This window comes from Sturnira hondurensis, unplaced genomic scaffold (genome assembly GCF_014824575.4).
Source record: "Sturnira hondurensis isolate 20B ecotype Veracruz unplaced genomic scaffold, ASM1482457v3 Scaffold0000880, whole genome shotgun sequence".
NCBI lineage: Eukaryota > Metazoa > Chordata > Mammalia > Chiroptera > Phyllostomidae > Sturnira > Sturnira hondurensis.
Genome location: NW_028073511.1, coordinates 2,804,015 through 2,925,910, shown reverse-complemented (window position 1 = coordinate 2,925,910; position 121,896 = coordinate 2,804,015). Strand labels below are relative to the sequence as shown.

Genomic DNA, 121,896 nt, shown 5'->3' with positions numbered 1-121,896 from the left:
GACAAGCACGTTTACACACTGATTACATCTATGTTAAAACCAAAGTATGCACATCAAGAACTAGAAGATAATTTAGAATGGTACAAATAGTTCTAGTCTCAAGTTGCCTTGATTTTTTTTAAAAAGTAGTGTATGTATACAATTTTAAATACAATTTAGAATCCAGAATTGTTTTTTAGAAAACCCTCCATTGAAGGGCTTGGGGAATGTCATTTCAAGACTGACTGAGAATGTCTGCGTGGAGCACTAGAGTGAAAAGGATCCTAAGGCCATGTCTCAGCACTACGGGAAAGAGTGATAGGTTTGACTAGTGATGTCTGCTATGGGTGAAGGGTTGACAGTGGCGGTGTGCATGCTATGTGATTGCCATCTCTTCCTGAGACATTCTCAGCAATGACTGTCACTTTTGTAGACACTCTGAAAGATGAACGAGCTGTTTACGGAGCCATGTGCAGGAAGAGACCTGTCCTTTTGGTTACAAGTGGTAGGATTTGGGGCAAGTCACTGGATACAAGGTGGTATGAAATAAATCCCATAAGGAAGGGAAAGGAAAGAAATGTCCTCCACAGTTGGGGCCATTTGAGAGTAGGCAGGCATAGTGCAGAGACTCTGTGACATTCGTAGCAGGTCCCAAAGGATGAGAAGCTCTTGCAGGAGGAGAGGCTTGGGAAAGCTGTTCCCGGTGGCGAGCACGGCAGGGTACAGGGCTGGAGGCTGAGAAATAACGGGCCTCCTCAAGAGGAAACAAAGAGGCCACAGCGAGTATTTGTAGGTTAGACGTAGAAGATGAGCATGGAAACCCAGGAAGGGACCAGACTGAGCATGTCACGCAGCCTGGGACAATGACTAGATTTTATTTGGTTAGCCACTGGGAGGGCTTTGATGAATTTTGAGGCAGGTGGTGCTTAGAGGGAGATACAATAAAGCCAGAGGGTGATGAGAAAATGCCTCTTTCCTGGGAGACTATCACTCTATAGATGATCCTGACGCCTAGATTTTAACAAGAGCCTTTGGAGCGTGGGGTGGAAATCTGAGCGCTGGGATGATGGGGTGTAGGAGAGATAACCAAGATCCACTGGGAACAGCCCCATGGGCTCCACCTACTGTTCAGGATTTCCTGAACTCAGCGCCAGGCACGGGGAGGGGGAAGCCGCAGGCTCTACCCTCTGGGAGCTTTCAGCCTATGGAGAGAGGAAACATACCCAGGAAACAACTGGAGACTGATCCTAGACAGCGTGAGATCCGGTCCCAAGGGCATAGGACAGTTGGGTGTGCAGTGTTTAAGGGTAGAAAATAAACTTGGCTCCTGACTGGCATGGCTCAGTTAGCTGGGTGTCATCCCACAAAGCAAAAGGTCACCGGTTCGATTCTGGGTCAGGTTCGATGCCTGGGTTGCAGGTTCAGTTGCCAGTAAGGATGCATAGGAGACGCAACCAGTCAATGCTTCTCTCCCTGTCTTTCTGCCCTCCCTTCTTCTAAAAATAAATAAATAAAATCTTTTAAAAATAAAATGAACTTAGGCGGAAACCAAAGCATCATGCGTCTTGGGGCTCCTGTCTTCAATAGGGGGTGGCCCTGGATGACTTCCAAGGTGTCCCCGGACTCTGCATGTCCCTGGCTGTAGGAGGTGAGTGAGGCCCTGAAGGATGGGCAGAATCTGGACACGAGGAAGAAAAAGAAGTGAGCTTTCCAGGAAGGGGGCTGGGCTGTGGAGGGGCAGACCAGGATTAGGAATGTCTGGGTGCTGAGAGGGCTGACTGAGCTGTCAGGTCAGGTTGAGTAGGCAGGGGCTGCAGACCCCCAAGGCCCGGTAGATAAGCAGGATGTGGGGCCTGACGCAGTAAGCCAGGGATGCGCCGTAAGCCACGTGGTGCCACGGGGGTTTGGGGAAGTTCGGCCAGCAGCCGTCAGACACCTGGGGTCCTACCTGATAAGGAAAGGTCCTCGGAGGCCCGTGCTGGGGTACCCGGTAGGCCTTGCAAGACGTGGGGGATCCCATGGACTCCAATATAGTCAGAGGACGTGGCGAGATTCCAAGAAACCTATGACTTTCTTCTGCCTTCGCTTCCAAATCTGTAGATCCCTGCCCCGGGGAAGGCATTCAGTCCCAGAGTCCATTGTGTCCTCGGGAACTACAAGGAGGAATGGGAGCTGATCTGGTCTTGAGACACAATCAGGCAGGTGCCTCCCTGTCCAGGCCAGGCCTGGGCAGACCTCTGATGTCTTTCCTCCTTCCCCTCCCCAATCATAGGGCTAGTAGGGGAGGCTCCAGGGCTCTGGCTGGGCAGTGCTGGTGGTGGCCAGAGTGGAAAATCCCCCACTGGCTGGGTGACACTGGTGTCTGGCAGGCCTGGTCTTGGCCTTCTGCCTGGGGTTTGAGGGCCTAACAAATCTGTTTGGAGCCCTGAGTGTGGGGTACCAGGTGGCAGAGAGGGTACTTGTGTGGGAGCTTTTTTCCACTCACCCCCAAATGGGAAGCTCTCCTGTGCCAGGTTAATGTGCTGGGCGAGCTCCAGGTCACCTTAAGCGATGAGAAGTGTGTAGCTGGGAAGCAGGTAGGGCCTGGAGATGAAGGAAAGATGCACAGGACAGACCAGACCTGGGGGCAGGAAAAAGGGCTGACAAGGGCCTGGGAGGAGAAGAACGGGGCACAAGCACTTCAGGAAAACTAAAATCAGGGTGCAGCTGCAGTGGGGCTGGAGAAGAGAGACAATGACGAAAAGAAGCAAGAGCCAGCCCTGTCCCCTCTGTCCGAGTCCCTGCCCCGAGCCTCCTGTTGTCGCAGACTAGCATGAGAGGCGCACCAGAAGCCAGTTTGGCTTACCCAACAAGTGTGTCATGAGAACTTGCTGAATTGTTAATAAGAATTTCTCCAAATGCCCCATTGGACCTTGAAGGCCTCCAAAGCTGCCCCCGAAAGCTCTGGTTTCAGCCACTAGCATCCCAGCCCACCACCTGTACCAGTGTCGCTGGTGCCACCATCGTCACCACAAGGACCACTCTCACCAGCACTGTGAGCGTCACCGGCATCCTGGTCACTGACCCCATCATCCTCCAACACCCCTAACTGCAGCCCCTTACCCCAACAGATTGGGGGTGCTGGGAGCCAGGACTTGAGTCAGACCTCCAAGGCTGTCACCCATAAACCAACAATTCTCAATAATTTCGGCATAACGAGACAATTAGCAATGCCTGGAGACAACTGGGGGGACCGCTGCTGGCATCTCGTGGGCAGAGGCCATGGGCGCTGCTAAACAACCTGCAATGCGCAGGGCACTGCCCTCAATGGAGAATTACTTATTCTGCAATGTCGGAAGCACTGAGGATGGGCAATGCGCCCCTAGAGCCTATGGCCCCCACTCCGGCTCTGTCTTTCTCTGGCCCTCATGCCCAAATCCCCCATTGCACTTCTGATTCTTGGGCAAGAAGTAATCTTTGCCACTTCAACTTTGTTCTTTCTTATCGCTCGCGCCTCCTGGTCTCCATATGTGCATTGAAAAGTCAATAAGATGAAAAGTCCTTTGCGGCCACCCTTGTGAGGGAAAACACGCGGGACCAACTGATACACAGAGCACGGGCTACACCATGGGCTGAGGTCATGTTTGCCCAAGGCAGGGAGGCAGGGACTGTTCCGGACACCAGGGGTATAGAGGACAGAGGGCTCAGGCTTTCACTCACGTGCAAGTGTCCAGCTTGGAGTAGCTGTCGCTCTGTGGACAGTCGGGAATCGGCATTATGAAGGGGATGTGGTGGCCCTGCTCTGCCTCCAGCTCCTGGAGGCGAAGGTGGTCAAGTGAGTTTGGGGCCTGGCGGCAGGTGCGGGACCCTGGGCAGGAGACTGCAGCCCTGCGAGGGGTGGCCTGGCCAGGGGGCACCCACCTGCCTGTGCTCCAGAATTTCTGCCAGGGGCAGGACAGGCTCCCTGAGCCCGTAGGACAGGAATCACAGGTGGGAGGAAACGTCCAGTCAAAGGGAGAAAAGATGGACCCGAAAAAAAGAATAGGGGTGTCTACTGCTCAGACAGACCCTGCATGGAGCTGTGGTTCCTCTCACAGAAAAAAACAGTTGTCTCTGGGTAGGGAGACATTCACTAAACATTTCCTTACGACCCAGACTTTTTTGGCAGATGATACAATCACCTAAGCAGGAACATCAGTAATGTAGTCTCTACATGCTGAGATGTCAGGAGAAAGGGGGCGAGGGGCAGGGCTCACAGGACACCCCGAGGGCTGGACCAGCCACACCTCGCTCTTAGAGTGACTCCTTATGTGGAGCGATGAATCATCTTAGAAACTTTGCATAACAGGAAATTCGGTAGAAGTGATTAGAAAGCTCGACGTGAATAGCTCGGTGTGAATGTCCCCTAATTCTTAAGCCCCAATTCCAGAGCTGACCTGGGCTCCAACTATGCAAGCCGATTTCCGCATCGTTCCTGCGTTGAGAAGAGCAGCAATCGGCCCCAGGCCAGGCAGTTGGCCCCGGAGGCAGAACCAGGACCCTGCCATCCGAGCCCCAGTCCAGCCCTTCTCCCCTGCACCCACGGTCTGTCACAGTCAGCTGGCGCCAGGTGCCTGTCGGCCACCACAAGAGAGGACTTTCCTTGGGATGAACTTTGTCATCTGTAAAACCTTGTAAAAATGCACATGTACTGCAAAAAGCAATGCCCGGCATCCTTCACCTCTTCCTGGGAAGGAACATATGGGACATTCGAGAGCAGAGGGCCAGGTGGGATGAGGACCCTTGAGGTGGGGAGGGAGCATCACCGGGGAAGGAAATTGTTTCTTAAAAGTTGGGGCGAGTCCTGAAAAGAGTTTTGAAAGAAAGGGACAGAGAGGGAAAGAGGAAGGCAGAGGAATTAAGAGACAGAGAGACAGACATGGAGAAAGAGACAGAGAGAGAAACAAATGGAGAAGGGGAAAAACACAGACAAACGCAAGCAACGGACACAAGGGTGCAGAGTGGCAGGGAGACTGAGGCATACATAAAGTGAGAGGTGGGGAGACAGGCTGGGGCTACTGATTGGAGGGGCTGCAGGGGAGGGAGGACCCTGCCCCGACACAGAGACCGCCTGCAGAGTCCCCCTGGGAGAGTTGAGTCTATCTGTGAAACCATGGAGGAGAAGGGCTGACTGGAGGAGTTCCTGAAGACCCACAAGCACGACCCTGTTCAGAAGTGCCGTTTTAGTGACTTCAGTGTGGCCTGCGAGTCCATGGCCTATGTGGATGTGAGTCCTGACTCTGCCAGGGGTACCCCTCTCCCTGCTGCCAAAGGCTAAGGCAAGGTCCGGGCAGTGAGGGGCACGCCTCCACCCCACCCACCCCCAACCCCTGTGCCCTTCTTTCAGACCTGCCAGCCTGGACCTCATTCCCTGGGCAGAACATGGGCGCGGGCTTGGCTGACCTGGCACAGACTGAGGGGCTGTGGTCTCTGGGCAAGTGTGGAGGGAAGGCTCAGGCCCCTGCTTCTAGGCGGGGGGCTGTAGAGCAGGAGCTGGTCTGTCCTCTGCTCTGCCCATGGGGGATGCTGGGCTGCAGGCCCTGGATCCCTCCGGAGCTAACAGCCTGCTCCACCACCCCACCCCAGGCTGCCTACTTCGGTGAGATCAGCATCGGGACTCCACCACAGAACTTCCTGGTTCTTTCCAATACCGGCTCTTCCAACCCATGGGTGCCCTCTGTGTACGGCCAGAGCCAGGCTTGCAGTGAGTACTGGGCTGGGCAGAGAGGGCGGTGGGCAGGGGAGGGCCCTGACACCCTTGGGGGAAGGGCAGTCTTCACAGGGATTGCTGAGGGGAGCTCTGGTCCTGGAGAGGACCAGGGACTGGTCCAGGGGCACATGGCATGCCCAAGCCAGAGGGAGGAAGCTGGTCCTGGGACTGGCCCCTCTGCCTTCCCTGCTCACCAATCCCTATTCCTTCACCAGCTCCAGACCACTCCACTCTGCTCCATTCATTACTAAGTTCTCACTGAGTGTGTCTGCAAGGCACACAGGACGACAACACAGAATGTGGGCCCCATCCTGCAGTTGTATTTGGAGACAGATGACGTTCACTGTCTTAAGGCTGCCCTGGTCTCTGTCAAGGCCTTGAGGTTTGGGTCCTCACACCTGTAATCCAGAGGGTCCCCCCCTCCGCCCCACCCTCGATGATCTCAGGATCTTGGGATGGCTAGCTTCTTGACCTGGCGAGGGTTGGGGAAAGCAGGGGGTCCTGGAGAGTCATTTATTGGCACTCACCATGTGCCTGGTGACCTGCTGGAGCCAGGGAGACAGAGATGGATCTGTGCGACCAGCCCATAGGGAGGTTGCAGCCCTAGGGCTCCCCAGAGTCTGTAAGCCGGAGGCCAAGGCTGGCGGATCCTGTGGGCCTTTGAATGCTGGGAACCTAGGCCGGCCACCCCATGACCGATGGCCGGCTATGTTGAGGCCACAGGATGTGAACACAGACCTGAGAGCCAGGGCAGGCCCCCATGCTCCAGCCTGACTTCCCAAATCCTCCCTCCCCCTGCAGCTGGCCACAACCGCTTCAGCCCCAGCCAGTCCTCCACCTCCTCCGCCAACGGGCAGACCTTCTCCCTGCAGCACGGCAGCGGCAGCCTCACCGGCTTCTTTGGCTGCGACGCTATGACGCTGAGGGATGCCGCTGCCGCTCCTGCCCAGGACGTGGGCTCTAACCCCACAAGCTTCTGAGACTGATCAAGAGATTTAGACAGAGACCCTGAAAAATATGGAACACACCTTGAGCTCCACTGCACAGGACAAGAAGTCAGCACAGTCAGGGCCCACTCACTCACTCACTCACTGAACCCCCAGTGCCGGACGCTGAGGCTCCCATGACGAATGGGATGACCCGGCCCCTGGGAGGGGGGTGCTGGTGGTCAGGGAAGGCCATTCAGACAAGAAGGAGGATGAAGAATGAGACTTGAGGGGCCTCTAGGGATGTCTGGGAGGGAGTAGATGGAGTTACACTTGTCACCTTGCATGCTCTGTGTCCCGTCCAGGTCCAGAGTATCCAGGTCCCCAACCAGGAGTTCAGCCTGAGCAAGAATAAGCCAGGTACCAATTGCGTCTATTCGCAGTTTGTTGGCCTCATGGGCATGGTCTACCCAGCCCTGGCCATGGGCGGGGCCACCACGGCCCTGCAGGGGGCTCCCCCAGCAGCCTTGTCTTCAGCTTCTACCTCAGCAAGTGAGGAATGGCCTGGGGGTCTCCAGGTCCCACCCCCTCCCCACATCCATGCAGGATGAACCTGGACAACTGAGGCTCCAGCAAACACTTGGCCCCAGCCACTCTGTCCCAGGGCCCTCCCTCCTGGGCTGCTGACTGCTCCCCCACCCCTGCCTCTGTCCCCAGACCACTCCCCCCCAGCATCGCACCCTCTTCTGGCCGAGCTTGCTTGGACTATTGTTGCTGATTCTTAATACCTCTGGGTTTACCCGCTGCCCAGATCCCCAGTTAGCTCACTTCCTTCTGACCCAGTGCTTACTACCTGGACACTTCTTTTGTGTAGCGATCGATTGCTTCATCTCCTTTGATCTGTAGTTCTTGCTGGGTCCTGGAACAACAGCCAGGTCCAGATTCTGGTCAAGGTGCACCACTAACTCCTAACAAGCGGTTATTCTCACCACAAACAACAGCAAACACGATTCTTCCTGTGGATGGGCTTGGGAGCCAGGCAGTGGGAGGGAGTGTGAGGCTTGGAATGGACTTTCCTTCTTTCCTCTGAGGAGTAGTCAACCACCTCGTAGAGGGAACATCGACCATCTAGAGCTTAAAAACTGGAATCTGACTTTCAGCCATATTACCTACCCTGTTCTAATATTGCTGATTTACTTCCTCTGTTTATGACGACCCTGAGTTTGGCCTTCAGGAGCGTCCCCCAGGTCCACACTCAAGTTCAGCTACCAGGGAAGTCCCTTCTCACAGCCGCTCCCTGACTCACCTTTCCCTATGCCTCCTGTAGCCAGCAGGGTTCTCAGAAGGAGCAGTCATCTTGGGGGTGTGGACAACAGTCTGCACCAGGCACAGATCTACCGGGCTCCCTTCTGTCCCCCAGGAGCTCTACTGGCAAGTTGGCATTGAGGAGTATGTCTTGGCAGGACACTGGGGTTGTGGGCACTTCTTCAGAGCCAGGTCATAACGTACCTGGCTTCATGTCACACACACAGCCAGGCACTGCCGAGGGGCTGGAACAAGCCCCGCCCACCCTCTTCAGGCCTGCCCTCGTAAAGCCACAGCCACTCTGCTAGAGTTTCAAGGCCCAGCTCAGCCTGCAGAAAAGAGATGGGATGGGGCAACAGAGGGGCCAGAATCTGGAATCCCAAACATTTCAGACCCTGTTGTCTAACCCCGAGGGTTTACAGATTAGCAACTGGGGTGTGTGGTGGTTGGGGAGGGGCTAGTTTGCTTAAAGTATGTACAACAAATCAATGTTTCTACAACCTTCCTTGGAACTTTTAAGAAGAGATTCCATGGCCATTTAAGTAGCCTTAGGTAGACTCTGGTGTGATGTGAGGCAGAGGAATGACTGGCTTGACCTCTGCAGAGTCCTTGTCTTCCTCACCTTACTTCTGTGACTGCGGCTGTCCGTCCCTCAGAGGCGGGGAAAGCCTACCCCCAGCTGCCCTGAGCAGGGGGTGCCAAAGCTGCTCATCTGACCATCCAGGTTCCTCATTGGCGGCCAGGCCTCTGGCTGGTGCTCCCAGGGCTGCCAGGCCATCGTGGACGCAGGCACGTCTCTGCGCACCGTGCCCCAGCAGTACCTGAGCGCCCTTCTTCATGCCACAGGGGCCTAAGAGGACCAGTATGGACAGGTGTGTCTGCTGGAGGCAATGCTGGCCTCTCCTGGGAGCTCAGAAGTGGCCCGATTCTTGGCCTCCATACTTCCAGCTTCCCAAGGCGCTGGATGTGCGGGCCCCTGGGATGCCTGGGGTGGGGCCCTGGAGCCTGGTTCAGGGGTGCAGACAATTGTGCTGAGGGACTGTGAGGAGGGTCCTTCTAGGCAGAACTTTTTCTGAGACACAGCTCTTCAGAGGAAACAGGTTGAACAACTGCTGGACTTTGAAGTAAGAGAGAAATAACTGGAAAGGGGGGCCAAGCTGGTGAGCTACAGGGAGTAACTTTTTAATCCACCTGTCCCCCACCCACATGGGTCAGGCCCTCTGCTCCTCCTCTCCCCTGAGCCCAGTCAGGACTCTGCCTAAATAACACACTCTCCTGCTTCTGCGGGACCGATGGGCTACTCCTTCCACAGGCCAAGTGTTTTCAAGAGACAGTGGCAGAGACAGAGGACAGGTTCGACCTGCCAATGGGGGGTGGTTCGGGCAAAAGTAAGGTTTCTGAGGTGGCAGTGATGCCCAGGTCTCCCTAAACCCTGTCCCCTGTACGTGAGTAAACATGTAAGGCCAGCCGTGCTTACACAGGACTTTCCTTGAGTGTCACCACCTCAGTCCAAAAGTAGGCTCGGGACTCAGGCTGGGGACCAGAGGGGCTGAGGTGACAGAGTTGGTAGCTCCTCTTGGGTGGGAGATGAGACGACCCGGGCCCTGTTCCTCTCTCTGCAGTTTCTTGTGAACTGTAACAACATCCAGAGCCTGCCCACCTTCACCTTCATCATCCACGGGGTACAGTTCCCTCTGCCATCCTCCTCCTACATCCTCGACGAAAGTCCTGGTTCCCACAGACTGAGCGAGCAGGGACATGATCAGGGTGGGAGGAAGGCAGAAACGCTCCTTCTACTTACCGTGTGCCATTTCCCGACTTCCTGTAGCACTGATTAGGTTCCCCACTCATTGATTCTAAACCCCCTCCTCTGGAACCAGGCTGTAAAGAGTGTCATCTATTATTCATCACTATTATTAATTATTGGGGAGAGGCACTCAGCTCTTTGTTGTGCACTTACCAAGGTCAGCCACTGTGCAAAGCCCTTTGCCTACACTATCCTACCTAATTGTCCCAACACTCAGTGAGGGAGATACTAATTTCTATTTTACGTGGAACACCAAGTGGTTAGGTAACTCACTCAAGGCTACGTGGCCAGTCAGGGTGAAACTAAGGTTTGGATCCAAGCTGGTCTGCCTCAAAGGCTTGACCACCAGGCTGACTCACTCTCAATAGGGAGCAGGAGGGAGATGAGTTCCGGGAGGACGCACAGAGGAGTCCCTGCAGAGGGTCACTGTAGACTGTATTCCTCCATTCCAGAAACTCCTCCCACCAGCCTCAGCGCTGGCAGTTCCGTGGGCCTGAGCCCTCAAGGGCACGCACCCTGGCTCACTAATTTCTGCGCATGCGCCCCACACCTTGTCCATGCGTGAGCAAAATGAATGAGTGCTGTGCTTTTGTCTTGTGCAGAACAATGGCTACTGTGCCATGGGGCGTGAGCCCACCCACCTGCCCTCCCAGAGCAGCCAGCCCCTCTGGATCCTTGGGGACGTCTTCCTCAGGCCCTACTACTCCGTCTACGACATGGGCAACAACAGGGTGGGCTTCGCCACTGCTGCCTAGACTCAGTGCCTGGACACCTGGGCGCCCTTCTTCCTCTCAGGCTGCCACCTTGCAGGGGCTTCTCTCTGTGCTTCTCCTCTGGATTCAGCTTTCTTTTCTGAACTCTGGACTTTTTCTAATAATAAATAGTTCTTCTCCATGTTGGTAAGCATGTTGTTTTTTAGAGGGCAGCTGCAGCCTGTAAGGCTGGCTGCTCCTGGTCTCAGGGAGTGGGGAGTGAGGTTTGCTTCTGCTGGTCTCGGGGGTGAATTTGCATCTGCTGACCAGGTTGTCCCTTAGTCGCTTTGAGGTTTCTGGGTAGGTCACTGGGATTCTAAAAGAAATGGAGCATAGGGTAGGGCTTGGGGATGGACCTGATACCATTCACAGCTTCTTTCTAGAGAGGAAAGACAGTGGTAGTAGCATTGGAGGGAAAAGGGGCCCTACTTTGACAACCCGAAATGCTCTGCTGATGTAATGATCACTTACCAAACTATCACCAGATTTACTTCATGCATGTCCATCCACACGCATGTCCACTAGCAGTGTGGCTACGGGGTCAAAGGAATCCCAAATGCACCTCCTTATCTGGGATCAACTTTGCACTAGCAGCTGCCTGAGGCATGCCAGGTGCCAAGGATGCCTATGTGAGTGTGCTTGTAAGCCATCTAGGGAGGGTCCTCTAGGGAGGAGGCTGATGCCACCAGAACCCATTATCAGGAGAGTTTCTGAAGGTCTGAGCTGAGTTAAGCTGATCATATTTTCACTCAGACACCTCTATCCCAGGGCCTGTATTTGAGCAAGGGCTGGCCCTCAACAGTGGACAAGAAGATGATGGCCCAGCACCCTGTAAAGGGGAAGGTGACATGAAAGATTAGAACATTTCTGATTTTTGATAGTGGTGGGGGTTACCAGTAAGCTCCGACTGAGGACTGCTGATGAGACCTAGGTAGGGAGGAGCTGTAAGTTCAAAATTCCTAATGTGAGGGGACGGGAGCTCCACGCTGAAGTCACATTTCTTTCTTAAAGATTTTATTTACTTATTTATCTTTAGAGGGGAAGGAGAGAGGGAGAGAAACATCAATGTATGGTTGCCTTTGGCGCGTCCCCTGCTGGGAGTTGGGCTGCAAGGAACCAGCTTGCAACCCAGGTATGTGCCCTGACTGGGAATCGAACCGCGATCCTCTGGCTCGCAGGACCGAGCTCAATCCACTGAGCTACACCGCCCAGGGCTCCTGAAGTCACATTTCTTTTACCTTATCCTTCACCAGGCTGACCCCAACCCTGTCCCTTATGCTCAGGGACAGAGGTAGAAGTGCAGGCCCATTACCCCATTACATATCAGGTGGGAGACCGAGGTTGCCACCCAGGAGTTACTACGACAACGGCACACCGTCTGAGGCCCTACAGCTCTTCCAGACTCTGGGAAAGACAGCATGCTTGCATGCTTCTCCTTGGGGTCAGACAGGCCCGCCACAGGGTGTATTAGTGATGAGCTCTGGTTCGGGACATCGCTGACTGAGAAAAGTAAGAAAACATGCAGAAGGGGAAGAAACGAAGTGGCACAGAAGTTCCAAGTTAAACGTCAAGTCCCTGTATACAGCCTTGGGCCCACAGAGCGGGACTACAAATTCCCACGTGCCAGGGAGAGCTGTAGCGAAGACTACGTCTCCCAGCGGGCGGCGCGGCAGGCCGACGGGGGGCGGGGCGGGGCGGGGCCGCAGGGTGGGTGCTGCCCTCTGCCGGGCGCCGCGGGAACTGAGTGCGGAGTGACAGCGGGAGCCCGGGCGCCGGGCGCGGGGCTCGGTGACAGCGGAGGCGGCGGCCGCTGGCTAGACGTAGGGAGAGGCGGCGGCGCCGACAGCAGCAGGAAGGGCGGACGGGGCGGGCCTCCGTGGGGGTGCCGAGCCGGAGGAACTCGGGAGGGGGCGGCAAGCGCGGCTTGCGAGCCGGACGACTGAACTTGGGACAAGTTGCCGGAGCCCCCGGGAGCGGGCGGCGGACGGATTGACCTTCAGAGCTAGGTGAGCGGGGCCGGGGGGCAAGGGGTGCGCGGAGAGCCCGAAACTCCTGGTCCAGACTCCCCCACCCCCATCCCGTGGGTCGGAGAGACAGGTGGGTGGGTGCGGGTGCGGGCTGGAGAGGGGAGCAAGACGGTGTGCGCCACGCCGCCACTGGCCTCGCTGTCCGTCTAGCCCGGGACGCCCGGCGCTGGGCCAGAGCGGCGTTGTCCGCCGTTCCCGGGAACCGGTGCGGCCCCTCCCTTCGGGCCCGGGCCGGGGGCGGCTTCTCTGCGACCTTATGTAACCAGGCGGGAGGGGCCGGGGCGGGCATGGGCCTTCCCGGCCCGGGAGTAGAGGGCCGAAGGGGCGGGAGGCGTGGGAGTGAACTTGCAAGAAGTTTGAGGGACGTGTGGGCCCCGCGCCCACTTCTTCTCCCCCGGACGCGGCGGGGGCGGGTGGTACAGGGGGAGGGCGGCGGAGGTAAGGGAGGTGTGCGGGGGCCGAGCCGGGCCCTGCCAGGCCCTGCCGGGATGGTCCGGGGGAGTGGGAGGGCCAGAGCGGCGCCACGCCCCGGGGGCTGGGCTGTTGAGGGCGGGGGCTGGGGACCGGTGGAAGTACCAACCTTGCCTCCCAGCCCGCCCCTTCCACCCCCTCCCTCTCTTGAAGTAGCCGCCCTTGCTCACGTCCCCCAGAATCCCTGAGCGCTGTCTTTTTCTCCCCCTTGCATTATTCCACGACCTTATAAACCCCGGCCCTAGAGCTTACCTTCCGTGCTCCTCTCTTTCTGTTTTACCCGGAGTTCCCAGTCATCTGCCCATTCCCCGAGAACCATACCCCTCCACCCCCAACACACACACCTTGTGGGTCCCGAATCCCGGAAAACACGCCCCTCCCCCCTATTCCTTGGGGTCGCACAGCCCTACTCCAGGCTGTCCCGCCCTCCAAGTCAGCGCTCACACTTCACCCTCCCCGTGCGCCAGACGGCTACTCGCCGCGCGTGCACTCACCTCCTGGAAGGGAGAGGGCTGATGCCAGCTCGGTCTCCGCCCCCCGGCCCCCTCCCAGTCCGGGTTCTGGCTTCACGCACGGCTGCTCCGAGCTGCTTGGGGTTGCGAGAGCAGGTTTGCGCCGCAGCCGCCTGGAGCACCCCAGCCTCCCGCCCAGGGGGAGAGAAGGCGGTGCCCGCGCTGCCCAGGGCTCCCCCTTTCTGGTTCCCTGCCAGCCCCTCACCGCGGAGTCCTTGGCCCATACCCCGTCCACTCCAGCCGTCTGTTCTGGGGACGGTTTGGGGTGGGCAGTTTCTAGACTAAACTTGAGTGCAGTGCTTTGGCTTCCCGTTCGTTCCCTGGGGAAGTGTCGGTTAATTACCTCTCAGCCTCCATTCCTACCCCGCTGAGTGAGGGGTTGCTTAGTGGAGCAGGGAGGGGAGCAAGGCTAATGCAGCGCTTCCCCCCCTCCCCCCGTGACACCTCTGGGATGTGGACTCAGGCCCTTGCACTTGCTTTGGCCGAAATTCCATCGGCTCAAGACCTTCCTCTAGGGTGGCTAGATGCCCGTGTGCTCAGATCAGAATGCAGCTCTTGGCTCCTTGGCCTGTTCCCTCAGAGGCCTTCTCTGTGCCCAGTCTGGCCCGCAGCTCCTAGACCCCGTCCTCAGTGCAATCACAGTCTGGGAAAGAGACAGCAGCAAAGTTAAAGGCATCTGTAGAGGCACTGGAAAGGGAAAGGCCAGAGTTTTAAGAGTCCTTCCAACCTGGTAGTGTGTTGGTATGCTGGTACTGTGCCTCAGTTTCCCTAGCCTTGGGAAAAATAGCGACTGACTTGGGCCCTTTCTGGCTGCCAGGACAGGAGAGTGGGAACCAGAGTGCAAGTGGAAGCCTGTTTCAGGTGGCTCTATGTTCTTTTCCTGGAGGGGCCAGTGTTGCTCACAGTGGACACGGCTGTTACTGCTGCAGTGCGGTTTTGCCTTCACTCAGTTCACTGAGGTGCAGCTAAATGGAAACCCAGGTCTCCTGGTTCCGTGTCCATGGGAGGGGTGCAGGGTTTGGGGCAGGGGACATCTCCTCAGGTGAGCACTGAACCCAGGGAGAGCCAGGGGGGCTTCTGAGGGCTGATGGCCTGGTGACTAACAGTCAGGGGTGAGCAGGGACTGGGCCAGGGCAGGCAGGTAGGGTCCTGGGAGAGTAGAGATACAAGGTGTCCATCCCCTTTGCCCATCAGGACCCCCTTTCAGTCTCTCTGATGGAAAGTAGGTGGGAGGAGCCTCCCACCCCTCAGGTCTGGCTACCCTTTGGGGGTCTGGCTTCTGGCCCTGATCCCTCCTGGGGCTCTGTTTATGGCTGTCATTGCATCACTAGCCAGAGTTTATAGAGTTACTTAGCACCTGCCCCCACAGGGAGTGGCCCAGCCACCGCTGGTGTCTGTTTCTTCCTTTTCAAAGTCAACTTGGTTTCTGCTGGCAGCAGGGGTTTCCCCAGCTGCAGCTGGTATGGAAGCCAGGTTAGGCCTTTGTCCTGCGGATGGAGGGCAGTGAGTACTTGGGGCCCAGCTTGGGGCTGCCCTGGAGATGACAGTGGACATTGAGTTGGCTTCTTGCAATACAGAAGGAGGGAGCTTAAGCTTTCCAGAGCTCTCAGAAGTGTCCATGTCCCAGGATGCAGCATAAATACATGTAATGTGTGTGTCCCCATCTGAAAAGAGGGACATAAAAGTATACACACTTCATGGGCTGTAGTGAGGATTCAGACAGGAGCTGTGCCTGGTACATGGTGAGTCCATTGTGTTGCTCTGGGCGTCCGTGTGGGGTGTGTGTGATTGATGAGGGTTTGTGTGTGTGATTATGAGATTACAGGCATCAGTGTGTACATAGGTGAATTGTGTATATGGGTGTCTGTGCATGTGTGACAGTAACACAATACTACATTAATGGAATATTCTCTTTATACTATGAGAGAACAATATTATAAACAACAGTTCTAAAACAACAGTTGCCAACATTTATTGTATATTCTTTAGAATGAGGTAGGAATTATTATTTTCATTATACTGACTCAGAAAAGTCAGTCACCTAAAGTCACACAGCCTAGAAGCGGTGGGGATTCTCACCAAGGCCCAGAGGACTCCGAAGCCTGTGTTCCCAATCCCTAAGGAGCACTTCACAGTTTCCAGGAGTTTTAAGAGGTGGGTGTGTGGTGGTCTGGGAGCTTTCTTCCCCCCACTCAGGTCTACTGCCCTGGTGGGGCAGGGGTGAGGGGCCAGTGAGAACTTGATGAGGCCCCTGCCCCAGGCCCACACCTGGGTCTTGGCTCCTTCTCCAAGGTGCTGTCACAGGTGATCAGAGGACCCCCCCCCCCCGCCCCGCTGAGACCTCTCTGGACTGGCCTGGCTTCAGACAAGGCTTCCTGGGTCTCCCTGGAAACCACACGTTACCTTCCAGTAAGGCCTGAGCTCAGAGGGCACTTGTTTAATCGGATGTAGAGAAAAGGCTGTGGGGGCTATTGGGGGACGATGAGATAGCCACGATAGTCATGGGCGCCCAGGAGACCCCACCCTGCCTCTGACAGGCTATGTGTCTGGGGCAGGTTCCTGCTCCTCCCAGCCTTCGTTTCCCTCTCTGTGAACCTAACTCACCTGTGCAAACCTCCTGGTGACCCCCAACAGAGGCACCAGAATAGGAGAGGCTTCAGAAAAGGAAGGGTGTGCAGGGGGGTGTGAGGGACTCCTGGCCACTCAGTAGAGCTTTGGCCAAAGGCTGGCCCTGGCGGAGTGACCAGCCAGTGTCTCTTGGGACATAGCCATGGCTACCATGTAATGATAGCTACCATGTAACCTAGGCAGGGGGGCCATTGACAGCATGGACTCTGGGGCCAGGCTTCCCGGCTTGGAATCCCAGCTCTGCCCCTTACTAGCTGTGTGACCCTGGGCAACCTGCTTACCCCCACTGGGCCTCCATGTCTACACCTAGAGAGTGAGGATTGCTGTAGCACCCAGCTAACGGTGCTGTAGCGAGGGCTAAGCACGTGCATGCGCTCTGCACGTGCAGGTCTCGGCGCCGTGTGTGAAAATGTTAGTTGTTATCATCATCAACTCTTACAACTCACGTGTATCTTTTGTGACTTTTTAAAAGACTTATTTCTTTATTTTTAGAGAGAGGGAGAGAAACATCAATGTGTGGTTGTCTCTCACATGCCCCCCACTGGGGACCTGGCCCACAACTCAGGCATGTGCCCTGACTGAGAATCGAACCAGCAACCCTTTGGTTCATAGGCCAGCACTCAATCCACTGAGCCACACCAGCCAGGGCTAACTGATTTATTCCTTTATTTCTCATTTTCGAGTGAGGCAATAGAGGCATAGAGAGCTCTAGGGAAGAAATAAAGACTTATTGGCTGCAAATAGCACTCTGTGCATCTAATGTCTGCAAATGAAATGCCTTACACTGCTTTGCAGACTCTATGGCCACAGTCCCCACCACTCCCTATTGTCCCACATTTGTACCAAGCCTCACCTCCATATTCAGCAGGACAGCAGGACTTGGCAATATCTGCGGCATCTCCACCACCCCTGTTCTGCCTGTCCATTGGGACTCCTTGGGAGGCATCTGGCCTGGTCACTTAACCCACTTTCGAGCCGTGGCTCTCCCACTCCTGAGCCGTGGCTCTCCCCTGTGCTCCTGCTGCCTGCCCCTCCTCTGCTCTGGCCAGAAACACAGATTCCCTTGGCTGCAATGTCACTGACGACAGAGCTACACTCCCAGTGATAGAACAGGATCTGGAACTTAGCATGCCCATAGGAAGTGCTTTGCTGTGGGGTGGTGGGGCAGTGGGTGAGAGCAGAGGGCAGCTCAGAGGGGCAGAAGGAGGGAGAAGAGTCACTACTAGGTTTATTCCCTGGCCCTTAAGTGTGGGCATGAGGAGGAGGAGAAATGAAGTCTGGCCATTCCACCCTGGTCCAGCTTCCTTGGACAACCTCCTTGTGTTTCCACACGGAGGAAGTCCCAGTGTAAAATGTGATGCCATAGGGATTAATCCAGGAACCCGGACAGACTCTCTGGAAACCCATGGCCCATATGCCCTCCCTCCAGCCCTTGTTCATGCTGGTTTCCTTAGCTGACGCCCCGTCCCCTGCTGCCTACCTATCCAAACCCTCTGTGCCTCAAGGCACACCTTCCCAGGAGACCCAGGGGACTATTCCATCTGGCTGCAGCCCGGGCCAGATATCATAGTCTCCTGGGAGCTCTCACAAAAATACCATTGCGTCTGTGTCTTGGGGGAAGGGCCTAAGCATTAATATATATTTTAAATCCTCCAAATGAGTCTGATGCTCTTTCTCTAAGACAGTGGTTCTCACATTTGAGTGGGCATCAGAATCACCTGGAGGAACTGTTCAAACACAGCTCACTGCATCCCTTCTCACTCGGGTCTCTGGCTGAGCAGGGTCTGGAATTCCTAGGTCTAGAGTTTATGTTTCGGACAAGCTCGCAGGCGATGCTGGTGCTGCTGGTCCCCAGACCACCGCGGCCTGCAGGTCCTGCAGCTACCCGGGCAACAGCCTTCTCTCCCTGGGTCTCCGGCTGCTTTGGGCCTGTTAGGCCTGTCTTCTTTTTGAAGCCAGGTCTCCAGGGGGGGCCCTCTGAGTCCCCCACCTGGCTCTCTGCCCCCACCTCCTGTTCCACTGACCACGGCCCCGCCTTGTGCTTGGTGCCCTCCTGTGGGGCAGGTGCTCGGAAAGCACTTGCTGTCCGGTCGATCGAGGCAGGATGAGGTGGACGGTGGAGGATGACTGGCCCTGAGAGCCATCTGACGCGGGGCAGGTCTGAAGCTCCTGCAGAAGTGCCTGGAGCCAGAGCAGCATGATTGGAACAGGGGAAGGTGTCGGAGCAGACCCCCACTTGGTTGCAATGAGGCCCATTGCACTATTTTATTTTTCCACCCCGGTGGAGGGCTTCTATTGGATCACTGAGTTGTATTCCTTGTTAATAATAAAAATGCTGAAATGCACAAAAAGCAGCCAGCCCCTTCTCCTTTCGTTACCCAGACTGGAGATGTTGGGTGAGTTGGGGTGGAGGGGTCAGTGTGTGAGGTAGGGTGTCTCCATCACCTTCTAGAAGGTCCTGGGCCTTGAAGACAGCAGATAGTCCAGTGACTCTGGGGCTTACGCTGGGCTGGTGGGAGTAGAGTCTTCCTTAGAAGCTGGGGGAGCTGGAGCAAAGCCTGGTGGGTGGGAAGAGGGTGTGGCCTGCCCTACAGGAGGAGTCAGGGTGAGCTGGGCTGAGAGCCAGTGAGTCAACAGATGAATGAACCACACAACTGTCAGCAGCCCGAGCACAGGTTTTGGTCTGTTCCGTTCAGTGCAGTCCCCTCATGACTAGAATGGAGCCAGGATACAGTGGATGCGCACTAACCTTTGCGGAGTGAGGGACCGGATCTGGGCTGCGTCATGTGCCCGGAGACCAGGCCCAGCTTTACCAGCCCCACAAGGAGGAGCTCCTTGCCCCAGACCCCAGTGATCCAGGTCTAGCCTTGCTCCAGTGTGGGGCTCACAGCCCGTCCCTCCCCCCGGAGGGCTTCACCCACACCGGTTCTATCAGTGGGGCTGTGGGTGGGGCTCTGCTTGTTTTCTCCTGTTTGCCAAGGAAAGTCACAGCCTGTCCTCAGCCTTGTTTATAATTGGTTTGGAAAAACACCTGCCTCAGCCCCCCACAGTCCCCACAGGGTGCCAAGTGACACACTATACTGTCCACTGCCTGCTGCCTCTTGTCCCCTCCCGGCTATAGCCAGGTGTGCGCTCTCAGCTGCCCCTGCCGGTGTGGCACTGGCTGACTTTGCTGCGGGTGGCTCTGGGGCGGGGTGTGGGACCAGGGGCCTTAGATGCCAGCTGATGCTGCCCTCACGTTGTCAAGAGGAGGGGACTGAGGCCCAGGCAGCGTGAGGGTGGCACTGCATGGCCTTAATCACCATTGGGGTCAGCAGGCGTGAACCAAGCACTTCCTGGGTGCCCAGGGCAGGACGGGCCCAGCAGGGCGATGGGAGTAAGGATGTGGCCCCTCCTCAAAGCTGACAGCCCAGTGGGGAATTTCAGTAATCACGGAGGGCGGAGAAAGGCAGAGATGTAAGACAGGACAGAATAACATCCTAAATCAATGTGTCCACACCTGACCCTTCACTCTAAATGGCGTCCTTCCTTGGTCTGGAGAGAGTTTTTACAAAAGGGCTCCTGCCAGCACTGTGCCTGGCCCAGCCCTTCGTACCCTCTGGGCTCCAGAAAGGGCAGCTCTGCCTCCCCCAGGGCCTTTCCCCTGGGGGTCACCTCTGCAGGCCTGGGAGGCCTTCCTCTGGGACAGATTCTTTCTTCCAGGAGAACTAGAGGCTGTAGACTATGAGGCAAGGCCACAGGGAGGCCCCTGAGCCACCCACCTGCCACTTGGAAGCCCTGGGCCATGGGGGATGGGGCGCTAAATTGGGCCCAACAGCTCAGGCCTCTTTGGAGCTGCAGACCTGGGCCTGGGCCCTGGGGCTCTCTGCCTGTGTTCCCTGCCTCCGACACCCTCACCTGCTCCCTCCCTGCTGTCACTCCCTCCGACTCTCCAACTGGTTCCACTGCGTCTGCACATCAGCCTTCAATTCACGAGTGTCTTTGCTCTGTCCCCCGCGCTCCATACTCTTCAACTCTTTTTTCTGCTTCCATCCTTTTGGTGTGTTCAGAGGGTGTCTGTGGCTAACCCCACTCCTTCAGTGCCTGCCCCTGGGAGCCTCTGAGGGCCCAGAGGAGTGGCCCTGGGCAGGGCCAGGTGGGTGGGAAGGTGGGAGGTGAGAGGCACTGTGGGCCAAGGGCAGCCAGTGGCCTGGGCCAGCTGGGGGAGCCCTCCACCGACAGCCCTGCATGTCACCACACACTCCGGACCTGTGGCCGCGGCTTCTCGTCCAGTGTGGCCTAGCTAGCGTGGTTTTCAAAGCTTGGTGTGAGAAGGAAATAGTAGAACTTTTATTTCTAGTTCTATCTTATCCCTTTCTCCCCCTTTTCATTGTGGAATATAAAACACTGGTGAAAAGAGCGTGTGTGTGTGTGTGTGTGTGTGTGTGTGTGTGTATATATACACACACACATATATATATATAATACATAATTATACAAGTGAGCAAGTGAGCATCCGGGTAATCACCGCCCCAAGAAGAGACAAGATGTAGCCCCACTCCTAGATCCGCTGGTGTGCCCCACCTTGGTCATACCAGCTACCCAGAGGTAACCATGACCCTGACCTTCCTTGCTTTTCTTTATCGTATAGCCACTTATGTCTGCGTCCTTTTGCAATAGAGTTTAATTTTGCCTGATTTTGAATTTGAGACCGTTGGAACAACACCGAACACATTCTTTTATGTCATATCTTTCAGCTTAGTAGTCCCTTTGTGAGGTTCACCCATGACGTTGTATGTAGTTGCGGTGTGTTTTCGTTGCTGTATAGTATTCCACTGTGCAGACTTGATGCCACATTTGTGTCCACCTGCTCCTTGTGGACATTCGGGTGGCTCTCCTTTTTTGGCTGCTATGAACAACAGTATTGTCAGAACAGTTTTGTATGAGCTGCCTAGTATGTTGGTGCCCACATTTTCCCAGAGGAGACACAGTCCAGAGGGAAACTGTTGGAGCACAGGGCGTGCGGTGCCCGTTTCCACCTCAGTGAGCCTGTGTTAAGGGGTCATGTGCGGGGCCCAAGAGTCTCTGTTGCTCCGTGTCCTCAGCGGCGGGTGGTGTTGGCAGACGGTTAAGTTTCTGTCACACTGGTGAGTGACAGCGCCTTATCGTGGGTGTAATTCATATTTCATCTTCTTTTTTATAGAACTATTTTTGTGTATGTTTGCTGACATGTGTGATATATTCATGCTCTGATATTTATAAGTCATTTATGAGAGAAGAAGCATAGCTTGGTGGTGCTCAGAAACTTTTGCCCAGGGTAGATGATCAAAATAGCTGGAAGACAGTTATGGTACTGAGTTCCGGGTGGGTGCCTGGTTTGGGCCTCTGCCCAGAGTCTGGGCCTCTGCCCAGGGGCGCTGAGTGCACTGAGTGCTCAGCACCTCCCACCAGGCCCACCTGAGGTAGAGCGGGTGGGCGCCGCCCCTGGCCACTGCCCTTCAGTTTTGAATTGGCTTTTCTTTCGGGGACTTCTAAGGCAGTAGTTCTCAACCAGGGATGATTTTGCCTCATCCCTTAGCACTTAAGAGGACACTTAGCAATGTCTGGTGACATTTTTTGGTTGTCATGACTCAGAGGATGCTACTGGCGTCTAGTGGTGGGGGCCAGGGACGCTGCTAGGGGCCCTAAAAATGCTCAGGACAGCCCCCACAACAAAGAATGGCCGGGTCCCGAGTGTCATTTGTGTGGAGGTTAAGAAACTCTGATCTAGGAAAAGAGCCAGGAAACAGATTTGCCATGAACTTGCTGCATGGCCTCGGTGAAGGCACTAAATGCTCTGAGCCTCAGTCTCCTCATCTGGAGATGAGAGCGGCCAGCCTTGCTGCCCTCTCCCCTTTGCGGGCTGTAGTCAGGACTGGGGAGAGGGTGGCTGTGTTGGCAGTTTAAGAAGCATCCTCTCGAAGTGGTCCGCAGCCCCGTTTCCAGGGGAAGGAGGGCCTCCCAGCCCGGCCATGGGCCCCGTCCACTGCCCGGGAGCCTCCACCCTGCTTCCTGCTTCTCTGGGCCTCAGAGAGCTGTGGAGAAACTGCCCCAAGGCCCCAGCCTTTTGATGAGGGCTGCAGAAATCAGGAGCTCTCTCTGGAGCCCTGGGGCCCCGGCAAAACCATTGCTGACTTTGCCCGTACCCAGATGGGAGTCCAAGGTCGTGTGGGGTGACAAGGATAAGAGATGTTTATCATACCTCTTATCTGAGGCCCCCTTGCAAGTCAGTGAGGGGTGGGAGCCAGAGGTCATCTTTGGGGGTTCTGCACACCCAGCCAGGCTCCTGCTCACCCTCCGTGCCCTTCCTGAGTTTGCTCTTCCAGAGAAGGGACCACGGTTGGGCTGGGGTCAGGGTCAGAGCTCCCCGGGTCTCTCTGACCTCCCCGTCCTGGGGCTCTGGGGCTCGTCTCACCTCAGCGGCCTCTCCTGCCTTCTCCAGGAGCCATGGCCTGCCCAGTCTTTTGGCTCCTATGCTATCTATCCCTTCCTGAAACGTACTCTCATGAAAGGGCCTAGAAACCGGTCCACCCTGAGGTGCAGATGACTGGAAACAACTCGGTGATTGGCAGCCTTTCTTGAGAAGGGGTGTTACCTACCAAAAGTGGGAACCCCTTAGCTACCAGAAATAGTGCTCGTGAAATGTCAGTTGTCTTTGACAGGCTGTCAGAGAACTCTGGGGGCTGAGGGCCCCCTGGAATCGCATGTGTAGCAAGAGTATTTCCCACAAGTGAGAATTGTGTGGCGGCTCAGATCCCCTCAGCACTTAGGAGGAGAACGCTCGGCCTCAGCGTCCACTTCAGGGTGGGCTATGGGAAGACTTTGAACCGGTTGTCTGGAGGCTCCGGGCAGGCCCAAGGCCAAGGTGACAGGTGTGTGGTCAGTCAGGACGATGGTGAACTGTGGGGCTTCTGCCTAAGAGGGCACATGTCTCTTGGAGCGGCTGGGAGGATGGGCGAGTCAGGGTTAGGCCTGAAGCGGGTCTAGTAGATTTCTGCAAACCGTCGCCGCCCCGTGCCTCCCCACCTAGGCGCGGGGGCAGCGTGGCCCGGGGCTCTGCAAGTCCAGGCTGTGCGGGTGGGCCATGGGAGGCAGAGGCACGGTCTGGGAGGAGGCAGGGGCCCTGCCGGCGGCCTGGAGAACTAAGCTGGTGAGATTGGAGCTGGGAGTCCCTTGCGTTGGGTAGACTCGTGGGTGAGAAAGGCCTTCCGGGTGCTGTGAGTAATCCGTGGCCACATTCGCAGCTCCCAGGGGATTGTGCAACTTCCTCTCGGGCCGAGGTGCAGGGGGCTGGGTGAGAAACAGCGCTGGGGAAAATGAGGAAACTGGGTCTGCTGCTGGTGCTGGGCCGCGGCCCCGGGCTCGGGCCCCCCCAGGAGCTGAGTGTTCCAGGGGGCCTCCTCCCAGGGGTTGGCTATCTCCCAGGTATGAGGCTGCGTGCGTGTGTTGAGTCTTTGGGAAGGTGGGTGAGTGGCCCTGCTGGCGTGGGGATACCTTTTCAGCAGGGTAGGACTGAGGAAGCAGATGGCCCATGGGGGTAGGGGAGTCCCTGCCTGGGTTCAGGGCAGAGAAGGCAGGGCTCCCCTGAGCTTGGGATGGTGGAAACCACGTGAAACCAGGAGTCAGAGTCGCAGGCTGCCAGCCCCACCTCTGAGGAGCCAGGCAACCCTGATTGGGTTGCTATTGTCGTCCCTCAGGCTAGGAGGGCTGGGGAAGGTCATGAGGACATCAGCTGTCTGGCTGGAGAGCAGTTTGAGCTCCTCCTGCCGCCTCTTCTCAACACCCAGGCTTGTTTTGGGGCCCTGGTAAGAAAGTAGAGGGCACGTGACACTGGCCAGGTACCTCAGGGACAGGGAGCCCCTGGCCTGGATGTGCGATGCCAGCCAGTCTGAGTTCAAATCCTGGCCCCGCTGCTGAGCAGCTATGTGGTCCTGGTAAGCTACTTAGCTTCCTGATGCCTCACTGCCCTCTCCTGTGAAACCGACGTGACAGTTAGAGTGCCACCGTGCGGGTTCGTGGTGAGGACTAGAAGAATGAACTCACTCTCTGCATGGTGCCCCGCACCAGGGAGAGCGCTCGGCCCGGCCGACGTTCTGTCCGTACACAAGTGGGTTTGTGCACATAGCAGGAACCTGCTCGGGGCTCACGCGGCTATTTTTTTTAACTTTATGTCTCAGTTACAGTTTACATTGAACGCTACTTTGTATTAGTTTCCTGTGGACAACATGGTAATTATAAAATCATATACTTTCTAAACTGTTCCCCCTGATATTTCCGGTACCCACCTGGCCCCATACACAGTTACTGCAGTATTATTCACTGTATTCCCTGTGCTGTACTCCACGTCCCTGTGACTGCTCTGTAACCACCAATCTGTACTTCTTAATCCCTTCACCTCTTCCTCCCAGTGCCCCAACCCCCCTCCCCTCTGGCAACCCTCAGAAAAGGGTTGTTCTCTGTGTCTGTGAGTCTATTTCAGTTTTGTTGATTTTATTCCTTAGATTCCACATGTAAGTGAGGTCATATGGTATTTGTCTTTCCCTGTCTGACGTATTTCACTCGGCACAATGCCCTCTAGGTCCATCCACACTGTTGCAAATGGTAAGAGTTCGTTCTTTTTCATGACTGAGTAATAATCCATTGTGTGTACGTACCACAGCTTTTTTAATTTGCCAGTCTATTGACAGGCACTTGAGTCGCTTCCCCATCCTGGCTGTTGTAAATAGTGCTCCTGAAGACTGTCTCCATGGGGGATATTCGACTCAGGACTGGGGACGATGAGGAGGGCGCACATTCCTGGACCAGGCTCCACATCGGGCACTGTGCCAGGGGCTCCACTGGCTTCAGTCGTTCCTTCGCAGTCACCCGGTGAGGCAGGTGCTGTTGTCATCCCCATTTAAACCCCTTTGGGGTCACAAAGGGGTTGAGCGACGCCCCAGTGCAGTGTATCCATGAGGAGGGACAGCAGAATTGTCGCCTCAGCCCTGAGGTGGACCTTCACCCTCGTCCTGGTGGTGGTGTGGAAGAGGGAGCAGGGTCTGCTATTCGGGCTGACCTCACAGCCCGTGGGCTCTGGCCCCTCTCCAACTAATGACTAGTTAATTAATCATTAACTAATACAGAGAACTAAGTTACTATAGGGAATGATGTTTTAACAGCTGGAGCTGGAGTGGGCTTCGCTGGGGCAAGCTTCCTGTCAGCGTGTGGACTGGAGAAAGGGGCCGGCCACCAGCTGGTGGGCAGTATGGTGCTGAGGTGATGAATGTGGCTCCAGGTGTGGCCAGACATGGCTTTGAATTCTGCCTGAGCCATTTCCTGTGTGACCTTGGGCCTCAGTTTGCTCACACGTGCAGTGGGGGTTATAGTGGCCCCCTACCTCCTCGGGTGCTGGTGAAGACAACATGCGATCCCACAGTAAGATGCTTAGCACTGGCCTGGCCTGGCATGAGTGTCCCACAGTGGATGCCATTGTTGCGCACCTTTGGTAGGGAGGGTCCTGTGCTGGGTGGAGAGTTTGAGCCACACAGATATCCTTGGAGAGTCAATATTTAAACTGTGGACTAGGACCACTAACTGGACCCTAATCTGGCCATGAAATCAGCTTCATGGGTCCCAGTGAACATTTCTTAAGTGAAAAAGAATATAAAACCTCCCAGTGTATTGCACAGTGTTGGTAAGGTTTGTTTTGTGCAACTCTTTCTGTTCCACATTCATGTTCGTGTGCGTGTGTATGCATGCTCTCTGAGTGTGTGTGTGTGTGTGTGTGTGTATCAAATACACATTTTTCCGTGAGTCATGATTGAAGTATTTGGGGCCAGTGTCTTAGAAGAGATTATCTCCCTCCTGTGCAATATTCATAGAGCATCTCCTGAGTGTGGGACTGCACGGGGGGGAGGGCAGGCTGGGTTGTTGGGTCCAATTCTTAGCAAGGCGTGTGTGGGTGAGCAGGTCTAGCGGGCAGCAGAGGCAGAGGGTGAGGTGGGAAGGGAACGCTTTCTGGGTGATGATGTGCGATAGATGGGGATCCTGACTGGAGACAGTAATGCCTGGGGGGAGTGGTTGGCTTGGAGTCGAGCCAGAGAGCCACCCTGGGAGGCGGGGCTCCCTGTCAGTGGAAAGCCACAGGGTCAGGCCTGGCCGGAGGCACCCACACTGGCTAGAGCAGAGGGGGCGTGGGGGTCATCCCCAGGTACTGGGTAAGGCCTATGCCCACCTCCTCTGGCTGGGGTGGGTTGGGGAACAGGAGGACTCAGGGTTGCTGATGTTCCCCTCACTCCCAACACTTGCAGGATCCCCAGTGACTGGGTGAGACCCCGGCCCCTCCCCTGGGCCCCCAGAGCCTTTAGAACCTTCTCCTCCCCTCTGCTGCCCCAGCTGGCTCTGGTGGGTCTGGCCTAGGACCTGGTTCAGCCCTGAGCCCTGGTCTAGGAGACAGAGCCTTTTTACAGCTTAGATCCCCACCCAGGGAAAATCACAGCCTCAGTTTTTTCATCTGTAAAGTGGGCTGACTAACCCTTGAACAGCTGGCCACATGGGTGGTGGTGCCCATCTTGTGACCTAATGTGGATGAGCTGGTTATAGGAAGTGTGAAGGGCTCTGGGTGGTTGCTATTGTCATCTCTAAGGCTACGAGGGCTGGGGAAGGTCATGAGCACATCAGCTGTCTGGCTGGAGAGCCCCCTGCCTCCCTCGTGACCTGGGGCCGTGGGGCAAGGGTGAGGACAGGCCTGTGACCCACACTGAGCTGGGGATATCCCCAGCTCCTGCAGGGGAAGTGACCTGTTGGGGGCCTCAGAAGGCCCTAGGTTTGGCCTCCATCTGGGAACCCCAACTTTCAGAGTCCCACATTAGGAGCCCCAGCTTGGAGGTCCATGTTGCCAGGTAGAGGGGCGGTGCCCTGGGACTGATTGGCAGGGGCCAATTTCTAGGAAGCTGTGGGTGGCTTCCAGCCCCATGAGTCCAGACCCCGAAGGCTTGGGTGTAAATGTGGCAGTTAGAGAAAGGCCACATAATTGAGCACGTCCCCTGTGCCAGGCACTGTGCTAAGCACTTTTGTTTATTTGCAGATTTAATCTTCACAATAGCCTAATACACAGGTGTTTTTATTATCCCATTTTATGGGTGAGGAAACTGAGGCCAGGGATGGGTAGGTTTCACGCTCAGGCTTACCTCGCTAGTGAGTGGCAGGGCTGGGCAGAGGGCACGAGCTCTGGATTCGGGCTGCCAGCGTTGAAATCTGGGCTGTACCACTTACTAGCTACATAACCCTGGAAAAGTGACCGAATCTCTCTTGTTGTTAGTTTCGTGCTCTGTGAAATGGGGTAACAACAGTGCCTTCCTCCTAGGGCTGTTGGGAGAATTGCACAGGATAATTGAGGTAAAGTGCTTAGTGGACAATGAGGGCGCCATGAGTGGGACCCACTTTGTCATCTCTCCCAGCTGCAGCAGACCCCTGCTGTGTGTGACCCCGGGCCCGAGTCTCTTCAGGTGTGTGACACAGGGTACTCGTTCCTTTCTTGCCCCTCTCAGTAGGGTTGTTGAGGATCAGGTGGGGTTCGAACCAGGGGTCAGTCCTGAGGGAGACCTTCATAGAACAGAAGTGCCAGACTCCCCGAGCCCCAGGAGCTGCCAGGAATTGTTAGGGCTTTTAGCTTACTGAAGGGTCCTGATGCAGCCTGTTTGGGCTGCCTGAAGCTTTCGTGTCTCCTGCTGGCCTTCGTGGGCAATTGAATTGGCGACCCCGTAGTCACTCTGGGGGCTCCCAAGATGCGTTCTGTGGAAGGGCTTGGTGGTCAAGCGGGTGTGGCAGAATGTGAGTCAAAAAAAGCTGAATGGGCTCATTTGCTGCAGGACTCGCCAGAGCCTTTGACATGCTAACAGTCAGTGTCCACCCCCAGTCTGTGACCGTGACGTGCCCCAGGATGATGCCTCAAAGGCCTGGTGCCGGAGGCCCTCTTTTCCAGTTGGAGAAACAGACCTGGAGCGAAGCCTAGGAAGCGATTCCCTCAGATTCTGAAGTTGTCTTTATTGAAGCTGGGACCAGACCCCGGCTCCGTGAATGCCCGGCCAGGGCTCTGCTGAGGACACGCCCTCCTTTCCCTCCTTCCTCTGTCAGTCTCAGAGGAACGCAGGTGGTGCTGTTTCTTTCCCGAAGGCTCCTCGCCCTTTTCTGGCCCTCCCTCTGGCTCCCAGCAGCATCAGAGTGTCGTGTCCCCTTGGCGTGGCTGGGAGATGGTCTGTGCCCAGCAAGTGGGCCCCTGGAGACGCTTGCCTGGCTGGTGGATGGCAGAGGCTTCATCCCAGCTGCAGGGTCCCAAGCAAGTTAATTCTGTTTTCTGAACCCAGGCTCTTCCCCTGTGTAATGAAACTCATCCTCTTGTCTATCGTCTGTTGGCATCCTGTCTATGCTCTATTAATGTTCAATTCATGTATAGACATTCACAAGTCTAACAATTCTTATCATTTCTGGGCACAAAGAGAGAAGAACACGGAGGAAGTGAGGGAGACCCTGGGCTGTGGGGTCTGGCATGGTTGGGGCTGAGTCCTGATGTGCACCCACGTCTGGTGTCTGCCCTTTAGTAGATTGCTACCCCGCTCTGGGCTCAGCACCCCCTCCACCCCTCACCCCACCAATCGCCTCTGAAGCGAGCCAATGTGGGGGACTCCAGGGACCCATTTCACGGTGAGCCGTGAGGAGAGGGGAGCTGAGGCAGGACTGCCTGGTTCCCCGCACGGAGTCAGTGTTAGAGTTGGGAAGGGAAGCCAAGTGTCCCCGCACTGCCATCTACTCTGTCTTGAGCAGGGCGGTCTTCTCCAGCTTCTACACCTTTGATCTCCCACCCTCCTCGGAGGGGGCTGCCCTCGGCTCTGCCCTCAGGGCAGTTGTGGTGTCAATACCCCATGCCCTTTGCTGACTGTGGGGGCTTAAGTGAAAGGCCAGGGGTGGGCCAGGCTGGGTCCGGAGGTGGGAGGAGGAGGTGGGGCCTCCCTGGTAAAGTGTCCTCTCCAGGGCTGTTTGCCTGGTTTATTCTTAGCACTGACTCATTATAGAATCTATTTTTAGCCCATTTCCAAGTGTTGCCAACATCTGGTGCAGCCAGTACCGAAGGGGATGGGGGTGGTGGGCGACCCCTTTGGGCTTTGCTGGGGGCTGGAGCCATGGGTGGGAGAGCGGGGACAGAGACTTCTGCTTCTTGCATTGGCCATGACCTGAACCCGGCTGTGCAGCAGGTGTCCTGTTTACCCCTGTGCACCGATTGCTCTCCTCATCTCCTCACCGGAGCTCCAGCTCCTGGTGGGCGGGGCAGTGGCCCAGGGCTGCTATGCAGCCACAGAGCATGAGCTGGTGGTACTCCTCAGGAAGGCTTTCCCTAGTCCAGCCCCGTGGGTGCCGGGCGGCCTCTGACTCCTGCAGAGGGGGCCTCAGAGGAGGGAGGCAAGCCTCAAGCTAGGGCACTTGTTACAGTCACCATCGAAGGAGGAACAACAGGCATTATAGGCCAGACTGCCCGGGGTTGAGTCCTGCGTTTGCTGCTCACAAGCTGTGTGACCTTGGGCAAGTCATCGACCTCCCTGTACTTCAGTTTTCTCATCCATGAGATGAGGATGGGAGTATAGTGTTGTGAGGATTAAGCAAATGATAATGTAAGAAGTACCTAAATCAAAAGTGCTATAAAACAGGGAGGTGGTAGAATTTTTATTGTTTTTGTTGTTATTGTTACTAATGAGAAGCTCTGTGTGTGCTATGATGTTGGGGGGAGTTGGGTAGGAGGCTTCTCGGCTTTTCTTGGGGTGACGCCTAGGGTGGGGATGGGCACAGCCAGGCAGCATGGTGGTGGCGGGTCCAGGAGGCCGCAGTGAGGGCCAGGAGCACACAGGTGTGGAACGTGGGCTCTGCCCTTCACAGCCTGGTGAGTTGCTTAACTTTTCTGAATATCCATTTCTTTACTTACAAGATGATAATATGCAGGCCACGGAATTATTATGGGAAATAAAGCACCCAATGTCTGTGGAGCATTGCTGGGCACCAGGTAGGAACTGAATCCAGGAGACTTTTTTTTTGCTATGTCCCTGTCCTGTGAGGGGGAGGGGGCGCCATTGCCCTGGGACGGGGAAGAGAGCTTGGCCTGGAGGCTTGGAGGGAGCTGTGGTCCTAGGTCTCTGAATGATGGGGTCCACATGCATTACTTCTTTCTCTGGCACTTCTGTGACAAGAAGAGGCCGGAGAAAGCTGTGGTTTTTAGACTCTTCCTCAGAACCCCCAGGGGTTCTTTGGGGGCGCCCAGTTGGGCACCAGGTGGTCTGGTGCGCTCCCTCCCCACAGAGCTGCTTCATTCTCATGTTTTACATAATCAACGTTCCTAATGAATTCTGTCTGAAAACGGGGTTCTGCTGCTAGGGGGCCTCCATGCCCCTTGTCACCTGACATCTGTGTCCCCTGACTTGACATCGACTCTGGGAGGTGACCTGTGCAGGGGACTCAGGGGCGCCATGGGAACTGGTGCCCAGAGGGTGCCGGGGTGTCCCTCGGCGCAGCCCACAGCGGGGCCTGCAGGCTGCCCCTCAGAGGAGTAGCCTGAGTGTCACTCCAGCCTATGTGCCTGTGGGAGGTGGGGGCCTCAGAGAGAGGACTCAGTCCCAGAAGCCAAATGCCCGAGGGGGAGGTGAGGGCTGAGCTCAGTCAGAAGCCCTCCTGCCACAGTGCTGGCCCATAGTGCGTGCTCAAAAATATTTGAAGTGACTGCATCTCAGAACAGTGGACCTCTGGTGTAGTGGTGGCAAGTCTTCCCCTCCACCCTCCACCCTCTTCCCTCTTGGCCCTCGCCCGCCTTCCCCATCTCCTGCTTTGCTTGACCAGCCTTAAGCTACCCCAGCCCTGGGGTCCAGACTCAGCCTTGCTCAGGCACCCGCACAAGACACTCCTCACCTGACTCTGTTTGTTCATCAGTAAAATAAGGGCAACAGGCTCAGCATCAGAAGGCTCCTCCTGGCTCCTACAGCCTCTATTCTCAGGACAGGTCACACACATGTGTGTGCACCCCGCCCCCACACACACACGAGTGGTCCGTGGGCCTGGTGGGGAAGGTCTTCTCCTTCCCCTGGCCAGGGGCCCTCAGCTGCTCCTAAAGTGGAGGTTGGGGTGCCAGGTGTTCCTTGGGGCCTCCAGGATGCCATGCGCTGAGCTGTGGCTCAGTGGGGGAGGCGGGTCCTGTGGGTGTGAGGGGAAGGGTGGGCATCCAACTGTGTCCACTGGGCTGGGGCCGCCACCATGACTTTCATGTGTGACCTTATGAGAGTGTGGGCGGCAGCCATAGGGCACATATTTGTGTCACTATGACTGGGTGTGAGGGGGTGTGTGCGTCAGGCCAGTGAGGGTGCAGGGGCAGTGATCTCCTGTTGCCTGACTGTCCCAGGCTCCGAGGAGAATGGACAGTGATTCATGCAAAGGACCACATCTCCGCATTTTGGCCACAATCTGAGGTATAAGGTGGCTAGGCCCCCTCCTCCCACCCACCAGAGGCCTCCGTTCCCCTCCTCTCTGGCCTCGGACCCAGTTTCTCAGGGGTAAGTGGGTGCCTTGACCTGCAGCCTGCCACGCCTCTCAGTGGCCCATGCCTGCAGCTACAGAGCAGTGCGGGACCAGGAGGCCTCCAGGACCCTGTGTCCAGGCACTAGGTAATCCCCTGCACCAGAGGAAGTAGCCGGATTGCTGGGCTGGACGGCTGTGGTCAGCACTGCCTGGCAGCTGAGTGGTGTTCTAGCTGGAGAAGACCTGCCAAGGAGGGAAGGGAGTGGCTCCACCTGCCCACCGTCTCCCTGCCATCCTGGCTGCAGCCGACTGGTGACTCATTCCCCTGGGGAGTGAGCCAGCTCCTCTCTCAGGCCACCCCAGGGCCCTGGTGCTGAGCCCAGGGCCCCAACAAGCTGGGGAGTGAGGAGTGAGCCCCTCTGTCTGGGGATGGGTTCCCAGCAGACATTTTATGCACCCACCCCTAGCTCCACAGACTTCTTCTTCCCTTTGCCCCCAGGCAAAGCCACAGCCCCAGATTACTTAATGGGACCAACGTGCCTCACTATCGAGCAGTCCAGTTCCCAGCTGGACTCGGGAGGTCCTGTTTCCCAGTGGCTGCCACCAGGCATGTTCCCATTCCACTGCCTGGGATCGCTGGTGGATAGGGTGGTGTCTGCCTCCCCCACAAGGCTGCGCAGCCTGGGAGGGGGTGGGGAGGCCCTCTCCAGGGAAATGAATTCCTGGCCTGACCCCAGATGCTGGCCTGCCCAGCCCTGCTCCAGGGTAACGCTGGGTGCACACACAGCCCCATTGTACACCCCGGCCCCGTGCCTGCAACGGGCCTGGCACCAGCTCTATCAACAGCAGCAGCTCCGTCAGCTCCTTCGCAGCCCCTTGCCAGGGCTTGAGCCACTGGGCCCCTGGTGAGGAGGAAGCAGGCGGACTGTCATTAGGGTGTGAGTGTATCCTGAGTGGAGGGACCATTCAGATACTTGAGAAGCCAAAGGAATATATTTGTTTCTCTTGTCAACTGTGAGGTACAAGAGCAAGGAGCATTATCCCCCTTCACGTGAGGAAACTGAGGCACCAAGAGGTTTCTCTGATTTGCCCAAGGTCACACAGCCAGCACATGGCAGGGGCGGGGCCGAGCCCAGACCACCTGCGTCCAGAGCCTGTGCTGCACACCCAGCCCCCGCGTCAAAGTTCCGGAAAAGGCAGCCCAACTTTGGGGACCGAGACAGGCCACTTCCTAGAAAGTGTATGTCCCCAGCGTGGAAGGGCACCAGCCCTGGAGCTGTAGGGTCCCCATCTGCTTGTGTGGAGCTCAGTGGTTAATTTTCAAGGATGATGCTGAGGGTTAGGCCAGCAGAGCAGGTCTCCAGAGCTGGAGTGTGGCGCTGTGCCTCAGTTTCCCACCCATACTGTACATCCTCTCCATTCCATGGGAGGTCACAGGAAAGTATAGGCGAGGTGTGACCAGGGTTTGGACCTGGACCCTCACCCTCTTTCCCTGTGTTCCACAACCTAGACCGCCCTGCAGACAGGGATGCTAAGGCCTCTGGTTGTCTCTATTTTGAGATTCCTTCCTGCACTGGTCTATCTCCTCAGGTTTCCCAACTTGAGGGGACTCTGAGGCCAGGGAGCCTGCCAAGGGGGCAGCCAGCTCTAGGCTGTGAGGGGGTCCCATGGCCCCCAGACTGTGGTGGAGGGTTCCCTGAAGCACCTTTACGGGGTCTGCCCACTTCTCACGTTCTGTGCTCAGCTTATCTGCTCCGTGAGCCCCGGCCCCCAGGCCGGCAGCGCTGAAGCACCTCTCTTTTCCTCAGCCCACCCTGCCTGTCCCCTCTCTGTCCTGGACGTGAGGCCTGGCTCCCTCCTTCTGTGCCACCTCAGCCTTCTTAGCAAGTCAACAGGGCATTCTGCGTGACCACAGATTGTGCAGTGCCTTGGCTGGGCTGTGGGAACGGGTGGGGAAGAGAGAAGCTGGAAGGGGATGCAGAGGCTGTGCCCCTCTCACCCCGGCCTGGACCCTCACCTCCTTCCCCACCCCGGTCAGGCTCGTCTTTTCTGTTTCTGCCACTCCTGCCACCGGTCAACACTCTTCTCCCAAGGCCATGGCGCTGGGCCTGTTGGGGGGCCACCAGAGATGAGCGGGGAAGGAGAGTAGGATGGGAGGAGCATCTGGAGGCCCAGACTGTTGGGAGCGGGAGTGAGGAGGCCTCTGGGATGAGCCCAAGGCAGGTTTAGGGAGGGGAGGGACCCTGGATGCCTTGAAAGCCAGACTAGGGAGTTTGGACTTTTTCTGGGGGAACAGTGGGCAGCCACTGGGGTGATGGAGCAGGGAATGACAATTGTTTGTTGCTCAGTTCATTTTCCTTCTGCTCCTTTGTTCTCTTGGGGCAATTTTCTTTCTCCGTTTCAGCAAAGACAATGAACCCTTCTCTCTGCTCTTCGATTCCCTCTCCCGGACCCCTGCTCACCCCATCCCACATGTCCCTGCTCTGTCCTTGGCTTCCTCTGCTCAGCTGGCTGGTCTAGGTTCCCTTGCCCTGCTTTGGTTTGGCTTCCCCTTCCCCTCCCTGGCCCCAACCCACCTCCCCTGGGGCAGGGGTTGGGTGAAGTTGAACTTGAGGGGAAAGGGATACAGCCATGGTGGGGCCACACGGTGGGAACGGTGTGGTGGTGACTGAGCCAGGCGGGTGCCCGCTGTTCTGACATAGCTCTACACCCCTCAGGGAACAAGCCTCCCCCGATAATGCATCTGAAGCTCAGTAGGAGGGTCCCACTTTGCATTTGTCAACCTGATGGGTGGGAGTATAGATTTCTCTAACAGATGAATTAGCGTGCTGGGCCCTCGTGTTCTCATTATTGAATTTAGCAGAAAGGGGTATTTAACCAGTTGGGGATCAGCATGCAGATGACTGCTGCTCCCTTTTATCTCCTTTCAGATAGCCGTCCGTCCGTCCGTCCGTCCGTGCCTTCATCCACTCACACAGGCACCCGCCCATCCATCCACCCATTCAGTAATCTGTGCATCCGTCCGTCCATGCCTTCTCTTCACCCATACAGCTGTTATATCTATGGGTTCACCCAGGTGTCTACCAAATATTTATTGAGCACCTGTATTAGATGTTTTATATCTAACTCTCACAGAAGCTCTCCAAGACAAACATCATTGGGAGGAGACTGGGACCCCGTGAAGTTAGGTTGCTGAAGGTCCTGCAGACAGTGAGCAACAGATCCCGGGTTCAGCGGTGCCTGCTTCCAAACCCACGCTCTCAGCGTGGGGTCACAGAGCCTTCCCTGGTGTCCCCAGGGCCTCGTTCCAGGCATGGAGCATAACAGCCATGCTGCCGACCGAATGGGCACACCGAGGTTCTGGGGTGCTGGCGCCCCATAGTTCCAGCTGCAGCGTGGGGGCGGAGGCAATGCTGGGCTTCTAGTCTTACTGGCATTTGCCACCTATAACCTAATGCTGCCGTCACCACCCCTGGAATGGAGGCGTCTTCGTCACGTAACCTGTAGCCTTGGCACACCCTTGGTTCATCTCCATCTTACCAACTCTGCTTCCGAGGAAGGCCTTACCTCCCACGGGCGGGGGACTTCTAGGCACACACTTGGCCACTGTGTCCAGCTTCAGCAGTCTCCTCCGGGGACTGGGCTGTTACACGCCTGCTTCTCCACAGGCTGCTAGCCCCTGCTTTACTCTGGCCCCTTTATTGGCCTTTCTTTCCAAGTGTTAGAGAGAGTTAGCTTTTCATTTCAGGTCGAAGCTGCCTCCTCGGGCCTCACGGACTGACAGGATGTGAGTACAAGGATGTGGTACAGGTCGTTTTACCTGGGAGGTGACCAGGAAGCACCAGTAGTGGGCAGACTAGTGAGACGGGAGGGAGGGAAGCCAATAAAATGTGTGTTAGGGATCAGTGACTGCTGTGGGTACCTGAGGCCCAGTCTCCTTGGGGACCTCTGTGGACAGAGCTTTAGAGTTACCCAGAGTGGGATGGGGTGAGGGATGGGCTATTTATTCACTCACTCCCCTTGTTGTTTGGCTAAGGGGTGCTGGGGGCGGGCAAGGTGCTGCCCCGGCTGGCTCGGGCACAGATGCCAGAGGGGGGCCAGCTGCCTGGGTGTGCCCTGGCCGCGAGGCTGGGGCCTCTGCGGAGCTCACTGAACCCAGGCCTGGTGGTCTGGCTGGTCCCTTGGGGTGTGGCTCTGGTCACGGCCCCTCCCCACAGCTCCCTTCTCTCGTGGCCCTGCCGCTGCCACCCCTCCGCAGCTTCCCTGGGCAGACCCTCCCCACTGGGGCCCGTCACCACACTCAGTGACCCTCAATGACCCTTCGGGAGCACTTACTATGTGCCAGGTGCCACAGAGAAAAGAAGGGAGCTGTCAGGATCCCTCCGGGCATTCACAGGAGAGGAAGGGTCCCGGCGTGCATGTCCTCGCCCTAGCCGGACACTGGCCGCCCTTTTCAAGGCCCATCGCAGGCAGTGGACTTCACCACGCACACAGGCTGGAGCCGCCTTCGAGTCCCCTCCCAGCTCTGGGATCCCGAGACTGGAGACTGTGATTGTCGCGGTTTCTCTGACTTCCTTTTTCTTCCCCTCACTGCCTCTTCCCTTCCTGGGGCCAGTAGGTCGGTGGCTGCCTTTCAGTCAGTCAGAACTGAGCCTTCTGGTGCCCTCCTTCTGTGTCTCTCTGGGGAACAGGATGCACTTCACCAGCAAGGGGGGGTCAGTGTATTCAAGGGCACACTTTTTTGTCCCCAGTGAGGGCTCTGCCTGGTACCTGCTCCCCACCTCCCCCCACCAAGACTCATGCTTCCCAGTCTCATGCCTTCTGGGGCAGAGGACATGGGAAGAGTTAAGAGCAGGAAGTGGAGTGGACGTAAAGGATTCTGGGGTGGGGGGTGGGGAGGGGCAGACGGCAGGGATGGGGCAGGTGCTGTGCCAGGCTGGTGCCCTCACTCTGAGAACTCCTCATCGGGCTACGCAGACACACAGGCCAAATCCTGGTCCCTTCGACTCATCTCTCTATCCACCACCCGCAGCCTTTGCCCTTGACGTTCTCACTTCCAAACCAGGTCTGGTCAGGGTGTTCGTGCCAGGGTGGCGGAGGGCAGGAGCGTGTCTGCCTGTGCTGGCCAACTTTGTTACCTTTGACGTCCCCCCCCTACCGACTAGTGGCATCTATTCCCCAGCCCGTGGGCAGGGCTGGCGCTGGCAGAGCTCACAGCTCCCCGGTACCTGCCCCACTTGGATAGAAAGGTGGCTGTACTTATCTGGGGCAGGAGTGTTGGTGTGAGGGCCGGGAGGAGGACAGGGAAGATCTGCCCAGGGACCGGGAGGTGGAGCTGATGATGAGGTTCTCTGTCAGAGTCTCGGCTGGGGCTTCAGCATCTTTGTTCTGGGAAGTGTGAGTGTAAGGCAGCTGCCTCCTAAGGGAGAAGCTGGGGAGGAGGGGATTTGAGACCGTGAAGGGGGAGAGCGAAATTACCATGCTCCTCCCCGCCCAACGTGCAAGAAACCCAGGGCCCCCGGTTCCTCTCTCTGTCCGGCCAAGGGCACAGTGTTGCTTGTGTGGTTTAAGGACAGAAAAAAGGTGCGTGAGCTGCCATGTGCATTTCGAGAGTAAGACTGCTTCTCTCATGTCTGGGAGCAGCTCCCTCACTCCTTTGGCTGGTGGGACTGGAGCCGCCAGGGGTCATTTCTCCTGGGGGTGGGGGAGTGGTTGGTCTTCAGAGCCTTTGACTTTGCATGGAAATGGGAGGAGTGGGGCAGCGAAGTGTACCTGGGCAGGGCAGAAGTAAACCCAAGTTCTGGGGCTGGGGCACCTGCCGTGGCTGGGGAAGCGCGGGTGGGTGAGGGCCGGATAGGACCCAGGGGGCAGCTCCGGGGTTTTGTGCCTCTAGTGACTATTCCCAGGAGCCCAGCTCACGGGCAGGCCGGGGAGGAGGCCGGCCATAGGTGCGTGTAGTGAGGGAAGAAGCCTGTGATCATCCAGAGGCCTCTGCCTACCATGGCCACCCTGTCCTGCCCCCACCAGGCGTGAGTCAGACCGAAAGCAGAAGCTGCCAGACGCTGCGAAGGGTGAAGCGAGGCAGAACCGACTGTGCTATTTTGGAACCTGGTTAATTCCCCTCCCACCCTCCACCTCCCTTCTGTCAGGGCTCCCACCCCCTCCTGGAGGCCAGCATTCGCCTTCCTTAAGGGGACAGTTAGGACAGGACTTGATTTCCCCTGGAATGTACGTGTGAGGGGTGGGGTGCTTAAGGCCCCTCCCCCGTGAGCCTCCCCTCACTGGCCAAGAGAACTGGCTTCTGGGGAACCAGCCTTTGGGAAGCTGGGAGGGCAGTGCCCCCTCCCGGTGGGAGCTCAGAGCTCACGAGCCGGGCAGCACTGGCCAGGCCAGGCCGTGGTCACCAGCCTTGAGGACTGCCCATCTGGCTCACCCCTCCCGCCGCTGCCTTCTCCCCCCGCACCCCCCCGCAGGCCAGCTGTCAGCTGCCTCTCCCAGGGGTGTTAGCTGACAAGAGCTTCAGGTGGGAGCGTCTCCCGGCAGGGTTGGGAGGGATTTCCGGACCCGGGGAGGGGGGGAGATATTTTGGGGCCAAGGGCCTTTCCAGGACCCATGACATCACATACTCTGCAGCAACCCCAACTGACCCTCCTTGTCCATGGTTCTTTTGGGGGCATTCTAGGCCTGCTTGGGGTTCTAGCCCCACTTTAGGGTTTCTTTGGAAGCCACATGAGCCTCAGGGCCCCTGGAAGTCCAACCTGCGGGGGTGAAAGAAGCCAGTGGGGTGTGTGTTTCTGAAGATCTGTCACCCAACTGTAGGTAGGGTAGACAGAGGTCTCCGCCCCTCCTACAGCTCTGTGGTTGGGAGACGATGGGCTTTGCTCTCGTTCCGTGTGGTAGTGGGGGGTGGTGGGGATGGGTACAGTGTCCACTGGGCGTTGCTGCCTCTCAGGGACACGCTGAGGTCAGAGCTCCACCCTGCTTTTTACCCCCCAGCAACCTGGGGTGGTAGGTTTCATGCTTGGGGGGTCGGTCAGTAGGCACGCTGCAGGTGACCAGTTAAAATGTGGGTCCTTGTCAACCTCAAGTGAGCAGGACTTGGGTTTCTCATTGCTCAGGTGGATCTGGGGCTTAGGGAGGTGAGAGGGAGGGACGAAGCAGCGTGGAGGAAAGAGTGTTCTCCCAGGCCAGCTGCAGGGGCACACTCTGCTCCCAAGGTGGCCTGCTCTCTGCTGGAGCAGGGGTAGGAAGGTCCCCAGGCGGTGTGTATGGGATGGTAAGTGGACATGTGTGTGCAACGGTGTGCGTAGGGGCTGCCATGTGTGTGCGTGGGGCTGTCTCACGTGGCCTGTCTCGGTTGCCTTTCCACTGGTAGCCACATCAGCCTCCAGGCTGTTTCCCCACAACCTGGACCATCCCTCCTCTGCACCCAATGAGCGCCCAGCGCGGAGCTGGCCTGGAGCCCCGTGTTCCCCTCTGCTCCTTGGTGCCTAGTCCCGAGTCAGGGTTGTTTGCTCAGGTTCACGGTGGGGCTCAGAAGGGCCCTGCCTGACCCTAAAGTATGACACTCCACCAGGAGCCTATACCTCTCTGCTCTTTCCTCCCACCTGTCACCAATGTTCATGCTTGGAACCAGGTGGCCAGACCTCCAGAAGGCTGCAAGTGAAGTGCCTTTGATGGCCCACGCATCTGCTGGGACGCGGCTGCGAAGTGCAGGTCCTGCTGCAGCGGGTCTGGGCTGAGGCCTGAGAATCTGCATTTCTAACCAGCCCCCAGGGGCTGTGACTCGGGGCATCATGCTGTGAGTGGTGAGGACTTACAAGGCCCTCTCCTGTCTAAACTCCATCCAGGTCAGTGCTGTTTCCCCAGCCAGGGAACTAACTCACCCTCTCAGACCACCTCCTAGGTGCCAGGCATATCACCCACTTCAGCCCCCTGGGTCCCCTCACCTACTCGGAGGGAGGAGCCATCTTATTTTACAGATGGGGAAACTGAGGCTCTGAGAGGTTAAGGACCTGTCCTGAGTCACACAGCTGGTAAGCGTCAAAGCCAGACCTGAACTCTGGTCTGTCGGTGTCTGGAGCACTTCCCACTAAACCCAACTGTCTGCCTGAGAGTGCGCTCTGAAGGACCAGATGCAGCTGAAGGGATGGATTGGGGTGGGGGGGGTGGGTCCCAGCAGTCTGGGAACAGCAGGGGGCAGCTCTGGGTGGCTCCTGAGGGGAGGGAGGGACTGAGTGGAGAAGAGTGCTGGAGGAGGTCGGGGCTGAGTGGGGCTCGAGTCCTGCCCCACCTTCCTAGCCCAGGGCCTTCTACTAAAGGGCTTAAGACCTCCCTGCCTTCTCAGGCCCCCTGCTGACAGACTCCGAACCGGGGCGGCACACTGCTGCTGTGCTCTGTGCACCCCTGAACCTGTACGGGCAGAGGGTGGGTGTTCAGACCCCTGACCAGGCGCCCCGGTTCCGCCGCCTACCAGCTCTGTGTCCCTGGGCAAGCTGTCTGCCTCTCTCTGGTTCAGCGGCCGCCTCTACCTGGTGCATAGTGAACGCTCTGCGAGGTCATAATGAAGGCCTGTGGGTTTGTACCGGAGATAAGAGTTCGTGGACCACCTTCTGTGAAGTTGACGCACTTGTCCCTGCTCAGAGGCATTTCCCCTCCCCTCTTCCAATGTCTTCTTTTATTTAGCAAAGCCCGGATCCTTCAGTTATAAAGAGGTTGTTTTCCGAGTTCTCAGAAGCAGATTAAACTCTCAAAAAGGGAGCGAAACATCTGCAGTGTCCAAGCCTCAGGGAGACTGGAGAGGCTGTGGCAGGTGGGATGGGGTGACAGAGGGGAGGAGGCCCAGGAGAGCGGGGCAGGGGCAGGGAGGGCTGGACGGGGTGGCTCCGGCACTGGGGCTGGGTTTGGAGTGAGCCCCCAGGTGGGAGCCGGCAGCCAGTCCGTGGGAGGCTGTGTGCTTCTCCGCGCCCTGTGCCTGTGTCCTCTCACACCAGGAGCCACCGGCTTCCCCCATCCAAGCAGCCAGTGGATGGAAAGGCAGGGGCTGGGCCCCTGAGGCTGCCACAGTAATGCATGGTTGTGGGTCCTGCCCGTGGGTTCTGGTTTCCTCGCCTGTACTGGAGCTGGGTGCTGGTCACTCACCTGAGAGCTGGGCTTGCATTCTCACCTCACTGGGTTCTTGCAGTGTGCCCTTGGACAGGTCATGTTTTGAGTCTTGGCTTTCTCATCTGCCAGGAGTGCTCTTTGCCCCATGAGGTGTTCGAGGAGGACAGATGTGATCTGGCAGTAGGTCCAACGAACTGCAGCGCCTGGTCCGCGGCGGGGACTCAGCGGGTGTTCGCCATGGGAGAGAGTGGGTGATGATTGAGCGGTGTCAAGTGATTGGACAAGCAACCTCTGAGGGCCCGGAGCCTCATTCTGGGAAGCCTGAGGGGTAGGGTAGGGGTAGAGGTTCTGAAGAGGAAAGCTGACTTCTCTGCAAGCTTCCTTGTAGTGGGGGAGACTGGTAGGTGGCCAGGAAACAACCAGAGAACAAAGCAGTGTGGACGCAAGCAGGACACTCAAGTGGACTGAGTGTCTAGGAGGGGGTGCAGGGGAGCAAGGGAAAGAGAGGGCTTTCAGCCCCTTGCCCCACTCCAACGCAGAAGAAAGGCAGCTGCCCAAGGAGGGGAAGGCTGAGGGATCTCATGTGCGTGTGCACACACACAGGAGAGAGAGAGCGAGCGAGCGTGTGTGGCTGGGCTGTGTCTGGGTACATCACAAGGGCGGATACCCCCAAGGGCCTTTCTGGCTTTTCTTCTGCATGCTTCCCTCAGCTACATGTCCCCAGCCCCCACTTTCCTTCAAGGCCCAGTGGCAGTCCCCTTGGGGCTGGCCTCGTGCCAGGGTCCAGTGGGACTCTGGGGGACAGGACGGGCTCCTCTCTGATCTGTGACTGCCCTAGAAGCTGCCTCCTCTGCTGCACAGTTGCCAGTCCCACCCTTTCCTGTGGCCGATGGGCCTTGCGCGGTGGCCTCCCTGTACCTTCCCCCTCCTCCCCTTTTCTCTCCCATACCTCCTACTTGTGTTCAACAGAGATTCAAAATCAGGCCCCCGACTGCACTTCCCTCCCCCCAGAGCCACGGCCGAGGGCAGCGCCCTGCACTGGGTCCTGGAGAGGCAGGCGCCCTGCTCTGCATGGTGGAGGGCAGTGCATCCTGGGTTCTGGGCTTGCTCGGCGCCACCCTTATGGAGCCGTAGCTTCCTCCTGTGATTCAGTTTGTTCCCAGACTTGATCATCACAAACTGGGCTTCATCAGCCTGCGCCAACAGTGTTCCCACTTGGCAAAGTGATGATGTTGCAGAAAGATACAGAGGACCACACTCCGCAAGGTAGCCTTTATGCCTGTCCAAGGCCAGGTGATCTTTAGCCATGGGGGTGGAGTTCAGACTGGAGGGTCCCTCTGAGGGAGAGTCCGAGATGGAATTTTCTGGGGTCATGGAAATGTTGGGCATCTCGATGAGGGTGGTGGTCATAGGTGGGTGCACACCTATAAAAGTTCATTGAGCTGCATACTTTAAACTTGTGCATTTTGCTGGAATAAATTATACCTTAATAAAAGGGAAAAGGTCAAAATATGAAGATGCAAATGTTTAAAGCATGTACCATTGACTTCATTCCTGTTCCTGGTACGAAATACCTTCCAATCAAACAATGCACATTTACCAGGGGCAAGTGCGGCTTCCGTTTGCTCTCATGCAACGAACGTTGGAAGGAGCCACACTATTGCCTTTCATGACCTTTAGGGAACCGCTGGGCCAGACAATACAATAACCTGCCTCTGAGAGCACCTCCAGCATGTGGGGTTGTGCAGTGCTCTGCCTACTCATGATCTCTTTAGAACCCAAAGGTGGGCATCCTTACCCACCTGCCTCTCCCACAGCCCTGCAGTCAATTCTGTGATTTATGAGGGTGGGGGTGGGGAAACTCTTTTAACACTCAAGACTTTTGAATAGGAAGCAAAGAGCATGCCCAGTAATGGGAAAAGCTGGTCCAGGCCATCCTGCCCTGTCCTGTAAGGAGAGTCAGAGCTGAGGTTACTAGTAAGCTGCCCTGCTGCAGCCTGGGGCCTTGATTGGGTGTGTGCACATGTGTGTGTGTGAGGGAGAGAGAGAGGACATGAGAGAGCAAGAGAGTGACAATGGATGGGACCTTTTCTCAAAAAACTCAAGAGAACAGAAAGAGGAGACCCATCAGGGATGCCCCAAGTGGGCATGGGCAGAGCGACAGTAAACGGTGACAGAATGGTGGTGTCTCTGCTTTTCCCATGCAGAGACATCCCAGCTGGTAAGCCCCACCGACTGGCTGCTGGGAAGACTGAGGCTGGGCTTGGACACTGAGTCAGGCTCCAGGTTTCTGACGGCAAGTTCCCACAGTGAGCAGGGCTGCTGGCTCCCGGGAGTCTTATGACGCCTCCCCGCCCCTTGCTCTCTTTGGATCCGACCCAACTGTTACCCCCTTCGGGGCCCTGCTGGGACTCAAGACTGCCTCGGTGGTATGAAATGACTTTGTCTTAAGGTGTAGGGATTGTGTGGACATGGTGGTTCCTTTTCCTTGTTCACCAGGTCTTCCTTTGTGGCCTCTGCCACAGGGGCCTCAGAGTAAACAAGACAAACCCCAATGCTGGAATCTTTCTCTCTCTTCCCTTCCCAAGGCTGAGAGGTTCCACAGGAGGTCTCGGGGTGCCTTGTCCTGCCTCCAGGAGCCTGGGCACCTGTTCAGAGGCTCCCCTTTAGCAGCCGGCTCGATTTCCCCTCCACCACACGGTGCAGTTCCCGCACCACTGTAACAGACGGGCTGGGGCCGGGAGACAAGGTCTCCCCACCCCAGAGGCTCAGAACCCGCTAAATGGCTTAACCAGGCGTCCTGGCCTCTGGGCTTGCACGCTTTGTTGTTTCAGCTGCCAGGCATGTGTTTTTCTGGGAATACAGGAAATTATCTCTGCCCTTTGAGGAAGGGTAGAGATTTTTCTGCTTGTGTTTGGGAATTCCAGACAATTTCATCATTCCAGGTATCCTCTGGCCCCTGGGGCTGGATGGAGGAGATCAGAGGTCAGCTGCAACTCTCTGACGTAGGCAGGCTCCTCCAGTGGGAACCCCTAACATAAAACGTGGCACCCCCAGCCCCGAGTGCAGGACTGAAGCCAAACTCTAAGCTTGAGGGCTCAGGCGATGGAGCCAGACTGCCAGGGTCCAGCTGTGCTACGCGTTGGCTCTGTGACCTTTGGCAAGTGACAGCCTGTCTGTGCCCATTTCCTCATCTGTAAAGTGGGGGCAGTGCTGGTACTCACGTCATGAAATAATCGTGCTAATTAAATACGGTGCTTTGAACAATGTCTGGTGCATGTTAAGTACTCCAGAAGCATTAGCTATTAGTCTGAAACATTTTTCCCAGTTAGACGCACGTGTTCATTATAGAAAAATTCCAAAAGGTAAAAAGAAAAAAAAAGATTGTGTCATCCAAAGAAGTCTGTAGCGTTTTTATATATTCCTTCTTGAGAGGCTTTTCTGCATGTATTTGTGCATGGTGATGACCCAATTTTACATACAGGTTACACCCCCGTCTTGTCACTTGAGGTGCCCCGACGCTGCTATTGTAAGCGTAGTGCCCCGTCGGGAGGGACACATCCCATTCATCCAGGCACCCTATCACTGCGCATTGAGATTGTTTTTGAATTTTCTCTATCTAATGTGATGGGCGTCTTTATGCAGAAAAGCCTTTTCTGCATTTAGGATTACTTCCTTGGGCTCCTGGCTATTTTTTAAGGCTTTGATACACATTGCCAAACTGCTTTTCCAAAGAGGACAGCTGTACCCGGTCAGCGGGTTGTGTTGAAGCCACCTGGAGCCAAAGGGATTTTAAAGTTGTAGCCACACTTGGGTGGGAGGGTAATTCATTCAGCCCTTTTTTTAAATTATTTGTCTGGATTCTTATGTAACGTTTTAAATGGGAGCATAACATGGAGAAAATAAATTGTGAGTTAGTAGTATGATGCCTCCTCATAAACGTGACACTCCCGTGTCCCCAACACCCACATCAAGTTACAGAGCATTCCTAGCCACCCCTCCCAGGGGTGACCAGGACCCTGACTTCTAACAGAAGGTTTTTGTGAACTTTATAAACATCGATCATGCCACGTGCATTTTTGTATCTTGCTTCTTTTGATTAACATGATGGCAAGAGTCCCCCGCTGCTGTGGGCAGCAGTGAATTTGCGTCCCTAGTGCCCAGCATTTCAGTGTTCGAGTGGCCTGCACTTCCCCACCCGCTTTCCTGCGGGTGGACGTGGGGGTGACCTCCAGGGCGGAGGTCACCACAGTGCCGCGGTCACCTTCTGAAGCATGTCCTCTGCAGAGCACATGGGTGTGCTTTTCTGCTGGGCGTACGGTTAGAAACGGAGTTGCTGGCTCCTGGCAGGTGTGTATTTTCTGCTTGCTCCTCCAGTTTCAAAAGGATCACCTGGAAGGCAGAAGAACCCCCAGGGCAGTTTAGGCCCCACAAGGAATTAAAGGGACCTGACCCGGCTAAGAGTCGTTTAGGGGCGTGAAGATTGTGCTGCCCCTGGAGGCTCCTTTCCGGGGCTGGGGTGGACCCTGGGTCCTGGCCCTGGAACTCCAGCCGACCTTGCGTGGCCCTGAGCCTCTGGTGGCCAGTCAGTGTCCTCACCCAGGGTCCTAGGCTGGCCTAATGACCATTGCACTGAGCAGGGCAGGGCTTGGGCCAGACTCCAGGTAGACCCATCTTTGGATGTGATTTGAAGTAGGTTGCCCCCCTCACAAACTTCCTTTCCCCTTGTTTTAAAAGAATCACACAGTTAGCACATATGTACGTCCTAAGATTTGGAGGTGGAATGAAAAGCNCTGGAACTCCAGCCGACCTTGCGTGGCCCTGAGCCTCTGGTGGCCAGTCAGTGTCCTCACCCAGGGTCCTAGGCTGGCCTAATGACCATTGCACTGAGCAGGGCAGGGCTTGGGCCAGACTCCAGGTAGACATGGGGGGGGACCCCATCTTTGGATGTGATTTGAAGTAGGTTGCCCCCCTCAGAAACTTCCTTTCCCCTTGTTTTAAAAGAATCACACAGTTAGCACATATGTACGTCCTAAGATTTGGAGGTGGAATGAAAAGCTGTAAGAACACCTCTTCACCAGCCCCATTCCACCACCTCTCCCTCTCCCCTTCCGAGAGGAGACCACTGTGAACAGTTTGGGGTGTTGGGGGAGCCCGGATAGTGGATGAAGAGTGGGCTGTGAATCAGGCTGCCTGGATCAAATCCCTGTTCCGAGGCTCATCAGCTGCGACACCTCGGGTGAGCTACTTTACCTCTCCCTGTGCCTCAGTTTCCCCCTGAACACTGGGGGCACTAACAGCAGTCACCTCACGAGGTCGTTGTGAAGAACAGATGACTTAACATTTGAAAAGCACATAGGCCAGTGCTGACCCCTGGCAAGCGCTCAGGAAGCACCCTGACCCCCCTGATCTGTTTTACGCATTTACCCGAGTGGCCCAAGGCTGCGATGCACGCTTTGCTCTGCAGTTTGCTTTTTCCACCCAGTACCGCGTGTTTGAGATCCGTTCTTCCTCCGTCAGACTCCCCTGTTCTGGGGCCCTCCTTCTCCCCTGTCTGCCCCTCAGGGAGTGCAGGGATCTCTCCCTGTCTTTCATCTTCCTCCGTCCGCCTCTTCCTTCTGGAAGGGCTCTGCTCAGCCTGTTCGTACTGACGTGTGAATGACGGTGAGAGGCCCACACTCAGGCCCTGAGCTCAGGAGGCAGTTTTGGAAGGGGGCCCAGAAGCCACCTGTCACTGAGCACCCAAGGGCCTGTCCCGGAGCACTCCTGTCCCCCCACAGCCCATGGAAAACGGTGCAGGGGCTGAAGTCTCAGCTGAGGAAAATTCTGTACACTCACCGTGTCCCAAATCCTCACAACACCCCTGTGAAGAGGTGATGTGACCGGCTCCATTTCACCGACTCCATTCACCAAGGAGAAAACCAAGGCACAGAGAGGTTAGGTGGCTTTCCCAAAGTCACCCAGCCAGTCCAGGCAGGACACGGGCTTCAGCCGATTCTGCTGGACTGTGAAGCTCATTTTGGTCACAATAAAACTAGAACCCAGACTCAGCTTGGGGCAGGGGTGGAGTCCGGTGGGAGTTTCTGGGTAAACAGTGTAAGGAAGTGGCTGTGGGCCACTTGGGGTCTCCTGAGGGCACAGATGTGGTGTGGCTCTCATCCTCTCGGCTGAAACTTCAGCCCCCACTACCTTTTCCATGCGTCTGGGCAGGAGCAGGAATTTCCTGGGGCATCAGGCCCCTGGCCCCCTCAGGAGGAGGGTGTTCACTGGGGGTGGAGGCAGGGGAGAGGGCTCTTTGGGGAAACGCCGCGGCCCCAGTGTATGTACGGGGTGGGCATTCAAGGCTTCCATCTTACTGAGGACATTCACGGTGGTCCCTTTCCAGGCCTGGTGGGTCTGGATGGTGAGATGGTGGGGAGGGTCTAGGAGCACTTCTTTAAAAAACTTTTATTGCATTTGTTGAAGTAACATTGGTTAATAAACGTCACAATGTTCAGATGTACAATTCTCTAATACATCATCTGTACATTGTATTGTGCGTTCACCGTGTCTGGGGGCATTTCGGCTCCTCTGTGTCCCTCCTCTCAGTTGTTCTTGCGCAGACCAAGCACTGAGGAGGCTGCGCCTGGCCCCTCAGACTTCGAGAGCAAGCAAGCATGCTGGGGGCTTACGGGGAGGGGTTAGCACACCCAGGGTCTCTCTTGGACCACCCATCTGCCCCCAGACCCCTTCAAGTGCCTCCCTCAACCCCAGACCCATCCTACCCAGGTGGGGTCCAGGGGAGGGGCCTGGGACCCTGTGGGAAGAGCAGTGCTCTGAGAGCTGGCGGCTTTGACAGCGGGGGTAGCGGTGGGAAAGCTCCGTCTGCTGCCGCCAAGCCCCCGTCAGAGGACAGGAACAGGCGAAAACCGCCCACAGCCCTCGATGCACAGACCCTGCGAGGCCCACAGTCTCTGACACCTTGTCCCAGGAGGCTGGCACGGACCCCAAGGGCAGTGGGGCCGGGAGTCCCGGGTCCACCTGACATGTGAGTGAACTGGGGCTGCAGCAGCCACTCGGGCTGAGCAGGGCCCGGCCCCAGTCCTCCTTGGGCAGAACCAGCTCTAGCCCAGCACTGTGTCAGACAAACAAGGGGCCCTTCTCCCCCAGTCTCCCGTGCTGGCTGGCACTGCCAGGCCCAGCCCCTCCCCCCCCAGAGGCTAACTGAGGTGAAATTGTTCCCGAGGTGGAGGGGCTCCCCAGCGCTGCTGTGTGAGTGTGTGGGTACAGCTGCGAGGGTGGGGGTGGCTGGGCTGGGGTCAGAGCCCCTGGGGCTGGCGTGTAAGGTGGGCAGTGGGGTGAAAGGCAGCTGCCCCTCTGTGAAGGCCACAGGAAAAGGGTGAAGGCTGCATCCGTGTCCCTGCTACAGGACAGAGAACGAGGCAGAAGGGGAGTGTCTGCACCTTTCTCCTTGGGGACTGTCCTTTTGGAAACTGGGCAGATTCCCTTGAGGCTAAGGCAGCCCCTTTACGAATTCCAGCCTAGGAGGGCAGAGAAGGGAGGCTGGTGGTGAGGGAGGCCCTCTGAGTGCTCAGACCTGGAGGCAGGCGGTGCTGCCCCCGCTTTGTAGGGAAACAGCCGTGGTGGTGGTCAGAGCCCCGGTTTGGGGGTCAGCGGTCTTCCGCTCCATTCCCGGCCTTGGACCAACTAGACATGCAACCTGGGATGGGCTCCTTCCCACCTCAGCATGGGGTCTCCAGACACTTCCTACCCCTCCCCGGGGCCAGGAAGCCAGATGCCCTGGCATTGGGTCCCAGCCTCTGTCCTTACTGCAAGATGCTTAAAGTCCCTGTGCCTCTGTTTCTCCTTATCGATAAAAGGAGAATAATAACCAAAACTACTTCCTAAGCCTGTTTGAGGTTAAAGTGCTCAGAACAGTGCCCAGAACACAGTAAATGCTCAAGTAGGTGCAGATTATTATTACTTCCATGATGCGGTGATTTTCACTTTATCAGTTCTTCCCCTTTATGCTTGCGTCTGGTGTCCGGCATTTGACAGAACATGTCAGCCTGTGCTGCCTTCCTTTGCCCCCTGCAGAGACCTGAGGTTCATTTTTAGGCCTCAGGGTGCAGCTCTGGTCTCTGGTCTGCACCTCAGACCCTGCTTGTCTGTGTCTATCTGTTACTCACTCACCGAGCCTCCCAAGTGCTATGTGCTGCTCAAGACACATTTTATTTAACATTCTTGCCAATCTTCTAAGGTAGAAATTGCTTACAGATAAGGCACCTGAGACTCAGAGAGGTTAAGTGACTTGCCCAAGGTCACACAGCAAAGAGTTGGGATTCAGGCTCACACCTGCCCTGTTTGATAGCAGTTGCTCAATCACAAAGTCATGCTGCCTCTTGCAATATCCCTGAGATGGGACCCTCCAGCCCCTGCCTGGACCTGTATGGAGTCTGGGCATCTACAGGGGCCCAGCCTCTTGTAGAGAGTCTCAGTCCATCCCAGCTAAGGTCCCTGGGAGGGACCTTAGAAATCACCTGCTCCGATCCTATTATATTGTGTGTGGGGGGGATGGAGGATCAGAGAGGAGGGATGTGACCAGGGTCACTTAGTGAGCTAGGGACAGAGTGGACCGAGCTGCAGGACTCATTCTGTCCTGTCCTCCTTCCTTCCAGACTAGACCTGGAGGCCTTAGTCCTTCTGTCCCACTGAGACCCATCCATCCCATTGAAGATCAGGCTGACGTGCTAGGCAGTGAGAAGCCCCCTCTGAGCCCTGGCAGGACCGGGTGCCCTGAAGTGACCCTCGCTGCACAGGGCTGTAAAGGCCTGTGGACGCCACAAGCTCGGAGACTACCGTCGGCTTGCTGCTGCATGGCCAGTGCCTGGTTCAGAAATAGTAACCGGCCCTGCATGCGTTGACAGAGCATCTACGGGCACAGGCCCCGGGCTGGTGGCCAGAGGGACGGCAGGGAACAAGACAGACAGATGCCTGCCCTTAGGGGAGCGTGCATTCCTGGTGGCAAAGAGATAGACATCCCTGGCTGGTGTGGCTCAGTGGACTGCAAATCAAAGGGTCACCAATTTGATTCCCAGTGGGGACACATGTCTGCATTGTGGGCCAGGTCCCCAGTAGGGGGCACATGAGAGACAACCACACATTGATGTTTCTTTTCCTCTCTTTCACCCTCCCTTCTCCTCTGTAAAATAAATAAATAAAATCTTTAACGAAAAAGAGATAGACAGTGAATAAAGGAACTAAGCAAAATGTATAACATGTAAGATGGTGATAGATTATACCGAGAAACATAAAGGGCAAGGGGCATGGTGGGGGCAGGTAGGGATTTTGTAATCTTAAGTGGGGTGGCCATGGGAAGTCTCTGTAAGGTGATATTTATGAGCTGGAGGAGATGAAGGAATGATCCATCCCAGGTAGAGGGGAGACCCTGGGCAGAGGCCCTGAGGTGAGAGTACACCTGGTGTCTTTGAGGGGTTGGGGGCGGCGGCCCAAGCAGGTGGACAGGGGAAGAGGCCTTGTTCTGATAAGGACTTTGGCTTTCACTCTGAATGAAGTGGGAGCCACAGCACATTCTAAGTAGAGAGAGGGACAGGCCCTGATTTAAGTTTTAAAGGGATCCCTGTAGTTACTGGGCTGCTAGTGGAATATTGTGAGGCGATATTCCAAGGGGGGGAGGCTCCTTCAGGAAGCCCACACTGGTGGCGGCAAGGTGGTGGTGAACAAGGATGTATCTGAGGTCAGATCTGACAGGATCACCACGTGGTATGACAGAGGGGAGGAGCGAGCTTGACACTAGGCTTTAGGGGCTGAGCTTCAGTGAAGCAGATGGAATTCGTGCTTCGCTCTAGGAACCAGGAAACATGCATTCGCATCTCAACTTTGTCACTCACTTACCCAGTGGCCTTGGGCAAATCCCTTCCCTTCTCTAGGTCTCAGTGTTTGCTCCTGTACAATGGGTGTGATCCCTCTTTTCCTGGCCCCTTCCCCAAACCCCAGTGCCTCACAGACCTGTTCCCCTGCCCACAGGAAGCCAGCGCCAGCAGCCGCCATGGCGTCACGCATCGGGCTGCGCATGCAGCTCATGCGGGAGCAGGCGCAGCAGGAGGAGCAGCGGGAGCGCATGCAGCAGCAGGCCGTCATGCACTACATGCAGCAGCAGCAGCAGCAGCAGCTGGCGGGGCCACCCACCCCGGCCATCAGCACCCCTGCCCATTTCCAGTCTCCACCACCGGTGCCTGGGGAGGTGCTGAAGGTAGGGTCTGCCTGGCCCGTCCCCCTCCTGCCCTGGTCCTAGGACACACTAGAGCCCTTGCCTTCTCCCCCTCCTAGGTGCAGTCCTACCTGGAGAATCCCACCTCCTACCACCTGCAGCAGTCCCGGGACCAGAAGGTGCGGGAGTACCTGTCTGAGACCTACGGGAATAAGTTTGCTGCTCACATCAGCCCTGCCCAGGGCTCCCCGAAGCCCCTGCCAGCCGCCTCCCCTGGGGTGCGGGCTGGACATGTGGTGTCCTCCTCAGCTGGCAACAGTGCGCCCAACAGCCCCATGGCCATGCTGCACATCGGCTCCAATCCTGAGAGAGAGGTGAGTGAGGAACTGGGGAGTGGCGGCCACCAACAGAGCTGGTGCCGGGCGCTGTGCTTCTGGGACAACTGGTGCAATTGTGGGGGAAACGTGCTGCCCTCGGGGAGCCCCAGTCTGAGGGGAGCCCCAGCCCTGCCCTTGGGGAGCCCCAGTCTCACAGGGGAAACATCATCTCTATTTTTGAAAGCTCTGCTAGGAGACCAACACAGCAAAGCCCAACATACCTACAAAGCCATGTCCAGACAGAAGGTATTTAAAGCAACCCCCCCCCTGGGCAACTCAGCTCCTTGGGAAGAGCCCTGGCCTGGTCCTTGGGGCCTGTGGGAGCTGAACAGCTCATCCTCTCTCTGGGCCTGTTTCCTTCTCCCTGACCAGGAGTAGGTTGAGAAAAGGGGGCTCCAGGGTACCTTCAGGTCAGTGGCTGTCCCAGGGTCCATTCCCTGCCCCTCTTCCAGTGGGCCCTTCCCAAGAGGACTTTTCTTTCTTTCAGTTTGATGTCATTGACAACATTATGTGTCTGGACGATGTCCTGGGCTTCATCAATCCTGAATCTCAGATGCCCAATACGGTACTGCTGCCAGGGTGGGGTGGCTGTGTCAGAGGGAGGGGGCAAAGGTCCTGCCTGGGTCTGAGTCTGGAGAGAACCGGAAATGGGGTCCTCAGCTGCAGAGATGAGAGTGGCCTCCATCAAATCACAAGGGCTCAGGGCCCAGGAGAATCAGGAATGCTGATGGACATGCCTCAGCCTGCACACGCAATGGGGCTTTGGCCGGGAGAGGTGCCTGGGCAGCTGGGGAAGGCGTCCGGGGTGGCTCTGGGCCTCAGCACAGGGCGGGTGGGAGAGCATTCCTGGAGGGTAGCAGTGTGGCCACAGGGTGGCCCAGAGCTGGTCAGTGCCTTTGAGATCTGGGGCACCCCTCGTCTACCAAACCTATGGCCCAGCGGGCCCCTCATTCCTTGGGGCGAGTGACAGGAGCTGGCTTTGTCCCCTTTTCCTGGAAGCCTCTGGCGGAGTGTGAGTGTGAATGCTCTCTGGCCATCTTGGACAGAGGGGAGGGGCAGGTGGGCAGGAGCCGGGCTTGGAATCAGGAGTGAGACCCGGCTTCTGGCTTTGGCTGTGACTTGGGAAGTCTCTTAACTGCTCTGAGCCCTTGTTCTCAGCGGCAAAGCAGCAAAGATACCATGGTGACAGGTATTTACACTGAGCAGGTAGAGCTGCAGGTGTCTCCACCCCATTTTTGGAAGTCTGGAACCTCAGCTGTTCGCTCCTGCCCTTTGTGCCTGGGCCTGTTACCCTGATCCTGGCCCCAGCCCCAGTTACAGTGGGGAAAACCCAAATTCTTGCAGTGAGGAACCAAGGAGTCAGTCCTTAATCTCTAGGGCCCTGGTGACCTGCAGTGGCTCAGCAGGACCTGGCCAGGCCGGTTGGGTCCGACACCCACTGCCAGCAAGGGCCTCAAGGTCAAGGAAAGGAGAGAGGGAGGACACAAGTGTTCCACCCCTTTAGCGGTTTCCATGTACCCTGAGGGTTCTGGGCCTGTGGTTTGCTCTGTATGTTTCTGCAGCAGGAGCTGGGGAAATCTTTCCAGAGCTCAAACATGTTCCTGTCAGGCCTTTGCTTAAACCCCCACTGGTTCCTCATCACAAAATCCCAGAATCTTTGCGAGTTGAACCCATCACTCCCGCCCAGCCTGCATCTCACTGTGCTCCCTCAGCTTCAGCTGCCGTGACCACCATACTCTGTCCAGCCCCCACTCTGTGTTCAGCCCCGCCCCCACCTGCCTGTAGAGACCATCCTCACCGCTCTGCTCTGGACTCAAGTTCCACACCCTCCAAGAAACCTTTCAGAAACTCAGGAACAGATTAAGTGCCCCACCCCCGGGCTTCCTAATGCCTAGGGTGTAAATCCTCTCCTGCACGGTACCTGGCTGATCACTCTCTCTTCAGAGGTTCCTGGGACTGTTAAGAACTGCATCTTATTCAGCTCTAGACTGTTGATTTTCACGTGGGATTGCTAGCTGGAGAGGCCCAGAGTGAATTCTGACATCCCCGGTGCTGGCAGCAGGCCCCTTAAAGCTGAAACTGAGGCCCGGGAGACAGGAGCACAGCTTCCCTTTGGTGTCCCTGGGAATGGCTCTTCCAGCAACGATGGGCCCTGGGGAGGAGCCTCTATGGAGCGGGGGTTGCTCACTGGGTCCCTCTCCCCACCTCACCCCACAGCTGCCGCTGTCCAGCAGCCACCTGAACGTGTACAGTGGTGACCCCCAGGTCACAGCCTCACTGGTGGGGGTCACCAGCAGCTCCTGCCCAGCGGACCTGACCCAGAAACGTGAGCTTACAGGTACCTGCCTGCCTCTGTGCCTCCCAGCCCCCTCCATCTCCCCACTCTTCCTCCCTCTCAGCTCCTCTCTGTTTCTCTCTTGGCCTCCAGATGCTGAGAGCCGGGCCCTGGCCAAGGAGCGGCAGAAGAAGGACAATCACAACCTCAGTGAGTCCTCCTCACCCTGCCCTTGCTCCCAGCCTCCCTGTCTGCCAAGGTTCTGGGAATCCTTCCCTACCTGCCCAAGGCCTTTGGCAGGACTGAGCCGATACAGCCTGCCCTGTTCTGGAAGGGGTGGGAGACAGGCTCCAGGGAAGAGGTATTTGTGAAATTCCAAGCACTTCAGAGTGAGTGAGTTTATCAGATTATTTTCTTTTGGGTGTGGAACCTGGGAGCCTCTGGGAAGGAATTTGGAGCAGTCTGGGGGCGTCCTAACCCAGGCAGCATGGCCTGCTAGCAGGCCGACCAGGGCTGGTCCTGCCTCCCTCGCAGAGCCCCTTCAGCGTGCCTGGGCTGCGCCTGACCCCTCATCCCGAATTAGCCCCGTGGGCAGGCTTTACTTCCCAGAAGGGCAAAGGCGCTCTCCCTTGGACTGCGCCCTTCTCCCCAGGTGGGGTGCTCACGCCTCTAATGGCCCCCCCTCTGGAATCTGTTACCTCTAGTTGAAAGGAGACGGAGGTTCAACATCAACGACCGCATCAAGGAGCTGGGAATGCTGATCCCCAAGGCCAACGACCTGTGAGCTGAGTGGGGTTCTGTGGGAAGGGTCGGGGCTGAGTAGAAACTGGAACAACCAGCCCCTTGCTGGTTGCCAGGGGCAAGGGAGGGAAGTGAATATCTTGATTGCTGCCTTCCAAGAGCTTATCAGCTGTTTGAGAAAAGGAGATCCATCCCCCCTCACCCAAATCAGGAAACTCGAAACAGATGAGCAGACAATCGGACGTGAGGCAGGGGCCTGGGAGGCTTCCTGGAAGAGGAGCCATGCTGGGAGAGTTTGGCAAGGACATTGGACTGGTGCAGAGGTGGTCCAGGGTTAGGAGCAGTGAGGGTCAAGGACAGGAATGGGTTTTGGTGGCAGCAGTGGGAGGCCTGGGGAAGGAGGCTGTTCTTAACCGCTTGGTTCCCTGAGATTAGTGAGGTGAGTGGTATAGCAACAAAGTCACCTGGGAGGGTCTGTCCTGTGTGCAAGGAGATCAGCCTCATCACAGATAGGAATTGGCTGGGTCCGGGGTTTGTGAACAAAGTTGGGACAGGCAACATCGGCTTCTGAAAACAAAGCAGGGTTTTATTTCTACCTCCTGAGTGCGTGCAAATACTCGGCTCCTCTGAGCACACACCTCTGATTCTGCCGGCCTGCAGGGACGTGCGCTGGAACAAGGGCACCATCCTCAAGGCCTCCGTGGAGTACATTCGGAGGATGCAGAAGGACCTGCAGAAGTCCCGGGAGCTTGAGAACCACTCTCGGCGCCTGGAGATGACCAATAAGCAGCTCTGGCTCCGCATCCAGGTCTGGCCCCTGCACTTGGACTTGGGTAGCTCTGACTCCTGACCCTGGCCTGGCTCTTGATCTCAGGAGTAGTAGTGCCTACACCAAAGTCATGAGAATAATGCCATGAGAAGGGGAAATATATCAGCCAGGATGTTATGTTTTGGTAACAAACATTCCCAGCAACTTTAAGCAGCATATATCGGCTGGAGGTTCTGTTCTGTGAGACCTTCATTCAGGGGCCTAGCGCCACAGACAGGTACATCTTGAGCCAGCTCCTAAAGCTGTATGTCACTCTTAAGGTGACACTTGTCACTTCTGCATATATTTATTTTCTTGGCCAAAGCAAGTACGTATCTCCATCTAACCTGAGGGGGGCAGGCAAGTGCAAACTTACCATGTGTGAGAGGCAGAGAGCTGGAAGTGCTTGGTGGGTAGCGCTAAGAACCAGCACAGGAGGCAAACCAAAGAATAGAGACTTGGGAGAGTCCCCTGGAGCCGCAGGTTCTAGTCTTGCTCTGGCTCTGTGTTGAGGGTCTCTGTCCTCTTTGGCCTTGAGGCTGGTTGTCTCTGGGTGATTGGACTCAAGCTTTTAAACTTTGCCATTTCTGTTTCTCCATTTTCTATTTCTCATAGTAGATACCATAATTTACATTACAATCAGGCACACATAGCCACACTTAAAGTGAAAGATCAAAGTTTCATCAAAGAACCCTCATCCTTAATAGAGACAATGCATTCTGGTAATTTCCAGTCTAGTCTAGTCTAGGCAAGTCTATTTCAATTAAGGAAAATAGAGAGCTGGTCAGGACTCCCTAAGTGGTTTCACAACCCACTAATGAGTTGCGACTTACAGTTTGATGAAACACTGGTCTAGACTCCAGGGCCACCTAGGCTGAGACATCTTGTTGTCTTGGAGCTGCAGGGGGAGGAGCAAGGTCCGGGGCAGGGGTCAGCCGGTACCCGTGGGTGTGCCCTTAGCCCTCTGTCTGCCCCATCCACAGGAGCTGGAGATGCAGGCCCGAGTGCACGGCCTCCCCACCACCTCCCCATCTGGCATGAACATGGCTGAGCTGGCCCAGCAGGTGGTGAAGCAGGAGCTGCCCAGCGAGGAGGGCCCCAGGGAGGCCCTGCTGCTGGGGGCTGAGGTCCCTGACCCTGAGTCACTGCAGACTCTGCCCCCCCAGGCCTCACTGCCCCCGCCAGCTCAGCCAGCCCAGCCACCATCCCCATTCCACCAACTGGACTTAAGCCACAGCCTGAGCTTTGGGGGCGGGGGCGATGAAGGGCCCCCAGGCTACCCCGAACCTCTGGGGCCAGAGCATAGCTCCCTGTTCCCCAACCTGTCCAAGAAGGACCTGGACCTCATGCTCCTGGACAACTCACTGCTGCCACTGGCCTCCGACCCCCTCTTCTCCTCCATGTCCCCTGAGGCATCCAAGGCCAGCAGCCGCAGGAGCAGCTTCAGCATGGAGGAGGGTGATGTGCTGTGACCCCGGCTGCCCCCCCACCCCGTGCTGGGGAACAGGGCAGGCCCGGGGGCAGGGAGGACCAGGGCCACCCTCCTCCCCCCCTTCCGGCTGAACTTGTGTGTGAAGTAGCCACCTGCCCTGCCTCATTCCCTGTCGGCCCCTTGTTTGGACTTAGTGCCTGCCCGCTTGGCAGCCTGGGGGTCAGGGGAAGCCCCCCACCTGGCTCAGTACTCCCCAGGGGCAGCCCTCTTGATGGGGCCCAGCGAACAGGAATAAGTCCTCATCCCGGCTCCAGGGGGTGTGCTGGGGGTAAGAAGAGGTCCTGGAGGGTCCTGTCTTGTGAACCTAATCTCCCCACTTCCACTGATGAGGGAGGGCCCATTGGGGCAGGGGGTTCAGGAAATTCCTTCTCTGAAGCAGTGACTGACCCAGGGGGTGCCCAAGACTGTTTTTCTGGGACTCAGATGGTGACAAGCCCACCCTCCAACCTGGCCAACCCCCTCACACAGGTGGGCCCCCCCCCTTTGGTGCTAACAGCTCTCCACCAGGTGGTGTGAGGGTGGGGGCGGCCGGCCAAGGGGGCTCTGGGTTCAGGTTAGTGTGGGGTCACTGCTGAAAGAGCAGCTCCCCTTCAGGCTCCCCACTTTGTGCCTTTAGTAAACACTGTGCTTTGTACCCGCTTGTCCTGTCTCTTTGGAGTGGGTCTGGGGTTGATTCAATCCAGCGGGCTGCTTTCTGGATGGATACAGAGTTCGAATGCCCCCAGTGGGCGTGAACGAAGTGGGATTCGGAGAGGAGGGAACAAGCCGGGCGCCGGTTCCTCCCATCTCCCCAGAACCGCCCCAGGGAAACCTGGTGGTTCAGCGAGCTTTACTCCGGGGGCCCGGTGCTGATGGGAGTGTTGTCCTTTGCGGCCACAAGGTGGCGCTGTAGCCACGCTAGTCTCACACCTCAGAGCCAGCTGAGCTGGATGATTTCGGGGACTGGGTTGCTCATAAACCAAGTCTACTGTTCTTAGCTGCTGATTTTGAACACCCTTGACCTAGGCTATCCCTGGCTGGGGTGGGGGCATTTTTCTTCTGTCCCCCATCTCTAGTGGTGACCTCTCCAGATCGTTCCCCTTCCCTAAGTGGGCTTAGCCCTGGCAAGGCCAGCCCCTCTGCTCTCTGACTTAGTGTCTCTAAGACGACAGGCTCCCTAGTAATGAGGGGCTGTGTCCTCTGAATTTGGGGAGTGAGGACCCATGTGAACCGGTTTGGAAGGAGGGTCTCTGCTCCAAGACCCTGGGACTGGATGACCTCACCCACAATGGGGAGACGTGCTTGGGGTGGCAAGGGGTGGAGCGGCAGCTTCTTGAACTCCAGGTGTCTGGTGGGGAGGGAGGAGAGGGTCTTTTAGGGCTTTGCCTAGTGCTCCCTCCACTTCCCAGTCTCTTCAGGCAGAGATCAAAATGGGTCCCCCCTCATGGGGCCCTGAGAGGCTGACAGGACCTAATTTAAAAAAAGAAAATCCCAGGATGAAAATGGTTAAGAGGGCAATTTCCTCTGTACAGAACAGGAGATCAAATCAGCGTTGGAGCAATTAATGTATGAGGGGAGAGAAGGAAAGGGGGCCAGGCGCGTGGGCGCTGATGGCACTGGGCTGCCAGAGGTTGCCGGATTAATCTCAAAGTCAGATGCAGCAGCAGATGACCTTGTGGTGTTTGAGCTAGCCTGGGCACTGGCACCTCCTTCCAGTTTTAGACCCCTCCTCACTGCCAGGGATCTGCCCATGTCCCTGGGAGAACTCTGTCACTCTCTCCTGGGGACAAGCCCTGGACTCCGGCCGGGAGGTGCCTGACAGGTCCAGGTGTAGGTTGTATGGGCACTAGAGGGGGTGGGGGTCTGGGGACTCTGAAGACTGGTCCTTCGGGCAATTGAGAACTCCCCAACCCCATATGTTCTTCTTTATCTTGAGGATTCCCTCAGTGGAGTGAAAAGTTTCCCACCATCTTCCTTATGCAGCCCTTCAAGACCACCTTAGCAGCATTCCCCCTGCCTGCTGACTTTCTGCCCCTGGGTTCCTTGAGAAGTAGGGTCTGGTGGCCCAACTGATGGGACTGGGGGTGTGAGGGGAGTTTTGCCCACAAGAGGGAGCCAAAGGGTCAGGACCTGGAGGTTGTCAACTGGGTTTGAAGGTAAGGGTGTGGGTTGAGCTGGGTAGTCTCAGCTTAACGGTGTATTCAAAACTGTCTGCCCAGGGCCCTGCAGTCTGGCCAGTCTGGTGAAGGCAGGCAGAGGTGCCACCTCCAGCATTTCAACAAGCCACCAGGAAGGCATTTGTGTATCTGAGACAGGTCTGCATAGACCTTGCTTATCTGGTGGCTGGAAAGGATCAGGCCAACAGCTTCCTGACTGGTAAATGAGAAGGGAATGCATTCTTCATCCACACTCTTTTTTGTTGTTGTTGGTAGAAAACACCTCTCCAGACTTCAGGTTTGTGACAGGGAAATGATTTTTTAAAAGGCGGAGTGGGTGAGTGGGCGGTGTGAAAGCAGAGATGGACCAGTCCAACACCCTCATTTCACCGAGAAAGCCCCCAAGGCCTTGCGGGAGTGGACTGTGGGCCCTGCTGAGGCCAGGCCATGGGTGGCATCGGCTCTCTGTTCCTTAGCACCTACCTCCTCCGCTGCCCCGGATGTCCAACCACACTTCCTCCAAGGCCTGTCCACCATGTGCAGGCCAGGGCTGTCCGGGAAGCCAGAACTGCAGTGAAGCCTGGGAGGAGAGAAGCAGAACCTCGGAACAGTGTCCTTGGAATGTCTCGAGTTCCCAGCGCCCACTGTTCCTTTAAATCACAGGTTCTTCCTTTAGTGTTTGGAGCCATTGACTTGGATGAGAATCTCATACATACTGTGACTCCTCTGCGCCCACCCTGCACAGCCTCCAAAGAATGAACCCCACATTTAACACTCCTGCCCCCAACCCTTGCCCCCTGCCCCTCCAAGCCACCTGGCGCAGCCAGAAAGAGCCGTTTCAATTCACCTCATGTTCCCCACCCCCTGGCACCCCCACGTCTTAGGGTCCAGCCCCCATCCTCCTCTCAGGCTCCTCCAGACTCATTTTTTTTCTTTGCTCTCTCTTTTCTGAGGGGGCAGTGGAATTTATACAATATTTAAGCAGCCAGAGCCAAGTCTGGGAAGATATTATTAATGTAAAAGGGACGGGCTGCAAATGCTTTTGGACCTGGTTACAATTAGAGGGTGATTTTTCTAAAGGTCAATGAATTCAGATAATATCCACAGGGGGGAGAGAAATTTAATACCTTTTTAGTGAATTAATTAATTATAATATTATATCGGCTTGGGGTTCTTTTCCAGAGTGATTAAGGGAGCGATCTGTCTTCTGTGAGGCTGGGGAGCGGTGCCTGCTGCCAGCGAGGACCCTGTCTTGGGGCTCAGGGTAGGGGCCCTTCCCTCTCCAGTGTGGCCGGGGAGCTGGGGGTCTCGGGCAGCAGAGGAGGCTGGTGGGCCTCAGTCTGGGTGAGGGCAGGTGCAGGGACTGGCAGTGCCCTTTCCCCTCGGCTGGTGCCCCAAGGCCGGCCCTCCTGCTGCCTTGTCCCTGAGCCTCCACCGAGGCCCCTGCCTTACTTACACTGGGAGAAAGCACGGCTGCAGGATTCGGGAGCAGGATTCAGGAGCTTGACCGGAGCCCCGCTATGAGTCAGGACAGACTGGAGTGGCAAAGCTGCCTGGAAATAACAAGAAGGCGCCCCCCCACCCTCAAGCCAGACTTTCTAGAAGCTTCTCCACTGGCCTGTGAAGTTCCGCCTTGCCAATGGAGGCTCTGCTCATAAAATGAAAGTGCCCAGGGGCACGACTAAGCCCCACTGCCGCAAGGCCAGTGAGGAAGTGGCTGAGATTTCTGTCCCTGGAGGGGCCTGAAGGTGCCCGGGGAAAGGTACCTCTCACTGGCTTGGCCATTCATTCATGTGTTCAATCACTCACTCATTCAACAAACATCTGTGGCACACCCCTCTTGTACCATTTAAGGCAGAGCAAAATCGCCCTTTTTGAAGCCCCGCCCACCTCATCTTGAGCCTCAGCAGCTCCTCCGAACAATGGGGGTGGGCTGAGGAGACCTGTGGTTTCCTTCAACTCAGATAATAGTCCTCACCTCCACCTGAGGGGGCAGCAGGACAGCTGGGAGGGAGTGGTCATTCATTCGTGGGTGCCTGCAAACCCTGAGCACCCACTCTGAGTGGGCTGGGGCGGGGTGCGGGAGATGCTTGGTGGATAAAGAGCAGCCAGTCCCGGGGTCAGGCGGAGGAAAAGCTGAGAGAACGGCAGTGGGATTGAGCAAGGGGGTTTTAAAGGGGGGAGAGGTGATGCGCAGCTGAGCTGGGAGAGGGAGAGGCGTTCCAGGCCCAGAGTGTGCAGAGGCCTGTGGATGAGAGGGCTGGTGGGACTCGAAGGAGATGCGCAGGCCCAGCTATGGTGCCTGGAAGACTTTCACGAGGCCACAGGTTCCGGGTTCAGAACGGCAGGGAGCAGCAAAGCCACACAGGCCTGCGTGTCAACGCCAGCTCTGCCGTGGGGCGGGGTTCTCTGTGCCTCCGTTTCCCCTCCTAGGATGGGGGGTTTCAGTATCTGCCTCCCAGGGTGGCTGTGGGAATTAAAAGAACTTAACGGAAGTGCTAGGCACAGCATGTCACTCAAGATTTGTCTCTGGACATCTTCCAGGGGGCCCTTGGGGGTGAGGGGACCAGGGGCCTGCCCCTGGCTGTGCCCTCGATTTCTTTCCCCATCCAAGGGGGGAGTCCAGCGGAAGCCCTGGCCTGGGGACCTTTCTGGGGCAAGAGGAGGTCAGCGTTTTTCTCCTCTCCTTGCTCAGTCCCTTCTCCCTCTTTGTCCCCCTCAGCCCTGGCTGCCCCCAGCCCCTCCCCCACTCTCATCCCTTTCCATGTGCGGCGGGCCGGGGAGGGCCTTCCCATTGTACTATCTTTGGGCCCTAAATTAAAATTGATGACATCTTGAAATGAGCAGTGAGGGTAATTTTGCTTCTGAGCCGGGATGCTAATGAGGCCCCTTAATGGTGCGAACGCTGAGCTGACGGGTCGTGTGTCACGCGCAGCGGCTAGGGGGGTAATGGCCGCGGTAAGTGCCGGTAATTACACCCTGTCTCGCTGTATTTTGGCAGTCCTGGTGGGAGAGCTGGGGCTCAGTCACCGCCAGCGGGTGCACCCCCGCCCACCACGGGCCTGACAGCCAGAGATGCCCCCTCGGCCCAGCCGGGCTCCTCATGTCCAGCCCCACCTGTGATGAGGAGCCTGGAGTGCAGCCCCCACACGTGCGCGGTCGCACGCATTGCGGTCACGCCGCTGTGCACCGGCACCCGCACCCACACACGCACCCCCCACACCCAGGCGAGTGCCCCCAGTAGGACCGGGCAGGTCGACACACACTCACGCCTACCCACTATGCTCCCTCACACACACACACGCTCCTCACCCCGTGAACACGCAGCCCCATGTACACTCCCTCAGGCTCACGCTCACACCCGTGCACGCACACGTGTCCTCACAGCGCGCGTGAGCACTAAGTACCTGCTGCGTTTCGGTCTGTTGCCTCTAATCCTCCCGACTTCTGAGGTAGGTGGCACTGCTCTCACTGCCTGACGCGGAAACAGCCTCGGGAGAGAAGGCGCTTTGCCCGCGGCCACGAGGCCTGGCAGGGGCGGGGGCAGGCGTGGAAGTCGGGTCTGTCCTCCTTCGCCATCCTGCACCCTCCTCGTCTCCTCTTGTGTGCACTCGTATGCATACGTGTACCTCTCAACGTACCCACGCACGCAGTTGCGTCTCTCCTCTGCACACCCCAGTACCCACACCAGTGCACTGCAAATGTTCACCTGTGCACCACTGACACACACATGCATGGTGTGCTTCACATGCCTGCACATATAAACACGTGTGTACATGCCCAGATCCCATAATGTCCACAGCCCGTGCGCACACCGCTCACTGATCATGTAGCCTCTCCAGGCTCCAACATCTCATTCTCTGCAGAAGGGGAAATGCGTTCTGCTCCACTGCCCTCACTGGCATTTAACTGTTAAGGCAGAAAGACAGCCACACAGCAGTGTGACGTGCCCTTGCACAACCCCTGCAGAAATGCACACTGGGCGCACACACAGGCTTTGCCCATGTGTGTGTATGCTGACATGTGCACACTCGTGCTGTCAAAGCTGTTGGTGTGTGTGACATGCAGCCACTAGACACGTCTCTGCACACACTATGCCCACGCAGCAGGCGTTCGCACACAGCATGGGCGCAGAGCCCGGAGTGTACACGCCCCTGGGACTGGAACCCCCTCGAAGCCCATGGGCACCTGTCGCGTGTAGGTCCTCCCACTCTGAGCCATTTACCAGCCTGCAGTTGCAGTGAAAGCACAGGCTTCGAGTTCGCCTCGGTCCTCGGCCCAGGTCCATCCCTTTACCTGCTGTGTGTACTTGGGCAAGTTACTTAACCTCTGTGTCTCATTTCTTCCTCTGTGAAATGGGAGTAATAGTGTACCCACTTCATAGAGGTGTTGGGAGGGTTCAGTGAATGAACAGATGTAAAGCACTGGGTGCCCGGCACAGGGCAATGCCCCAGTGAAGGAGGAGGCAAGGCGTGCGTCTATGGCAAAGGGTGCAGGTCAGGCTGTGATACGCTCTGAGAAGTGGGTAGTGGAAGGTCGGAGAGGGAGTGACCGCCTAGGGCTTAGGTGGTTCAGGAGGGCTTCCTGGAGGAATAGAGACTTTAGGCTAGGCCTTGAGAAGAACTATAGCCACTGTTCAGTGAGCACCTACTCTGTGCTGGGCCCTGCACTGAACACTTTGTGTGAATGAACCCTCTGAGTCCTCTGTGACACGCCCCCAACCGCCTGGAGGTGGGTACTACAATGTCCACCTTATGGACAAGGAGAAAAAGGGGCAGAGAGACTTGGAAACTTGTCCAAGGACAGGAAGGGCATAGATAAAAGGAGAGGAGGGCCCAGGAATTCCAGGTGGGAAAGCAGCATGTGTCAGAAATACAGCAACAGATGGGAAAACACCCCAGAGGGCTCTCCTTGATACACTGTAACTGTTTCCAGATAATGAGAAGGGGCGAGCATCTGGAGGGGCGTTCTGACCTAATTGCTGTGTTTCTTGCAGTGACACCAGGGATGTTGGGGGCGGGGTGGGGCGGCACAGCCCACAGCGTGCTGGGGCAGGGGTGGAAGCTGTCCATCTTCACCTCCACCCCCACCCCCCCCCACCAAGGACCCTCCAGTGAGGGAAGGGGCGGGTCGTCATGAGCTCACAGCCCCAGAGACCAGGCCTGGCTGTTTGGGAAGGACCAGAAGAGGACTCAGGGAGGCAAGCAACTGGGAGGAGGTGGTGAGGGCAGTGAACAAATCCCTGCCCACCCGACCCTGGAGCCAGCATGGCTGCACCCCGGGGGGCTACTTCCTTGGGACCCCTCAAGAAGCAATAAGCCAGTTATCAGGGCCCCCAAGGCTCTCCATAAACACAGTGTGATGTCTCATGCCCGTTAAACGGCCCAGGGCCTGCCCAGCTGGTCCACACACCGCGCTCAGAGAGACCTTGGATGGCTTTTCCTGGGCGTTCGCACGAGCTCTTCCTATTTTCGGTAAAGCTTTCTGATGCCCAGCCCACACAAGTGCCCCTCCTCCCCGAAGCTCTGGGTTCCAGGCTTGTGGGGGCCCCTTCACTCTGTATTTGCCTCACCCAGTCAGGTTGTTCTTTGGATAGCTGTTTGGCTTATGACCCTGTCCCTGACCCTCTGCAGCTTCCTCCTCCTACCTGTTCCCAATCTACTCGGCCACCTGCCCACCCCCCTCCCCCCACACCCCAACCTCCAAAGCCAGTACTCTAGACTCAGAGCTGCTGTTCCCACAACACAGGCCTTTGGCCTTGCCTTGGCTCATGCTGATCTCTGCCTGGTCCTTCTCCCTGCGTCTCAGTGTGCCCCAGCCCTGCCGCCCAGAGACCCAGCTCAGAGGCCACAGTCCCTCGAACAGCCTCTGCCCAACATGGAGACAGAGCATGGCAGGGCAGGGAGAGAATAGGCGCGGGCTTCTGAAGCCCTCAGATATGGGTCGGCACCCTCACTCCTCCTGTTTTTGGTGATAGGAACTTGGGGAAGTCCTCCCCTGTAACTCCGTGTCTTTGTTTTTTCTTCTTCTGTCAGGGTTAAGGGGTGTGGAGGCAACCCAACTTTCCAGGGCTGAGGATACCCCTGGATTGGTGCATATAGCCCCTGGCTGGTGGCAGGCAGGGGAGGGGGTGTCCACTGTGGGTCCATGTCACTTATTGTCCAAATCAGCAGTGAGAGTAGGCAAGGGCACTGTGAGTAACTACAGCGGAGCAAGAGGTGAAAACTCGGACTGTCCTGGGAGAAGCAACCTGTGTGGTCACTAGTTTGATACTCAGGGTCGGTCCCCTCTCTGCCCACACCGCCTGGCAGGATGGGCTGGGGCATCTGTGCGCCTCCATGGGCCAGATAGCTCTGGCCACCTGGGGGCCCGCTCAGAGGCCACATGGGCTGGGGTCTGGGGGGGGCACCCAGAGAAGGTCCCACCCAGGGGCAGAATCTCAGGGAGGGGGGACATGACACCCTGGAGACAAGGGAGGTGGAGCTGTGGGGAGTAGTTCCTTAGGCCAACAGTGGGGAGGAAGTCCGAGGGGTGGGAAGGAGGGATGGGGGAGCCCAAACCCCAAGATGCTTTCCTGGAAGTGCCAACAAGCTCCATCACAGGAACCGTGATGCCCCCGGCACAGAGCGCTGGCTTGCCCGACCAGTGGTCCTCCTAGTGCTTCCCGAGCACCCCGTCCTCCAGCCCCCTGAGCAGCCTGGGGGTGGGGGCTGCACTGCCTGATCCCGGTTCATGGAGGAGAGAGCCGAGGCCCAGAGAGCTCAGGCGTAACTCCTCCGCCGCCACAGAACTGGGAGGGCAGAGCTGCGGTCGGAACCCAGGAGCCGAACCCAGCTGTGGGGCTGGGGCTGGGGTAGACGGCTCCCCTGGGGGCCAGCAAGTCCTCCCCACTCCAGGCTTAGTCCTGAACGTCGTGGGAATGGGGGAATTCTTTAGGAGGCCGCCGGACGAGCAGAAAGCAGCGTGGCTTGAGGTGGGGCCTGGTTCGAGTCCGGCCTCATCCGGGTAGATTTCCCGCCCACAGCGAGCCTGTCGCTTCATCTGGAAAACGCCTGTCCTGCTGGCTGTCTGGGCCCTGGACGTTGAGCTGAGGAAGGTGATCGGCGCGACCTGGGTGTTTCGTGAATGCTGGCACTCGCTCCTCTCACCCTCCAAGCTGGGCCAGCCCCGGGGTCCCCTCGCCCCACGGAGGCCAAGACCCAAGGCTCCAGGGGTTACCCAGCAAGGGCTCGCTGAGCAACACACATAGAAGCCAATACTTTTTTTAAGAATTGGTATTTATTAGTTTGAGAGAGGGAGAGAAACACTGATTTGTTGTTCCACTTACTTACGTATTCATTGGTTGGTGGCTTCTTGTATGTGCCCCGACGGAGACCAAACCGCAACCTTGGCGTGTTGGGATGACGTTCCAGCCCACTGCGCTGCCCGGCCAGTGCAGAGCCAGTACTTCCGAGAAAAAAAGCTTTTATTGTGAGGTCCACTGGCAAGGAGACTGGAGGCAAGACTCAAAGTGTCTCTCCTGCCCTGACCGGTGTGCCGTGTGAGGTGTGTGGGGTGCGGGGGTCGTCCCACAAAGCAGAAGGTTGCCAGTTCGATTCCCAGGTGGGGTGTGCATGCGAGAGGCAACCAACTGATGTTTCTCTCTCACATGATGTTTCTCTCCCCTTCTCTCTAAAAATAAATAAATAGATAAGTAAAAATCTTTTAAACTCCCCTCAAAACTGTCTCCCGGGTCTCCCTAATCCAGGGTTCGGGGCAAGACTCAAGGGGTTTCAGCCCTGGGTCTCCTGGGACAGCGGACCCCTCACTTCTGAAAGGGTGTCCCGTGTTCGGTTGCAGTCACGTCCCGGTTCTTTGGTTCCGTGGGGTGGGTTGCAGGGGAGTGTGAAGGGCCCACAAGTGTTACCAGTCGGTGGTATGTCCAAGGTTAATCTCTGGTTCCAGGTCTTGTTAGAAACAGGATGGGGCCAGTTGGAGCTGGTTCTGTGGTTATAGGAGCTCACATTTCCATCCTGATGTGGGCTAGGAATTTTGAAAGAAAACTTCAGGGTTCTGAATCTAAGATGCTCAAAAGGTCAAAGTTGTTACTATTTAGTTTGTCACAGAAGGGCACCTGGCTTCAGGCCAAGGCGTGGGGGCCACTCCAGCTGACCCCCTCCGGGCCCAGGGTGGGCTCAGGGGCTGGGCCGGGGTGGGGGCTGCACTCACCACAGGCCCCCCCCCCCGCCCCCGGTGCCTTGGCTGGTAGGTTCTAGAAAAGGGGAAGGGGAGGAGGGAGGCTGCTTCCTAATGAGCAATTAGTGTCTGCTATGTGGCTAATCCTGTGGTTCTGTGTAATTAAGAAGCTTATTAGTGCTGTGTCAATTAAGGTTTAATTAGTCCCTTCTTCAGAGAAGCCTGAAAGACCCTCATGCTGGAAGCTTCTGGAATGGAAGGTGGCGGTGGGGGTGAGGAGGTGGAGGTGAGGCGGGACAACCCAGGTAATGGGAGAGCCCCACTTCCTCTTGTACCCCCTCCAGTTCTGGGATCAGTGGTTTGTTGACCTTTGGCTCCACTCCCACTGGCTCTGGTCATGGAGATTTGGGGACCCTGTGAGGGTCTCCCTATCACCAGGATTTGTTCATCCAAGAGCGATGATACCCTGCACCCATGAAGGGGCCCTTAAGGCATTGCTCCCCATTCTCCGCACCTGCTTTAGGGTAACTTCAATGGCTCCCCCTAGAGGAGGTGAGGAGACGGGGCCCAGAGGGGTTAAACCACGCACCCCAGGTCACACAGCTGGTTAGGTGGCAGCTCTGGGGGCTCAACGCCAGGACTGCCGGATTCTTTCTTGCTTTTCTCTCCTCTGCCCCTCACTTGGCACCCCACTTTCCTCTGCTCCTCAGTCCTGATCTGGCCTGGTGGCGGGGAGCAGAGCCTAGCCATGCTGCTCACCCTGCAGCAGGCCGAGGCCGCAGGTGGGCGCGGCGTGCTGGGCCGCAGGGCGCCATCTGCTCGGGATTAGTCGGGTTTGGAACGTCACACTGGGCGGTTTTCCTTTCACCCTCCAGCTCCCGGCCGGCTGCTCCCTGAGGCCCTTCCGTCCGGCCCGGCCTCCCCGTCCTCACAGGGGGGCTCCATCTCCTTTGCTGCTTCTCTTGCTCTGGGGCAGTAACTGCTCAGAGTCCCGCGGCCCTCAGCTCCCCACGCCCTGTTTAAAAACGTGAACAGTTTTATTGCAATAGAAGTTGTAAATTATAAAGTAAGTGTGCAGTGCAATGGTTTTTAGCATGTTTACAGAGTCATTTGCCATCACCATAATCTAATTTTAGGACGTGTGCTCACCCCAAACCAGAGGCCCGTGCCCATGGGCAGTCGCACCCCGTTCTGCCCCCCACCCCGCCGCAGCCCCAGGCAGCCACTAGTCTGCTGGTGTCTCTGCAGACGTGGCCGCTCTGGACGTTCACACGACACAGAGGGGGTTGTGCCGCACATGGTCTTTCAGGGCTGGCTTCTTCCACTGAGCATAATCTTTTCTTCACTCCTGTTACTGTTCCAAGTGATGGATGTGTGATGGATGTTGTCGGACATCAGACTTTTGAGAGCCCGTTGAAGAAGTTCTTTAGGGTAAATTCCTAGAAGTGAAATTGCTGAGACAAAAGATAAGGCTCGTGGTTTGATCTGCTCCTCACCCGCTTCTGCCTTCACTCTCTAAGTGGTCCCGGGTCATCTGTCCACCTGCCCTGAGCTGTCCACCTCCCACCCTCTGCAATGCCTTCTGTTGGCTTTTGCCCTTAACTCCAAATCCCAAACCAAACACCAAGCTTTCCCTGCTCCCTCAACCCAGAAATGATGTCTCCAACTCAGAACAACGCAGACGGCAGGAGGTGGGCTGAGGTCACCTTCCTGCCAGACCTCCTCTGTCAGGTGTGACAGGGTGGCATTTCTGGGCTGTGTCAGGGAGTGGGGACCCTGCCCCGTGCTTGGATGGAGACACTCGATATCATTCATCTAGGGCCCAGAGTCATCATTTCATTTTAACAAACCTTTCTAGACCTGTTTTGGAAGCCAGACCCTGGGCTAGATCCGGAGGTGGGGAGAGAAATAAGACGAACCCTTGCCCGCAGGCTGCCCACAGTTTAGTGGGAGAGGAGACAAGTGATCGGGGCCGTAGGGGAAAAGGTGGTGAGGGCAGGGGGCTCCTGGGAACAGGGCAGCCACTGGAAGTGTTGGATGGGAGCTCTGCCTCCTCCGCCGCCTCCCCCCCCCCCCCCCCCGAGCCGGAGAAGCTGGAAGGCCCAGTGGGGGAGGGGAGGCAAAGAGATTTGGCTTGAGGAGGAGAGGAAATGAAACCGAACAGAGATAATTGTTCCCGTTTGACAACTTTTTCTAATTAGGGACCAGTTATGTCCTCGGGTACCTAATTGGGGTCCTGGTAGATTCTCTAATTTGCTAGGTAATTACTGGACAGTAATTCTACGACGATGAAATTGGGGGAAGAAACATGTTATTGCGACATTTTGGTTTTCACCACCCTGGAGGGCTTGCCCTAGAAGACAAGCTGGGTGATGCGAGCTGCCCCTTCTGCCTGCCTCCAACCCCCACCCTCACTGCCCCTTTCCTTCCCCTGCCTGGTGCCCCTCACAGGTCTCCTTCCTGGTCCCTGAGCTCTGAGAGCCTGCAGTCTGGTTGGAAACCATCGCCAACACCACGGGGGTATGGGGTCACCTGTATTTTAACTGCGGTACCAAGGAGTTAAGTAATGTGAAGGAATTTACTGCAAGGAAATTAGCCAGGACGTGCTTGAAGGTCTTGTGTTCGAGCGCGGCTGTCACGGTGCTGTTTGCAGGCCCAGCACCAGTCCGCAGTGGAGCCCGGGCAGGAAGCCGGGAGTCTGGCTCTCGGGCCAGGCACTCAGGCACGACGCCACCCTTTCTGCCTCAGTTTTCCTCTGTAAAATCATTTCTTCTCCATTTATTAAAATAGCTTTATTGAGGTGCCGCTGACATCTATTGCACATATTTGAAGTACACAATTCGATAAGCTTTGCTTATGTTTCCACTCATGCAACTGTCACCTCAATCGAGATAGTAACGAGTGCGTCCAAAGGCCCCTTGTGATCCTCTGTAACGCCCCCTCCTGCCCCCCCCTCCATCCCTAGGCAGCCACTGACCTGCTTTCTGTCGCTACAGATCAATTTGCATTTTCTAACATTTAACCCAAATGGAATCATACGTTCTGCAGCCTACTTTCCCCCTTCTGGCTTCTTTCAATAGAGATAATTGTTTTGAGATTCATCTATGTGTTGGAAGCATTACTATTTCATTTCTTTTTATTGCTGAGTAATATTCCATTGTGTTCCACCAGTTGTTCATCCCTTCACCTTTTAAAAAGAGACTTCATTTATTTATTTTTGGAGAGGGGGAAGGGAGGGAGAAAGAGAAGAGGACAAACATCAAGGTGGGAAAGAAATATCCATCAGTTTCCTCTTGTACGCACCCTGACAGGGGGCTAAACCTGCAACCCAGGCCTGTGCCCTGACCTGGAATTGAAACGGCGACCTCTCACCTTGCGAGACGATGTCCCACCAACCGAGCCACACCTGTCAGAGTTACACCTTCACCTTTTGATGGACGTTGGGTTGCTTAGAAGTTTGGCTGTTGTGAACACGGCTGTTACGACCGTCTGGGACCGGTCCTTTTGCAGACGTGTGCTGTCATTTCTCTTGGGTACATACCTAGGAGGGAGCGGCTGGGCCATTTGGTAGGTGCCTATTGAGGTACACAACTTGGCGATTTCCTTAAAGAAAACCTTTAAAGAAATTGGAAACTGTTTTCCAAAGTGGTTGGACCATTTTATATTTCCACCAGTAACATATGAGAATTTCAATCCCTCCGCTGTCTTGGTTGTATTTGGGACAGTCCTCATTTCATTTTGGTCATTCTAATAGGTGTGTAGTGGTATCTCATTGTAGGTGTAATTTTAATTTCCCTAGTGAGTAATGATGTTGAGCACCTTTTCATATGTTTATTTGCCACCTGTTTTTTTCTTTGGTGAAACATCTGTTCAAATCTTGTGCCCATTTTTTATTGGGTTGCTTGTCTTCTTTTTAATGAGTTTTGAGAGTTCCTTATATATTCAACATATAAGCCCTTTATCATAGATGTGATTTGCAAATCTTTTATACAAGTCTGTGTGTTATCTTTTCATTTTCTTAACAAATCTTTTGAAGAGCAGATCTTAATTTTGATGAAGTTAAATTGATCGATTTTCTTTTATGTTTTGTACTTTTTTGCTTGTACTTTAAAGATTTTATTTATTTTATTTTTAAAGAGAGGGGAAGGGAAGGAGAGAGGGCGAGAAACATCAATATGTGGTTGCCTCTTACACGCCCCCCACTGGGGAGCTGGCCCTCAACCCAGGCACGTGGCCTGACTGGGAATCTAATCTGTGATGCTTTGCTTTGCAGGCCCGTGCTCAATCCACTGAGCTACACCAACCAGGTCAGTTTGTCCTATTAAAGAAATATTTACCAAATCCAAAGTCTCAAAGATTTTTTGCCTATATTTTCTTCTAGAATTTTTTTATAGTTTTAGAGTTTACATTTAGGCTGGTGATACATTTTGAATTACTTTTTAAATATAGCGCAAGATATGGGTCAAAGTTTATTTTTTTACAGATGGATATCCACATTGTTCCAGTTTCACTTGTTGAAAAAATGATTATTACCTTGGCCCCTTGGAATTTGAATAGCCTTTGCATCTTTGTTGTAAATAAATTGATCACATATGGGTACACCTATTTCTGGATTTTCTATTCTGTTCCATTGATCTATTTGTCTGTCTTGATTACTATACATTTATAAATCAGATAGTGCAAGTTCTCCAAATTGTTCTTTTTTCAAAGTTGTTTTGGCTTTTGTAGGCCATTTGGCTCTCTGTATAAATTTTAGAATCAGCCTGGCAGTTTCTATACAAAAGCCTGCTGGAGTTTTGACTGGGACTGCATTGAACCTACGGATCAAACTGGGGAGAACTGAGGTTTGAATAGTGCTGAGTTTTCTGACCCATGAACACAATACTTCTTTCCATTTCTTCTATTATTTCTCTCAGCAAAGTATTTTAATTTTTCAGTGTACCAGTCTTGCACATCCTCGATCAGATTTAGCACTGAGTATTTCACAGTTTTCAGTGACATTACAAATGCTTCTCTGGTAATTTTGGACTAACTGGAGGTTTTATCAATTGTATTGATTTTTCTTAAGGAGTCAATGTTTGGTTTCGTTCATTTTCTCTTGTTTTCTATTTCATTGATTTCTGTCATAATCTTTATTATTTCCTTTCTTCTGCTTATTTTGGGTTTCACTTTCTTTTTCTTTTCCTAGCTTCTTTAGGTAGAAGTTCCAATCATTGATTTAAAAATCTTTTTTCCTGATAAAGGCACTTGGTGGAATGAATTGCCCTCCGAGTACTGTGTTAGCTGCATTTTACCCATTTTAACACATGCTTTTATTTTCATTCAGTTCAAAATGTTTCCTGGATTGTGGTGGTGATGAGGTTAGAAAGCCATGAAGGGGCCTCCCTCCCCCGCTCCCCCCCTCCCTCCCTGGGCTGGGAGCTGGTTCCCAGCCGCTTGCCCTGCTCTGTACTCTGCTTTCTGCCCCCCAGCCGTCGGCAGCAACCCTGCCAGCCCAGGCTGGCCCTGGGGATAGCAGCAGCTGTGACTCCCAGAACTGGGTGCGGCCCCACTGAAAAGACATCGGGTGGGAACATTTCCGAGGATGAGGGTTCATCGTGGGACACCCAAGAATGTGCAGACACAGGTGGGCAGTCATCCAGGGACTTCGTTTCAGAACTGGGATGTCAGCAGACTGTATGAAAATGACCTCTGGTGGCCTTCACTCTTCCTGGGGGAAAGGGTCTGAGCGGGGCCATGGTGTCTGTCATTTGCCCATTTAGCCTCAGATTCATTCCGTGCCCTTCCTCTGTCATGCTCTGCTCTGAGTCACAGGGACAATGGCCCTTGCAGCCTGCATTTCTCGGGCTCCTATGTCAGCCAGCGTCCATCTGAGTCCAGCCAGTGGAGGCCACAGGAGGGAGATGGTAGGACAGAAGGAAGGGAGAGGCCACAGTGTTTGTGTTCCTGTCCCTCCCTCTTTGCCTTGGGTGACCTCAGAAGCAGTTATGTCCTCTCTGTGACTCCTGCTCGGGGCAGCCCTCTTTCCTGGGCGCAGCTTCTGCTGGGCAGGCAGCCCCCTCCACGTGGTCCTGGCTGCTGGGCTCTGATAACAGACCTCCTCCTGTTTCCTGTCTATCCATTTCCAGTGCTGGTAATCCTTGGGATGCCTCACTATCCCACTGGCTTCTCAGCTCTTCCACTGGGAAGCCAATCCCCTGTGCTAAACCTATTCCCTGCATTAGCCCTGCCCCCGCCTCCCCAACACACACAATTTGGAACTCTGTAAATTTGCCCAACTGGTCCAACCCATAGAGCCATCACTCAAAATGGAGTGGCATCTTTGGTTAGAGTTTTAGGACAAGACCCCAAGAGATGCTGGATGTCTTCATGACTCAGCCACCCATCCCTGGTCCAACCGGGCATGGTCAAGTTCAGGGCTGCCACACCCTGTCCAGTTTCAAGGGACACCATTCACAGAGAGCCAGTGTGGATAGTGGCCCCTGAAGTTTTTCAATGGGACGCCCTTCTCTGAGCAGCAAGTGTATTCCCTCAACGTACTGGCAAGAGTGGATGGTAACTTCTCATAGAAAGAACCGAATGGGGTCTCTCTCCTTGCAGGAATGAGGTATGTCTTAAGAATCTGTTCTTATTTCGTCTTCTCAGCAACCTTTCCCTGCTTCTTCTGAAACAATACGCCTGCTTTGGAGGGAACTGTTCCTCTTTCCTCCACGTGGTCCTGATGAGGCTGTCGATTACCCCAGGCCTCCCCAACGGGAGTACAGATGACCCAGACCTAGCCCCAGTGTGACCGAGGCTCCTGCAACAATGATTCATTTAGAGGGTGGACATTTGACCCAAGAGAACCATCCAGAGTCCTACGATTGATAAACCGTGTGGAGTATCTTCTCCCACCCTGGGTTGCTGGCACCTCTGATTCCCATGCGCCCCGCTCTCTCCCCACCCACCAGTATGGAGGGGCTCTGTCTGCAGTCAGGGGCATGGAGGCCAGCACACAGGAGCCGGAGCTGAGGCGGAGGGAAGGAGAGCGAGACTCCTGGTGGCACTGGATTCCCGGCTCCCACTGAATGCTGAGGACTTCCTTTAATTTTACAAATACCAGAGTGTTCCTTCTAACTATGAGAGCCGATAAATTCCTTTTTTGCTTAACTTTGTTTGCAGAGGATTTCTGTTGCTAACATGGTAGATGTAGAGATCTCTGAATTCTTTGCTGGGAAAGTGAGAATTTGGGCCAAACTCTCCACTCCCCTCACAGAACAACTAATGCTAAGAGAAGGGAAGTAGATCAGTGGGTAGTTTTTTTTCCAGTTTCATTGAGAAATAATTGGCATATATCACTGTATAGGTTTGACACATAGCATGATGTTTTAACTTATACCTATTATAAAATGATTATAATAAGTTTAGCTAACACACATCATCTCACATAGATATAATAAAAAGAAAAGAAAGAAGAAAGAAAAAAATTCTCTATGTGATGAGAACTCTTAGGATTCACTCTCCGAACAGCTCTCCTACACAGCACACAGCAGCCTTAGCGCTGGCCGTCACGCGTGCGTTACTCCCTGGGATTTGTTCGTCCTGGAAGTTCGTACCATCTGGCCACCACCTTCGCCTCCCCCCCCCTCCCCCCGCCCCCGCCGTCTCTGGTAACCACAAGTCTGATCTCTGCCTCTTAAGATTCCACATATAAGTGAGATCACACAGTATTTGTCTCTCTCTGTCTTATTTCACTTAACATAATGCCTTGAAGATCCATCCATGTTGTTGCAAATGACAGGATTCCCTCATTTTTATTGCTGAATAATATTCCGTTGTATATACGTATATATTTCAACTTCTTTATTCATTTATCCATCGATGGTCACAGGCTGTTTTCATGTCTTGGCTTATAAATAATGCTGCAGTGAACATTTAGGTACAGATATCTTTTCTTTCCTTTTTTAAAATTTTGTTTATTTGTTTTTAGAGAGAGGGGAGGGAGGGAGAAGAACATCCATGTGTGAGAAATACATTGACTGGTTGCCTCTTGCATGCCCCCAGCTGGGGACCTGGCCTGTGGCCCAGGCATGTCCTCTGACCAGGAATCAAACCAGTGACCCTTTGGTTCATAGGCCAACGCTCAGTCCACTGAGCCACACCAGCCAGGATTGGCATCTTTTCAAGTTACTGTTTTTGTTTCCTGCAGACCTATTCCCAGAAGTGGAACTGATGGATCGCATGGTAGATCCATTTTTAACTTTTTAAAAATATTTTATTTATTTATTTTTAGAGAGAGGGGAAGAGAAGGAGAAAGAGTGGGAGAGAAACATCAATGTGTGGTTGCCTCTCATGCATCCCCTACTGGGGACCTGGCCAGCAACCCAGGCATATGCCCTGACTGGGAATCAAACCAGCGACCCTTTGCTTCACAGGCCTGTGCTCAATCCACTGAGCTACACCAGCCAGGGCCATTTTTAACTTTTTGAGGAACCTCCACACTGTTTTCCACAGTGGCTGCACCGATGTACAATCCCAACAGCTCTGCACAAGGGTCCCCTTTTCTCCACATCCTTGCCAGCATTTATCTCTCGTCTTTCTGATGATAGCCATTCTACCAGGTATGAGATGGCAACTCATTTTAGTTTTGATTCCCATTTCCTTAATGACCAATGGTGTTGAGCATCTTCTCATGTACCTGTTGGCCTTTTTAATATCTTCTTCGGGCCTGGCTGGTGTAGCTCAGTGGATTGAACGTGGACCTGAGAACCAAAGGGCTGCGGTTCGATTCCCAGTCAGGGCACATGCCTAGGTTGCAGGCCAGGCAGGGGATGCACGAGAGGCAACCATACATTGATATTTTTCTCTCTCTCTCCTTCCCTTCCCCTCTAAAGATAAATAAATAAAAATCTTTAAAAATATATCTTCTTTGGCAAAATGTCTATTTGGGTCTTTTGCCCACAGTTTCTGGGGTCAGGAATTTGGATGTAGCTGAGATGGGCAGGTCTGGTTCAGCCTCTTGTGAGGCTGTAGTCAGGATGCTGACCAGGATGCTGGTCATCGGCTTGACGAAACTGGAGCATCTGCTCCCAAAGCGGCTCCCTCACGTGGTGGCAAGTCTGTGCTGGCCAGGAGCAGAGGGGCTCAGCTCCTCAAGTGGACACCTCTCCAGAGGGCCGTCCGAGTGTCCTCACACTATTGGCAGCTGACCTCCCCCAGAATGAGTGATTCAAGAGACCAAGATGGGAGCCCCAGTGTCCATGTGACCTGGCCTTGGAGTTCCACACATCTGGGAAGCTGGCTACCATGCTTACTACGAACCAGGCTCTACCGCTCATTAATCTTCACCCAGTCACTGTTGGGAATAGGCATGGCATTTCTATAATCTACGAGCACCTGTGTGGTTGGAATCATTATCCCCATTCTACAGATGAGGAAATTGAGTTGGACCAGTGAACTCACGTTTTCAGGATGGCATCTCCATTGAGGCGTCCTGGACCCCGGGTCTTCTGGCTGAAAAAACCTGAGCTTGTCTCAGTTCTCCACGCCACTTCCTAGAAAGCAGGATGTGCCCTGGGCTGGGAGTCAGGGTCCTGGGTTCCAACCTAGACTGTCCACTGAAGTTGCAGTCACTTCCTATAGCAGACAGTGTTGATCGCCTGCCTGTATTCGTTAGGACTGTACCGCTACAAGTTCACTTCTCTCCCGCGTAGACACGCTTGGAGCTGGTGGGACAGAGCTGGGTAGTGCTCTGCTCCCCAAGGTTCTCACCAGTGCCGGGCTCCCCCTCCGGCTCACTATTCTGCCGGGCCCCTGCTGTCACAGGGGCGTCACAGTCTCAGCAGCGAAGGGAGGAAAGAGATGGCAGACCTCCCAGCCAGTGAGGAGCACGGCAGGAGCATCTCTCCCAGTCCCCCAAGCTTGCCAAGGACCCGCAGCAGCCCGGCCAACATCCTGACTGCGGCCAACCCCCCAGGGGACCCCGAACCAGACCCACCCAGCTCAGCTACATCTACATTCCTGACCCACAGAAACTGTGTGGAAGAATAAATGTCCATTGTTGTTTTAAGCTATTAGGTTTGGATTTTTATTTGGTTTCATATAGATAATAAGTACAGTATTTGTTCACTAAATATTAGTTTTCTCCTTTCTGGCAAGACCCTTCTCTCCCCGACCTGATTCTCACTCCCCACAGGTGCTGTCCGTGAGGTGTTAGGATGCGTGTGTGTGCCCTCCTGCGTGACGGGCTCTGTGTGAACCAGAGGAGGGAGGGGTTCGGTGGGGCCCACCTCACAGGCACCAAAACCCCATGTCCTTCTCAGGGCACAAGTTGTCATCTGGGTGTGATGTAAAAGAGAGCGTGACAAACCAGGTATTCAGAGGGCCGCATTCTCATCCAGCCAGGATGCTAACTAGACCTGGGATCTGGGCGGAATCATTGTCCCTCTGGGCCTCAGTTTCTTCTTAATAGGACAGCCCTGACTGGGGTGGCGCAGTGGATTGAGTGCCAGCCTGAAAACCAAAGAGTTGCAGGTTCGATTCCCAGTCAGGGCACTTGCCTGGGTTACAGGCTGGGTCCCAAGTAAGGGGCATGCAAGAGGCAACCACACATTGATGGTTCTCTCTTTCTCTTCCCCTCTCTCCAAAATGAAAATCTTAAAAAAAAAACCAATAGGACGGTATTGGATAATCCCCTTGCTTCCTTCCCATTCTCACATGTGAGTCAGGAATAGACACTGTATATTTTTTTCTTGAAGGACAGCACTTCACATGTAAACTGCACACATCACAACCATACAGCTCAGGACATTTTTACACACTGAACGCATTTATCTAACCAGCACCCAGGTGAAGAAGCAGAAGCTTACCTGCGCCCTAGAAGTCCTGCGCGCCCCTCTCCCTCACAGTAATAATGGGTAACGGTAACTGACTGTTACTGTGGACTGGTTTCTCCCATCTTTGCATTTTGTGTAGAAAGAGCCATACAGTCGGCTGTGTTGTGTTTGGCTTCTCTACTCAGGCTTGGGTCTGCGAGGTTCATCCCTGTTGCTGCGTGCCTTTGCACACGGTCCCTCCTCACGGCTGCATGACATTCTGTCCTGTGGATGTTTATCCGGTTCCACCATTGACGGGCGCCGGGTGTCCTTTTGGGGGCTGTTGGAGCAGCGCTGCTGTGAACATTCTGGCCCATGCCTTTCGGAGCACGTGCGCACACATGCCTGCTTTGTGTGTAACTAGCAGGGGACAGCTGGGCTGTGTTGTATGAGTACGTCCACTGTGGTAGATTTTGCCAATGGAGACCCATCCATTGACAGTCCCAGCAGCGGGGTATGGGGCTTCCAGGCGCCCAGGGCCCTCATGAGGTGGGGAAGGCTGCACCTGGATGCAAGAAGCTGGACTTCTCCACCCTGAGAGTGGGTGGCAGTCGGAAGGCGGTGACAGTGACTCCTCAGGGGCAGAGTTAGAGGAGGGAGTTCAGCCTATCAGGAGGGTGGCCAGCTCTTGCTTTCCTCCTCAGCTAAGCAGGTAGAGGAGGCAGAGATGCCCACTCCATACCCAGGTGACTCTAACAGGACTGAGGCCAAAACCCGTCTTCTCTCTGTGGGATTTGTCCCCGTGTTGTCCTTGCACCAAAGTGGGAACTGCTCAACCCCTTTGACTGGCCCGTGATGGTAGAGTCCAGGGGCTCCCCCTGGAGAGGAGGTGGGCAAAGGCTGCAGCAGACCCTGTGGGGGCCCCGCCACAGCCAGCCCCTTTCTCCTGCCCCACAGTGAGTCAAGCTCGGTCTGGCTGCCAGCCACTGCAAACCCACACCGGGTGATGGGGCCTGCCTGCCTCCTCTGGCGTAGAGGTGACACACTCTCTCACCGACCTCTGCCAGCATCTCCATCCCCCTGGCCTCCATCACAGCCCAGTCAGCTGCGAGTGCCAGAAAACTGACACTCCTCTGGGAACAGCCCTCAACCAGGAATGGTGGGTTTGGTGTATAAACATCGCAGCCCCCTTGGAGGCACCGGTCCTCCTGGACTGAGTGCCAGGCTGTTAGCGGTGACCAATCTGATGCCATGCTCTCGATATCCTCCCAGCCTCACTCCCCTCTCCCTACTGACATTTCCTGGGATCCCTTCCTGGACAAACTTACTTGCGCTCAAAGCCTGGTCTAAGGCAGCTTCCGGGGGAGTCCAACCTAAGGCCACATGTGACCCAGTCTGGACAGGATGTAAGGAGACCTGCTGGGAGCTTCTGGAAACGTTTCCCCCACTGCAGTAAAAGGTACAGGAGGAGAAGCCCTCTCTACCCCACCTTTTGTTCTGGGTCAAAACTGTGTGTGGGCTTGAGGCCTGGGGCTTCAGTAGCCACTTTGTGACCAGGAGGGGAGACGAGGACCGTACGCTGAGGGTGGCAGAGCTGAAGAATGACATCTTTGACTCTCCCCATCAGCTTGGGGTCACCTACCTCTGCACTTCTTGTTAAGGAGATGATACGTGTCCTCACAGATCAAGCCATCTTTACTTGGGTCGTCTGCCAAACCCATCAGTCACCACAGAGACCTTGTCCTGGAGGTGCAGCTGTTGGAATCGACATCCCTGCACTATGCGCTGCCACCCCGAAGCTCCCAATCGGTGGCCCCACAGAAGGGCTAGGAGGCGGGCCTGGGGTGCAGCGGAGGCAGAGGGGAGCAGCAGGCTTGAACTCCACAGGTGGCTGAGAACCTGGAGCTGAGAACCAAGGGTCTCAGAAGGGAGAGGGACGTGGGGGCAGCAGCTGTCTGGGGTCCCAAGGACAGGGGGTGGAGAGGGCGAGAAGGCACATCCCCCATCAATCTGGTCAGGGTGAGCGTTGTTATTGTTATTATTATGAAGTATCTCAAGGCTCACACTCATCCTGGCCTGGCCAGGCCCCACTAATGGCCCCATAAATCCCAGCCATAAAGAGTAATGGGGGGAGACAAATGAGATAATTAGGAATAAATCTCACCGAGGTCTCTATTCAGCAGCGTCCCTGGAACTGGCCAATCTTCCGAGCCATTAGACGGGCCCCTAATTAATGCCGAGCTGCCCAGTGCTGAGGAGGCTCCAGGCTTGGGAGGGACCAGGCTTGGGACACCACAGCCCTCTGCCGGTGACCTTGGGAGGAGCTGGGGGACATCCGCCTGCAGCCTGCCTGCTTTGCCTGTCTGTCTCCAGGGCCTTGTGGATGCACTGCCTGCACCTTCCCAACTGCCTCCCTTTCGTCATCTCACACCACCTTCCATCCACCTCCATTTCTCACTTTTCAATCACTGCCAGCACCCTGGGCCATGGAAGGTCGAAATTGTGGGGCCACCTGCAAAAACCCTCTACCACCTTTCCTACCTGCCACCGGTCAACCCCAGGGCAGGGACCCCACCTGCACCCCCTGCCCTAGAACCATCCTTGAACAGCGGCACCTACCCCACAACTGCCGTGGTCCATTCCACGTGGGACATTTCTCACCATTAGGGTGGTCTCTCCTGCCTGGAGCCGGGAGCCGCCTCCTTGTTATGTCTGTTTCTTGGTCTTACATCTGCTGGGGCCTGAGAATGAGCCTCGCTCTCTTCCCAGCCTGCAGGTGGTTGACGGCCATTGTCCTGATGTCTCTTCTCCAGCCAAACACCCTGAGCTGCACTCAGCTTGAGGTTCCAGGCAGGCCTCCCCGACCCAGGCACCGCTCCAGACCACCCATGGTAGTCTGACCCCATAGGGACTTCTGTTGTTCTAGTCTGCCCGACGTTCCCCCACCTTTGTTATGGCACCCCTACTTCTTTGGGGAGCTTTCCTCCCCTGATTCCACATGGTTCTGGAGAGCCAGTCGAGAAGCCCATCGGCCTGGCCACAGAGGCCTGGCCCATCGTAGCTCTTTAGTCCCTGGCATGGTGACCGGCCCAGGGATGAGCCTTAGCCCCTTCCCTGGACCCCTGGGGTAGCAAAACTGAGAAGTGCCAGGTAGACACAGCATGTGAATACGCCCCCTTGCTCCAGCTCCAGGGGCGTATGTCTGTAGTAGGAAGGAAGGAGTTTGTAAGCCAGGGAGAGGCAGCCACAGAGACAGCAGGAATCCTGGGTATCCAGGCTGCTACAGGGTCAGGGAAAGGTAGTGAAACCAGGTGAGGGGCAAGGAAGGCTGGGAGGGGGCTTTCCTCTGGAGGAGAAGGAAGGTGAGGGAATGGCTGGGGTGATTATCTGCTGCCCCATGCGTGGCCTGAGGTTCCTGTCCCTGCCTTGTCCCCAGCCCACTTTGCACAGGGTCAGTCCTGAGAGCTCCCATGCCCACTCTGCCTTCCTGCTTCTCAACAATGGGGAGTGTCTGTCAAAAAAAAACAACAATGGGGAGTGTCTGCAGCAAGTGTGTGGAGGGCCTCCAGGAGCAGCCCTCAGCCCCCACTGCTGCCTCATCTCCCGGGTTTGGGGGTACTGGCAAAGGCCCCCAAGCATGGCTGGCTGCATGCAATCCAGCTTCAGGCTGCTTAGAGGGTGGTAGAGCCCGCAGCTTGCTTTGTCGGCTCTGGGTAGGAGCACCGAGAATGTCGAGGAGATGTGCCGAAGTGAGGCAGAAGCTGAAGGAGGCTGTGGATGCAGAGAGGCAGGCGGACCACCCCCTTCACAAGCCGCCCTGGGCTCAGCTACTTGCTCGGTCACAGGGCAAAATCCCTCAGAGCTGGCACACAAGATGACCCAGTGCTCACGGTCAGTCCAGGCCAAGGACAACTCAATTTGGCCTCCTCGCCTTCTCCTCCCACACATGGTGATTGATTCCAGTTTGGGGTCAGACCTGAGGGTGGGCCCTCAAGACGTCTCTTGGGTGACAGGGGTGGGTCTGGGGCTCCATAGACAAAAGAAAACCAGAGTCACAGCCTATTTCCCTGCACATGTGGGCACCACCAGCCAGTCTCACCGCTGTTCCATTGTGCACTTAAGGAGACTGAGGCCAGAGATGGAAAGGGCTTTCCCTGGGGACCAAGGCAGAGCCAGGGCTGGAACTGGCTGAGACCAGCGGTTGGAAAGCAGCGATTGGGAGTCACCAAAGGGGCATGGAGTGGAGGCGAAGGGTCTAGAACGAGGGCCTGCCCTGGAAGGATATCTGGACAGGGTTGGGGGTGGCCTCCAAGACAAATGCCATTTGCTTCCCAGCAGGAAGCAGGGCCACCTGGGTGAGGTGTGGACATTTCAGAAGGCAGGGCAGGCCTGACATGAGGGGAAGTGAACAGAGGTCTCATGTGTGCATGTGTGCTGTGTGTGTGCATGTCATTTTGTGGAACGTATGTGAACATGTGACTGTAAGGAGAGTCTATATGTAGGTGAATGACTTGTATATGTGAGTATGATTATGTGTGTGGGCATCTGAGTGTGTCTGTGTGTATGAGAGTGTGTATGTCTGAGTGTGTGTGTATGCCAGGGGCTGGGGGGTGGCTGGCTGAATCCTGCCCCTGTCCTGCCCCCACCCTGCTTAGCCTCTCGGGTTTCAGCCACTGTCCTTTAGAGAACAGCCGGGCGGGCGGGAGCCTGCCACAGGAAACCGCTATTTGGATTGCAGAGGCGCCTCTTCCTGTCCCTGTGGAGGGCAGGGGGCCGGGGAGGGGGCCTTCCTGCCCACCTGGACCAGACCTCTGGTTGGTCTGCAGCACCCCTGCCTCACATCCCTCGTCGTCTGGCCTGGCAAAGCCCCTCAGAGCCCAGGCTTGGGGAGGAAGACCTGAGGTGGAGCCCCCCACCATTGTCTGTCCTCTTCAGGACACAGAAGCTGCTGCTGCCTGAGGCCCTGGCGACAAACTGGCACACCCTCACCAAGGGCGACTGGACAGCCCGTCCAGGTCACAAACGCAGGCGCTGAGGCCCAGCAATCCCACTTTCAGAAACATTCTAAATAGAGCTCGCTCGTGCCAAAGGACACGTTTGAAACGGTGTTTATAACAGGGGTGGAAGTGGGGGAGACTAAGCGGGAGCCAGGAACTGGATCGCAGCTCATTCCTCAGTGAAAGCCCTGATAAGGGAGATCCCCAAGGCTGATTGATGGTTAAGTGATAAAGGCAGAACACAAATATGTGNCAGAAGCTGCTGCTGCCTGAGGCCCTGGCGACAGACTGGCACACCCTCACCAAGGGCGACTGGACAGCCTGTCCAGGTCACAAACGCAGGCGCTGAGGCCCAGCAATCCCACTTTCAGAAACATTCTAAATAGAGCTCGCTCGTGCCAAAGGACACGTTTGAAACGGTGTTTATAACAGGGGTGTAAGTGGGGGAGACTAAGCGGGAGCCAGGAACTGGATAGCAGCTCATTCCTCAGTGAAAGCCCTGATAAGGGAGATCCCCAAGGCTGATTGATGGTTAAGTGATAAAGGCAGAATACAAATATGTGTATAGGATTTTGACATTTTTGTAAAAAAAAAAAAGAAAGAAAGAAGAAACAAAATTGCAAATGTTCATCTATGCACAGATTAGACTTGAATCTTGTACTCTGGTCATGCAATTAACTAAGCAAATAATTGAGGTCAATAAACAAATAAACAAACATTGGGGGCCTGAGAAGATGGGGCTTCTCTCCTGGTTTTGCTCCTATGTGACCCTGAGCAGGTCCCTTTCTCAGCAGGTCCCGAGTTTCCTATGTGGCCCCTGAGGTTGGAGGGCCAGTGGGCAGAGTGAGGCCTGTGTTCCAGCGCGTGGGGGTGGGCAGGCAGGGGAGGCGTGGCAGTGCGGGAGTCCCTCTCTGCGCCTCATGTTACCTCCCCCTGCTGTAATTGCAGCCCACTGCCAAGACCATGAGCTACTCCTCCTACGACATTCCTTAAGAGAGTTAGGATTTCAACTGGCCCTTTTCCTGAGCTCCCTCCTTCCTTCCAGAATCCCTCCAGACCACTGCAGATGTCGTTCCTAAAAGCAGTGCCCACCAATTTCCCATAAGGTCTCCACTTTAAAGGCCTTCTTCATCCATGTCTTTTCTTCAAGGGAATCCGAGTCCAGCCATGAGACATCCTCTCACTCATTCACCCAGAGCCCCTCTAGCTTCCTCCAGGTCGAGGACCAGGGAGGAGGCTCCATCCAGCCAGCCACCCTCCCACCGTCAGAGTCCACCATCCCCAGGAGAGCCCTGCAGCACTCAGGTCTGCCCCTGCCCGCACACCAAGGGCAGTGGACACACAGCCTCTGAGGCTCCTGCCACTCTGGACAGTTTCTTCTTCCTCAAGCCCCCTGGATACCGAGGACCACTGCACTGGGCCATGTGACCCACCCAGGCCGTACCTGACTCCCAGGAGCAAGCCCAAGCTGTGCAGGGGCCAGGGTTGCCCCTCCCCAGTCACGGCTCTGCCACTGAAATAGGTGCCACCCCGCACGTGGAGCCATCTCTGGGAAGGGCTTCAAGAAGCTGGAGTCAGCAGGAGATTAATTAATCAAAACCTGAACACAGCTGTTGTTAATTAAGTCTATGCCAAGGGTTAACTCTTCTCTTTCTGGACTTCCCTTCTCTTTGGCGAGAATAGGGAAATAATGGGGAGGAGTCGATGCCCCTCTTCCTTCCTCCCCTCGCTGAGAAGCAGGGATGAGGGAGGGGAAAGGGAAGGGGCCCCAGAGGGCAGGGAAGCCTCATCCACTTGGGCGCTTTGTAGGGACTTTTGCTTTTCACATTCGCAGTCCATGAACGTTACTCGAGAGTCCTGAGGAAATCTGAAAGGAACAAATACCTTTATTTACAGCAACAAATAGAAGAGGCCCTCTCCATTTCTTCCCTCTCCCCTTCCAGTCTTTTCTATACCGTTCCCCCTCCCTCCCTGTCCCAGTCCAAGCCCAGCCCTGCTCTGCGCTGGGGTCACTATATGGGTCAGCACCCCACCCCCAAAAGCCCAAGAAAGGAGACCAGGGAGGGGTTTGGCTGCGGGCAGGGTGGGGTGTCTCTTTTCACATTTTGCTGTGCTCTAAGCCCGGGGCGGCAGCAGGGGGGCGAGCACCGGGAGCAGAGAGGTAGAGAAGCGCGCAGCTCCGCCTCCCCACGTTCCTGCCCCTCCCCCAGCTTTCACAGTGTTCCGCGGCCCTGGCAGCTGGGCCAGGAGCGGTTCCCACACCACCCTCTCCTCCCAGGTCCCCGGTAACCAGCAGGAGGACGGGCTCTCTGCAGTGGGCCCAGCTCCGGTGACTGAGGTGGCCCCGGGGCGCCCCCCTTCACACTGGGCTGGGTTCTGAGAGGTCACTGGGTGGAGGAGGGAGGACCAGGGGAGGGGGCTGATCAAGCTTTGTGTAGCAGCCCTGGGGCCGGCCCCCCTAGGACGACCCTGCGGAAACCGACGAGTCAGGAGGAGAAGCACAGCCCGCAGCACTCCATGCAGATCTCCAGGCAGTCGGCCGACTCGCAGCAGGCGTCCAGGATGCCGCAGTCCAGGTCGCAGGGCAGGTCGCAGTCGGCGCACTCGCCGGAGCCGCAGCAGCAGCAGCAGAGGCACGAGTCCTCGGAGCTGCAGGAGCCGCACGTGGCGCAGTCCAGGACGATGTTGCACAGCGTCAGGAACTCGCAGAACAGGCAGGACAGGATGCAGTGGACGCAGCAGTCTGCGGTGGGCGGGCAGAGGGAGCAGGGTGAGACGCCCTGGGGCACGGGACGTGGCCACAGCGAGTTCACTGAGTGCTCAGTGCTGGCAGCAAGCGAGCTCAGTAGCTCCGTGAAGTGGGGACTGTGAGGAGCCCTACTAGGGCCCCGCGAGTGACTCACACACACCTGTGTGGTAACTTGCAGAGTGAGGGTTCGGCCGGCAATCTGGACCCTGAGCCCCTGCTCCTGGCCCTCCCTAGTCATTTTAAGTACTGGGCATGAATTAAACTCATTTAAACTTGCAACAACTCCATGAGGTGGGGCTACATTAGCCTCCCTCTACAGATCAAGAAACTGAGGCAGAGAAGTCACTCCAAAAGGTAACCAGAACCCTCCCACCTGCTAATCCCTGCCAGGGCAACCACTTCCCCACCTCCTCTCCATTCCCCAGCCTGGACCTCCGGCCATCCACCCCGCCACAAAGCAGGGCCCCTTGTACAGCTTTGGTGGGACTCTGGGTTTCCCTCCAGTGGCTTCTGCCTCACTGGGAGTAAAACCTAAAAAGCTCAAAGTGGCCCCCATGGCCTTCTGTGATCTGGTCCCCTCCCCCCATCACTGCTATGGCTCCTGGTCTCAAAACCACTCCCCCACCCCACCCCCAGCCTGGAATGCTCTTGCTCCAGGCAAACTCTCTGCCCCCTCCCCACCTCCTTCATTACCCAGATGCCACACTCATGAGTAGCATAACCTGCCTGCCCCAGCACAGCACCCCTGCCCCCTTGCCCTGGCCTCCTTTGCCTCTTCACACTAGGACTTAACCACCTTCCATGGCACCACACAGCTTTCTCCTCCCACTAAAATGTAAGCTTCACAAGGACAGGTGTCTTGTCTGCTTGGGCCACTGATATATTGTCCCTAGAACAGTGGCCGACACATTCTAGGTGCTGGGTAAATAAATGGTAAGTGGTTTAATACATAAACTCGCCTCTGGGCACCCAACTGGTAAGTCATGGAGGGGGATCCAAACCCAGGCAGGCCGGCTCTGGGGTTCACACCTGGAAACACTCGATGTGCTGCCAGGATGCTGAGCTGGCATCCCTGCCAGGGGCCAGGCAAAGAGCAGAGTGTCCAGTGCCCCCGTAGGTGAGGCTTAGGCACAGGCTGCTGGTCCTGTGGGAGCCTCACCTTGTGCTGGAGGGTGACTCCCCAACCCTTTCCGGAGTGGGGCTCTACAGCTGGGACCTCTGCAATCTGCAAACTGGATCAGGGAGTTCCCTTCCAATGCAAATCTGATGAGGGCACTACCTTGTTTAAAACCCTCAATGGCTCCTTATTGGCCCCTGAGCTCCTGTCTCACCTCCCACCACTTCTTACCTTGAACTTTATAATCTGGACACACTAGCCATTTCTCACCTCTATGCTAATGCCCTCCTGGCTAGATCCTCCTACTCAACCTTTAAGCCTTGCTCAGATTCCTCCAGAGCCTTCCCAGACTTGCCTCCTCAGCTTTCTGGGCTAGAGTGGGTGTCCCCTGTGTTCTCATAATACCCTGTGTGTGGCTTCATCACTATGTTTATTATAACATATGGTGATTACCTGCTGTGTCTCTCTCATGAGAGTTTCAGGAGGCCATGGACTGGGTACTCAGCACACAGCACAGTACTCACTATGCTTCAAGTGAATGAATACCTCTTTCATAAATTAACTGGGCAGAATCTGCTCTTCAGGGTGGGAAAGTTTATGAATACATTATGTGCAAATGTGTGCACCAAATCCTGTTTGCAGAGGACCAGGCCAGAGTCCCCTAATGTGGACAGGAATCACTTAAAAATTCTGGGGTAAAGATCAAGCACCACTGAGCCACAGGCAGATGAGATCCATGCTGAACGGATGCCTGGTGGGGCGGGGCAGCGGGTTGCCCAGCATGGCCCCGCAGAAGATCTGTGTTGCAGGAACAGCATCTGGTGTGTCTGGGTCTGCTGACCTCCCACTGCACCTTGCAGCCCCTGCCCCACCCCCAGTTAAGCATGTGATGGTGCATTGTTTTATTCTGCAGGGTGTTCTGCTCTCACTAAATGGATGGTTCACTCGTTGAGGAAAATTTCCAAAAATAGGGTGGCTTAAGCTGGATCAGCCCAGATGGCTCTGTTCCTTGTTACAGAAACTCTGGGAGAGCAGGGGTGGAAAGGGGTTGGCCTTGAGAAGGCAGATATGCCTCAGTTTATCCAGTAACCTTTGCAAAGTTCTCAGGTTTGAGTCTTGCATCAGACACCCTGGGAGTCTTGTTAAATCTAGGCTCCTACCTTACCCAGAGGCTCAGGTCTGGTGGGGCAGAGGCTGCACTTGTGACCAGAAGCCCAGGGAAGATGTTGCTACTGGGTCATGCCTTGAGGAAGCTGGCCCTGGAGGCCCCTCAGAGGGAGAAGCAGGGCACTTACCTTCCTGTGCCTGGAGAGGGATCTGGGAGGCAGCAGACTTGGTGCTGCCCTTGCTCTTCTTACTGCCCTGGCTGGCGAGAGACGGGTGAGCCTGCAACTTCCGGTGGGCCTTGGGGCCACCCAGGGCACCGTTCCCCGCTCGCCTGGCGCCGCCTGGCTCCGAGGGGTGGCCAGAGCCATTTGCCAGTAGTGGGGTGCAGCCCAAGGTGTTCCCCTGAGGCTGGCCTGGAGAGGTGACCAGAAAGGGTGATGGGGGCAAGGTGGAGGGCTGCCTCGCTGTGCTCTACTCCTGCCTGCTTTGTTCTTACACACACCACAGTTCACCTATCTGGATTTGTATTCTGCAGATGAGGAAACTGAGGCCCAGAGAGCAGAGCGGACTTGCCCAGAGGCAGACCAGGAAATATTGGCAGAGTTGAGCCTGCCCCCCACCCCCCCCCACCCCACCCCTGTCTGGCCGAGCCAATGCTCATTCAAGGACAAACAGAGGTGCAGGAGGGGCTCAGAGCCTCGGACCCACCTTCTTACCCTACAGGAAATCCTGCTCTCTCCGGGTCCTGGGGTTTTGGCAAGAGCAGTGACAGTTGGGGGGAGGGGCAGGGGTCGTTCAGCTGGGGCGGGGAGGATGGCAGTGAAGCGGTTAAACTTCACCTCAGCCTCTGCCAAGCCCCCAGCTGCTTTTGCCCTTCGTGTGCTGGTGAGTTATTAGAAACATCTGTTTGGAGATGAACGCCTGGCTCTGGAATCCAGGGGCTCCGTGCAGCGGCCCCTCTATCTCTTGCTCCTCCACGCCCCTGCCCTGGCAGCTCTGTGGGGTGGCTGGCAGAAGGAGTTTGCCGAGGGGCCCCTGGGGTCTGGGTGAAGAGGGAGAGAAGAAGGCAGGCAAGAGAGAGAGAGCCCTGAGGCTAGAAACCCCCGCAACCTCTGAGTCCCCATCCCAGACTGAGGAGCCAGACTTCAGTTTTGTCAGTGAGGTGCAGGGAAGCTGGCCCCGGAGATCTCCCCAAACACCCACTACTTTCCTTCACCTCACTCAGCTTTGCTCGTGTGAAAGGCACAGTTCTATTCAGGAGACATGGGGCAGGTGTGTGTGAGTTGGGTGAGGAGACTGAGAAGGGGGCCTGGGGAGCCTGGGGCCCCGCCGCCGCTGCTCAGGGTAGGACTGGGGCAGGAGCCTGGGACCCTGAGGACCTCTGTAAATAGGGGGCGCTTCTGTCTCTTGGGTCTGGACCCCCAGCTCCTTCCAAGCCTGGCCTCTGTTTGAACTGTGGTAGCAGGAGGTGGGGGAGGGGCACCTGGAGAGAGGTGGGGGGCAGCCTCAGTGCCAGGCCCGAGGGGCTGGGCCACTGCTAATGGTAGTAGTCACACCCCTGGGCACTAACTGCATGCCAGCCGCTCTGCTAAGCCTTTGACCTGCTAATTATTCTCTCACCGGCTCCTCTCAGTATCTCTAGGGGGATGATTCCTCCCTCACAGATGAGGAAACTGCATCCCAGAGAGGTACAGTGACTTGTCCAAGGTCCAAAGCTGGTGTCAGAGGTGGACCAGCCTAGAGGCTAAGAGCTGAGACCACAGGCCAGAGAGGCAAGGAATGGGCCGAGGTTGGGAGACAAGGGACTGGGGAATAAGCTGCTACTATGGCAACAATCATTACACTTACAACGAGTAGTTTACATGTTTTGACCTGTTACTGGTGCCAGACACAGTGCGGAGAGCTTCGTGTGTAGTAATGTCTTCAAGCATCACGATAGATCTATTATTAGGCCCATTTCCCAGATGACAAGACTGAGGCCCGAGAAGGCTACAACTTGCCAAGTTTCCACAGCTAAAAAAGGCAGGGGGAGGGGTGGAGATTGGGATAAGGAGGAGAGGACGGGTGGGGAGTCAGGGGGACGATGGGAGGCAGGCCTCAGGAGAGGCTCCATCCTGAAGCCTTCTTCCCTGAGGTGTGGCTGGTGCCTGCATCTGGGTAAACAGGGGTAAGGCCATAGGAAGCGGCCAGGCCTGAATCATCACGACCCACCTCTTGGCCCCATGAGGGTGACTGAGCTGAGTCCCTGGCCAACTTCAGTGCCTCCTGCCCTGCTGCCTAAACATGGCACAGAGACCAGAGGGCGGGCTTGTGTGGTGAGCTGAAGGCCTGGGGGTGTGGGCAGACACAAAGCTTGCCTGTGGCCATAGCTGAGAAGTGACCATGGGGACTGAGTCACAGAGCAAACACTTAGGGCCCACAGACACAGGAGTGACTGTCCAACTCCCACCCAGGCCCCTCTGCTGTGGCCACTGTGCTGACCTCTTTCTCTCAATTCTGCCCGTGGGCGTGTCTGGAGGAGGCTGAGGGCAGTGCGCTACCAGGGTTTAGTAACCCTGACTTCCAGGGAGTCCAACTTCGCCCCAGATGCCCTGCTTGAGGGCGGCTCCCTGCTCAGCGTGCCAGCCAGGCAGAAAGGCACAGGAAAGAGCCCTGGGTCAGGAGACCGTAGTCCCCCAGCTCAAGTCCAGGGTGAGTAGGTCTCTGTGTCTCAGTTTCCTCATCTGTAAAATGGGTTTCGTGGTAGCTAAGCTGCCTCACTGCAGGCTGCTTTATAGAGCACGTGGGATCATTCGGGGAAGGAAAGGTGTAAAGTCCAACTGTGTCTACAGATTTGAGGTGTCTTAGTAGTAATTACAAAACAATTCCAAAGGCCTCTTCTGTGCTTCTGAGGGTGAAGGCGGAGAATTCTCTCCCTCCCAGGACCTCCTTGGAGACCTGGAGCCAAGCTTAGGAATGGAGCTGAATTCTGCTCTCTCTGCCTCTGGGGATTGAGTGTCTCCTTTCTTCTGCCCTGGACACCCTGAAGGGTGGCGCTGTGCCTGCCCGTCCAGTCCCCCGATCTCTTCCTGAGGGGAGGGTGCCTCTTCCCATACAGCCTCTCACTTCCTTGTCCTGAGCCATGTTGCCTGGAGCCCGTGCACACTCATTTTGAACTAATTCTATACTAATCATTTTGCACATGGAGACCTTCTTCCCAGACGGAAAGGACAGTGACAATGTCGTATGCCTCTCCACTGCCCACACCTCCAGGTCCTGGCCCTGTGCTAGGTCCTCAAGGGCACCCACTGCAGTTTTGCAAGCCCCTCTGGATTGGATCCCCCAGTGCAACCCCTACTTGTTACCACCCCAACCCCCTGGGCCCCTAGGACTCACGTGTCACAGCTTCTGTGGGGACATCGAGGTCAGTGCTGTCCAGGACCTGGGAGGCCCCAGGGTCATTGCCTTGGGGCATGGAGGGTGCTGCCTCCTCCAGGAAGCCCTCTTCCAGCACTACCTCCACGGGGTGAGTGGGTCCTGTTCCTACCTCCAGCCCAGGCAGGAGGGGTGGGGTCTGGGCTAGAGGAAAAAGCAGACGGCTGCGGTAGTTTCCTGGCACCCTCTTGCTTGCCTTGCCCTGGCCCCCTTGCTGCAGCCCAGAATGCCTCGAGCCCTCATTCTTGGTCTCTTTGTACAGTTACCCAGACCTTACCTTATCTGGCGAGAGTGCCAGACTCCAAAACAGACTTGCAAACCACAGTGTGTGAGTGAGCAAGGGTGTGTGTGTGTGCCTGTGCACGCGTGTGCCTGTGCACGCGTGTGGTGTCAGGAGGAAAAGGAGAAACACGGTGCAGGAAAGAACAGACAGGTGGTCATTGAGGCAGTGATAGGGACAGGTGCCAAGAGTGACAGCGGGGAGAAAGAATCAAAGGGACACTGGAAAGTAGAAGCAAAGAGAGATAGAGCATGAGAAGGCGGGGGACTGGGCATGGAAGGGGACAGTCCCAGAAAGCCAGTGACAGACAGCCCGGGACAGGAGAGACTCGGCAGTAGAGTGAGAGGCAGCGATGGGGAGAAAGATAAAGACAGGGTCAGAGGCAGAGGCGAAGGAGAAGCGAACGTGATATAGACAGAGCGAGAGGGAGACAGACAGTGAGAAATTGGGTTGGGGAGAGAGGACGATAGCAAGAAAAAGAGTCAGAGGAAGCCCGCGGTGAGGTGAAGGCTGAGGCCTGGGGCGGAGGGGCTATGGGCTGGAGGAGACACAGGGAGAGGACAGAGGCTGGGGAGAGGCAGACCGCAGCCACATGTAATTACAGTGACCAACTCGGCCCTCTCTGCATGGTGGGCGGAAGGAAGGAATGGAGCCACCTTCAAACCCACAGCTCCCAAGGTGGCAGGACTAGGATTTGGGCCCCCTGGGCCCAGGGGAAAAGTTAGGGGGGTGGGTGGTGGAGGAGGGAGGCAGAAAGTGGCCCCAGCTCCCACACCCTCAGTCACTGGGTATGGGAAGGCAGGGGTGGGACAGGGAGCAGGAGGGTGAAAGCAGGGGTCACAGGGCCAAGGGCGAGGTCGGGCAATTAGAGGGTGTGGGGTGCAGCCCCAGCCTCTCCATCAGACCTCAGGTGTGCAGTCGGGGTGACAGGGGCTTCAACCGGGTGCCCCCACACGCCATATTGGGAGAGACACAGAAACAAGACACTCAGAGGGACCCAGAGACCTAAGGGCACAGGGAGAGGAGAGAGACTCAGGGAGACAGAAAGGACGGTGAAACCCACACGGTGAAACATCCACAGCCGCACACACTTACCAGAGACTGAGAGAGATGCACGCGGAGGGACAGAGAGAGGCAGACTACAGTTGGAAATTGAAACGAGTCAACGATGAAAGACAGAGGAGCTTGCATACAGGGTCCTTCTCTAAGCTGTCTCCCAATGGTGGGGGGGGGACAAGAGGCGGGGGAGATCCTTAAGGTAGGGCACACAGGTCTAGGGGATGGGGCGTCCTGAAGGAGGGGACGATCATGGGCTCAGCTGCTTCCCGGAGCCCCGAGCATCCCTCTGCGGCTTCTGACCCTCAGAGACGCCTGTGCACTTTGTTCCAAAGACCAGGAGGACAGGGACCCCAGAGGCCCCAGGTGAGTAGCACACAGAGCAGCAGGCTGAGCAGAAACGCTCACGCCCACCCAAAGAAGCCATAGCTCTTCCTGGAGGCAGGAGCCAGGCTGGGAGGCGAAAGGGGCCGGGGCTCCTGCGACTTCTGGAGGACACCGGAGTTAGGTGTTGAGAACCTCTCATGGTGCCCACTGAGGCTCCATGGAAACAGGGATGGGTTCCCTCCAGCCCTGCCGTGCTTTGTGCCTGTGGAGAACCGGGTCCCCACCTGGGTTAAGGAGAAAGAAGTCAATGGCTTTTGGAAAAGATCACAAAGCTGGGAAGGGGGGTGGGGGCCAGGCAAGTGGAGATGACACCCGGGGAGGAGTGATGCCAGATGGTGCTCTCCTAGCCCAAGCTGGTCTGCAGCAGATTGCACAAGAGTTTCAGGGCTAAGACCTAGGGTTGCACGTGAGGGAGGAAGGAGGCTGAGGGCTTGGGTCCTAACTCCCCGGAAAGAAGTGGGCCTGCCCAGCTCCAGCCTGAACTGGGAGGGCTGACCCTCCCGTGGGATGAGATGAAAAGGCCTGAGGGAGAAGCTGTAAGATGCAAGCCCGGGGTTTCACCAGTTACCAGTGTGGGCAAGTTACCGAGACCTGGGTTACCCCGTGTGAGGAGGGGGCTCCCTAATACTCACGTCTCGGAGAGGAATGACATGCTCAGCAGTGTCCCGGCCTGCAGGGGCCATTCGGGAACCCTTCCCATTTACCTACCCGCCAACCTGCCCTCCCTTTCTCCTCCTTTCCTGTGATGGTAGGTTGAACATTTATTAAGCAGCTACAATACATCTATAATGTCAAGCACTGGTAGACCAGGTAACACAGGTTGCTGCCTCAGGAGTTCTCCTTGAGGGTTAGGTGCAGGGCAGCCACACACACCATGGGGCAAGAATGACAGCAGGGAGATCTCTAAGAACTGGGGGAGCACAGAAAATGGGCATTTATTCCAGGGGTGTGTGCGTGTGCGAACCAGGACACTTGCCGGAGAAGGCAATGCCCATGTTGGAGCTCGGATAGTAAGTCAGCAAAGAAGCAGAAAAGACCTTTTCAAGAGGAGCTGCAGCAACCAAGACTGCGGGGTGAGAAGCTGCAGCATGAACGAGGGAAATGACCGTGCGTGGTGCTGTGGAGGCCGGTACACCTAGAACGATAGCTGGGGCCTGGTGGGCCCAGGTGGTCACTCCCAGGCCTTCCCCTGAGGTCACAGGCTGCACTGGGTGACCCTGTCAGTCCTGCAGTAGAAGGGGCCAGGCTGCAGCTCTCTGGGCTGCCAGGGCTGGAGAGGGAGGAAGGCGGAAAAGAGGGGCTGGGGGGGTGGCCCCCATCTCTGCCCTCCTCTCAGCATCACCACTCTCCGGGCAGTCTTTTCTAGTAGTCACGGAGAGGGCTGGCGACCTCGAGTCTGGAGGGAGCAGGAGATTATAGAGAGCACAGACCATGACCGGTCATTCTAGGGTGAGCATCAGACCTCTTGAAAAGAAACCAGGAAAGAGAACCCAGTTCAGGCATCTTGACCTGGAAACACAAAGGGACAGTCCTCCTGGGGTTAGGAGGGGCAGCAGAGGAGACCCAGAAGCTGCCTGGGGGAGCCACGCTGAGGGCAGGCAAAGAAACTGCTGAGCGCCCAGAGACCCGCAAACAGAGTGAGGAGGTACAGAAGTGGCAGGAAGGGCTGATCTGTGAATGAGATGCTGCCCAGAGGGGCCCGGTGCCAAGATGCTGGACCAAGAGGCAGCGCTCACCAGGGCACGTGGAGCAAAAGAGCCAGACAAGAGGGGGAACCCAAATGCTCAACCGACAAGAGACAGAAAGAGCTCAGTTTTCCTTCTTGTGACCATGAGACCCTGCTGTCCAACGCCGAAGGGAGAACATCTCTGAGGAAAACCCCCAGAGGGATGTCCAAGAGGGTAGAAATGTGGAGTGGGCCTGGGAGAAGGGTGCCTAGCGAAGGCCGAGGGCTGCCGTGTGGACGCACAATTCCCGTTCTGCATAAAGTCGCCTGCTAAAGGGACAGGGGTGAGCCTGGAGACCCTCGTGGTGGCCCGACCTCCCGGAGCTGCCATGGGCCCAGCCAGCTGCACACCTGCTGGTACCTCAGGGCCACCTTTTCCTAACGTGCACAGAGGGCCACCCATGCTGGTGGCATGTCTGAGAAACTCCCCTGCCTTGCACCTCTCCCAAGGGTCCCCATCTCCAAGTGGGACATACAGAAAGGCACCAGCCCCTTTGTCTCCATCGAGTTCATTCTTACGACAGGATAAGGTGCTGGTCAACGCCCCAGAAGAGACTGGAAAAATCATGTTTAAATTCACCGAAGGGTGAGAGACCCACAGTCTCAGTAGGAACCTTGTGGACTCCCTCTGCCTGCTGTCCACCAAGTCCAGGGGTACTCCTGGATGGAGAAGAAGTGGGGGAGCCTCTTCCAAGTGGGAGGGGTTCACTCCCAGTCTGGGAAGTGCCTGCGGGGCCTGTTCTGAAGCCCCAGTGCCTGGCACACCCAGGCACACCCAGACTTTCCCACTGACTCTGTGGGCAGCGGATCTGGGCTTCTCCCTTGGAGCTCTGACCATCTCCGGAGAGAGAGGGCGAGGATCCCATCTGCACGGAGAGTGGTGACTGATATCAGCCTGATATTAAAGGCCTCAGTCTAGATCTCCAACCCGGTCAGCGGACGAGGATCCCACGTTTCAGGCAGACAGACATGTCATGGCCCCAGGCTTTCTGGCCAACCCTCCCATGCTTAGATTGTTTCTTTTGACCAGAAGGTCCTACCACTCCCTTCTTCCACTCCCCAAATCCAACCCATCCTTCATAATCCACGTCAAACTTAACCTCTTCCTCCAGAGAGGTAGGACCTTCCTGGACCCCCGCGCCGAGTGTCCCTCCTCTGAGTGGCCCGCTTACTGAGAACTTAGCCCAAGCACCCCCTGTTGTCAGTTACAACTTGGTAGTGATGTCCTGGCTCCACAGACCGCAGCCTCCCTCGCTCGCTCACTTGGGGTGGTGTCTGCACTCATCTCTGTACCAGGGCAGGTCCTCAGCAAACGTTTGCTAGTGAGGACTGAGTTCTGGACGGCCCAGATCAGAGGAGAGAGGGTGTGATGGTGAGGACTGGGGGTGGCCCCTGGCGCTGAGCCCCAAGAAGGTGAGAATGTGGACTCTCTTGATACTTGGCTGTGACACACTGGTCACAGTCCCAGGCCACCAGGCTGAGGACTGGGGAGAGAGGGCCCGAGCTGGCCAGCTAGGCTGGGCTGGGTTGGTTTTATTTTAGGTCTGAAGGCTCCAATTCCCCAGGAAATTCAATTTAGAACCAAGAGCAAGAATGTGACGCCCCAGTGCTGGGGCAGAAATCTGCGGTAGTTTAGGGAGCCAGGCTCTGGGGAGAGGCCCCTGGGGGAGCCAAGGGAGTGGGGGCTTGGCCACCTGCCCCAACCAGAGCTGCCCTGAGTCCCCTTCACCCCATTTTCATCTCACTAGGCTGAGGGAGGGGCTGGCTTGCTCCCTGGCTGTTCTGCCAGCAGGGCCCCCAGGGGCAGCACCGTGGCCTTGCTGTGCTGTCAGGGCCCAGCAGGGAGAGGGGGACTCTGGTCCTGGATTCAGGCGTTTGTGGGGTTTTGGCTGGGTCTCCTGCGGTTTGGGCTTCCTGGGCAGCGGCTCATTCTCCCAAGAAGGCAGAGCCAGGCCTCCTCCTCGTGTTATGAAAGCCACATTGTCTGGCCCGGCCCCGCCTGGGGAGGGGGCTCACAGGAGCACTGGGGGCCTCAAGTTACAGCCCAGGGCTTAACCCTCCCAGCGGCCCATCAGGCCCTGGTCCCCTGCCCCAGCACGTTTTAGCCCCTCCTCTCCCTTTGGGGCTGAGAATGGGTAGCACAGGGAGAGGATCTTGGAAAGAGGTGGTGAGGGAGGGGGCAGAGAGAACAGATAAGCAGAGGAAGAAAGCAGGGAAGTGGGAGGTTAGGAGAGAAACTGGAGGCAGAGAAAGAGAGGAGGGGCGAGAGAGGCTGAGGAGGAGAGAGAAGTCCCCAGACACAGAGAAAGCCTTCCCAGCCCCCCCACCCCACCCCGGGCCTGTAGCTCTCTCCAGGTGGAAGAAGCCCAGTCCTTAAGGGGGTTATGCCCCAGAAGACCCTGCTCTAAGGCCCACAGAGAGGAGAGACTCTGAGGGTTAGTGGGGTCGGGCAGCAGACACATTATTGTCACTCCTGTCCTCACTCCCCTCTGGGAGACCCCTCCCTCCATAGCCCCAGGGGGGGGCCCACAGTGCCATCTTTCTCACAGGTGGACCTGGGGAGCTGAGTCAGGCCTCTCCAGGCAGACAGACAAGCCCCTGCGGGCAGACGTGGACACTGAGGCAAGAGAGGGGAAGGAACTTGTCCAAGGCCATGCAGGGAATTTGTGTCAGAGGTCTAGGACCAGACTGTCCTTACTCAGAGAATCAGAGGGTGGGAGGGGAAAGGGAGACTGGGGGTGGGTGAGGGGAAGGCAGGAAAATTAGACGGACCTGGAGCTAGGGTTAAAGTCATGAAATCTGGGCAGAGTTCTTGCACCCCAGCCCTGTGCCCTGCACAAATCCCAGAAGTTCCGACTTCTCCCCAACCCTGTGTTTCGTTGGGAGCGTCAGCTCCTGTCTGCACAGTGAGGAGGGCTGAGAGCCCAGCCCGCAGCGTCCCCACCTCAGGGAGCCACAAATCCTCCCCGCTAGGGAGTCTCCTGAAGGCATCCTGGGGTGGGGGGGTTGCAGGCCCTGTGAGTTAGGAGAAGGGGCGTGTGTAAGCAGGGGAGGGGCAGCAGGAACTGGCCAGGCCCCGGTGGGGAGGAAGGCGAGGGAGACAGATGGCAAGGAGGGGAGGCAAGGGGGGGGGGCGTCCTGTGGTCTCTTTAGGACAAAAGTTTTCGGGAAGCGCTGGGTTCTGGCTGGGTTGGGGAAGGGAAGTTAAGATTCAGACACCCCCACCCTCGCCTGAGGCCCCCATAAATATTTACACACTGGGCAGAAACCGCTGGGACACAAATCCCAGTCGGACAGACACTGCGGTGTGTGTGTGTCTGGTGTTGGGAGTGGGGGGTGTTAGAGCCAACTTGGCGCAGCCACAGCCTGCGTTCGGGCCCTGCCCCCATCACCCAGCGCTCCATTCTCTTTGGACCCCGTTCCCGACAGCCATACCCCTTGCCCCATTTCCACCCAGCTCCCCGAAACCGGCTCCTCGAGTCTCAGCGAGAAGCGGGGACATTAACCCACCCCGGAGCCGCTACCCGTCCAGGCTTCCTCTCCACCACCTCTCGTACCTGGGTCCGGGGCTTCGCTCGGGGCTTCGCTCGGGGCTTCATGAGGCGCGTCGCAATGAGGGGGGTACTGGCCACTCACCTGGGACATCGGCCCGGGATCTGCGAAAAAGAGAGCTCAGCGGGCCGGGCCGACCTACCCTTCTGTGTGCGGGGGAAAGGGGTGATCCAGACCCAGGCGCGCGCCTCCCCCTGTTCCAGTCCGGCCACCGACTAACTTACTCGTGCAAGCTGCGTGCTCCTCTTTCGACCCTCTAGGATCACGCCGCAGGGCCTGCCATGCGCGCCTGCCCAGGGCGCCCCCGCCGAGGGGCCACGCAGCTCCCTGGTGCCCGCCCCGCGCCCCCTCCCCTCTCACTCACTCCGCTCTCTCTTTTCGGCGCCAGCTCGCGCCGTGCGCCCCCTTCCTTCTTCCTCTTCTCTCTCCAGCCCCCACGCTCCTCCCCTGCTCGCCTCTCGCCTCCCTTCCTCCCCGGCCCACCCTCTCCCGGTCCCCTCCTCGTCATCCCCGTCGATTCCCGCCCCTCCCCTCCCCCCCCACCCCCGGCCGCGGCTTCCCTTCCCCCGCGCGGGGCTCGGCGCTGCCTGGGCCGGACACGTCTGTCCGCGGGGCGCCGCGGCCCGAGCCCCCACAGGAAGCTGGCTCCGCGCGTTTCCTCCGCGCTGGCAGAGTTGGGCCCCGATCTCCCCAAATCTCCACCCGCAGGCCCAGAGCCCCGAGGGGCTGCAGAGGGGGCTGTGCGCTCTCCTTTGCCTGTCCGAAACGCTGCACAAGTTTGAGGAAAGTCAGAACAAGCGAGAGAAAGCACTGTGACTACAACCACCTCGGGCTAATCGTCTGAATAACTGGGGCCCTCAAATCTCCGTGTCCCACAGATGGGAGGGATCAAGCGCCTCTGGCACCCTTTGCCCACCCACTCCGTCCTCGCTCCGCGTCCCAAACCGGACGCCCGGGGTCAGGGGCTCACAGGCGTCGTGCCCACCCGGCCAGAGGTCGCCCCTCCGGGAAACCGGGCTGGTGACGAGCAGCTTCCCGAGCCCGCCAGCGGTCCTGGGCATCCCCAGTCCCCTCGGCCCCCGCCAGCTGTGCGTGGGAACTTGGGTCAGAAGACCAACTTTGGAGGTGAAAAGAACTTCTCCGAGTTCAGCCTCTCTTTTGGCTCCGGCCTGGAATCCGAGGCCTTCCAAGTTGCGGGTGCGCGGGGGAAAGGGGAGAGAAGGGGCCCTCCCAGGCGGGGACAGCTGGGCGGCACATCTGGAATTGCGTGCCGCTCCTTCCTTCGGGCCGTGCGGGAAGGAAGGAAGCCGCCCTGGGGCAGCCTGCGGGGGTTCGAGGACCCTAAGGCCGGCCGGATGGGGCTGGGCGGCTCGTGGGATGATGCCCCGGTGGGGCCGCCCGCTGGGATGACAGCGTCTCGGCCACACTTGACCGGGCCGCCGCGGAGCCGCGTCTGGGCTCTCCGCCACCAGGGCCAGTGAGCAATTAGGGAGGCGGCGGCGCCAGGCCAGTTCTCCCAGTCCGGGGGAAGCAGGAGGTGGGGGTGGGCGGGCGGGAGGCTCGGACGCCGAAGGCCGAGGGGGCCGAGTGAGGGGCTCCCCCCGCCCGCGCAGTCCCTACTCACGGCGCTCGAAGGCCCTCGCGGCTCCGTCTCTGTCAGGCTCGCCGTGGCCCCCACGGCGCCCGCCTCGCTCTTGCCTCCCGGGCCCGGGTCCCCGAGTTGAGCCCAGGTGGCCGCGGCCGGAATAGGGGTCCCGGGCCGGGAGGAGGGGGTCCCGCTCCCGGGGCCGGCTGCCTGCTGCGGGGGCCTAGCCTGGCATCCCGGGAGCCAGCCGCGATCAGGCTGCTGTCTGGGAGTTCGGGAGCTCGGGGCGGACTCCCCCTTCCTGGCAGGGGCTGAGTCACTGGGACACGCCTGCCCAGGGCTTGGCGACCGCGGCATTCTTACCGGCTTACCTGGGCCCGGGGGCTGGGCCTCACCGGACTGCAAGAGTGGAGTGAGGAGTAAGGAGGTGGAAACTGTCTCCTGGGCAGACCCCCACGTCTCTCTCTGCCCCCTCCCCAACCACAGACCCTCGCGCTACACCCCGCCCTCTTCTCAGTCTCTATCCAGGGCCCGCAAACTCTGGATCAGCGCAGTTCCCCAGTCTCACTGTCCGAGTCGCTGGCTTGAGCTCAGAGCCCTGCGAGTCTGGCCCAGTACTAACTAAAATGTCTGGTTTGTTGGAAACGTAAAATATGCTTTAAATTTAATCCCACATGCTGGTTATACAAGTGTGCTCACTTTGTGAAAATTCAACAAGTTGAACTTGAAGTTCTATGTGCTTTTTTGGTTTGAAGATTACACTTGAATAAAAGTTTTTACAAATCAACACTCATTAAAAACAATGCTCCAGGACAGAGCATGGTAGGGTGTGATGGTCAGGCGGTGGGGCTTGGCCCCCGCTGGTTCAGAGCCCAGCCCCTGGGGGAGGCCCTTCACCTCCCTGAGCCTCAGGAGGGGTGATGGGGCCCTCAGTGTGGAACCTAGTTATCTCACTGGTATCCAGGGCCAGGACTAGGGGCCTGGATAAGTGAGGCAGGTGGGGCACTCATCAGGGGTACAATATTAGGCAGGGAGCCAACACTGTTATCCAAAAGTTTTTAAAAAGCCCACCAAGTTAGCACATTACAGCTTCACCATTCAGCTGCCTGTTCTTAGAAGTGAAACTTTATGAGACCAGGACCCAGATTAGGGTAAGGTGAGTGGGCCAGGCAAGTTCAGAGTTAGATCCTGTCTTTACTGGCAATGTTGGCATTTTGTTCATCATGGATTTGGGGAGTATTAATTTTGGTTTTTAGATATATTGCAGGAAAATTTGTTTATTTTAATGACTAGGGTTTTTTTAAAATTTATCTTTAGAGGGGAAGGGAAGGAGAGAGGGAGAGAAACATCAATGTATGGTTGCCTCAGGTGCGTTCCCCTGCCGGGAACTGGCCTGCAACCCAGGCACGAGCCCTGACTGGGAATAGAATCGAACCGCGATCATCTGGTTTACAGGCCCGCACTCAATCCACTGAGCTACACCAGCCAGGGCTAGTGACCAGGTTTTTGATGCCCCCTTCAGTTTGACACCTGAGCCAAGGGCTTTGCTTAACTCTAGGCTTCACACGCCTCACCTGGTCCTGGTCTGTTGCTCTCCTCCTTCAGGTCCTGGCTAGGACCTGCAGATAAATGAGCAGAGGCAGAAATTGCCTCCCACCACACACACAACACTAGGTGGACTCTGTACCCAAGTCCAGCCCAGATTCCCTGAGTCCCACTGATCAGCTCAGAGTAAAATGCAAAGTCCTTAACACCAGCCCTAAAGGTCCACAAGTGAGAGGGGCTCTATCTGCCTCGCCTTCATCTCCCTCACTCATTTCCTTCCCTCCCTACTGCTTCCTGAGTTTGTTTTTTCAATTTGCCTCCTCTGCTTGCCTCAGGGCCTTTGCACTTGCTCCTCCCCCTGCACAACATATACTTCCCCTAGATATTCATGTGGCCCCCTTCCTCCTTTCCTTATTTCCTCTGCTAACTCATCCCTTCTCAGAAGGGCCATCCCAGACCCCTCATTCTCTGTCTCTCACACCATTTGATTATTCTTCACAGACCTTATCATCACTTTTCCTATTTGCTTGTTTATTGGTAGAATGAAAGCTCTAGGAGGGGACTTTGTCTGTCTGCTAGTGTATTCCCTAGAATTGCATCTGCCCCAAAGAGTTCAATAAATATTGCTAGTTTCACACATGGAAAACCAGGTTTCCAGACTACCACCCACTGCTCTTTCCTCACCTCTTACCCCTAGAGCCTTCCAGACAACCAAGGCTGACAGTGGCCCTGCAGAGCTCTCCTGGACAGTCCTTTCCAAACAATGCATTCAGCAGGCCTGGCCTGGCTCCATCCCCTGGCGTCCATCCTGCCCCAGTGTCCACCCTGCCCCAGTGTCCAGCAGGCATGTACAGCTCTTCCCAGCTTCCTGTCTCTGGCATGGGGCCAGTGGGCTGGGCTGGGTTCTGCAGCTGGACCACAGCTGTGGTCTCCGCCTTGCCCTGGAGAATGTCGGAGAGCACACAGTGGAGCACCTCCCTGCAGAGGGCTGTGTAGAAGGAGGTGCGTTTGTGTGGGGGGCACTTGCTAGGGAGGGACCTCCAGCTCCCTCAGGACTCCCTCCCTGATGGGCACTGAGTAAGGGACCGGACTCTAAACCCCACTTCCTGAAGGAAATGACAGGATGGTGATTGGGCGAGGGGAGCTTTGAGCCGCAGGCCTGGTTCTGTCTCAATCTCCTACTCTTGGTGATGGGAGGTAACCGTGATGTGTCCCATTTCGTAAACAGGAGCTGGGCAGGCTCTATCTGCTAGCCCCTTGCTAGATATTCCTAGATTTGTTTCTTCCTTCAGTGCCCACACAGTTATTATCCCCATTTTACAAATGAAGAACCGGAGGCACAGTGAGGGGAAGTGACTTGCCCGTGGCCACGCAACTGGTAGTGGGTGCCCTGGGACTTGTACCACATTTTCTGAGGCCAAGTGCAGTATCCAGTCCCCGACACAGCCTCTCGCAGGTACAGAGAACTGTGCTATGTTCTCGTGTGTCCCCAACCTCCAAGCTGGCTGCTGAAGATGGAGATGTGGCCCTCTGTCTCACTGGTAATTGGGGTACCCGGAACCTGGCAGAGGACAGTGGAAAGAGTGGGGCTGAGTTTGGTGTCGTGGAGATTCAGTTCGCATCCTGGCTCAGTCACTACCACCTGGCTACGTGATTTGGAGCAAATCATTCGAACGCTGGGAGCGCCCACTTCTGTGTAAACCTGGGAGGACCGTTCCCACTTCTCAGTGGAGGGACGACCGAAGGAGCACCTGGAACAATAGCACTGCTCTCAGTGAACATTAACGCTTGCCCAGCGCTTTCCTCCCACTCGCTCGCCAGCAGCCGGTGAGTATCCGAGGGCACGTCTGTTACTGTGTCTTGTGCACAAACCCTTAGACGGTACATACTGTGCGGCAGGCACATCTTACAGCACTTCACGTGAACTAGCCACTTAATATTTACAGTATTAAATATCAGTTAATAGCAAGTACCCTATTTCTCGGATTTCACAGAGTAGGAAGCTGAAGCACAGAGGCCAGGCAACTGGCTTAAGGTCCGAAGCCTGGAGGAGGGGAGGGCCCAGGTCCTCGCTGACCCTCCACCCCCAGAGGAGATCTCTTCCCCTTCAGGCTCATGGTAAATTAATGAAATGTCAGCCATTAATCATGTATAAATATCCTCATGCACAGGCCTCCAATTTTTTTTTTAGTAATTCAACTTTATAACAAATATAAATAAGCGTGTTAACTTTTTAGGACCATGCCAGCATTTACATTTTTAAAAAAGACTTTATTTTCTAGAGCGGTTTTAGGTTCACAGCAGAATCGAATAGAGAATACGGTGATTCCTCACGTCCCCTCCGCCCGTGCAAACGCACAGCCTCCTCACTATCGACACCCGGGTCCAGAGGGCCGCATCTGTTACAGTGGATGAATTCACATGGCCACGTCATTATCACCCAAAGTCCATAGTTTACATTAAGCGTGTTAGAGTTTATTCCTGGTGGTATGCAACATAGGTCTTTGTTTGTTTGTTTGTTTTAGACAGAGGGGAAGGGGGAGAAAAAGAGAGGGAGAGAAACATCAATGTGTGGTTGCCTCTCAAGTGTCCCCCACCGGGGATTGGCCAGCAACTCAGGCATGTGCCCTGACTGGGAATTGAACCAGCGACCCCTTGGTTTGCAGGCCAGCGCTCAATCCACTGAACCACACCAGCCAGGGCACATCCGTGGGCTTTGACAAATGTATAAAAATGCATATCTACCACTACAGTGCCATACACGGTTGTTTCACTGCCCTGATAGTCCTGTGTGCCTCACCCATTCATCCCTCCTCGCACACCCCTGGCAACTATTTATCTTTTTACCATCTCTATACTTTTGCCTTTTCCAGAATGTCACACAGTTGGAATCATACACTATGGAGACTTTCCAGATCGACTTCTTAGTAACATGTATTTTATGTTCCTCCATGTCTTTTCCTGGCTTGACGGCTCATTTCTTTCTAGTGTTGAATAATACTCCATTGTCTGGTTGTACCAAGTTTATTTATCCATTTTCCTGCTAAAGACATCTTAGTTGCTTCCAAGTTTTAGCAATTATGAATAGAGCTGCGTAAACGTCCATGTGCAAGTTTTTGTGTGGACGTAAGTTTTCAACCCCTGTGATTAATGCCCAGGAGTGCAGTGGCTGGACTGTATGATAACATCCTGTTGGATTTTGTAAGGAGCCACCAACCTGTTTTCAAAGCATCCGTACCATTTTGCACTCCCACCAGCAATGAATGAGAATTCCTGTTGCTCCTCATCCTCATAGCATTTGATGTTGTCAATGTTCCAGATTTTGGCCATTTTAATAGGTATGTAGTGGTATCTAATCATTGCTTTAATTTGCATTTCCCTAATGATTTACCATATTGAGCATCTTTTCATGTGCTTGTTTGCAATCTCTATATCTTCTTCAGTGAAGTGTTTGTTCAGGCCTTTTGCCCAATTTTATATTGGGGGATGCATTTTCTTATTGTTGAGTTTTAAGAGTTCTTCATGCATTTTGGCTTGCACTTCAGCACTCCAGCCAGAGGTGCCGCCCAGCCAAGGCGAGAGTTCTTCACATATTTTGGACAACAGTCCTTTATCAGATATATCATTTGCTAATGTTCTCTTCAAGCTCATATTCTCATTCTCTTGAAAGTGTCTTTGCAGAGAAGAATCTTTTGAATTTAGTGAAGTTCACCTTATTAATTATTTCATGAAAATTATTTCATTATTTTCTCCTTTGCAATTATCTTCTAGGAGTTATTTTAAAATCCTCATCCAAGGATATGTTTATAGATTGAAATTGAGAGAGAGAGAGAGAGAAGAACACCAATGTGAGAGAGAAACATCATTTGGTTGCCTTCTGAACACGCCCTGACAGGGGACAAAACCCACAATTTAGGTAAGTGCCCTGACCAGAAATCAAACCAGCAACATTCTGATGTCCAGGACAACACTCTAACCAACTGAGCCACAAGACCAGAGCTATCTTCTAAGACTTTTATAGTTTTGTATTTTTATTTAGGCCTATGGTTCATTCTGAGTTAATTTTTGTATTATGTGTGATGTCCACGTCTAGATTTTTAAAAAAATATATTTTATTGATTATGCCATTACAGTTGTCCCATTCCCCCCCTTCACTCCCTTCCACCCTGCACACCCCTCCCCCACCATTTCCCCCCTTTCGTTCATGTCCATGTGTCACAAGTTCTTTAGTTTCTGTATTTCCCAGCATTCCTGCTCTTCCCCTTTCTATTTTTCACCTACCATCTATGCTACTTATTCTCTGTACCTTCTCTCCCCTTCTCCTCCTCCCACTCTCCTATTGCTAACCCTCCATGTGATCTTCATTTCTGTGGTTCCGCTCCTGATCTAGCTGTCCTCTTAGTTTGCTTTTGTTTTAGGTGTGGTTGTTGATAACTGTGAGTTTGCTGTCCTTTCACTGTTCATATCTTTTTATCTCCTTTTTTTAGATAAGTCCCTTTAACATTTCATATAATAAGGGCTTGGTGACGATGAACTCCTTGAATTTGACCTTATCTGAGAAGCACTTTATCTGTCCTTCCATTCTGGATAGAGCAATCTAGAGCTTTGCTGGATAGAGCTTTGCTGGATAGAGCAATCTTGGCTGTAGGTCTTTGGATTTCATGACTTGGAATACTTCTTTCCAGCCCCTTCTTGCCTGTAAAGTCTCTTTTGAGAAATCTGCTGACAGTCTGATGGGCACTCCTTTATAGGTGACTGTCCCCTTATCTCTTGCTACTTCTAGGATTCTCTCCTTCATTTTAATCTTGGCTAATGTAATTATGATGTGCCTTGGTGTGTTCCTTCTTGGGTCCAACTTCTTTGGGACTCTCTGAGCTTCCTGGATTTCCTGAAAGTCTATTTCCTTTGCCAGACTGGGGAAGTTCTCCTTTATTTTTTGTTCAAATAAGTTTTTCACTCTTGGCTGTTCCTCTTCCCCTTCTGGTACCCCTATAATTCGGATGTTAGAACGTTTGAAGATGTCCTGGAGGTTCCTAAGCCTCTCCTCATTTTTTTGAATTCTTGTTTCTTCATTCTCTTCTGTTTGGTTGTTTCTTTCTTCCTTCTGGTCCACTCCCTTGATTTGAGTCCCAGTTTCCTTTTCATCACTATTGGTTTCCTGTCATTTGCCTTCATTTCAATCAGTTTATCTTTCATATGTTCCTCCAATTTGTGGCTAAAATCAACCAATTCTGTGAGCATCCTGATCACCAGTGTTTTGAACTGTGCATCTGAAAGGCTGGCTATTTCTTGGTCACTTAGAATTACAGGCTCTGGGGCTTTGAGCTGTTCTTGAGTCATAATGTTTAGTCTGTTCACACCTATTATGTTTGAGGGGCGGAGCCTTAGGTGTTCACCAGGGCAGGGCGACCAAATCGCTGGGTTGTGACCCTGTACGTGGGGGCGGGGTCAGAGAGAAAAAAAATGGCGCTTTGCTCGGCTCTACTCTCTCTCAGATTTCTGTCTCCTCTGCAGCTTCCCACAAGCAAATTGGGCCCCTCTGGTGCTGGTTCCCAGGTGTGTTGGCCCGTGTACTCTCCAGGACCCTGTGGGTCTCTCCAACAAACCTCTCTGTGAGCCCGGTAGCCTCTCCCAGACCCTTGGCCCCAAGAAAGTCTTTCCAGTTGGCACTTTCAGGCTCTAATTCCCATCACTGGGGCCCTAGCCTGTAGGGTCTGTCTCACTGTTGGCTCCTTCGCTTGGTTTATCTGCGGGCGAATGTGTGACCACAGTCAGCCAGCCGCCCTGCGCCCTCACTGGGTTCCCCCTCTTCGCCACCCCACGCCTGGGATCCACCAACCACCTCCGCCTCCACTCCTGGGTCGGTGGGACCAACTGATCTTTCCAGCCCGACCCTGCTCCGCCACTGACTCTGCCCCTCTTACCAGTCTGGCTGAGTGGATTGTTGTCAGACTTCTGTACCATTCAATTTTCACTGTTTTGGCTGTGTCTTTGTTTCTCAAACTTAGCTGTCTTTAAGTTTGGTTGTCGGAGAGGGCACAGTGTTTCCACCTACACTTCCATCTTGGCCGGAAGTCCCGTGTCTAGATTAATTATTTTTGCATGTGAATGTCAGTTGTTCCAGATTGGCTTCTTAGTAATATGTATATAATGTACATTTTTGGTGTACCTTCTTTTTTTAAAAAAACCTATTTAATTAATTAATTTACACAGAGGGGAAGGGAAGGAGAAAGAGAGGGAGGGAAACATCAATGTGTGGTTGCCTCTCACATGTCCCCTGCTGGGGACCTGGCCCATAACCCAGGCATGTGCCCTGACTGGGAATCGAACTGGCAACCCTTTGGTTCGAAGGCTGGAACTCAATCCACTGGGCTACACCAGCCTCTCGGTGTACATTTTTGGTGGTGTACACTTGGGTTGTTTCTGCTTTTTGGCTGTTGTGAATAATGATGCAATAAACATAAGTGTACAGGTGTCTGTTCAAGTCCTGTTTCCTCCATTTGGTGAAAAGACAACCTTTGCTCCATTGTGTTGCCTCTCCTTCTTTGTCAAAGATCAGTTGACTATATTTGTGGGTCTATTTCTGGACGCTGTATTCTGTCCCATTCATCTATTTGTCCGTTCACAAATACCACACTGTATTGATTTCTGTACTTTTATTTATTTAATTTTTTAAAAAGATTTTATTTATCTTTAGAGGGGAAGGGAAGTACAGGAGAAAAATATCAATGTATGGTTGCCTCTCGTGCATCCCCTGCGGGGAACTGGCCTGCAACCCAGGCACGTGCTCTGACTGGGAATCAAACTGCAATCGTCTGGTTCACAGGCCCGCACTCAATCCACTGAGCTATACCAGCCAGGGCAATTTCTGTACTTTTATAGTAAGTCTTGAAGTTGAGTTGTGCCAGTCTCCCAACTTTGTTCTTCGATGTTGTGTTTGCTATTCTGGGTCTTTTGCCTCTCCACACATAAACTATTTTTCAAACAGCTTTATCAAGATGTAATTCACACAAAATTTACCCATTTAAAGTGTACAATTCCGTGGTTTTGGTTTATTACATTATTGTTTAAAGTATGGTAAAATACATGTAACATAAATTTTTCCACTTAAACTATTTTTTAAGTGTACAACTTAGTGGCATTAATTACATTAAACATGTTGTGCACCCATCACCACTATCTATTTCCAAACTTTTTTTATCACTTCAAAGAGAAATTCTGTAACCAATAAGTCATAACTCCCTGTGTTAGTTTTATGGGTGGTCATGACAAAATGCCGATAACTAGGTGGCTCAGAATAACAGCAACGTATTGCCCCAGTTCTGGGGGCCAGGAGTACACAACCCAGGATCCAGCAGGGCGGCGCTCTCCCTGACCGCCCAGGGGAGAATCCTTCCTCACCTCATCTAGCTTCTGCCAGTTGCTTGCCATCCTTGGCTTGTAGATTCTTCACTCCAGTCACGTGGCCATCTTCTCCCTGGGTCTTCACATCGTCTTCCCTTTGCACATGTCTGTCTCTGTGTCAAATATCCTTTTTTTTATAAGGATATCAGTTCTATTGGAAAAAGTCAGTTCTTAACTGCCTTTAAAATCTTAACGGCCAAATAAAATCTTAACCTGGCTAAATCTGCACAGACTTTATTTCCACGTGATATTACATTCTGACGTTCTGAGGTTTAGGGTTTCAGCATTTCTTTCTGGGGGGACAAAATTCAACCCATAACTCTCCCTGTTCCTCTTTCTCTTCAGCCCCTGCTGACCTCTAATCGAATGTTCTGTCTCTGTGAATTTGCTTATTCTGGATATCCATATACTGTAAATGGAATCGAGTATTTGTCCTTTCGTGTCTGGCTAATTTCACTCTGTGTAACGTGTTCAAGGTTTATTCATGTTGTAGCATGTATCCTTTTATGGTCGAATAGTATTCCATTTATGGATACACCACACGGAAAACTCCATTTTCACGTTGATGGCTGCTCGGGGAGTGTCTGCCCTTTGGCACTTGTGAAAGATGCTGCAATGAGCACGCGTGCGCAGGTGCATGGGGGGTTCTGCTTCCTCCACACTGTTTTGACCGGGCACCTCTGTCAATTTTAAAAAATTGAACATCAGTCCCAATATATTTACTTATAAATTATATACCTGTGCTATTGTGTTAATATGTAATGTACATAATAACTATATCCAAGTAAAAAGGCAAAAAGATGAGAGAAAAAGTAAATATTAATGAATCCTGTGTAAATAGAAGTTTATGTAGACATTGGTGTTTCTCCCCCAGCCCCACTTGGGAGACAATGATGCGCTCCTTCCTGACTGACAGGCGGCCTCGCTTTAACCTACCGGGCATGGCTTTTCCTGGATCCCATGCTTCTTTGACAATCTGATGGGAGACATGATCACTTCCCCCAAAACTCCACCCCAGATAAACATAGCTTTATTCCAGTATGAATTTGGGAGACTTATGGACTCCTGGAAAGCCTCATTTAAGATAATTTGTCCTAATTTGAAATTCCGGGGGAGGAATTTCAGGCATCTGAATGGAGTGGCATTTGGAGGTGGCGAGAGAGAATTTCATCCACACCTGTGGCCCTGTTCTGAGTCAACAGGTTCTTTTTTAAGGTTATGCCGGCCTAACGAGCTTACTTTACTTGCTAAGTCTATAGGTTTTGGAGGACAACCTGACACTGTTGAAGAGAACAAACAAAGCAAAAGAGAGGAAGGGTACAGAGAGTGGGCCTGAATCGGATAATCAGAGAGCTTCTGAGCAGACAAGAGAAGAAAAGCAGGCTGCGGGTCGTGAAGGAGATGCTGGCAGTGGAGGAGGGTATTAGCCAGGGTGTGTCTGTGTGTGTGCGCGCACACCCGGTCACTGAAGATAACCATGGTCCCATTGGGAGGACCAGAGCAAAAGCAGTCAAACTGATGGGTGGGGTGATGTCAGATTCCCACTGAGGGAAAAAGTCACTGAGAGTTTGGGATTGGAGTTTCCTCTCTGCTTTTGGCCTTGCAGGAATAAGAAGCAAAGCATTTTCACATTTGTCACCTCATTGAACACCATTTGCATCCGTTAGAATCCAATCACGGAGACAGACGTCGTTCCAGGTGCTTTAAGTAGAAGGGGTCTCGTACAGGGAATTGGTTCTGAATGTCAGGAAAGGGAGGAGGTGGTTGATGCTCAGAGGCTAGAAGGCCGCTGCCATTCCTGGGCTGGAATCCACAGGCCCGCACTTGGCGTTTAGCAGCTAGAATAGCTGCCACTGAGCAGTAACCAAGGTCCCTGCGGCCCACTGAGGCCTCGAAAGCACCTGCCCCTGGTGCCCGCCACTGCTGCCGCTGCTTCAGACGTCACCTGCAGGGCAGATTAAGCCATTCGCTCTTTCTCCCTCAAATTTTCCCATCTCTCACCGGTTCCTCCCATTGACAGAACCCACCTGGAGTTTGGGAAACGTAGTTTTCAGGCTTCCAGCCCCTGCCGGACACACCAGAGAGAGGCTGTAGGGAGAGTCGGCAGAGGACAGGGGTGCTACAACAGCCGCCAGCCGCCGCGGGTCCTGGAACGCTAGCAGCAGAATCGCTGTTGGCCGCTTTATTGTCTGTCTCCCTCCGCAGACTGGGTGCTGTTTGTCCCCCACATCTTTTCTAGCACCTGGAACCGGGGCCTGAGTCAGCATTCAATAAAAATGCCTGACTACGCTGTTCTCTCAAAAATAGAGAGGGTGAGTGTTCTCTGCTTTTAACATACAAAGAAACCAAGGTCCAGAAAGTTATGACTTGCCCAAAGGAGCCCAGCTGCCTTGACAGGCCCGTCTGGCTGAGTCGGCGGCTGCCCGCTCCCGGCCGCACCCCAGCCTGGCTGCCCGGAGCAAGCCCAGAGCCAGCCCGGAGCCACGCTGTGGGATGTCTCATGTCTTCATGCGCTCATGGGGCTGGGGCCAAGAAGGGCTGGCTCAGCTGTGACCTTTTGGGGGCTGGTAACTTTCTTCCGCCCAGGACACAGGGCATCCTGGTGGCTCTGCCAAAAAAGCCATGATGGAGGTCAGGTAGTCTGGGCAACTGAGGCAGGGCAGGGAGAGACAGGAGTGAGGCTTGCGCTGGCCCCGCCCCCTCTGTTCCCCAGGGTGGAGTTGCGGTTCTGCTGGTGGTGACCTTAGTGCCCAGACCCCGGATGGGCCTACGTGCTTAGACACGCGTGACTGTCCTTATGGGAAAGAGGGGGAGCGTTAGAAATAAGGTCTAATCCCAGGGTTTCTCAGCCTTGGCACTATTGACATTGGGGGCCAGGTAATTCTTTGTTTGGGGGGCTTCTCTGGGCTCTGTAAGATGTTCAGCAGCATCTCCAGTCTTCACCCACTAGATGCCAGCAGCAGTCCCCCAGCCATGACAACCAAAAATGTCGCCAAACATTGCTAAGTGGCCCCAGGGTGGGTGGGGGAGGCTAAAGCCTCCTGGCTGGGAAGCTCTGGCCCACTCCTAAAACTCAGGATGCAGCTGTACTCCGACCAGCAACCAGGAGATGGTGCCGGGCCTGACAGAAAATGTAACCCCCTGCCTCAAGGGTCAGAGACACAATCCTGCACCTGGTCTGAGGGAAGAGACAGATCCTGACCTTGGGGGGATTGGACAGCCCCCAGAGAAGAAGAAACATGGTCAAGAACACGGACTTGGGAGCCAGAATCGTGGTTCAACTCCTGGCTCCCTGTTCACAAGACAAGTCACATCTTTGTGCCTTGGCTTCCTTATCAGTAAAAGAGGGAGCACCTGTCTTGTAGAGTTTTATTCAATTACTTATTATTTTGCTTATTCTTCTAATAGACTCTATGTTTTAGAAAAGTTTCAGATTTACAGAAAAACTGAGAAGACAGTACAGGGTTCCCATATACATCACAACCAGCTTTCCCTTTTGTTAACATTTGTTACAGTCAGGGAACGGGCACTGATGCTTGATTACTAACTAAAGCCCATACTTCTTTCAGACTTCCTTAGTTTTTGCTCAGTGTCCTTTTCTGTGCCAGGACTGCATCCAGGAGAGCACATTACATCCTGCTGTCCTGCCCCCTTAGTCTCTTCCTGGCGACCACGGCGGTTTTGAGGAATCCTGGTCAGGACTCTGGTGGCACGCCCCTGCCCTGGAGCTTGTCTGAGGTTTTTCTCGGGCCTGGACTGGGGCTACGGAGTTTTGGAGGAAGCTCACGGGGGTCACATGCCCTTCACAGCACACCCTAGCAGTAGTGCACATTATCAACGTGATGCGGGGCTGCCTACGTGGACCTTGACCACCTGGCCGAGCTGGTCAGGTTTCTCTGGGGTGAACTTACCACCTCCTTTCTGACTGCGCTGTTTAGGAAGAAGTCTCAATGTGTGGCCCGCACACCAGGAATGGGGAGCCTCGTACAGCTTTTCTGAGGACTGAGGAGGTCAAGCAATGTCAGGTCCTTAGACAGTGCCTGGCAGGTGGTAAGCTCCTCTAGTGATTTGCTATGACGAAGATGATAGGGAGGCCCTCTGAAGGGCAGCCCCTGCACGGAGGACATACTTAGGACAACTTGTAAGGTGGTTCACTGTATTGGGCAGAGCACTAACTCCACCCTAGTGGTGTCCCGGGAATTCATGGATGTGCTACCTTGCAGGCCAAAAGGAACTTAGCAGATGTGATAAAGGGTCTGGACCTGAGAAAAGAAGATTACTCTGGGTTATCCAGGTGGGCCAATCTCATGGCATAAATTCTCAACAGTGGAGAAACTTTTTCCAGGTTGAAGGCACAGAGAGAAGGTGCAATGAGACCACAGAAGCCTAGAGAGGTGTCCGCATAAGGGCCTCACCTGCCACTGCCAGCTTTGAAGATGGAGGAGGGGGCCCCAGGTCCCAGAAGGCCCCCAGTCCTGCCAGCCTTGAGTTTAATCCGTGAGACCCATGTCAGACCTCTGACCTGCAGACCTGTAAGATAATGCCTTTGCTTTGCTGAAAGCTGCTGGTGTTGTGGCAGTCTGTTACAGCAGCGAATCTGTCACATGTTTCCTGTACATATACAGGAAACTAATGCACGTACTGGGGTTGGAAGTGGAAATACAGTTCTCAAGCAGAAAGTACTCTATACTCACTGCAGTGAATCATCTTGCCAGGCCCCTCCCTCTGGAAGCTCAGTTCTTCCTGCCAGTAACAAAATCCACCGGCACTGATTTTGCAATTTCCTGAGGACCAGCTTCATGTCAGGCACCCTGCCAGGCATTTTTTAGTTTGTCTATTTGTTTGTTTGTTTGTTTGGAGGGAGGGAGGGAGGGAGATTGAGAGAGAGAGAAATATTGATGTGAGAGAGAAACATCGATTGGTTGCCTTCTCATATATGCCCTGACTGGGGATCGAACCTGCAAACTGTGTATGTGCCCTGGCTGGGAATCAAACCCACGACATTTCAGTCTGTGGAGCGATGCTCCTACCGACAGAGGCACACCATCCAGGGTTCTGCTAGGCCTTTTAAAACATGGTGTCATCGGATCTTGCCGTCTCGTGCTATAGCACAGACAGAGGGAAAGACCTTTTGTCCTTGTGCCTCCCAGGTCAGCTCCCTGCTAATACTGAATTCTCAGCAATTGGAGGCGACTCTTCAGTAAGCCAAAGCCCCTTTTAATCTAAAGAGTTAGAGTCCCCAGTTCAGTCCTTAAAATCAGGACTTAAAGACTTTAAAATCAATCCTGTAGACCCATCAGAACATTGCCAGAGTACCTGGATTGCAACCATTCACTCATCCATTCTCCATTAAGCACCAACTATTGAGCCCCTGCCCTGCAGGAGCTCCGATCCTATAGAGAAGAGTGGGGCCTGGACTTGCAGAACCATGTCCCGGTGCAGAGTAGGACTGGGACAATTTTCCTGCAGAGGTCACAGCTGCTCTGAGAGGTACAAACTCTTAAATATTGCTACATATATCAGGTGCCTGTGCATTTGTGCATGACTAATGTTAAGCCATAATGTTCAAGCTAGTCATGGCCTTGAACCTATGCACCTGATGTATGTAACAATATTTAAGAAAAGAGTTTGTTTGCATCTCTCAGATTGGCTTTGGCTTCTGCTGGGTTTAGGAAGCATGTCATGGATGTTTAACTGGGGAGGAAGCACACCAGACTGAGGAAATTTGGGAAGAGGTGGTGGTGAGCTTAACTTGGATCTTGAAGAACAGGTAGGTAGGCTTCGCTAAGCAGAAATCATGCCCGCACCATTTCAGGTAGGACAAACAGCACAAGCAAAGGCAGAGAAGAAGGGACGTGGGGGCCAGTGGATTAGCTCTTTTATACTTCATGACATCCTAATTGATCAGGTACTATTATTATACCCATTTTGCAGAAAAATAAACTGAAGCCCAGAGTAGTTGAATGAATTGCCTACAGCACACCTAGCTTATGAGTGATGACCTGGGGTTTGTAACCCTGCAGTCTGACTGCAGAGCTCCTATTCTTAGTCTTTTCATCACACAGGGAACGGTGGGGTGGCTGGGGAGGTAGGGAGTCGGCGGAGAGCCTAGCAGGGTAGATTTAGACCAAAGGAGCAATGAGTGAGCTTTGTTTATTTATTCCCTTGTCATTCACCAAACACTGATGGAGCCCCCAGTGGGTGCCAGCGCTGTGCTAGGGAAACCAAGGTGACTGGGCAGCTAGATGCGGCACTGCCTCACTGCATAGTGAGTGCCCCGGGGGATGGGCACAAGGGAGGGAGAGTGTGGAGGCCTCCCTGGGGAAGCCTTTCTCAGGAAGACGGAAGAGGGAGCAGAGTCAGTGAAAGAGACAGGGGAAAGTGGCCAGAGAGCTGGCAGGGGAGCAGAATGAAGCTCATCCTTAACACGTGCGGGCCGGGAGAACACACCACGTCCTCCACTCACAGTCTGCCCTCCTGCTTCTCACACTCTCAGCTTGCTCTGCCGAGGGTGAGGTCTCATCCGAATGCGCATGCGTGTTCCAACCACACAGCCAAGCTCTGTCCATACTGTCCACCTGCAAACAGCTGTCCCCATCACCCCTCAGACCCAGGGGACCCACACAGCCATGCTTCACCCTCAAGAGGACAAACCAAGGCTCTGGCAGTGGGCCTGGGCTGTCTGGACCAAGGATTCCCAAATATTGGGTACTCGGAGCATGCTCGAGAAGATCGGCCACGCGCTCTGGGAGGGCATACTTCCTTGACCCTGTGAGCACCTTGTTCTGTCAGGGACTCTGGCGGTCCAGGTCTAAAACCCATCTTGTACAGAGTCACTGAGGCCCTAAGGAGAAGTTTTATCCAGTGTCACGTTCTACCAGGAGGTTGAGTGCAGCGAGGTTTGAGAAGCGGCCACCACAGGTAGAAGGTGGGCGGGGCTTTGCGAGGGAGCAGTGTGTGAGCAGGCGGGGCGGGCAGATGGCGGGGAGCACGAGGTGAGGCTCGGAAGGCAGAGAGGACAGAGCCCTCTTTCAAGAAATTTGGCAGGAGAAGGAAATAAAGTCAGAGGAAAGGAGCTCAAGGGGGAGGTAGGAAGGAGGAAATGTTTTTGTTTGTGTTTAGAAGGCAGTTGACAGAAATATGTTTTAGTCTGAGAGAAAGGAGTCTGTGGAAAGAGAGAGAAGCTGAAAAATCAGGGGGGAGAAAGGAATGAAGAGAAAATCTGACCAAAAAGATCTTTTTTCAACCTCATCAGCCAGGGGATAGGATGGCTTTAGAAAAAAAAAGGAAGGACTTTTCTCTGAACAAAGGTGGGCAGAGATTAAGGGAGGCCTAGTTGGGTGGTCTTGGGGTTGCCTTGTTGAACATTTACGGGACACTCACTCCCTGTGTGCCGGCACTGTTTAAACTCTATCTTACCCACAGTCCTTAGGGTCAGTACTATTATTGTCCCCTCCGATTGACAGTAATAAAAACAGAGGCACAGAGAAGATTAGCAACTGGCCCAGAGTAAGGCATCTAGTTAGCACTGCTCTTAGGTGTGGGCAAAGGGGCCTCTGACCTCAGTCCTGCATTTTGGAAGGCTCTGATGTCACAGCTACAGAAAAATTACATTTATTCACAAAAATAACACTTTAATTTTTCTCTGTAAGGAAGTAATAGGGACTAGATTTACCCCATTGCCTTAAAAAACCAGGATCCAGACAAAACAGTTAAAACAATGATTTTCAGACTTTGGGCAAAGGCAACTCAGGACTATGATCCCTTAGAAAAGAGAAACAAATGAGGTGAGCCCTATAATTACCCCAGCTCACTGCCGGGGGCGGTTTCCAGGCTTCAGTGCAGGGAGAGGGAATCCAAACAGAGCTTGCATGTCTTGCTGATTGAGAAGAGAGATTTGGAGTTCAATAGGCCAGGGTGCTAGAATCTGCAGGGCAGAGTCCCAGGGAGGAAGAGCGGAACATATATCCAGAGATCTGCAAAAGTGTCTTCTTGAGCTTTTGGCTGAGCACTGATTTGCACACACATGAAAGGAAAGTCTAGAGAAAGAGCCACTGAAGGCAGAGCAACGCCTGGAGCTCACACAGGGCTGGGTTTAGTTTGTGGTCCCAACAGGAGGAGAGAGAAAGACCTCCTAATACATGGGGTGTCGGCTACAGTCCTCAGAAGGCTATTGCCTCAGAAGAGGTCTAAATTAGCCTTAGACTAGCAGCTACTCTGTATCTGTTCTGAGAAAAATCTTTAAGGCAAGCCTCTAAAGTACATCTCATTCCAAGTATTTTAACTACACGCCAGAACAAAGTCCAACACTACTTAAAGGAATGCGACACACTGCCACAGCAAACAATGGAAAATTCACAGTGTCCGGCGTCAGTCAAACTGCAGACCAATATCACTTGTGAACGTAGATGCAAAAATTAGAAACAACTTCAGCAAATTAAATCCAACAGTATATAAGAAGGAGAATATATCATGACCAGTGGGTTTTATCTCAGAAATGCAAACTCAGTGTAACATTGGAAAACCAATCAATTAAATTCACCATATTAGCAAACTAAAAAAGGAAAACCATGTAATCATTTGAACATCTATTGCTAATAAAAACTTCCACAAAACTAGAAATAGAAGGAAAGTTCCTCAAAATTATAAAAACTGTCTAAAAACAAACAAACAAGCAACAACAAAAGGCGTGCAAAGAAAGTATGACTCCAATCAGGGGAAAAATTAGTTGAAACAGACTGGAAATGAATAGATGAAGGAATTAGCAGAGGGCACTGACAAAGATATTGTAAATGTACCGTACCTCATTTGCTTGATATATTCAACAAGGTAGAGAGGCACAGGAATATTATGAAGTGAGAAACAGAACTTATAAAAATATCCAAGTGTCATTTCCAGAAGTGAAAACTATAATATCTTAAGTAAAACCTACGTGGGATGTAATTTAGAGCAGATAAGATAACGTAAACACAACAATCAGGGAGTTTAAAGATACAGCACTAAAAACAAACACCCAAAATGAAGCCCAGAGACAAAAAAAGATGGGGAAAAAACAAATAGAACATCAGTGACATCTGAGATAATATTGAAGAAATTAACCAACACATAAGTAATTGGAGACTCGGGTTGGGATAGGGGGATAAAAAATAAAATTGAAGAAATATTGGTTGAAAAATGTCCAAATTTGATGAAAACTAAAACGACAGAGTCAAAGGGCTCGATGAACCCAGGCACAAGGAACATAGAGGAAACCACATGAAATCACGTCGTAGCCAGATTGTTGAACATCAGTGATAAAGGGAAAATTGCATAAGCAACCAGAGGGAAAAGACACGTCACACAGAAGAACAAAAAATGAACGGCAGCACACTTCTCATGAAAAACTATGCAAACCATAGGACAATGGAGGAGAAAAAAGTACTAAGAAGGAAAATAAACCATCAACCTAGAATTGTATATTTGCTAGAAATATCTTTCAAAAATTAAAGCAACCTAGAGACTTTTTCAGACACAAAAACTGGGATCTAGAATAAACAAACAAAATTAGAAAAAATGTAGGAAATAGAAACACTTATGTTACCTGAATTCAAGACATACTTATAAAATCACAGTGTACTATTTATGTATAGGTAAATAATCAATTCATATTCATTAATTATAATTTTTATTTCTTCCTTTTAATATTAATAGATTTAATATTAGTATTAAATTTTAATAAATAATATTGAGCATCTTTTTAAAATGTAAAAGAATCTAAATAATTCTCTTTTTTATTTTTTAGTTTACCTTAAAATGTATTTATAATAAACATATACTAAAATATACTTTGAACACACTTACATGTTCTTTTAATTTTTTAAAATATTTTGCTTACTTTTTAAATATATTTTATTGATTATGCTATTACAGTTGTCCCACTTTCCCCCTCTTTATTCCCTTCTGCCCTGCACCCCCTCTCACTTGCACTCCCCCCCTTAGTTCATGTCCATAGGTCGTACATATAAGTTCTTTGGCTTCTCCATTTCCTATACTATTCTTAACCTCCCCCTGTCTATTTTATAGCTCCTATTTATGCTTCTTATTCCCTGTACCTTTTTCTCCGTTCTCCTCAAACTCTTCCACACTGATAACCTTCCACATGATCTCCATTTCTGTGATTCTGTTCCTGTTCTAGTTGTTTGTTTAGGTTTAGTTTTTGGTTTTTTTAGGTTCAGTTGTTGATAGTTGTGAGTTTGTTGTCATTTTACTGTTCATAATTTTTATCTTTTTCTTAGATAAGTCCCTTTAACATTTCATGTAATAAGGGCTTGATGATGATGAACTCCTTTAACTTGACCTTATCTGAGAAGCACTGTATCTGCCCTTCCATTCTAAATGAAAGCTTTGCCAGATAGAGCAATCTTGGATGTAGGTCCTTGCCTTTTATAACTTTGAATACTTCTTTCCATCCCCTTCTTGCCTGCAAGGTCTCTTTTGAGAAATCAGCTGACAGTCTGTTGGGAACTCTTTTGTAAGTAACTGCCTCCTTTTCTCTTGCTGCTTTTAAGATTCTCTCCTTATCCTTCATCTTGGGTGATGTAATTATGATGTGCCTTGGTGTGTTCCTTCTTGGGTCCAATTTCTTTGGGACTCTCTGAGCTTCCTGGATTTGCTGGAAGTCTATTTCCTTTGCCAGACTGGGGAAGTTCTCCTTCATTATTTGTTCAAATAAGTTTTCAATTTCTTGCTCTTCCTCTTCTCCTTCAGGCGCCTTATGATTTGGATGTTGGAATGTCTAAAGTTGTCTCAGGGGTTCCTAAGCCTGTCCTCATTTTTTAATTCTTATTTCTTTATTCTCTTCTGGTTGAATGTTTATTTCTGCTCCAAATTGTTGACTTTTTAAAAAATACTTATTTATTTATTTATTTTTAGAGAGAGGGGAAGGGAGGGAGAAAGAAAGGGAGAGAAACTTTAATGTGTGCTTGCCTCTCATGTGCCCCCTACTGGGGACCCGGCCTTTGACCCAGGCATGTGCCCTGACAGGGAATCGAACCAGTGGCCCTTTGCTTCACAGTCTGGTGCTCAATCCGCTGAGCCACACCAGCCAGGACCCAAATCATTGATTTGAGACCTAGTTTCCTTCCTTTCACTCTTGGTTCCCTGTATATTTCTCTTCACTTCACTTTGCATAGCCTTCACTTTTTCCTCCATTTTGCGACCATACTCAACCATTTCTTTTTTTAAAAAAGATTTTATTTATTTATCTTTAGAGGGGAAGGGAAGGAGAGAGGGAGAGAAATATCAATGTATGGTTGCCTCTTGTGCGTCCCCTGCTGGGAACTAGCCTGAAACCCAGGCATGTGCCCTGACTGGGAATCGAACCACGATCCTGTGGTTTGCAGGCCCCTGCTCAATCCACTGAGGTACACCAGCCAGGCCATATTCAACCATTTTTGTGAGCATCCTCATTACCGGTATTTTGAACTCAGCATCTGATAGGTTAGCTACCTCTTCATTGCTTAGTTCTATTTTTGGAGCTTTGATCTGTTTTTCATTAGGGCCTTTTTTTTTTTTTTTGGTCTGGGTGAAGCTATTATGTTGTAAGGGGTAGAGCTGTAGATATTTGCCAGGGCAGGGCAACCCATGTAGCTAGGTAGTGCTGCTGTATGTTGGGGAGGGGTCTAAGAGGGAACAGGGCCACTTGCTTAGCTCTCAGCCAGCTTTCAGTCACTTCCCCCCGCTACCCACAAGCAAATTGGGTCCTTCTGGTGCTGATTCCCAGATGGGTGGGCTTGTGTACATTCTAGGACCCTGTGGGTCTCTCCAACAAACTCTCCTGTGTGGCTGGGAGTCTCTCCCACCTCTGCAACATCCACAGATTTTTACAGAGGTTTGAGGCTTTATTTCCCCATGCTGGAACCCTGGGTTGCGTGGTCTGTCTCGTTCCCCAGTTGTTTTTCTCGGTTATCCGCAGGCAAATGTGGGACCGCCTGGTCCTCCAGCTACCACCTCGCTGCACTTCCTCTGTGCAGTGGCGCCTGTCTCCAGCCCTGCTAGCAGTCTGAGTGAATGTTTCTCCTCTAACTCCTTGGTTGTTGGACTTCCATACGGTTGGATTTTCTGGCAGTTCTGGTTGTTTTTCATTTTAAAGTTTGGTTTTTTGGTTGTGTGAGGAGGCAAAGTGTATCTACCTAAGCCTCCATCTTGGCCATAAGTGCTATTTATTTACTTTTACAGAGAAGGGAAGGGAGGGGAAAAAGAGAGAGAGAGAAACATCTATGTGCAAGAGATATGACCATCAATTGCCTATTGCATGCCCCCAGCTGGGGACTTGGCTGGCAAGCCAGGCAGGTGTCCTGACTGGGAATTGAACCAGCGACTTTTTGCTTCCCAGGCACACCAGTCAAGGCTACATTTTATTTTTAATCTTTCATATTATTATTGTCAATAAAACAATTACATGGGAACCTTGATTATAAAGACGTAATTGGTGATTTTAATAAAACAAGAGCAAGAAAAAGAAATGTTACAGAATAAATATATAATAGTTCATGAATTATGGATATTTTTATTGATCGTTCATTCAGACACTGAGAGTCTTTCAGTGGAGTCCCCATGTATGTACAATTAATTAAATTCAGTGGTTTTGTGTTTTTCTGTCTTTCATCATAGAAATACCATAGCTCTATGCATATATTCACACATACACACAAACACAAACATATTTTTGGTTATAAGGAAGATATACTTGTCAGCCTAGGAAACTGGAACTTATTTTAGGTAATGATTTGTTAGCTTTATTTGTAACTTTTAACCATCAAGATACGGAATCTGGGGGCCTCCTTTGCACTCTTGACCTGGGACGCAAACAGGAAGGCAGGGGCTGTGTCTGGTCCACAACTGACCCAAGACCTCACCTGGATGGTCTGAGCCCAGGCCCCAAGTGCTTCCCCCTGCACCGCATTGCCTGGCTGTAGGGGGTTGGGGAGCTCCTGGAAAGAGTGAAGCACAGAGACGTTTCTGGATGAGGCCTGTGAAGATGCCTAGGAATCTCTGTGCCAAGTGGAACTAAACCCTGAGGAGGAGCGCTGGATGGGTGAAGGAGATGAGGAGCGCAGACTGAAGGTAGTGAGGGCGCAGGGGCCTGGCTTCCTCTCTGGGGACAGGAGACTCACTGAAGGGGGGTTATGGGGGGGAGCTTGTCGC

The 121,896-nt window shown here is 54.7% G+C and overlaps 3 protein-coding genes and 2 long non-coding RNA genes across 10 annotated transcripts; 2 read left to right on the top strand and 3 right to left on the bottom strand.

Annotated features, from left to right (window-relative positions):
- Positions 1–452: 452 nt before the first annotated feature.
- LOC118991302 (uncharacterized) lies at positions 453–1,383 on the bottom strand. The gene is made up of 2 exons (XR_005067384.1): positions 1,203–1,383; positions 453–730 (listed from the first exon to the last, which is right to left on the bottom strand). It is a non-coding gene; the product is annotated as an uncharacterized LOC118991302 (long non-coding RNA).
- A 148-nt stretch (positions 1,384–1,531) lies between these two features.
- LOC118991298 (uncharacterized) lies at positions 1,532–4,362 on the bottom strand. Of its 2 annotated transcripts, XR_005067383.1 has the most exons (4): positions 4,140–4,362; positions 3,679–3,773; positions 2,465–2,599; positions 1,532–1,657 (listed from the first exon to the last, which is right to left on the bottom strand). It is a non-coding gene; the product is annotated as an uncharacterized LOC118991298 (long non-coding RNA). The 2 variants fall into 2 exon arrangements; XR_005067380.1 differs by having other exon boundaries at positions 3,679–4,362.
- A 45-nt stretch (positions 4,363–4,407) lies between these two features.
- Positions 4,408–10,602, top strand: PGC (progastricsin). Its single transcript, XM_037056435.1, is given in 11 exon segments — positions 4,408–4,542; positions 5,075–5,224; positions 5,584–5,701; positions 6,509–6,636; positions 6,999–7,140; positions 7,143–7,203; positions 7,980–8,043; positions 8,045–8,082; positions 8,663–8,810; positions 9,561–9,663; positions 10,325–10,602. Coding segments are annotated over 11 exon segments (1,263 nt in total). The 3' UTR covers positions 10,501–10,602.
- A 1,721-nt stretch (positions 10,603–12,323) lies between these two features.
- On the top strand, positions 12,324–57,323 carry TFEB (transcription factor EB). 3 transcript variants are annotated; one of them, XM_037052501.1, is made up of 10 exons: positions 38,997–39,001; positions 40,595–40,601; positions 50,813–51,038; positions 51,116–51,370; positions 51,861–51,938; positions 53,591–53,711; positions 53,802–53,858; positions 54,353–54,428; positions 55,050–55,197; positions 56,181–57,323. In XM_037052501.1, the coding sequence occupies exons 3-10, from the start codon at positions 50,835–50,837 to the stop codon at positions 56,667–56,669; spliced, it is 1,428 nt and encodes a 475-aa protein (XP_036908396.1). In that variant the 5' UTR covers positions 38,997–39,001; positions 40,595–40,601; positions 50,813–50,834; the 3' UTR covers positions 56,670–57,323. The 3 variants fall into 3 exon arrangements, with proteins under 3 accessions (XP_036908412.1, XP_036908405.1, XP_036908396.1); XM_037052517.1 differs by lacking the exons at positions 38,997–39,001; positions 40,595–40,601 and adding an exon at positions 12,324–12,503; XM_037052510.1 differs by lacking the exons at positions 38,997–39,001; positions 40,595–40,601 and adding an exon at positions 23,466–23,578.
- Positions 57,324–84,657: 27,334 nt separating this feature from the next.
- MDFI (MyoD family inhibitor) lies at positions 84,658–100,063 on the bottom strand. 3 transcript variants are annotated; one of them, XM_037052468.1, is made up of 5 exons: positions 99,802–100,063; positions 98,183–98,281; positions 91,138–91,320; positions 87,951–88,175; positions 84,658–85,532 (listed from the first exon to the last, which is right to left on the bottom strand). In XM_037052468.1, the coding sequence occupies exons 2-5, from the start codon at positions 98,268–98,270 to the stop codon at positions 85,276–85,278; spliced, it is 753 nt and encodes a 250-aa protein (XP_036908363.1). In that variant the 5' UTR covers positions 98,271–98,281; positions 99,802–100,063; the 3' UTR covers positions 84,658–85,275. The 3 variants fall into 3 exon arrangements, with proteins under 3 accessions (XP_036908363.1, XP_036908384.1, XP_036908373.1); XM_037052489.1 differs by lacking the exon at positions 99,802–100,063 and adding an exon at positions 98,542–98,598; XM_037052478.1 differs by lacking the exon at positions 99,802–100,063 and adding an exon at positions 98,402–98,494.
- Positions 100,064–121,896: the final 21,833 nt, after the last annotated feature.

Coding starts and splice junctions, on each gene's coding strand:
- TFEB (XM_037052517.1), top strand. CDS start 50,835: ATGGCGTCACGCATCGGGCTGCGCATGCAGCTCATGCGGGAGCAGGCG. Junction 51,039..51,115: donor TGCCTGGGGAGGTGCTGAAG/GTAGGGTCTGCC, acceptor TCCCCCTCCTAG/GTGCAGTCCTACCTGGAGAA. Junction 53,859..54,352: donor GAAGGACAATCACAACCTCA/GTGAGTCCTCCT, acceptor TGTTACCTCTAG/TTGAAAGGAGACGGAGGTTC.
- MDFI (XM_037052468.1), bottom strand. CDS start 98,270: ATGTCCCAGGTGAGTGGCCAGTACCCCCCTCATTGCGACGCGCCTCAT. Junction 88,176..91,137: donor CCCCACAGAAGCTGTGACAC/GTGAGTCCTAGG, acceptor TCACCTCTCCAG/GCCAGCCTCAGGGGAACACC. Junction 85,533..87,950: donor CCCTCTCCAGGCACAGGAAG/GTAAGTGCCCTG, acceptor CGCCCACCGCAG/ACTGCTGCGTCCACTGCATC.